Below are 144,179 nucleotides of genomic sequence, written 5' to 3'. Positions count from 1 at the left end.
AATTTGTCCTTTTGGTTGCTGAGTCTCTGACATCAGGGATAGTAACTTTAAAGCACACATCGTTGTTATCCAGAAAGCATGTCAAAACAGTTTTAGATTGTCACTTAAACTACACATACACTATACTGTATTGTCACATGTAGTAGAGAGACTGGGAGTCTTTTGTTATTCTAAACTGCTGGTGTCTCCACAGGCAGCAGATACAACACTATACTAACCAACTGGCAAAAGAAACCAACAAGCACCTGAAAGAGCTGGGATCAATCCCTCTCCCCTCATCACCCTCAGAGCAAGTAAGTGTCAGTCTACATTTGTTAATACATCACTAGCATGAACTGATGAGTGTGGTGGGAGTGATAGTGACTGTGCCATTTAGCTGTCACTCCAGCTTCTGCACTCAGCACTAATAATGACACAACTCACCTCCAAACTTTACTTTTTTTCTATGATTTCCCAGTAGCTGAGAAGTTGCCCAAGTTGCCCCAGGGGCTATGCTGTCAGCCATGTTGTTGATGTTTTAGTGTCACAGGAGCAAAAAATGAAAGTGGACTAAAGTTGTACATTTGACCTTGCATATGACTTCAGAAGTAGAGGAGACGCTCATCCAAACTCCCCAAATTCACCACTAAAATGTATATAACCAGCAGGTGCCCTCATGGCTCATCAGTTGTTTTAATGTAACTGCAGAGAGTGAGTAAATGTCATTTCAATATTAGCCAAGAGCAAAGTCCCTCTGTGGTTATAATAGTACAATATCTTATATTACCTGTTGAGAAAAATCTTCAATTTTAAAGTAATTAGTAACTAAAGCTGTCAGGTAACTGTAGTGGAGTGGAAGTATAAAGTAGCATCAAATGGAAATACTCAGTTACTAGGTATAATACAATATTGACCCAACATCTTTGGTGGAGATCTGACTCCAAGTCAGAGGCTCAACCTACAACACAGAAAGAGACCTAAAAGTCTGCCTTTCGCAAAGAATGGCTCATCCGGTTTCTGTGGCTCAGGTATGATAAAAAGGCTTAAAATTATATTATAACGCCAAAAAAAGTGGTGCAAGTTTTTGGTTGCATCTAAATTAGAATTAAAAAAGTTAGACGCCCCAGTGTAAAAAGTGAATCTGGATCCCTGCTTATCAAGATGAGTTAGCTTAACTGTTATATTTCATTTGTGGCTCAGTGGGCTCAGGACAGGAGTCAGTGGTTTGGCACACAGAACACTCTAGAGTCAATTCTGAATTTAATTGTGAGATTGTAAAAGATTCTCACCCCATACCTCTGTTATGGTCCAGTAATAAAACCTTCTATCCTGTGGATGTGTGAGGTACTCTGTCGTGTTCCTTCTCTGTAGGTTATTCTCTCCATTTTTAAAATTCCATTTACGGATAACCTTCAATCTTGAAATGAATGTGTTTTTTTTTTTTTTATATCAAAACTTAATTTATTTCATAGTTGTAATTTTGAGGATCCAGTATAGTTATTAGACTGTTATTGCTGCTACTTTAATTTCATAATCAAGGTTATAACTGACAGACCTGTCAGAGGTTTGATGACTCCCACCACAGCTTTTTCTGATTTAACTGATAATTAAATTTGATTCATAATTTTGGCATGATTAAAAAAACCTGAAACGTGACCCTCTTTATCTCCATGAATTCTTCCTTGTCTTTCCAACTGGTCTCTTATTGTATGTGTCCCTCTGCTCTGTGACGTCCAGAGGCAGCAGAAGATCCAGAGGGACCGGCTGATGAATGATTTCTCAGCAGCTCTCAACAACTTCCAAGCGGTCCAGCGGCGCGCAGCAGAGAGGGAAAAGGAGTCAGTCGCCAGAGCAAGGGCTGGTTCCCGCCTATCAGTAAGGAGGAGCAGCATAACTGCAGTCATGAGAGAAGAGTGATGAATGGTCAGATTCAAGAAAGCCATGACTTTGACAGTAGTGTGTTTTTCCCTCTCTTTCAGACTGAAGACAGTTCTCGTGATGAGAAGCTTGTTTCTTTTGACAAGTAAGTGACTGTCGTTCATTCAGGGTTTCCTCGTCAGGCAGTTTGTGGGATATGGAACTTTGCTGGGTGGATCGTGGAGACCCAATTTAATCAAGAAATTATAAAATAAATAGCAACAAACAGGAATATAGCCATTAAAAGCCTCTAACGAGGTATATTTGTTAGACAGCTCTCCACCACCATCATCAAAAGATCAAATCTTTAGGAATAATGGTGTTCATCCTCCAGTAGAGTTCAGAGATTGATGCAGAGGTGCATTGAAGCTGTTCTGGCAGCAAACACTAACTGCAAAAAATATGAAACATTATCAAACAAAGCTGTGAATGGACAATTGATTATTTTTTTGTTTCTCATTTTTTGGCGTGGACAATGCATTTCCATCCAGGGGTCATGTGAACCAAATATTTTCTGTCATTTACTGATTTTTTTTTTTAACAATGATGGAAAAATGTGAAGGTCGTCCGTCAGATTAGAGCACTTCCCTGTGAGAAATGTTCCCCAACTTCAAAACTCTGGCTGAAGTGACGCTGATGTCTCCATTGTGGCAATAGAGAGTGTGGTCAGTCTTCAGAGCAGAATTGAAACGGCCATGAGAAGTCATCTGTCTGAGGCAAAGACCCAGAACCTGATGACAGTCGCCTCTGAAAAGTCACAGCTCTGTCTCAATCTGTTAGAAATGAAAATTAAAATAACAGGTAAAATTTGATTATGACAGGACTTTTACGGCACTAACACAAACTCAGTTTCCATTCCAAAGAAGAAATGGCTCGCTGCATTTCCTAATGGAAACCAATGACAGTGCTTTGCATTTAGTATCAGCAGGTCTCTGCTGCCCTCTGCTGGACAACACTGAAACACAACACAACTCTTGAAAATTCATCTCGATGAGAAACAATTCATTCAGCTATTAAAGACTAAAAGTGAAATCAAATGTTTTTCATGACGTTATGACAGTAAAGGCACAGAAGAAGGAAATACAGTGCAGCAGTACAGAGTATTGTATTTCACTCTGCTACTTGGCTTTATTTTAAACCCTCCATATGAAAAGGTACTTGACAAATACATGTACTCGGCTGGACACACATTACATGTGTGAAAGTGTTAAAGAATAATTAGGGACATTTGTAAAAGATTGACTTTGCGATTCTGTTTTTAAGTTTTTTAGAAGTTGTTTTTGTCATTCAGAAGGAAGAGAAAAAAAAAACAATGTAGAATATACAGCAGGAAGGAAGAGCAGCTGCAGTTTGTGGACACCATACTCTCCAGCTGTGTTCAGTACTCTGCTGTAACAGTTCATTTCTGTGTTGACTCATTAAGCCAGCTCTTGACATGTTTTTAAATGTTTCCTTGTGTACAGCCAAGAGGACTGGGGTCAGATGACAACCCAGACAGAGGAGGTGGCCATCACAGAGGAGGACCTGGAGCTCATCAAGGAGAGAGAAACCAACATCAGACAGCTGGAGGTCAGCCTTTGCTTTCTAATATGAACACTTCCCACTCCCCCACCCCCATCTACTGTCATGTCCTGGGACCACACACAACTGCCACAGCTGATTCCTGCTTCTTGTTGGTTTGTTTCAGTCTGACATCATGGACGTGAACCAGATCTTCAAGGACCTGGCAGTGATGATCCACGATCAGGGAGAGATGATTGGTGAGTGGCAGTGGGGTTGTGGTGGACACCAGCAGAGTGCACACTGAAAGTTTACACACTCTTTTCAGTTTTTATTTAATGATGTTTTTGCCGCAGCCCTGAATGTTGTTTTCATTACGTCATCAGGGGGCATTTACAGCAGAGCCACAACAGTTTTCCATTTTCAGGCATCTTCAGTAACTTAATCCAAAAAAACACCCTGTGACAAATCTGTCGACTTTCTAGACAAACCTCAGCTACTTCCTGTAGAAGAGTCTCCAGTGTCTCTCTCTGTGTCTACTCTTCAGTGGGCAGCAGAGAGGCAGTTTGTTACCCAGATGGAGGCTGTGCTCTCTGTGAGAGTCCACTGTACATAAAGGCCCTGGTCACTATTAGAGAGGTTACATTATGTTTTGTTTGTATATTAATACAGAATGTTAACTGGAGAAAAAGAAAAAACTTCCTCCAACACAAAACCTCCAACACAGTTGTGAGCATGCGCAGTGGCTTCCACAACAGTGTCCTGTAAGCACGAGAGCATTGTCACTGCCTTCTAAAATGTATATCAGAATTAGAATTAAAAAGCCTTCATTGCCATTGGAAGGTCTGTATAAAACAACATTAGGAGTTGTGATCCTCAGCGGTGCAGAGTAGGGCTGCAAAATGAATCAATATTTAATTGAAATCGCAATATTGCCAAGTATAATATCCAATTCACAGGAGCTGCTTTTTTTCATCACCTCATCATTTAAAAATATTTTTCGGTGAAAATGATAATGTAAAAATGACCATTTCAATTTAAGTCGCAATCACATGTCACATCTGCCAAAATAATTGCAATATTATTTGCTTGCCTACGTACCACACTGTGAAACACGCTAAAAGGCCACCAGCAGTTTTCTGTCCAGGTTGTTTTTTCTGTGCACTCTCAGTAAGTGCAGTTGCTGCTGTGGATGGATCATGTGGATTTTGTTATGGCCATAAATGATTCACATGAACTTTTACTAATCTGCTCTGGCAGTGGTGAAGGTTTGGTTGAGGAAACGACCTGTTTAAGGTTAGAGACTGATCTCTGTGTAGGAGATGTGATATGAATAACGGGCTCTCTTGTCAAAGTCAGACTCTTTGTGCATACTATAATAACATCCCCCTGTTTCAGTGCTTCTCACAGGCAACAGCCATTATTCACACAAACACAAATCTTACTTGTCAGGAAAATTAAAACATTGGATCTTTTTCAGGGCTTAAATTCTGAGAAAGTAGATGTGCTTGGAGGGCACAAGTGAAGAGATGACCTGCTTTACTGTGGATGCTACAAACCTGAACAGTTTCCACTGTGATGTCATTAGTTCCCAGCTTACCTTGCTGTATGTTCTGCTCCGCAGATAGCATCGAGGCAAATGTGGAGAATGCTGAAGTTCACGTAGAGCGAGGAGCAGAGCAGCTCCAGAGAGCCAGCTACTACCAGGTGAGAGTGCAGCAGTCACTCCTCAGTGCTGTCAGTCAGTGACGACCCTGTCAGTAACCCTCCACTCTGCTTCTGTGTCACAGCAAAAGTCCCGGAAGAAGATGTGCATCCTCGCCATGGTTTGCTCCATCGTACTCGTCATACTCGGCATCATCATCTGGCAAGCTTCTAAGTGAGTCGACTCTGCACGACCTATCTGTCACTACTATGTTTTGCTCCGCCCCCTCTCACCTGCAAGTACCTGCGTTGGAATCATGAAAACAGCAAGAAGAGGCTGATCACTTGGTTAGCGGAGTGAGATTGTCCAGAGGGCTGCTCAGTGATCAGCTCACCTGATCCGGCCTGTTTCTGTAAAATAGCTGAAAACCATTTAAAGTGAGATTAAGGAGAGGGTGTAGGACTGAGGGGGTATAGGGGAGAGATTCCTTCATTTGCCTCATTCATTAATTTCTTGTCTTATTTACTGCACTAACACTATCTGTCACTGTATTTCAAATGTAAAAATGTTATTGGGAATGATATCCGAATAGGCAAAATAAAAATAAACAACACAGCTTGTTAAAGTCAATGAATCTGTGGTTTGTAGGGGTTGTAAATGATTTGTTGTTACCTGTTGTTGTGGTACCTGCTGATGTAAAGTTTGTGGAAAGCCATAAGCCTTCACAGTAACATGACACGGGACCTGTTTGACTCCTGGTGGTGAAGGCAGATGTGGTTGTACTATACATGTTGTAAAATGAGAGTTCTAACAGATTATCAGTATAAATCAAATCCATGTCTGTAAATATGACAAAGTGCTGCATTACATTCTGCTGAGAACATTATGGATGATAAACAATGACAGTATCTCAAACATGAAACTCCAGTCTTAAAACGACACGTATTTAAGTTAATTTCTATGACTCCTGACAGTATGCATAATAAATGTTTTAAACTCTTTTAACACTCCTCTGGACCTTGTCATCAGTTCTGTTTTCCCCACAGACATTCAGGCCTGATTAAAGCTGTTTTATTTAACTGATTAAGGTAAACAATATCTTTCAATCTGAGTTTTATTTTCCTGATCGTGGTCATTATCACTTATGATTATGTTGAACTCACCAAGGTAAATGCTTAAGATCTTGAAACACGGGAACATCAACAACAAAATAGCTCAAAAGATGGCCGACGATTGGGAGAAATTTTCCTTTAAACTTGCTTTTATTCATGGCACTTCTTAAGTGTAAGTGTGAAGACTTGGTTCCAGTTCCTTGATGATCTCAGAGCTCTGGACTGAGCAGCAGACAGCTGTTACACAGATATGATGTATATGTATGTTGATAGCTGTCTGTCATGCTCACAGTAGTCACACATGAAAAAAAACGGATCTTGTCCAGGCTGTGAAAAATAACAATTCTGCCGAGTTAGAACATTAGAAAATGTAAATATGTTTAATATTGTGAAAAAAATGGACATTTGTGTATTTTTAAATTAAATCAGATGAGTTATTTCGTATGAAAACCCTGAAAGGCAAGAGATTTTTTTTGTCTGGGCAGAAAAAAACACTAATAACAGAAATAAATGAAGTGAATTTTTTTTTCAAGGGTTCAGGAGATGATCCTGAGATGTGTATGAACATGTGTGGTTGCCTTAGAGCAGTGGTTCCCAACAAAGCACCAACCTCCAAGGCTGAAAAATTAAACCAACACTGAAGAACCAAAAAGCGCAGTTCCTCTAATGACCACTAAAGTCTGGCTCCAACAGTGAGTCAATCCCCATAGACTCCCATGTTAAAGGGATAGTTTGGCTTGTGGGGTTGTGTGAGGTACTCATGAATAGTCGTTACATTACCTGCAGTAGATTGTGTTCAGCGTGCTCCTAGTTAGGTAAGCCGACCGGGGACCGGCGGAGGGGCAGAGCTATGTGTTGCTGTGGGCGGGGCCACCAGAAAAAACGTGTTTAGACACTTTTAAAAACGCCCACCAAAACAATCCAATATCTGTTTAAATGTAGCTTCATGTAGAATATTTTCATCAGTTTATCCTCCCGAGAAAACAGCACTTTCCTTTGGCACTACATTTTTCAACCTCTGAACTGTGCACCTTAGATGCACTTGTGCGTAGGAATACGATAGTTCAGTGGTTGAAAAATGAAGTGCAAAGGAAACACAGCAACACATAACAATACTGAACAGAATCTACTGCTGGTAATGTAACGAATATTCATGAGTACACAACCCCATGTCAAAAAACCCCAAATATCCCCATAAAATGTCAGACTTTACAGCAGAAATAAAAATGTTTACAGCCCAGTTCAGAAAGCTGCCTTCGTCTCTAGAGTTAATTTCCTCCTTCATGACAACTGTTTATGTAACTCACCTGTGTATATTTTATAACGCTTAAAGTTATTTATAATTGGGGATGTGGCCTCTTTGAGTGACAGGTCGATGAGCGTGTGCTTGCCACAAACCGGCATGCACCGAATTCTCAGCTCCACACACCCCACCTCTGACCATTTTTGGATTAGCTGGGAGTTAGGGTCGGAGTCAGACACTGCCAAGATGGTGATGGTGGGGCAGCTCACTGTGAGCTTCAAAACCTCTTCAGAAACCATCTTTATTTACAGACTATGTTCCCAAGCTGTGGGCCCACTGGTGGGCAGCAAAGGTATTGCAATTGGACTGACATATCATTAGCTAAACAGTACATTTTTTGTGAAAAGATATGAAAAAAAAGTATGAATAATGTTTTAAATGTTTTAAGACAAAATAATATTTAAAAACACTTAAAATGTTAGACCTATCACTGTGAGAAGACAATGATAGGAACTTTTATGTTGTTGCCACCTGACCACATCATATAGTATTTGGAAAAGGTTGAGAACCACTGCATTAGAGCATTTTTAATATGAGATTAACTGGTGTGTTGAAATGCATGTTGGTAAAGAAAACTGTGTGAGGAGTTCTGAGTGAAGTCAGTCTAGAGAAATGGATGTAAAAATTAAGTAGTGAAGAGCGTTTCATTCCCACATGCAGAGCAGGCACACCCCCTCACACCTACCTCACACTTATCAGAGAGTCCTATCTTCTCCGGTTTATTACATTAGAGAGAGTGAAATATTTCAAACCCAACTGAAACCACTGGATGAGGAGCTACGTGGAGTTGGAAGGCAGAAATCACAAAAGTGAGATTTCAATCAGGAGAGATGTCATTCTGAGTCAACAAATAAACGTTTATTGCCATGTGCAAAACAAGAGAGGAAAAGTGAAAGGTGAGAGAGTCTGTGTCAATTAGACTCCTTCCTGATGTCAATATCTGTGAAGAGGGGGTGGGGTTGTGTGAAGTACAGAAACCCCCCTGGGCTCTAGACACTGGTGATGTTGGATGTGATGTGGACTCTAATGAACTGGACCTGGTCCTGGATCTGACGACTGGAGCTGGATGGTGTGGAGGAGGTGAGATGAGAATAAGCTGACAGCAGAAGACAGGAGAACAGATTTTAAAGTTTGACAGCAATAATGTGATCGGCTAGTTCAGATTGGTTACTGAAAACACTTGAAGTCAGCTGATTATAAGAAGTGGGCTTTGAGAGAGAGAGGGAGAGAGAGAGAGAGAGAGAGAGAGAGAGAGAGAGAGAGAGAGAGAGAGAGAACTGTGAATGAATTAAGTATAGAGTCTTCCTGATTGAACTTATGCTGTGTGTGTGTGTGTGTGTGTGTGTGTTAGAGTGTTTTCACACATATAGTTTTTTTGCTCGTGGTCAATAAAATAATAATTTAATCAACACATTTTTACTCAAAACTAAAAAAAGCTGCTCTGTAAATAAATAAAATAAAATAATGAACCAACCAATCCACCCTCCAAACTACAATGTAGACTTATGTTCATTTGCAGCAATTAGTGTGTTCTGTGTACTAAAGGGAGCATTATGCTGCTATTGGTAAATGAGCAAAATCAATTTTGTGCATAATAATTAAGGGTTAATCTCCCAAAAATACACCAACAGTAGGATATGATGTTTATTTAGCAAAGACTGCATGATTGATGTATTACAGCTATAAGCCACAGCAGACTGTCAGTGGTTGACCATACAGCTACTTTTTCTGAAGCAAAATTTTAATGAGCTATTTGACACTATTTTAAAAATAATATTTAAGGTTCACTGAGCTCTGAGCCTATCGTCCCTGTTACAGCAAATAAACTACTTTCATTACATGTGTCACTATTACTAATGGAGGCAGAGGAATAACTAAACACAAGACACACCTTAAAGATAAAATTTGAAAAAGAAACAGAAGTAAAGTCTTGCTAAAGGTTATCTAGTCAAAAGCCAAAGTGCTGGAGCTCCAGCTGAGGTGTATCTGTGCACGTGCCTGAATGTGTGTGTAAGCAAATGTCTGTTACACAGGTTCAGTGTGTGTACAGATGAGTGAAGATGATATGGTACACCACTCTTTACTGCACTCTTGTGGTCAAACCACAGAACAGGAGGTTTACAGAGACTTCAGGTAGCTTATAATGACGCCATGGGGAAGAGTCCAGATGAAGTGTTCCCAGACATTGGCACATGTGTGTCTTTGTCGGGCATCCGACCATGTTCTCTTATTGTGCTTTAATTTGTTCTATGTAATGTTTCGTCTTTTATCTGGACCCTGAGTCGGTCAGAAAGTTTGATTAATTAATTGATTGACTGATTGATTGCATTATCTGTCAGTGACAAATATGGCGCTGACTACATAATAGATTTTTATTTTTCCAAATACACCACAGTGAGCTGTAGTTATGTAAGAGCAAGAGCTCTAAATCTTTTCCAATTGTATCACATTAGTCTGTCTTTAATATTTCTGGCCTTCATGCGGAGCAGGTAATTGGCACCACTCACTGCTGCCAGGTTCAATCCTCCATCTGTCTGTTAGCAGCACAGAGGTGCGTGAGAAGGAAGAACGCTGCTGCACTAAAGGTTTGACATCTTGGGAGAGCTCACATGTCTCGACTGTGACCGGCACAGGGTTTGTGGTGCTCTGGTTTTTTCTCCTCGCTCGCTGTCTGGTTGAGTTACTGATATGGATATTTGACTGGGAACAGTTGGGGTGGCAGGACTCCCTCCACCATACTCTCAACTAATGTCCAGTCTTGAATTAAATCCAGCTGCTTCAGCGGCTCAGTAGCAGTGGAACTAAAGAGTACCATGCTGCCAGAAATGTCAAACATCATGTGGAAGGGAAGGAAACAAGAGTCTAGCATTAGGATCCAGGCAACACCTGAGAGAGCAGCTGAGGCTGGCCTCTGTCTGGTGTCTGGTGTTATGAACTGTAGCACCATGATATATTTCTTTTGATAGATAATTGTTAATATGTGTTGTTGAGTGCTTACAAGCTGCACAGATTTGTTTATAAACTGTTTTTAATCTTTTTAGTACAATATGAACATGGTTCTTTATGAATATAGACTCTAGGTTACCGATCCAGCTTAGCGAGAGATATGATTTACTTTTACCATGCATTTGTTTTGGATGTAAACAAAGACCCCTCTAAAGGAGCCAACCACTGTTTTTCCTGTCAACTAGTCAACTGAGTTGGCCATTTAATGTTTTATAATTCCTCCCGTGTTAACGGTTCTGTTGCAAGTTTTCTCTGCTGCTGAGTGGGGTTTCTTACCAGGAGCAGATGGTGGTGATTGCCGCTTGAAAAGAACTTCGGCCATTGTTGTGTTTATAGTACAAGAGGTTGTAATACGTCCTCTGAGCAGCTACATCTTCAGGGCATTGGTGGCTGCACTGAGTCACTATCAGAAAGATGGGCTGGGGCTAGCTGGTTAGCATGCTAACTTCAGTAGAAGAAAAGGCATGATAGAGACAAGAGTTAACATTGGTGTTTGTTTCCACCTCTGGAGACAGCTGTTGGTGAGTAAAGAAATGAAGTTTGATGCTGAACTCACAATGTTCTTCTAAAGTGGTAAGTAAACAGCTGCTAATGCTAAAGTTAGCTATGTAGCAATAGCTAAACTTATAAATAGCTCCTTTAACGGGGGGTCTGGGTCGTAGAGCTTCTCCAGGCTGCATTTGTTTTGTGGTTTGATTCACGTATGAGTGTTACAGATAGTTTTTGTGATAATTTCCTTTTTGTATTCAGATCTCTACACACTACGTTTCCTTGTGGTGCAGTCTAGCCCCACGTGTTGCCCCAATGTTTGATTTGATTTATACATTAACTGCCCAATTGAGTCTGTAAGTCCTTGATGGCCTCCTACCAAACCTTGCTGCTAGTTGAACTGAAGTGAACCTTTTTTTATTTGATTTATTTATTCAGTTTTAATTTATGTAACAACAAATCATGACAGATGTTATCTCAGGGCACTTTTCATATAGAGCAGGTCTACTCTTTTTAATATTGATTTACAGAAATCCAACATGTCTCACCATGAGCAGCACATGGTGACAGTGGCAAGAGAAAACCTCAAGCAGAACCAGACTCAGGTTGGGAGAGAGAGAGAGGGAGAGAGAGAGCAGCAAACTAACTGGAGGGAGGAGTTATCAGAGCTGGAGTCAGTCAGTGGAACCAGACTGGAGGTTTGGGTCAGAGACACTTAAATAAATTATTGTACACCACTGAAGAATCACAGACATGAGTTACATTTAAAATCCATATACAGTACAAATCTAATCCGTCTGAGTCTTCACTTGTTCTTTCATAAAACTGCTTCAAATGCTCAAACAAACTGGCTTCAGCAGTAGTAGATGCATCTGTACCGTCTGTATCGCTAGCACCAGCCAAGCTGGGCCGTGTCCATGGAGACGTAATGTGGGGTGCTCTAAAACTGACATAAAACGTGAGCTGAAACTATCGTAAAACATGAGGCGTTCACTCTCGCTGGACAGAACACCACTCACGTTCACGTTCATCATTTGTAAACTGATTCTTTCCATTGAGCGTTCACTAAAAATATGAACGTGTTCAATGAACACCGATGCACAACACTGAGCTGATGTGAACCAGGCGTCACAGCAAAGATCTCAGAGACTGAGGATGAAGAAGAGATGATGAGCATGAAGCTGGAAGGGTCACAGAGTTCAGATGTTCATCAGTCCACAGTCACACAGACTGTCTATAGATGGAGATGATTCCGTGACGTGACGTCCAGCTGAGACTCCAGCAGCTCGACACTGGATCCAGTAGAGAAGCTGTGGACTCAACTCAGAGCTCCTCACACCAGACATCCTGAGAACATGTCTGACTGAAGCAGCTCTATAAGAATGGTCCAAGCCTCCTCCTCAACATTGAGCAGCTCTGATCAGCAGCTGCTGGAAGAGCTGAAAGATTGACACAAAAGATTGTAATTGTTTGTGTGTTATTAGCTTAGGGACATTGGACATCTGTCTGTATTTGTGACTGAGATGAAGATCAGATCACATTTTCTACACAGTTCATGCAGAAAACCAGATCATTCCACAGGGTTCACTGACGTCCTCTGTAAGTGTTGTGAGGCTGTGGTGATAAAGTGTGTCCTGTGTAAGATCTGACCCCATGATAAGAACCAACACAACATGAAGATGAACATGAGTTCCCATTGTGTTTTGTGTACATTCCTCTGTCCTGTGTAGTATTTTCCATAAGGTTCAACCCCGGGTAATTAACAAGTACAATGGGTTGCAGATGTCGGCCATCACGAAGGGTGTGTATGCATGTGTCTGTGTGTGTGTGTGTGGACAGACTGGCCAGCTTAAATCAGTGCAGAGGTCAGGACCAAAAAGATGCCCGAGGTCTTGCATACACGTATCGACTGCTGTGAAGGTCACATGACGCTGGAACATGCAGACTCTACGCTCATGACTGAAAACATGTTTCTGCATCTTCTGTAAATACACACTCCAAGTGTTGTTCCTGAAACCCACACTCCAGTCTGTGTACCTGTCCTCTCCGGCTGCCCTCAGCTGTTTTATCATGGATGGCAATATTTGGTTGGTCCACCACTGTTGTGCAAAAAGAAAGATCTCAAGTACTGGATGGGTTGTCATGAACATTTATAGAGACATTCATGGTCCTCAGATGATGAAGCCTAATCACTTCGGTGATCCCGATGTTTCCTCTAGTGCCACAAAGTTGACATTTTAGGATTTGAATGGAATATCTCCACAACTACTGCATGGACAGATAATCACATTACCCAACAAATGACTTGTAATAAGTTTGGTGACACATCGGTTAAACAAGCTGAGTAAAAAAAAAATGTTTTGGCAGCACGACCTCACCTCTGCTCAACAGAGCAAAATCACCAAGGCAACTGAAACAAATGTTTGAGGTTGTAAAGGTAACTTCAGGTTTAACTCTGGGTTTTCAGTCCTGCCACGGTGGTTTCTAGCTGGTCTAGCAGACCATATGGTTTGGGCCTGTACAGGAAGAAGAGCTTTTCTTGTCACTGTAAATTCGAAATAAAAGCTTGTACTCAAATAATGATTGAGTATAAAAGATAGAATTGATAAATACAGAACATTAAGTGGGAATGGAAGTATCTGTACTAGGAGGGAACCAGAGGAGGAGGACTGGTGTTACAGGAGGATTGTAGTGAAAGAAGTGGAGTATGAGTACGAGCAGTGCAGAGTTAGGGTGGGTCTATTGGACTCTGGGAAAATTGGTCTGACCAACTCATCCACCTTTTTTCCCTCTTTAATTATTTCCAGATGGGCCAAATGTTAAAGCTGGAAGGCCTTCAAGGGCCTCTCCTGTCTGGGTGTGTGTGAATGCACTCAGGAAAAACAGAGAATGGGGTTGGCAGGAGGGCAATGTGATATGCCACCCCAGACTGTATAAAGACCCTTTGGGATTGCTTTCAGAAATCCCCTCTCTTGTCCTTGAGGACTGTCAGCTTACAGAAACACACCGCTACGTGCTGTCAGCCACCGCCTTCTCCTTGATCTGCTTTCAGCCTGCAGCGGTGCTCAAGTGTTTTATCCAGACTGTCAGGGGTGAGGCATGTCTGCCCTCGCTCTGTGCCAGCGGTATTTCCTCTCAGACCTGCTCCAGCTGAAATCCAAGGGGACACGTCAACCTCTGCCAGGTCCTCGCAGACAAAACAGTCCTCAGCTGCAGTCAGTGTGGACAAGGTACCTTTCTGCTGGCACCTCCATGCAACCATGTCCTCAGCATACAGTACATATCCTGATACACTTTGAAAGCTTGAAATAAAAACGAGTTCAATAATCTGGGACATATGCTTATTTCCCTGCTCTCTTAGATTGAGAAGAGAACATATATCAGTCTCATGTGTGTGTTAAGCACAGAGCTGGGATCAGAGTTTGATTCAGCAAAGATTGGAAACAGCTAGCTTGGCTCTGTCCAGAGTGAAAAAGAAACACCTACTAACACTTTTTTAAGAGAAATGTAAAAATAACATTTTGGGGGAGGTGGTGTTAGAGGGAGTTACGTGCTCGACCCATTCGTTGGCAAGAACAGCAGTGACTGTGTGCAGCTTCCTGGAGTCTGTTCATCACAGGGAGGCTACCAAACTAAAACCTGAGGTCAGTGGAGATGATGCATAGAAGCACTGGGAAGATGAATAAACAAGAAATATATTCACAGTGTAACAGTGTTCCCAACAGCTGTCACGTTCCAGTCTCCCTCTCAAAGGGGGATCCTGTTTTTAGTGGGAGATCTTGAAGTGAGGAATGGTTTGATTCGCTGATTCCTTGTAACATGAAAACCTGAAAGAAAATGAACGAGTACAATCAGACGACATCTTAACCAGGAGTGACCAGCGAGGGAATTACAGTTACTGAAGCGATGCGTGTACTGTTGATGCGGGTTTTGATAAGTGATTTAGAATTGATTTGCACATTGTGTAAGTCCATATGCCGAACCAGGTTTCACAGTTTTCATGCCTTCTGGTGTGAATGTGGAATCTTATACACGTCATGGCTTCCTGCCTCGTGTGAGGTTCTTTGGCTAAAATCATTTGATATGAACGATCCTGTTTAGTTCAATGGGGCACAAGTACATCACGTAGCAGGACTGTAGCTCTGTATATGAACTACACTGCAGGCTAGAGGCTTGGTTAACGGTGTGACCAACAGTCACAGCTCTCTATGAACCTCTGTGGGGTGAATGTGCATGGTAGATCCACGTATACTCATCTCATTTATCCCTGTCCTGTATTATTATAAATATGAACTATAATAACCTGGTTATGGGTCACATCTCTCACCTGCATCCACACACTGCCTCACTCCCTCTGCTCCTCCTTGCAGTTCTCATGCAGTAGTTATTAGTCATGCTTAAATGAGTGTAAAATAAATATTAAAGGTCCCATATTTTACACTTGGGTGTTTTATTTGAAGTGTTGATACATAAGAAGAGACTCTGAGCCTCTCTTCTGTGTGGCTGATGGTTTTGTGAGTGATCCATTAAAGATATAGCAGATTTCAAGTAAACACTCAGAAAAACCTAATTCTGCAAGGTATGATGGTGGGTCCAGGTGGGGGGGCTTGGGGTGTGGCTGAGGGCGGTGACTTCTTTGTTGTGACATCACAAAGTTCCAGAAGTCCTGACGGCTGGTTTTAAGGCTCAGTTTCTGAATACAGGCTGTGTGCATTTCTCTGTGGACTGAGGCTTTGATACTTTCACAGTATTAATATAGAACCTAGACCTGCTTTATAATCAAACAACACATGGTCATCTACCTTTAGACTGGATGGAGCGTTAAATATAAATGATCCTAACAGTTCAAATGAATTTAAAACCCATGAACATCTTGCAGCATTTATTATGACGTCATTATAAAGACTGACTTTCTCTCAGCGCCCTCAGCTCTGACTGACTCCCTGCGTCCCTGATGGACACAGACCCTCCCTTCAGGTCTCCCTCTCTTGTGGAAAACCATGACTGCTGTAGTTATTTGCATTCCTGTGGTTTGACTGGCACTTCCTGTCATGAACAAGAAGCACGGCTGCAGTAAAGACCATTCCTTCAACTCCTGTTGATTTTTCTAGGTTTCTTTTCTAGCTCTCATTTTCTCATGTTTTCAACTAGCAGTGTTTTGTCAAAAGAATTAGAATGAGTGGTGAAGTGACAGCTGCTGTATTGTTGTGTGATTAAAGACCTACATTGAAACATTTCTCTCAGTGTAATATTATAAAAGAGGAAGAAGATGCATCGCAGCGGTGTGTGTCTCTGACAGCGTTCAGTGATGCTGAGGGAACGCAGACAGAGGGAGTGCACATGCACACCCACTGCCCTCAGTCTTTCTTACGCCAAGCTAAAGAAATGTTGTTGCGACTCCTGTACTGGATGAACAATCATCTGATTGTGTGTCAGACCACAAATAAGTGTCCCGTGTATAAAACTTTACTTTAAACAAGTGCAGCTCTATGGGGCGTCGAGTGGCGCAGAGGGTTGAGCAGGTGCCCCATATGTAGAGGCTACAGTCCTCGCTGCAGTCGGCCCCAGTTCGAATCCTGCATCCTGCGGCCCTTTACTGCATGTCATTCCCCCTCTCTCTGCTGTGCTATCCAATAAAGGCATAAACAGCCCCAAAAATATACTTTAAAAAAAAAAACAAGTGCGCCTCAAGCTCCATTCAGTGGCTTTTCTGGAGGTTTTCATCATATCATATTAACTTCAGCAGCAGGTTGAGTTGCCCAGTTGTCATGGAATTATAGGTACTCACATTTATTTTTTTCTGGCACTTTATGAACCTTTCGTCCAAGTTGAGTTTCAAGTTCATTTGAAGTGCTCAGAAAATCCCTTAACTCTTCCTTTCAAGATTATTAATGAAGTCAAACTCAAATCCAGCTCTTCGGTTAGAGAACATGTGGATCCCCGGGACTGAGACTTGCTGTTTGGCTGTTGCTGGAGACAAAGCTGCTGATGAGAGTGCTGAGTGAACAAAAACAGTCATGGGCTGCCAAAACAATGCTACGATGCTATAGCGCTGTGTAGCGCTGAAGGGAACCACACAGTTGGTCATAATTCTCTCTCTCTCTGTGGACTGTGGCCGAACAACACCTTTCACATCACTCATAGTCCTTTGATAACACATCAGTCACATTTTGCTGCTAATACTGAAGGACTTTTACTTGTAATGGAGTATCTTTACCTTGCTGTAATGGTACTTTTATTTAGGTAAAGGATCTGAATCCTTCTTCCATCGCTGCCACCAGCCAACCTTTACAAACACACACTAAATACCATGTCCTTGATTGGGTTCAAGAGGATCTGCCTCTGTTTCACCTGTGGGGCTGGTAGCAGGGGCCTTTCTGTCATATCAAGATAAACAGTAGAGTATGATCAAGCTAACACGCTAAATGATTATAAACATATTAATAAACAGCGCAATAACATAAAGAAGGCAAAACAAACAGGCTGTTTACAAATAGCAAAAAAGGCAGATTACAGATGATAGTCTTTGGTGCTGTGAGAAAAAATCTGGCACAAAATCTGGATCATCATCATCCTGATGAGAGGAAGAGTAAAGATTATCCGGCCGACGGTTTAACCAGCCACTCCATCATGGCTGGTCTTCTCTGGCGTCTTCCTCATCGTCGCCGGTCTCTGCACTGCTCAGGTCCATGTGATCACATTCCTCCTCCTCAGGCTCATCTAACGAGGACAGAGTCCTCTTGTTCAGAGACAGTGAAGTCCGTTTCCACCCAGGAGAGAGGACAGAAAACACAACTAAGTAAAAACAACAGAAATCCTCTACGTGGTTCCTCCTGTGGCTCTTCAACTCTCAGTCTGTTCCTGCAGTGTTCAGCTGGTAAAATTTTGTTTTGAAATCGTGCCGCTGCCACAGATGTTACTGAACCGCCTGCAATCATCTCCATGGAAATGATGGAAAAAACATTTTCAGGCAAACCTGCTGCGCCATCTTCATCTTCAAGTTTCTCCACCCACTCTCACACCTGTTCCCAGTTTTCCCAGTCTGTATAGATACCTGCTTTTGTCTGCTACCTGCGTCCTGTAGTGTGTGCCTGGAGTCCTGCCTGTCATCCTGTCTACCCATCTGACTGTGAGCCTGTTTTCACTTATTAAAAGACACTTGACAGCATCAGCCTGCCTGTGTGTCTGTGTTTGGGTAGCCTGTCTGTTTTCTGTTAGCAGCACTCCCTGACAGAAAATAACTTGGTTAGGGTGAGGTTAGCCGTGCAGTCAGCTCTGTGAGGCTCAGATGAAGGAAAAACTGTTCGACAAATAAACCAAAGTGTTGGTGAAAGAGAAATTCTGACCTGTGACTGTTCCAGAGGATAAGGAGAAGTCAGGGGCGTACCAAAGTTCATAAAGACCATTAATACACTTCACTCTGAAACACAGGATTTATCCTCTGGAAAACATTACACTTAAGTTAAGGTTAGAAATGGATTGTTGTCATCATCAAGAGGTAGGGAACAGGAAATTAAAAGTTGTCTGCCATGTTGAAGTGGCTCTATAACAATGTGACACAAATCCTCGTCATGTAAAAATAAACAAAGGTTCTTTGTTGGTATTTGAACAGAGAGCTGAGTCTTGTCTGCTTTGGTGCTGCTGAATGTGTGTCCTAATACCCTATTTACCCCATCCTGTCATTCACTAAATACACTAAGAAAAACACTTCAATCAGGAGAGACTTATAGAGGAACACAAGAGGAGGAGATATTGGAAGTACAATGGAATTTACTGTGAACAGAAGGAATAGACGTTGGCACTCAGACACTTGCAGGAAGTTGACCACCATGGAAAGCGGCACATAGGAGTAAGGTCATTCCAATGAGAGGAATCTTCCCCCGGAGACTAGACACTGGTGGTGGTGATGAGGGATGGAGCTTGAGGATGCAATGTCTTCATGAGAGGGAAACCTCTGATTGGATGGTTTGATTGGAGATGGTCAGGCTCCACAGCTGAGGTGGTGAAGGCTGGAGGTGGGTGCTGAATGACAGCGAAGAGAGAGACACTTTAAAGTTTGACAGCTTACAAGTGATTGGCTGAAGGCCAGCATGTCAGGTTGTGATTGGATGAAGACGAGAATGAGCTGGTGGAGCTTAGAGAGAGCGGGAAATTTGCTTGGGACTTGGCATGGAGGAGATAATCTTCCTGACTGAACTTTGACTAAGCTTCATTTCTCAGTGTAACAAAGTACAATCACAAACTACATCATCCAGAAATGCAATAACACCTCTGTTACTGCAGAAATGTGACTAAGCTGGTAGTCATGGCCTACACGTGTCCAATCGATGTAGTTCCACACAATAATTCACTCTGCTTCTGTTGTAAGATTGAACAATGCAAAAAAAATGCAAAAAACTTCCACATGTGCCACAAGCAGGTAGAATCCATTGAATCCACTGTTTCTTTGCTAAATAACTAAACATGGAAGGACACGGTATGAAAACCGTATGACTCCACAGCTAGTCTATAGACTCCATTAGATTCCTCTGTTCCACATCTTAACTGGAGTAAACGTGTCAAGTGCACTCTCTTAAAGAGACGGTGCCTGATTACCAAAGAAAATGAATGAATTAAACTATACATGAAATACAACCAAGTCAATTTTAATAAAAACATACTTATTTATTATGATTAATTTACTTTTACCATTTTAAATTCAAAAGGTACGGAAAAGGATAAGGGCCACATGTGAAATATTTTTTCATAATTCTGACTTTAATCTCAGAATTCTCAGTTTAAAGTCAGAATTAAAAAAAAAAAAAAAAAAAAAATTATTATATATATATATACATATACATTTTTTTTTACATGTGTCTGTAGAAAACTATGAGAAAAACATCATGATAATCCTTGTCTCACACAGCCTCTAAAACAAAACAAACCTTCATGAAGGATGACTGTGTGCGACAGTTATCTTTGTAAACATGATCAGACGATGCTTCAGAGCAGCGTCTGGCCACAGCCAGTACAAAGTGTTCTCAGGCCACGAGGAGGTGGACGGAGTGAAACAGAGGGGAGGAGGCAAACATGCAGGCTGGCTGAGTGTGTGAGGAATGTACCAGACTTAAACAACATCCTGAGAGAGCAGAGGAGGAAGGTAGCACAGTGGCTCAGTCCAGGAGCTCTGGCTATTTTTAGCCCTCCACCACACCTCATTAAAGACAAGGTGTTTTTGTAACCCCAGCAGGTGTCCCAGAGGCCAGACTTTAGGGAAGAAGAACCCAAACTGAATTCAGGACCCAAACTCATCTCCATTTCTGTTCACTTTAAATCTTTGCAGACACTAATTGTGCAATGGCATGAAGTCAACATTTCTCTCAGGAAGCGTTTCTTCTCTTCACTTTTTTCTCGGTGGCTGAAACTTTTTCTTGATTTGTTGTGCAAGCTCTTTTATAATAATAATAATCTGTCAAGTAATAAAAAGCATCACTTTTCATCATGTTTCTGATCATTTGACTGAAGTTTGCTGAGCACATACTGAGGTCAGAGAGTTAGCACCAGAGTAAACCCAATATAATTCCATCAATACCAATCACAAAATAATGTCCTTCCAACACTCCAGACCTGTATCTGTGAGGCAGCACTTTATGGGGTAACACATGTATGTTAGGTGGGACCAGGGTCATAACAGTTTGCATAGTTTGAGTCACTTCCATCACTTGTGATGTACTCAGACAAGTAAATGCTTAGATCTGGGAACAGTGTGACATCACTACAACTGTAGAAATGTTGTGTTGCTCAAATGGTTTTATGATTCTGTGAGGGACAGAGAAGCAGCTACAGCTGCAGCAAACGTCTCATCTCACTGCGCTGCAGAACAGAGAGGTTCAGGAGATCCTTTGTTCCCACTGCCATCAGGCTATACAACACCTCAGCCAAAGGAAGTGGACTAATCTAATTATTATTGTTTATTTATTGTTGACTGTTATCTATCTATCTATCTATCTATCTATCTATCTATCTATCTATCTATCTATCTATCTATCTATCTATCTATCTATCTATCTATCTATCTATCTATCTAGTTTTCATACATTGCTGCAGGCTCAAGACCAAGTTAATGCTTACTACTCATTAATCTTACTAATGAGTTACCACCATTTCTAACTGGTAAAAGGAGCCTTTAGTAACTCATTAATAAATGGTGATGTGTTTGAACCTTTTACCAGTTGTACATGATTGTAAATGATAATAAATGGTTGTAAGAATGAGAAGAAGAAACATGAAGATGATGGAGGGAGAATCACAGAGATGTGAACAGTGGGACAAAGGATGGGTGAGCTGCTCACCAAGTAAAGGAAGGTTCCCACCTGTGTTCTACCGGGATGATAAAGTCCTAAAGAAGAGAACAACCAGCAGAGAGCATCTCCATGTTAATCTCCACTGAGCACAACAATCTGATAGCATATGTCATACCAACACCTGTCAAGTGAAATAACTCATGAGAGAATGTACAGTAACAGGGGGATAGTCCTTCCTGCTTACCTGGAACTAGAACATCTGCATTTCCTGAAAAAAATGTGTGTGATTGCTGCAACTTCTACAGTTGCATTATTTCAGTGGTTGGCAACTGCCGGCCCACGGGCCACAACTGGCCTGCCAGCAATAATATCTGGCCCATCAGATTATTTTGATATTGGACTGACCGTCCCACATTTAGCTATAATGTCTACGTAGAGAATCTCCCTCCACCTGAAGATGCTTGTGATACTTTTATGCATGTTGAGAGTGAATGACACAAACATTGCTGCACTGTAGTCAGTTGGACAGCGCCTGATGCTAAAATAGATCTCTGTCATAGCGTTTTTGCCTACAAAATAAAAGCATGCAAGGTCATTTTTTGCAGCAATGCTTTATTTTGAGCTAATTGAGAGCTTTTATTCAGAAAAGTTGTGATCAATGTCTGTTGCTCACTTGACGGACCTCTGAAATAACCAACAGCAATGTGTGGACTTAAAAATATAACAGTTCAGTATTTCATTGAAACTTATACTTATAACTTATATCTGACTGTGGGCCCTGGAGCCAGTGATAAAGTGGTGAAAATATTCAAAATAAAGTCAACACTTCAACTGATATTAGTTTTTTCTGTGTGTATTTGTTAAAGTGACTACTGTAGATAATAGACTGAATATAGATCAGTCCCTCACACAACCCCACGTCTAAAAACCTGAACTTTGACTTTAACAAGACAATTACAGCTTCCATTCTATATCTGAACCGGAGCGCTGTGTCGCCACGAGAGTGTGTGGTGCACACTGCTCCATCTCTCTCCTGCACATCAGTGAGCGGTGGACTTCAACTGTTTGTGAGCAGAGTGAAAGTGATGATGAACACAGATGTATTTCTCTCTTCAGCAGGACAGTGAGCACTGGAGTATAATTTACCGACAGTTTTCATCCGTGTTCAGCCCTGAGCTTCACTCCCATCCTCTGCCACCCAGCGGAGGAAAACATCTTGTTTACCATGGACCAGGCCTCGGTTCTAGAGACCAGGACCAGCTCTTTGAACCTCCGCTGCAAATTAACGTCAATATTATTCACTTGATTATGAACCAAAAAGGCTGCTAAACTGGACTCGGAAAAATATGTGCAAAACTTGTCACACAGGGATTTAGGTTGTGCTGAGGTGATATAACCTCCTCCCTCTTGAGACATGGTTTCAGCACTTTATTATATCCTGATATTTATTATTTTTCAGTCTGTAACATGGGACACTGGGCTGTTAACCCCCTCTACTCTCCAGTTGCCTTCACTTCCGTCTTCATCTTGTATCATACATCAAAGTCTGGGTCCTGCCACATGGCTTTGCTGCTGTTTTTCTATGACGTAATGTAATAATGAAAACAGGTGTGTCCCCAGTGAGCTGATCCTCTGCTGGGAATGTTTCTGCTGATGGTGCTGATGTAAGCACCTGTTCCCATATCACACCGTCAGACGTACCTATAACATTTCAAAGACAATTCAGTTCAGACCTTTGCTAGTATAAACACCATCAGTCCTGCCTGTTTTATTCAGCGGGTTTATTGCTGAAACATGGACACACTGTGGCACAGCTGGAAGCAACTCTAACAACTGGGTCACAGCAACGTTTAAAACACAGATTTGAATTCATTTCACAGGGAAGTAGTGAAGTAGGCCGGTCCCACACCATGAAGACCTTCATGAACAAGTAGAAGGACCTTTAAATCTCTAATAAAAGATACTGGGAGCCAGTTGAGTGCAGCTGAAATTGGGGTAATACACTCTCTGTTCCTTGTTTTAGTTAAGAGTCCAGCAGCACATTTCTGAATAAATTGGAGTCCTTCAATTGACTGCTTTGGAAGAGCAGTGCAACAATCTAATCAGTTTGAAGCATGAATAAGTTTTTCAGCATCTTTATGCGATTACAAAATGACCATACTTTGGCGATATTTCTTAAATGATAAAAAGCTGTTTTGGTCACATTCTTCATGTTAATTCAGAGTTCTGTTTAATTCAGAGTCTTAAATAATTTGCAGGTGTGTTACTTCTTTATTTACCAAGTTAGGGGTTAGGGTTAGGGTCCTGTAAGGAGTAAGTACTACATCTATTCAATGAGTGAAGGAGATCAGGTGAAGAAGTGCAGAGAAAGTTCACAGTAAGAGCCAGTTAGACATGTTAGGGTGTTCGAGGTGTGAGGAGAAGAGATGAGTCTTCAACAGACTCTTGAAGATAGAGAGGGACACCCTGCTCTGATAGACTTTGGTAGCTTGTTCCACCATCAGGGAACCACAGACCAGAACAGTCTGGACTGAGACTGTCTTGTGTGCAGGGATGTTGATACCAGACCACATTCATTAGAGGAACACAGTGGAGCACTGCAGTTGTCGAGGTGAGAGATAACCATGGTCTGGACCAAGAGCTGATTGGACTGCAATTGACCATAAAGCCATTTTCAGTCTCACTTCTTACCTCATCTTCTTTTCTAGACATTTGGCACAAGCTGGGGATAATGTGACTCATTAAACTCTTTAAATATTAGTACAGTCCGAATGGTTCAATCTAGAGGAAAAGATGCATTTCATTTCTTTTCCTGTTTCTTTTTTGACCACCGAAGTCTAATCAGTTTGTCCTTGAGTCCGAGTGAATGTTTTTGCCAAATTGGAAAAAGTTCTGCCGAGGTGTTACTGAGATATCATGTCCATGAAAATGTGACAGACAGACAACCTGAGAACAATATGGCCCCGGCTCTGACTGTCTGACGGTTAATTTGTTTTTCCCTCTTCTAACCACGTAGTCCTGGACCTGCTCACAAGATCTGACTGTTATTAGGCATTATCATCACACATCTGCATTACATATCTGGGCTAGTAGGGGCTTCTACATCACATCTTCTTCGGGTGTACTTCTGCACTGTCATTTCCTTTCTGTTGGTGAGCATCACCTGAGCTGACCTGGCTCCACCAGCATTGGCTCACTGAAATAAATAAGTGATAACAGCCTCCTGAACCAACTAGTAGAGTTGTTGGATGATAATGCCTGATAAAAGACAAATCAGGTGAGCAGGTCCAGGACTTAGTGGTTAGGAGAAGGACATACAGAGTTACAACCACAAGATGATAAACTCTTCTGTTACAAGGATTGTAGAACTGGAGTGAGCTTATAAGCACGATTCATACAGAAACTTGTACCTCGTTTTCTGCTGAGACCCAGGACTTGATCATGGTTTACATGGTTTACCTTGACCTATGCTGCTGATGTCTGTGCCCAGTCCAACCGCTTCCTCCTGAAGTCCTTGCAATGTCTCAAGACCAGCTTATAAGGAATGAACCTGGATCCTGGGTTCAGTGTCAGCTGAAGACATTAGGTGCTTTCTGCTGAGGGTGACAGGCATTAAGGAAACCCACAGTCAAGGGCCTGCCTTCATTTTCTAATATTTCAGATATTTCAGCAAGAAAGTAACCCAATGTAATCATTTAGTCTGGCCCAATCACACTCCAACCCAGCACTCCACCCTCCTGGGTCACTGGCTAATCTAGCCGAGTAACATTAGTCAGCGCATTAACAGGTGAGGTCACGGCACAGGAAATACAAGTCAGCTGAGATAAAAGAGTGATGTAAGGTCGTGACCTGGTCTCTGCCTCGCTGCTCACCAGGAGTTTCAGGAAGTGGACGATAAGCCTGTCGGCCCTCACACATCGTCTGGGATGTGTGGGCAGGGAGGGAGGTCATGGTGCGCCGGAGTCTCAGAGTGTGTCTGTGTCGTTGAACACTGCAGCTCAGGACTGGAGAGTGCAGGTTCAACCTCCACACACGAACACCCAGAGGTGAGCATCAAAAGCAGCTTTGTTAACTACAACACCAACTCTCTGACTTCTAATTAGTCCTGAGTTTCTTAGGGCTCATCTGTAGAGCAAGTGAGTTATAGACAAACTCTTAAGGGGTCTGAAAAGATAAAACTGAAATATTACATTGATGTAGAATCAGAAGAGAGGAGGCTCTGAGCCTCTCTTCTGATTGGCTGACTGTTTTCCTAGTGATCCAATAGAAAATATCAGAGGATTGCAGGTAAACACAGAGAAACCATCCTTAGATGGTGGGTCCAGGTGGGCGGGGCTTGGGGCTGAGGGCAGTAACTACTTTTTTGCAAAGTAGTTACTCACAAAGTTGCAGAAGTCCTGACGGCTGGTTTTAAGGCTCAGTTCCTGAATACAGGCTGTGTGCATTTCTCTGTGGACGGAGCGCTTTGGAGACTGTCCTCAGAAAACAGGCCGTTTGTTCAGCAGCTTATTGTGTCCCATAGCTACGTTTTGTTGCTAGGTGACATCTAGTGGTGGTAGTAATGATGACAGGAGCAAAGGGAAAAGTGCAGTGACGTAGTATAAAGAGACAAAGTCCATGTCAGGAGGAGGTTGTGGTGGATGGATGAATACGACACAGAAGAGCGGTGTTCGATTCCCATGTGAAAGTGGCAGTTTATATTATTTCCATTATTATGAACTTTTGTTGTTATTATTGTAACCATGACAAAAAAGATTGTCTGATGTTGACGAAGTACTTATTTTAACCCAAATTATGATCTTTTCTTAACCCTAACCAAGTAGTTTCTGTGCCTAAACCTAACCGAGCCATTACCGTTATTATAGTTACGTTCGGTCCACCGCTCTTGGTACAGTCGCATGTTTTATTATGGTAACCATGACAACTGAAATCCGCTACGCATACCGCCGTAGGGACGCTATATTAGGAAACACTCCTCTGGGTCGTATTTGAGGGTAGGAACAACCGACTTGCTCGTATGGATTGGAGGACTTGCTGGTGCTTTGATACTTTCACAGTATTAAGAACCATACATAGAACCTATGTAACCACTTAGTGTCGAGCGTTGTGTTTGGATGAAGAGGCAAACACCAGGATATCGTTGGAGGTGATCTCCTGTTATTCTAACAAAAGAGGTCAATAGCTAAAAGCTTTGGTCAGTTGTGATCATGAAGTCAATTTAAGATATCGATTGAGCTCATGAACGTAGCTGAACACAACAGTGTTGTTGCTTAGCTCTCCCGTGGAGTGCAACAGCAAGAAGGGGGAGAGGTAAAGGCGGGAGACCCCACTCTATAGTGGGGACCCCACAGAAGTGAACGCAGGGATATGGAAACTCTCAAACCTTCCACATTTTGAATCTGGAGGCTAACATGTCAGGTTATAACTATTAACACAGATTTTGTATAATTATAATACTACATATTACTACTGTATATTTTACACTGTCACACATATTACTACTGTATAATTGACTCTGTTACACATAGACCTGCTTTATAATCAAAGATGATCTACCTTTATACTATATGGGACTTTCAAGTATGATGAAATATTTTATTATTGATAACAAAATTAAATGTGTACACTAAAAAAAAGAACTGAACCGAGTTTAGTTTGGGATTCTCTGAATTAAACAGTTTAGTTTAGTTTATTTAGTTTATTTCGAACATGTGCAAGTAACACAACAAAGTAAACTGAAAAACAAATAAATCCAATAACAATAGCCAAAACAAAAATAATAATGTGAACCCAACATGTCCGAAAAGGAGTAGGATGAAGCATATGCTTATTTAAACCTACCCCTTCTCCACTACTCAATTATCAATCTTTCAAAAAAAAAAACCACACACTATAATGTTGTGAACTAAATTATTCTCACTGTTCATTTTGTAGTGAGAATATACAGCAGCTAATGATTACACATGATAGAGGAGAATTACTGGTGCAGCTTCAGGTTCTCCTCTCTAATGTCAGTTTTAAGAATCTGCATCATCATCACCCTCAGCTGGTGAACACACATAACAAATAAGACTTATATCCATGAGTCTGTTGCCCCAGTGTATGATGGGAAGGTCCTTTACACTGTAATCATATGATTAGCTCTCAACCTGTGAACGTGATCATGGCTTACACTGTTATTCAAGATAACAAACTCAGTCTATTGGCTGACAATGAAGTTGATTGTTGACATGATTATTTTAGACGAGCCACACTGCAAAAGCATCACACTAGTTACGTGTGTTGCACAACTTTGAATGTACATTGTTCATAAGGGACATAACATAACATTGACATAACATTTTGCAGTTTGCGGAACTCTGGTCAGCAGCAGTGAAGCTGAAAGTATATCATATATCTGAAAAACAACAAGACTGACTGGTGTAAAGCAACAGCGTGCGTTGAGTGTTTGAGGAGAGTCAGAGCCTCGGCTGCACTGAGTCATCCAGCTCCAGCTGCAGCCAAAAGCACCAAGCTGAGCTCTGATTCCAGTCAAACACCTTCCCTCACTTCAGCTGTTGTACCGTAACACAGGATGTAATTAACTCTGCATATCCTGCTGTGACTAACAAGCTGTGGAGTCAGGTGGCTTGTTTTCACTTCCAGTTCACATGAACACCAAAGGGACTGTGGTCAAAGAACTGCTAATCACCAGGGAGAGTTATACAACAAAGTACTCTATTACTCCACTACTGTTTTTCTGCCTGGGTGCAGCCTGGAGAGAGATCTACTCTCTCACTGCAGACAGCGGTGAAGTGATGAACAGCCAGACAAGATGCTGTAAAAGCAGAGATCTTCAGGGGCAGTATGGTTGGTTCTAGGTGCTGACTTGTTAAACTGAAGACTGGTTAGATGTTCTTTCGCCAGTCAAGGTGTAGAAACATTTCAAAGATGGTGAAAAGAAATGGAGGAACCTGAGCTAAATAAAGTGTCATAGCAACGTGTCTGAATCTGAAACTTCATCCTTGAGCCTTACTGAATGTTAGTCCCAAATTTGAATGTCAAGGTGTTACTGAGATATCGTGTCCACAAGAATAGGACGGACGTATGGACAACCTGAAAACAATATGGCTGCTCTGACTGTCGCTGGTGTGAAAAAAGTGAGGGGTCTGAATACTTTCTGAATGAACTGTATCTCCCATGTTGATAAATTCACCTAAAAGATCATGAGCTGATTCTTTTCTGCTGTTTTAAGAGCGACCTTTGATGCTCTGTGATGTGATTTTTCTTGCATATAGCTAAAGGTTCTGGCCTGATGGAAGTGTTGGACACAAAGACAGAGTTTGAAAAAACTCTGAGGTTTTCATTCGGACATGCACAGGCTGCCATGCACCGGGGGAGAACCCTGGAATCTCCCTCTTTCTGTAATCGTATTTTTCACAACAAATAAAGACTTCCTCCACCTGGCTGAGCAAAGTCATCCCACGTCTGACACTACTGTGGAGAACTGTGGTTTCACAGGAGCTCAGCCCGGAGATGACGCCTCCTTGAACAGCAGCTTTATTGTAAAGCCATCTTCACAGTCCCAGGGCCTGTGAGCGCTGAATGTCACCGCTTGTGTACACAGCAGTCATCATAGGTTTGTAAGCCTATCTAATGTCAAAATGTTTGTTTGTTTTTTGACAGAGCTATTTGCATCAGGACCCCCACTGTGCCAACACAGTAATCTCAGAAATGAATGAGGGAGGTGCACTATAATTTTAATGTGGACAGGGCCTGAGTGGCTGCACTGCATCGACACAAACACTCACACTCACTGGAAAAAACACTTTTTATTCCTGCGCGCTGGCGACAGTCAGAGCCATATTGTTTTCATGTTGTCTGTCTGTCTCATTCTCATGGACACGATATCTCAGTAACACCTCCAGGGAACTTCTTCAAATTTGGCACAAACATTCACTGAAGGATGAACTGAATAGATTTTGGTGGTCAAAGGTCAAAGGTCAAAGGTCAGTGTGACCTCACAAAACCCTTTTTAGCCATTACTCGAGTCTCCGCACAGCAATTATGACATTTTACACAAATGGTTCATATTTTGTCTGACTCTGGACAAACAGGGATGTGACCTGAGTGGTGGAGGGATACCACAGTGAGGACGTAATTCTAGTTCACCAACCACAAATAGAGGACACTGACAGGATCCTGTACAATTTCTGCTCAACAGCTTTGGAGGTGGACAGGCTGGTAATCACTCTTCAGTTTCAAGAAAGAGAGTGTGTGTGTGTGTGTGTGTGTGTGTGTGTGAGTGTGTGTGTGAGTCAATGCCTCTTAATGAGAACAGCCCTATCTGGCCATTTAGGAGAAACGGTGGAGAGAGTGTGTGTTTACTACTCAGGTCAAACATTATGTGACACACATGTGAGGCATGAGGCTCCGTGCTCATTATTCAGCGGCATCATGACACCTGTGTGGGCATGGCAGCTGTTGGTCCGTAGTGAGGTTTTATATAATGTTTGTGACAGGAGAACAGAGACAAATACCATTTAATTATGTGCTTGCTGTAGAATGGCAACGGTTAGACAATGTTTATAACAAGTACTGTTTTCATATTTATCCAAATTCCTTCCTTATTTTCACAAAAACATTTACAAACTTCACAGTGATGTAAGAAGGCCTGTATTTAGATTTTTGTTGAAAGCCCCTAAAACATAATTGAACTTAATCTAACTTTTTTGTCCTATCCTAATGAATTGTTGCCCTTTTTTTATACAATTTCACCCTTACCCCTAAAATGAATTATCCCCCTCCATGCTATATACACATGTATATAGCATGGAGGGGGTTTCATCTCATTACACCAAGCTGGGAAATAACGTGACTCTCGAGGTTCGCAGTTTTTCTGTGGGTCATAAGCCAGTAATTCTGTATGTTAAAATCGGGAGTAAACCAACGAAGGCAGCTCCAGCAGGTGGATCCTTCATGGTCTGATTTGTCACACTCAATCACATGACTCTTGACATGACTCTCACCGGTCACCACCATTTCCACTAGCAGTTCCACCTTGTTACTTCTTGCCATTGCTGTTCCTCGTGTAGTATTTTCTGCAGCTAAGCGACCGACTGTAGTGAAGACAATCTGCTTACTGTTTACACTGGCATGTGCATGCCCAGTGTACGTGAAAGGTCGTGTGATATGTCCTTTTAAGCATGTTCGTATGGATCTGATATGGAGCTAAAGCTTGTCTGGAAGGAGATCATATTCATTTTATTTCTATTTCTTCCAATGATGTAAAGATATCCTGAATATGCTGAGCTTGCATCGTAGCACAGGGCCCAGGTTTTTCTCTGAACCAGGATAAAACATTAAGGCCATAACCTGGATACTCATGTGTATGTCAAAGCACTCATGTCTGAGGCTTTGTGGATTATTCACATGAAGTCTTCCATCTGTCCAAATGCCTCTGGCTTTGTTTCAGTTTCTGCATCTCAATGTGCTGATCCTGGAAACAAGTGGTTCCTGAATGGCAGCCCTGTCATCAACGCAGCTTTGTGGAGCTATTTGTACTCAAAGAGTGTCACAGTGTTTTTTCTTGTATTTAAGAACAGCCCTGTTGGTGTGTGTGTGTGTGTGTGTGTGTGTGTGTGTGTGTGTGTCTGCCTATCCCTGCCTCTGAGCTTCTGAGCTTTGGCACGCATTGCCCTCATTTTCCACAATCATTAACATTACCTTACATGAAATCATTCCTCAGATTCTGGGACCAACATTCCTGAAATTCAAACTCAGACTGTCCTCTGTTGAGTTGTGGTTTATGGCTTTAAATACTCAGTAACTGTCAGAGCCACCCTGATATTGACACACTGCAAATTGGATTGAAATTAGGACTCTGAATGACCAGCCTTAGCTGCTGTTAGTTACCTCAAAGTTAACACCCCTGCCCGTTGGCATTTGTCCACCCACCACCCTATGAACTAATGATGTGTCACAGGAGGCTGTCTCAGTAAGAAGGCCATTTGATTTGGAATATTTTCACCTCTCAGAGCAGAGTGGCATGGCTCTTGTTTCTCCGGCTACACCCACTGGGCTGGTATTAAAGCCAGTTTCTCCTCCCAGGCTTCATCACTCTGCTGCAGAGAGAGTAACAAGAGCGAGCCTCCCGCCACAGGAACCAGTACTACTGAGTGGACTGCAGCCGGCACAGAAACATGTCTGTGGAAACTTCAGCCACACTTTCTCTTCTCCTGCTTCTTATCTCATTGGTGAGTTTTCTTTTAACTATGTCTTGTCAAAAAGAAAGCTCATATCAAGGCTGAGGTGTTGTGCTGCTTCGTTAAATTAAGTTGAAATCATAAACCGTGAAGAACTGAACCTCAGATGATAAAGTTCAAGTTTATTTCATTGGGTAGAAATGTAGGAAGCTGCTGCTGGTTCTGGCACGACCACTTACTATTCTATTTTTGCTCTCTGTCACGGTCATGTTTTCCTCTTCCTAACCTGCTCCCTGTCTGCTGGGCTGATGCTGGACAGTGGGAGGGAAACACAACATGGAAAGTGTTCGCTGGCTGTGTGATCACAGTCTGGTGTCGCCATCTTGTGGCATTCTTTGCAGTCTTTCAATTGGACCAAAACAATAACAGCCTCACCCCATGTGACTTTATCTTCTATAACAGAGTATATGATGAATATATCAACATATTGACCACATAATATATGTGGTCAGTATGTTGATATTAAGACTTGAACCCCCCCAAAAGGGGTAAAAACAACAGCTCAGGTGGTTGAAATATATATCTGTCTTACCTGTAATTTTAATATTACAATACATTTCTCATATTTGTGCCTGGAAAAATATGATTTCAGAAACGCCTAAAGTGGACTATACCATTTCTTAACCTTGACTTCACTGTACCGGGCTCCCTTTAACGTTGGAGAAAACGTTGTTGTTAAAATATTTAGGTGAGAAAATATTCATGTGTCATATCTCAAAATGTGTCATGTTTAATAATACAATGTAATACATTTATCAAAACGTTATTTAAAATAACAAATCAGCAATAAAACACATATTGTTGTTGACATACTGTACAGTGAACATACAAAACACTCAATGTACAATTTCAATGTACCTAAAAGCTGATTTGTGACCACTACTCCGGTTCAACATCTCCTGCTGAATAAAGTTAAAATGTTTTTAATGCGCTCTGCTCCAGGTGCAGTTCTTTGGTACAGAACATCCCTGAACGCACCGCTTTCTAAAATGATCCCTGCTTTCACTAGGTTCAAGTGAGGAGAAGCCAGGTGTGTCCTGAAGACAGACACAGAAATACGTCTGAAGGCTCATAATCAATATCCTTACAGTGTGAGAGACAAGAAAGAAAGGACATAATAAAGTCAAAATTGAATATCTCCATCGCCGCAGACCAAATATCCTTTTATATGCACAATTATAATATTGTATTTTATGTTTCAGATGTTTTTTATAATGTATAATTATATTAATATATTATTAAATTCTATCGAATATCGGCCCAAGCCTATTGCCAGTTAACATTTGTTAGTCGTTCTCTCATTTTACTAGTGAACCAGTGATTGGTTTGCACAATCTGACTGTTACCACTGAACATTAAGTCAAATAAAATGAAGATACTCACAGAATTACACTGAAGAAGCCTCTGTGAAACAGGGCGGCTAATTTCTGTTGGTGCAGAATAAAGAGAGGACACCACATACTTGGCAAAACAGTCCACATGAACTTATTATAACTAACTCACCTTTGTCTGTTGCAATAGGAAGACTAACAGCTGACCGGTGCTGCAACCGCACTATTGTAACATATCACAAAATTCTTCCTTCTTCCCTAAAAAAAAAGAATTAAAAACAAGCAAAATGTCTAAAAGCACTGTTTGAGAGACGAAACATTAATTACATTCGTTATATTACTTACTATATAACTACTACATTACTATTAAAGGTTCTGTAAGCGAGCATCACTGCCACTAGATGTCACACTAGACATCAAGTTAAGAAGAGAAACCAGCTGGAGCTGGACCCCCCAGCAGGTGGTAGGGTTCTCCTCTCAGTGAACCCAGCCTTGGACTGATCCGCTGGGACCGGACGCACCAATGAAACTGACAGAGCCTGTAAAAACTTTACAATAAAAACATGGCCAGCCCACCTGCTATCTGGTCTCATCTCTTTTTAGACAATGGAGGAAATTGTGGAAAGTCAGTTTCACCTGAATGCTGCATACTGCACTGAGCCATCTCACCTACTGGCCAACAGTTTAACTAGAGGGACTCACATGCACAAACAAGCGCATGCTACCAGACCATGCTACCAAAATACAGAGCAGAGGAACACAGAGGGGGTGTGGCTTGTATTATTGTTTAAAATCTCATTTACAGAACCTTTAAGTAATTCTGATATAATCTGTCAGTCCAGCCTGAATTTACAGAATTTCATATGAGGAAACATATTTGACTTAACTTCCTCACAGAGAGCAGTCACACTGCTCCATTACTCATCCAATGATGCTGAAAGAAATATAATCAGAGAAAATGACTGAAGATTACAATCACCAATCAGAAGTGCTGCTGCGCTAATGAGGGGGTGTGATCTTCAGCTGTTAAACGTCTGCTGAGTACAGCTAATTGAACTTCATCTGCCTGCTGTTTGGACAAAGCTTTTTCACTGAAAACAGCTGTTTGTTTCTGCTGCATGAGACTGAACTAAAACAGTAAAGTTTCAGCTGCAAAACCAAAACAATGAGTTAAAGAGCCTAAAAAGCTTCACAGAGCTGAGAGGACCTGCAGCTGGTGATAACTCTGTGCGTTCTTCACAAGAGCAGCAACTTTCACATTACATGAAGTCAAGTGATCTGTTGATAATATAGAAGGAAATGAGTGGTGCAGCTGTGACTGTGGTCATGGTTAAAAACACTGAGAGCATAGCATGGCATCATCTCTGACAGAGCATTGAATTCATATATGCTTCATGATTACTGGCTCATTCATTAGCTGGCAGCTAACAGCTGACCAGTAACGTCCAATCATTTTCATTCATGATTCCCATGGGAAAGTGGCCTCAGACTCCACTATCACTTTCTAACTCCAGTGGCATTCATGTTGTTTCCCTTACTCTGTGCCGGAAGGGGTGGGACATATTTCCCTTCTCCATTCAGAAGTCTGCATTGCTTGATGTATGTGTGTGTGTGTTTGCTGCAGACAGTGGCCCAGGACTGCTCCCAGCCCTGCGCCTGCCCTGCAGACCCCCCCCTCTGCCCAGTGGGGACCAGCCTGGTCCTGGATGGCTGTGGCTGCTGTAAGGTGTGCGCCAGGCAGCTGGGGGAGCCCTGCTCCCTGCTGGAGCCCTGCGACCATCACAAGGAGCTCTACTGTGACTACGCTCTGCTGAGTGACACTGAGACTGGCATCTGCATGGGTAACATTCTTCATAAAACACACCTCCATCTTTGTTTGCCCCCCCCATACTAATGAAACATATAACATTCAGAAGGTGGTTTCTTGTGATACTAACAGTGTGGAACGTCCTTATGTTTTGAAGTTGAAGAGGTGATCGAGCCACAGAAACTACATATGTTAGCTGCACCCAGTGAGCCTTCAGCCATGAGTGCAACTCTTCAGCCATTCTCACAAGGCTGCGATGTTCCTATACACGGTGTGATCCCTGGCTCACTCCTGCCCATACAGTTACAGCCCCTTTCAAACATACAGGCCGTTCTATCAGCTGCCTAAATAGAACTAAGAAAGTTAGAAAGTTGAGTATTGTGTCATCCCATGATTTAAATGAGGAATCTGACATAAACACAATTTTATGCTATGTATCCCTCCGTGGACACCTGGTTATGTTGGCAGAGAAATAGAAAAAATGGCAGAGAAAATTAGGAAAGATATATAATATACAATAGGTAATTGGCTCCTCCCCTCAAAAAAAGTAACCTAAAACAGATTTCCTGCAACCTCTTGGATTAAATCAAGAAACAGCCCCTCCACAAATCTGGATTAGATAGACTGAGGTGCTATACAAACCAAGAATGTGTCAACAACAGTTTCTAACTGGTGGGTCAGGACAGGAAGTGATTATAAGAAGAATGGCAGAAATTATATTTATAAAAACATCACATAGTCTAAATGATAGCAGGTTGCAGGCTAGTAGACCATCTTCAATAATAATTAAACCTGGTTCAACAATGTTGTTATTCTCAACACTCATAAGGTCGAGTCAAAGTCTAACAACTGCATCAAAATGCAGTCACTTTTCCACCTGTCACCTGTTAATCACAGGTTCTGTTCTCACAGCTCCGCCAGCTGCTGCAGCTGTAATGTTCTACAGGAACAGTCATAACTTCATTGAACCTACATTATCTCACTTCAATGACTATTTAAATGTACAACTCAAACTATTTGGATTTGCCATATTTTTCATACTGATTGAGACTCAGGTGCTTTCACACATATTTACTGAGAAGAGTGCGGAAGTGACTCTGAGACGTTGGCAGTTAAATGAAGATATTAACCGATGGTCCTGTCTGATAAATAACAATACAAACCAATTGATTTTCAAATTTGTAGTAGCAGTTTTAGCATCACGTTATTGGTGAACATATCAGTTCATGTTTAAATGTGAAACTGAAGAACAAAGTGAGGCAAGGTGTTTTTGATTTTGGAGCAAACTGTTGTCTGATGTTCAGACTTTGTCCTGCATCTCAGAAACTATTCAACATCTATAATTGTATTTCTTCATGGAGGAGTGGCTCTGAGGCTTCTTCTTCTTTGGCCAATATAATGTTAACCAAAACTGTAAAATTATGTTATATCACTAGATTTCAGTCCTGAGGTACAATCACATTCATGATTTTTGCAAAGGCATACTGACCACAAAAAGGAGACGCAGAGCGGAGCACGGCGACATTATCACAACTGGTTTTTCACTGTGTGTGAAAATGGATGTGTAGCATGATGTGTTGCATAGATTTATGGGTGTGCAAACACAGCCAAAGTCCCATGCCATCAGCTGGCTCCTGAGCTAATGTTGCATTAGCTAACGTTGACTCACAAATCAGTTTGGCATGATTTAAAGTTTGGTTGTAGTCAGGACACTGTGATTGATAATCAAAGCGTGCTGTTTCAATCGATCAGCCAGGGGTTGGACTGAACCAACTTAAAGGGTGGTTTGAAAATATGTGTTTTTTGTTTTACTTGTTTTGACAGTTGTCAAAACAATGATCATTGATATTAGCTTCTTCAATATGACCACCTGACTGCAGGGACTGCATGATGATGGGTCTATTTTCATGAAGACAAAGTGAGGTAGCATAACCACAACTTTCCCCTTAATGCATTTGCTCCACTGGCTCCATTGTCCCCCTCTGGTTCCAAACCTTTTTTGTTGTATGATACTATATGCATTTTCCTTGTTAAAATGCTTACCATATACTTAATATATATATCCGTATGCTACAATCCTTCCTTCTTTACAATATTTTTTATCAACATAGTTAATTATTTGGATGGTGTGTGTTATTTTGTATCATAATATCACACAGCCTCCGTTAAATTTTAAGACCTTGCAACAATCAGTGTGCAGACCACCTCTCCTCTTCCTTTGTACACTGCTTTTCTCCTGCACCTGTAACTGGTTGGATAAGAGGTATTGTGCATCATTATTTTTCTTTCTTCTTTTTTTCACTTTTTTTAAAGACGTTTCTGTCCTAGCACATTTTGAGATATGTTAATTGTTCATTTTCCTTGCAGATGTTCAATTTTCTTTATTTGTTATGATTTAATGAGGTGCACATCACTAAGCAGCAAGGAAAGAGGTCTGAGTTTTTCAGTATGTGCAGGTCGATCATCTAAACATCTGGCAGGAACAGGTTTTAGTTCATTTTCAAAGACAGAAGCTATTTTTAAAGAAATTGAAAAATTACTATTAATTTCATAATTCACTTCTGCATTATATATAGTACTGTATACTCATACTATACAGCACTTTAGACTCATCAGATGGCTGTTAGTGACATTTGCATCTTTTCTGTTTGCAGCTCAGGAGGGTCAGACCTGCGACCTGGGGGGAGTGATCTACCGCAGTGGGGAGTCCTTCCAGCCGAGCTGTAAGCACCACTGTGTGTGTATGAATGGAGAGATTGGCTGTGTGCCAATGTGTGCCAGCGACGTCCGGCTGCCCTCCCCTGACTGCCCGTACCCTCGCCGTATCCAGATCCCAGGGAAATGCTGTGAGGAGTGGGTGTGTGAGCAGACGCCTCGGGACCACCTCTATCAGTCATTGGTTGCCAGTCAGTGTCACCTCTGTCTCATCACCTGCTCTGAGTTTTTGATTCTTTGTTAACTAACTGATGCTTAAGCTTGATTCACTGCCTGATGTAACGCTGATATTCTCCTTAAGTCTCACACGCAGATAGTGGCATTGTTCATTACGGGCAGAATATAAGCCTTGCACAGGACAGATATCAATCAGGATGGAAGGTGATACTAGCAATTGTTTGATAAATAGTTCCCTCCTTTTGAGTGGTGCACTCAATAAGTATTTAGTGCCCTCATTTTAGTAATTTAATATTAGATATAAACTGTGTCCCAATTCAGGAGCTGCATCCTTCGGAAGATTCAGTCTTGAAAGGCATGACCGTGATCTATGGAGGATTTCCTATTGATTCTCAGCTGCTGTGTTATTTGCAGTCGACCGTAGTCTCTTTTTGAAAAATGATTCATCACTGGCATGCAATTAATCTTAGGATAGGGCTGCAAAGTATCCACCTGTTGGATCATTAAAGACCATGAATGTCAGAATCAAGTTGCATAGTAATTCATTCAACAGTTGTCGAGACAGTTCTCATTTTGGACCACAACTGATTGAAATGTCTGTAACTATTTTTTCTATAGTTAAACACTTCATTCTGTCTCCAGTTAGTTTAATCACTTTCTCATACCTTTTCTTCCTCCGTCCTCTCCTGGCAGGAGCCTCTCAGATTCACCCGTTGCCCTCTTCAAGTCCAGTCTCAGTCTTCAGACAAGTGTCCCCCCATGGCCCGGTCGAAGAGAGTCCCAGAGATAACTGTGTAGTCCAGACGACAGAGTGGAGCGAGTGCTCGGCCACCTGTGGCATGGCCGTCTCATCCCGTATCACCAATGATAACCAGCGCTGCCAGCTGGAGAGGCAGACCAGGATCTGCATGGTCCGACCCTGCGACAGCCAACAGGAAATAGAAATCAAGGTCAGTTTGTTTAGTTTCAACTAAAAGAAGCTTTTGAGGTAAGCAAAATATTCCTCATCAGCTACTGCACAGATGTCAGTTCATTCATATTTTCATACATGTTCTGGATTCTTGGTGTTCATACTTGTGAAAGAACCAAAAAAAACCTTACACAGTCAATCACTTGGACTCACTTTACTTATGAGGTTTCAGTGCTCTGGTCCTCATAAGGTAAAATGTAAGAACTTTAAGTGAGTGTTAATAGTTAAAGGAGCTTGTAAGTTTTGCTATTGCTACATATTGATTGTTAGCATTATCAGCCGTTTACTCACCAGTTTTGCTAAGAGCTTCACCAAACATTGTGTTTACAAGACAAAGAGGTTATAATACGCCCTCTGAGGGGTACTACTTCTTCAGGGCAGGTTGGACGCTACAGTGACTAGTTACTGGAAAGTGACGAGACAGTCTACACAGGCAGAGCCAACAAGCCCTCCACATTATAAGACAAAATATATAGAAAACACAAATCTGATGCCCTGATCAACAGGACAACATCATTTGTTTGTGCCTTCCACAAATCACTGTTGATTTATGATGTGAAAATGTTAGGGCTAAGGTTTTGTTAGGGTTAAACACAAACACCATGGTTTGGGTTAAGACAGCGACTGTTTCATGGTCACAATAAGGTTAGGGTATGATTGTCCAATGTTTGGTTGACCCACCACTCTACCCCTACCTCCTCCACACACTCACTCTCCAATGATGTCGCTTGACTTCCTCCTTTGCTTCTGTCATAGAAACTGCAGCTGCTAGATGACTTAAAGTCACCTAAAGCTTAGGTAGTAGCCCTTGAAATGTTAGCATGAATTAGCCAAATTTTGAAACTATCCAACAGATAAAATCCCATCCTTTCCCTTTAGCCATCCCCCAAAACACATGAACACGCACTGCTGGAGTCGACGAGTTCACTCTGTTATTCATGTACAACAATTCAGCAACAGTTCACTGCTGCCACAGTGTTTAAACCATGATAAAGATACAAAGACATAGACAGTGTGTGGGCGGAGCTGCAGGTCTGAACAGAATGTAGTTGGCTGGAGAGGGGGCAGACATGAAGGATATGGGCTGATCACCACAACACAGACATATCTCTCTCTCTCGCTCTCTCTCTCTTGTCTCTCTGATGTTTTATTTCTTTCACATTGAGTGGCTCATTGGGAAAAGTCCCAGTTCTCCCACTAATCACTACTCCAACATTGATCAGAAACAATAACTAGATCTCAGTTTTGTTTTTTATATAACTTCAGGGAAAGTCGAGACCTCTTCTGATGAATAATTCAAGAAGGTGCTCATTTCCTTCAGACTGTTAACAGGGTCACAGCTGAGAAATATCAGAGCATCGTCTGCAAAGTAATGGATATTGACATTATGCCTATGATCTCCCAATGATACTATAAACCAAACCAAGCACTGGACTTTGAGTTGCTTCACAGCACAGACCAGAAACAGCTGGAGTTACCAATACAAGCTCCTATCTTTTAAGTATGACTTGAGCCAGATTGTCCAAATGGTCAGTTGGGAGATTATGGACAATCAGAGCACAGGTATGGATTAAGCATCAGCAGCAAACAACAGGTTAATGCTAACTTTGGAATGGCAGTTTCTGTACTATATTATACTATACATCACTACAGCCACAGCTGATATGACTAATGACTCTATGATGGTGCTGACATATAATTCACTGATTATCGTTTGTGTCCCACAGAGAGGGAAGAAATGCAACCGGACACCAAAGGCCACGAGAGGGATGCGCTTCGAGTTGTCAGGCTGTTTGAGCACCAGGCTGTACAAACCAAAGTTCTGCGGCATCTGTACAGACAACCGCTGCTGCACGCCTCATGCCACAATCACAACCGAGGTGGAGTTCCATTGTCCTGAGGGAGACGTCTTCACAAAGAAGATGATGTTCATCAAGACCTGCTCCTGCCATCATGACTGTCCTCAAGATAACGACATCTTCCTGGCGTCCAACACTCGAAGGATGGTCGGGGACTATGATAGCAATATGTGACGGGAGGGTCGTGCGCACACAATCAACCCCACCCTCTACCTTTACAACTACATACCTAACCTTCCGTGTAATCTAGCTTTAAAGTAAAGGGTCACTAATTCATTTCTTCTTCTCAGAGACAACATTTTCTTGCTGAACTGCTGGTTTGTTGTGAGGAAGTTGAAAAGATGATCAGGCCAATAATGATCCATTGATAGGCGATTCAACTTGAAGACAGACCTTTAAAATGAACCCCAATGTAGCTTGTTTGTTTAGTTAGTAGATGCAGCTCTTTTGTCCCCACACCTCCTGACCAGTCTTCCAGTAATGTGCAATGGGGTGGACAGACACATTGACAAAGAAATGTATGGAAACATATCAGAGCTTACTGTTTGTTTTTTTCTCTGCATCAAAAGACAAACTCACCAGAGGGCGGCTGCTACTGATGCCCCTTGTACCCATGGTTTGGTGATGGTAAAGAAGTACAGACAGAAAAATGAAGACAAAGATAAATGTGTGTAACAAAAGCTCAAAGATTCACTTCCTAGATCATAACACCTCTGTTCAAAAATGGCCTTTGCCATCAGTTCACAGCTGGAGACCAAAAGGACATTCGCATCTGTCTCCAGAGACAGAGGTTACATCTCCAAATATTTAAAGTACACCCAACTGTACTGAGGTCACATGATAACAACGTAGCCAGCTCCAGCCACTGAAGAGGCTCATGCGAACAACCACTCCTCCAGCATGAACAACCATCAGCCCTCTGATACAACCTATAGTGGTGTCTCCTGAAATAGCGCCCTCTGGCAGCAGGTGACCAGACCTTGCTTGTTACAATCATAAACATGGGGACTATACTGACAGTGGCGTACCTTTGTTGCCATGGTTAGTATAATAATGGTCGTGGCTTGGTTAGGTTTAGGAAAAGATCATGATTTGGCTTAAAATAAGTATTTCCTCAACATTAGACAATTTTTGTTGTCACAGTTACAATAATAACAATGTGGTTGAATGGTCATAGATAATAGAAACAACATAAACTGCTACTTTCACATGGGAATCAAACACCACCCTCTTTGTCTCTCTTTATGCTACATCACCGCACTTTTCCCTTTGCTCCTGTCATAATTACTGCGACCACTAGATGTCGCCTAGCAACAAAACTTAACTATGGGTCATAATAACTTGCTGCACAGATGACCTGTGGGCTCGTTTCTTACAGGACAGTCTCCATAAGAAGTAGTTAAAACCTCTGAACAGCTAGTGAGTGAAACTTTGAGTTTATATTATTTTGTTACATGTACTGTTTCCAAAGATCCAAGATCAATATGTCTGACTAGCATACAGTGCAGCCATGTTGTGTGGTATTCTGTTGCTTAGGATTCAGCACATTTAATAAGTGACATGGCTGCTGTTATAGATGCACAAACTAAACAAAGGCAAAGAGCCTGATTTTCTTTTTGAGACAGCAGCTTTTAAAGCTTTACATTTTCATCACGACCAAAGGTTTTTGCTATCTTCAGTTGAGAAATGACAGAGGTGTAAGAAAGTAGCTGTACCTTAACAATGCTGACATTATGACATTCATCTTGAGACAATGAAAAAAATATGACTGTCTCTAGAGATGAATGAGAATGGCTCAGCAGCATCACCTGTGATCTTGGAGATAACAGTGAATCCTGAAATGTAACAGTGGCACAAGTAGAGAAGAATCAAAAACTTACTGAATAATGTTATTAAAGTTTGCTAACATTAGCTAACATTAACTCCCATAAACCACTTCTCATACAGGTACAAATGTGAGATGAAGAGGAAGTTTCTGCTTTATGTGGCTGCCCTTTAAGTTGTGAGCTTGATAAGCAAACATGGCCGCTCCAAAACCTGCAGTTCCTCTAATGACCACTAGAGTCTGGCTCCAACAGTGAGTCAATCCCCATAGACTCCCATGTTAAAATGTCCAACTTTACAGCAGAAATAAACATGTTTACAGCCTGGTACAAAAACAGTTTTGGTCTCTAGAGCTAATTTCCTCCTTTATGACACCTGTTTATATAACTCACCTGTTTACATTTTGTTAAGACTTGTTATGTAGAATTGAGGGTGTGGCCTCTTTGAGTGACAGGGGGGTGAGCATATGCTTGCCAAAAACTGACATCCACCAAAGTCTGAGCTCCACACACGCCCCACCTCTTTGTCCATTTTTGGATTAGCTGGAAGTTATAGGCAGAGTCAGGCACTGCCACGATGGCAATGGTGGAGCAGCTCACTCTGAGCTTCAAAACCACTCTTCAGAAACCTGTGGGTGATGTCATAGTGGCTACATCCATCTTTATTTACAGTCTGTGGGCCAGCTATATTAAAATGTCCCTATGACAGTACAGGTTCAGGCAATGAACCAATGAATGACAATCAGGAAATTGAATGAAAGAAATACCTCCTGAAATGTACAGAACATGACAGACGGGGGATATTAGCTCCCTGACAACCGCAGTAATGCTACTGGAGAAACTGAGATACTTGTGGGAAACATATTGACATGAAATATTAGAATGACATATTTCTGAAAGTATTGAATGCAGGAACCCTAAGTATGTGTATTTTAAAATGATATCATGTATTTAGTCTTTCTTCAGTCTGTTAGCCTGACATCCAACTGCTGATTAGTCCTCTTTAGTGTTTCCACTTTCCATTCTGACGCTTTGGTCTAAAGGCCAGTAGAAGGAAGACATATTTGTTGCTGTTATTTCTATTATTTACTGTATATTTAAAAAGAAAAGAAGGACGGACCAATTTAACATTTGGCAAATACAGCTTGTGTAAATACTGTAAGACTGTGTACAGTTTTATACTATAATTTATGCAACTTGTTTAACACAGTGTTAAGAGTTCTGTAACTGTAACCATGATGCTTTGTGTTTTCACTGTAACCACATGACAAAGATACAAGTGACTTATTGTCTGTTGCACTTTTGCTTTTTTCAATAAACAAAGTATATTTTTATAGATTGGCTGTGTGTTCGGCTCGTTCTAAGACAGCTGCTGTTCATTTTGCATGAAACAGAGCAGCAGTGGCTCTAAGAGCAGCTGTGAATGAGACCAGAGACCAGGCTCCACCCAGACACAGGAGGAGAAGGTCATTCAGCTATTCAGATTTTATTTTGATTAATATCACAATATCCACATGCAGTTAATGCTCTATTACATAATCTGGCCCTGTGTCAAAATGCAGTTTTAATGCCCTTAATTATTTTAGTTAAATGAAGCTGTGTTTGAAGTGTAATTACACCCAGCAAGGTTTTTTTAAGCAGTGAATGACTATTTATATTAGTCATTATGTCAACAGTTGAGCACATAATAAGCTGAAAGCGTTAAAGAAACTGAAGTGCAATACTAAATACAACATTACTGAGGTTCTTGGCCGAAATATTAAGGAATGTCAGCTCAGTCTTCACTTCTTCCTGACTGGCCAGGAAGTGATCAAACCGATTACACACAACATTTGATGTGTGACACACCAAAAGCTTGTAAATACATTTTGTTATAAGGTCCCAAGGTATGACGGTGCGTTCGGGCCACATTGAGGAAAAAAAAAAAATCAGAAATTTTGAAAAAAAGTCATATTATTATGAGAATAAAGTTGTAATTTCAGGTTAGGTGTTGTTTTAGAGGGAGCATCCTGTGAAGTTATACTTTAGCATAGGTTTCACAAATAAGGAGATACTTCATCTTTTGTGCCATTATCACTATCATCATCATCATCATCATCATCATCACCAGGACATTGAATAGATTGTGAAGAAACTGAGTCTATTCTATTGTTAGACAGACAAACAGCAGCTGTCAGAAGCAGCTCAGGCTGACACTGACTATCCATTCACCTGTTTGATTGGTTAAAGTAATATTCCTAAAAATAATGTTTTTTTTCTCTCAAAATCTTTTATTATTGTAAAATTACAACTTTTTTCTCGAAATATTATGACTTTATTCTCCATCCATCCATTTTCTACCGCTTATCCTCTAGTAGGGTCGCAGGGGGGCTGGAGCCTATCCCAGCATCCTTTCGGGCGAGAGGCGGGGTACACCCTGGACAGGTCGCCAGTCCATCGCAGGGCACACAGAGACAAACAACCATTCACTCTCACAGTCATACCTATGGTCAATTTGGAGTAACCAATCAGCCTAGTCATGACTTTATTCTCGAAATTTCAAATTTAGTTTCTTTCCGTTTTGTTGCCCTAATATGATCACAGAAGTGGCATGTCTGTCAAAAATAATGTGAGTGTAACAGGTCTCCACTTCCTCATAGGATGGGAGTACTTAGAGACTGTTGCCTGGAGAATGTCCTCTCTTCTTGCCTTCGAGCTCCCTGTTAGTGGCGCCAGCGTTAGCAAGGAAAACGACGATGGTGGACAGCTAGGAAAATTCAGCGGGCCGGGACTGTCAGCGAGCTGAAGGGCCGCGATAGATCAAAGAGGGAGCAGCATCGATCAGGCATGTTTGCACACCTTTACGACTTTCAGAGCGACTAAATCCCATCTGCAGTCAATGTGGGGCCCAAATATCAGCTTTTATTTTTTAAACTACATTTTATTTTTATCTTTGTCTCGTCATCGTCTCGTCATCATCGTGTCATCACCATTGTCTCGTCATCGTCTTGTCTTAGTCATGGAAAGGAAAGTTTATTGATGATCATATTTCGTCATATAGTTTTCTTTAATGAAATGAACACCACCACAAATGTCATTTCGGATCCTCACTTCCTGCCCTTGTGTTTCCCACCTCTGTGTGCATCTGTGTCTCCTGGTGTATTTAGTCTCTGTGCTCTTTTCCGTCTCTGTGCAAGATCGTTTTTGTTGTCTCTGACGAGCATTCCTGCCTTTCCTACTGTTAGTTTTCCTGTGTGACTGCTTCTCTTTCACCTCACTTATAGTCTGCTCCTGACTGAATGTGTACTGAACTATTGTTCCCAGTAAAGACCTTGAATTTCTTAGAGCCCTGTTTTTGTCTCTACATTTGAGTCCTTGCCTTGTGATTACCTGCTGTTACATCAACAGCTTTGTAGTAACATAATGTACAAACTGACTGCCACTTGTTTATAAAATACAATATATCTCATACATCTTTTAATACAGGGACACAATCTCTGTTGTTGTGTTGTCAAAGCCAAAGCAGAATTTTAGTAATTCTGTTTTTGCCTAGAACACATCAGTCATCTGACGGAGTTTAAGAGGATCTTCCAGTAGGAACGGGATGAAGTGCCCAAATCCAGGTGTGTAAAGCCTGTAGAGATTTTGCCAAGAAGACTGGAAGCTGTAACTTAGGGCTTCCAAATAACAAAATAAGTCCCATAAGCCCATATGCTTGTTTCTATACGTACAGTTCCATGGCCTGAATCTGGCCCCTATACAGCACAGTTGTAAATGGTAAATGGACGCTTTTCTAGTCTCATCAACCACTCAAAGCGCATTACAATACTTGCCACATTCACCCATTCACTCACACTCATTCATACAGCACCCTCATACACTGATGGAACAGCCATCAGGGGCAATTTGGGGTTCAGTATCTTGCCCAGGGACACTTTGACACACGGACTATAGGGGCTGGGGATCAAACCACCGACCTACTTAACCACTCTACCTCCTGAGCCACAATCAGATACTCCTTCCACATCTGGACCAATTCTGCCACACACAGGACCCAGGCGTGTTGGGCCAGAAGTGAAGCCTGAATCCTTTTATTTAAGTGTTTGATTTTTAATGAATTTGAAAAAACATGTTTTCACTTTGTCATTATTACATTATTACATTATTACAAATGTTTTTTTTGTGTATGTGTGTGTGTGTGTGTGTGTGTGTGTGTGTTAGTATCCAGTGGGGTCCAAAAATCTGACACCTCTCGCTCTTGTGATCCGGCTGAGAGCTCACCATCATTTCCCCGCCACATGCATGACTATATATTTTTCTATTATATTCTTTCAGTATGTTTATATAAGACTGTATTATTTGCAGGCATGTGAAGCCTGCGTCCATGTTTCCGGTCTAACTGTGGCAGCTTGACGCAGCATTTCCCGAGACCGAGGCTGCCACTCCTTCGCGGCTCCGCGGTGCCTGGCAGCCAGCTGTCGACGGTGATGGGCTGCAGGTGATGCTGGCGCGGCTTCAGCCGAAATCCAACCGGTGGAGGCGGATGGAAAAGACCGACATCTGTCAGCAGAGGAGCGGTGCAGAGCCGCTGTCAAGCTCTCAGGTGCTGTAACTGTTTACCCAACTACCCACGATGTGTTGCTGTTTGATGTTCTGCTATGTCTCACTGTAAATATGCAACTGCTGCAGTAGTTGGAAGGCAGCCTATTGAATATCTGTGGGGAGGCAGCAGGAATATTCTCGATCCTTTAGGTGTTAATATGGCTAATGTTGCTATTTGACCTGTTTTTTTATTTTGTCAGAATAGTGTGTTTATAACAAATGCATGACAGTAAAAGCATACACATGTAGTAAATGCATATTTCATTAATCTGCCATAGCTGCATGGAGTAACTGATATGGGAGGATGTGATCCTGAAAACTTGGACAAATTCCATTGAAAAATCATCAGACTTTTAAATTATAACACAGTTTGAAATTCTCACATTTATGAATCATTCATTTGCTCCGGTATTCTCAGTCTACACTTATTCACCAAGCAGCATCGTGTTAGTAAAACAGAATGATTCAAAATAAATGGCTCGGTTTAAGAGCTGCAGCTGGTTTAACAGATAAGGCGATTGTAAACAGTCATTTCTGTAATGAAATGAGACTCTGTGTAGTTATGAGGTGTATGTGGAGCAGCAGATGACAAATGCCTGAACTGTCACCCACACAGCTCTGACAGGCCCGGCTGACAGAGCTCCATCCTCTGTGTGTCCACGCTCCCTCGGCACACGTCTGCACAGAGACACGGCCCAGAGTTTGTGCCAGTGTGAGCAGACGTCAGAGCTGGAATCCTGTGGATCAGACTCAGCAGAAATATTTAGTGTTGGTGATTATGATGAAAGCCCGCTGCTGATGATTCCATTTTGAGGCTGCTCTTTGCAAGCAGATGACGGAGTGCCAGGTGCTTTACTGCCATAAAGTAAACAGTGATGTGGATGAGCTGTGACACAGTTCAGAGGTTTCTCCTTTATGGACATGGGTCCTTTCACAACCCACAGGCCAGACTGAGCCTGCTCCTCCTCCCAAAATGAGAAGGTGTAGCCTCCCACAGAGCAAAAGTAATGCTGCACTGAGGCGGTCCGTGTCTGCTTGTTATGTAGAAAATCATTTTTAAAACAAGTAATTTAAACCTTTACAGTTTACAGTTCACTACTGTAATTTAATGTTAATTAAACAGGAAGTGATGCATCAATACAGTGCTGCAAGGATGATGTATTTTTGTAGTGCAATCCTGAAGTTAGTGTCACCCTGGTTCCTTCCACAAAAAGCCAATGGGATTTTTCCATTTTCTTTTGGATTATTAGAGAAAATGAACAACAGTTTCTGATCCTGACAGGTTTAGTTCAGCAGGATCATCTTCACTAATGAACATCTCTTCATGATGTTTGAAGCCTAAATACATTCAGCAAAAGTAAAAAGCTAATGCTAGGCTATAAACCAACGACACCACGGTCACATGACTTCAACACCACGGTCATATGACTTCAACGTCACCACCATTAAACGTCAACTTGTAGTTTGATTTAGCTCAGACCTCTTCTACAAAAGCCTTTCCTCTGACAGAGTTAGCGACAGTTTGTATAAACACAACGAGACTGTAAAGGTGGACTGGTGAGTTGATCAGTTTTCATGTTCAATGTGATGACATTTAACATCCCTGACAACCTCTGTAGTCTTATTTAGACACTTGTTAGCAACCAGCCTTTTTTATCAGATGTAAAAGCTTCAAGAAATCAGGCCTGGAGTATTTACTGATACATTTGACATTTTTAGAATAAAACGTGAAAATGTTTTGAGCTTGTGTTTTAACCACAGACCTTATTTCAGTCATCTAACCAAAAACACATTCAACAAACCAGACTTCAGGACCAGGGAACAGGAATAGTTAAAATACAACTATTATCCATGTTTTAGGACTCATTCCTGTAGAACTCTCTTGGGGGCTATTGTCAACAGGACTGTTTAATCCATATTTGGTTCTCTGGTGAGTATTTGTGTGGGATTAAGTCAAAATTAACTGCAGTGTGTGTGTTCATGGCAAATGAAGGAACGTATCACCAGTGCGGCTCATTATATGTTTTTAATTGTTTTTGGACAACAAGAATAAATCTGGACTGCATGTGGTCAAGGTGTAAAATTAGGACATATTGAAAACTGTTGTGGAACCACTGTAAACAACTGACATCATCTCTACGTCTAATGCCAGCTGGTTTCAGTCTAGTATCAACTGGTTTCAGTCTAGTGTCAGCTTCAGTCTAGTGTCAGCTGGTTTCAGTCTAGTGTCAGATTCAGTCTATTGTCAGCTGGTTTCAATCTAGTATCAGCTGGTTTCAGCTTAGTATCAGCTGGTTTCAGTCTAGTATCAGCTGGTTTTAGTCTAGCATCAGCTGGGTTTAGTCTTGTGTCAGCTGGTTTCAGTCTAGTATCATCTGATTTCAGTCTAGTATCAGCTGGTTTCAGTGTAGTGTTAGCTGGTTTCAGTCTAGTATCAGCTGGTTTTAGTCTAGTATCAGCTGGTTTTTGTCTAGTATCAGCTGGTTTCCGTCTAGTATGAACTGGTTTCAGCTTAGTATCAGCTGGTTTCATTCTAGTATCAGCTGGTTTCAGCCTAGTGTCAACTGGTTTTAGTCTAGTATCAGCTGATTCCAGTGTAGCATCAGCTGGTTCCAGTCTAGAATGAGCTGGTTTCAGTTTAGTATCAGCTGGTTTCAATTTAGTATCACCTGGTTTCAGCCTAGTGTCAGCTGGTTTCAAGCTAGTATCATCTGGTTTCAGCCAAGTATAAGCTGGATTTAGTCTAGTGTCAACTGGCTTTAGTCCAGCATGAGCTGGTTTCAGTTTAGTATCAGCTGGTTCTAGTCTAGCATCAGCTGATTCCAGTGTAGCATCAGCTGGTCACAGTCTAGTATCAGCTGATTTCAGTCTAGCTTCCACTGGTTTCAACCTAGCATCAGCTTATTGCAGTCTAGCATCAGTTGGTTACAGTTTAGTATTAGCTGGTTTCAGCTTAGTATCAGCTCTGTTTCAGCTTAGTATCAGCTGGTTTCATTCTAGAATCAGCTGGTTTCAGCTTAGTATCAGCTGGTTTTAGTCCAGCATCAGCTGATTTCAGTTTAGTATCAGATGGACAAACTGCTGCTCTGCCTTGTAAAATTTGTTGCTTTTTTGTAAAAAAAATTCTCTAGACAACTTCTCTAAGTTATCAACACTGCTGCTGTAAACGTGCCCTAATAGAAACAGTCTGTACCAGTTCATTTTGAAATAGCAGCCGCCAATAAGGACACTCCATCACCTGGTGGGCTGACCAATGGTTTAACTCAATCACTCAGTCAGTCAGTCAGTCAGTCACAGACATTTGCTGGCCCCGCCAAATCCAGAGCTATGGCATAGAGGAATATGATAGAGTGGTTTTAGAAAGTATTCAGACCACTAATCTGCTCTCAATAATCAATAATGATAAAGTGAAAACATGTTTTTAGATATCTTGGCAAATTAAAATCAAAAACTGACATTAATTATTCAGACCCTTTGCTGTGTCTCCAAACTGTTGTCAGCTGCTTCCTGTTTGTTTTAATTATACTTGAGATGTGTCTAAAATATGAGTCCAATTGTGGTCAACTAACATGATTGGACAAAGACACAGACCTGTGTACATAAATCAGAGAACTCTCTGTAGACCTCTATGATAAAAATGAGGTGTGACGTCGATCAGAGCAAAAACTCTTTCTAAAGCTGTGAGTGTTCCCAGGAGAACAGTGGCCTCAATAACTGTGAAATGGAAGAAGTCTGGAACCAGGCCTCTTCCTGGAATTGGCTAGCGTCATGCCATGGGGGTGTTTCTCAGCAGCCGGGACAGGGAGGCTGGTCAAATACAGTGCAGAAGAAAACCTGCTCCAGAGTGAGTCTGGGTTGATGATGGACAATGACAAGACAACACTGACAAGTCCGACTGTTCTTGAGTAGCCCAGCTGTAAGTCCAGACTTATACAGAAAAGGGGAGAGGTCTGAACATTAGCCTTTGGATACACACAGTCATTGTTAGGAGGATCAACTCATTACTGGTCTGGCCGCACGTGGGATTTGATGACAATAACAAGAAAACAGGATATTTCCAGACTTATCCTTTAAATGGCAGTGGGAGAGCTCAGTGTACCGAATGCTTTGCAGTTCTGAGCGGTGACTGAGTGGTACATGACAATGTCAGCTCAGCTGTGTTATATAGTGTGTTAACAGTGGATGTGGTTCCATGGAGCTCATGCCCACCTCCTTTATCCACTCTGCTATTTTTATGCACTGGTTCTATTTTTACTAGACCAGCTTGCGTCTCTGACGCCTGAAACACACTTGTGATATTTTTTACCATGACAGTTGTATTTACACATATACAACAGAACTGTGCCATGTGTGTGGAAGGAGGAAGAGATGGAAGAGAGAGACGGGAGCAGGGTGACGTCTTTTATTACTCATAATACAGTATTTAGTCTGACTGACACATCAGTGGTGCGATGCTATCAGTCAGTTTAAGCTAATGTCAGATAAACTGCTGTTGGCATTTATAACAGCTGATAAGTAACAAGAAAATAAAGCAATGGAAAGAATAGGTGCTTGAGTTATTTTCTAACCAGTGTCACTATTGCATTGTGTGTCCACCAGGGAGCACTGCAACTGCAACTCCAACTCCACTGTTGGCAACACGCTAATCCCTGAATGCACTATAAAGCACATTCTTGTAGTTTATTGTTGCTAAATTAGTTAGCCACAAACCTAGCTAATGCTATGGCTTGTCAGTGGAGGATAGCTAATGAGCCGATAATGTATAGCTTTATACTCATTCTGCCTAAATGACTTAGCAAATTAGCTGGATAGATTGTTAACTGTAATTTTCTCTTACCAGTGGATCAATGTATACATGTGCTTTGTGCTGGAAGCTGCTTGGTTTTTGTCCTGACACAAAACATGGTTGCCATCCTGCAAACTTCGTGCTGGACACTACAAAAACCATGGCATGTTCACATCTCTAGCTCACTGCAGATGATCAGGCCATGCACGGAAAATCATTCTTTTTCCGTTCCACATTACAGGTCTGCCTTATTGAATCATCAAAATCTTCAGCTTTCAGTGTTAGCCATTGTTTCAGCATGGAAAAGCACAACTGTACTGAGGCACTGTAGACATTTGGTGCACACATAGAATAAATTGTATTAAACATCATCTAATGGCATCACCTGCTCAAAACTGTAATCAGATACCTGAAAGATTGGTCTATAATTTTCCAGCTGACACAGGATGTCAATGTAACATCAGAAACAACTTTAATGCCAGACAAACGTAAAATTTTGGTTGCAATAGAAAATTGGTGTCAAATCCCAATGTTGGCTGATAGATATTGTGACATTTAGCATACGTTGGATTTTGTTCACAACTAGAACATCTGTATTTTATACATTAAGATGGCATTGGCATGGAGGAAGTTGGATTTTGGTTACTTAGCAACACAACTTAAAACCAAAAACATCAATGTCAGCTGTCATCAGTATTCTATGTCGCTTCGACGTCGGCATTAGACCTTGTTCTGACATTGAATTTGGTCACCAACGTCACAACCTACATTCAACCAAATATCAACATCTAACTATGTTGGTGGCAGCTGTCTGCTGGGTTACTACAGGAGCAAAGTCAGCGGGAGGATAAACGATTTTTATGCAGGTTACCTCAGGCTGATGGTCTACTGTGGTGCGTTTGTTTCTGTTTGGTCATTTCCTGGCTGCAAACCAATGTGTTGGCACACAAGTGGGAAGAGAGAGGGAGATCGGACGCTGTGGTTGTGCAACGCAAATCCGGTGTTCATTTTGGCACAAGAAAAAAAAGATGCTCAGACTACAGCACACAGAACTCTCCAACAACACAACACACCTTTCATTTCATTCAAGTGGGGCCTCTTTCAGTTTGTTACACACATTTTATGGAAAAATAGTTATGCTCTTCTAGAGGTCAACCATGAAGACTAATAACAAAGTAGGGATGAATGAGTGTGTCATAACTGATACTGTGCTAATCTTTTGATTTCTTTGTTTCTGGTTTCATTTTTCACACTGCTGGACCCACAACTACTGACATCTTCTGAACCTCGTCCTGTGATGTTATGGTGAGTAACAGTAAGATTGCATGTTACTGTTCTGAGTGTGTGTGAGAGAGAAATGTGAAGCCTGAGTGAATTTACAGACATCTTGCTTGAATTGTACACAAGTCAACATGTATGTGGAGCAAAACTTTATATCAGCATGCAGTGATTGAGATAACTGTGTTAGTCTGTTCCTCTGTCTCCACTTTAATTCAAGAAAAGCTGACTCAGCGTCAGTGGAGTGAACTTACTGCTGAGGTGTAAATTGGGAAGCCGACGTGATGCTGTTGTTGAAGAGCACATGGTGACAGAGAGGTTCCAGAGGCATGGTGATGCTGAATCATGTTTTCACAGTTAAAACTCCATATTTCCTCCTCTCCTGTGTTTTATTTGAAGTGTTCATCCATAAAAAGATCAAGAAGTCAATGTAGTTTAACATCTCCTCTCTCAGACTTCTCTCTGGAGCTCTAGTAACAACAGGTAAGTGAGCCAATCAGAAGAGAGGAGGCTCTGAGCCTCTCTTCTGATTGGCTGACTGTTTTCTGAGTGATCCCATAATATTATAGCAGATTTCATTTAAACAGAGAAACCAAATCCTGCAAGGTTGGATGGTGGGTCCAGGTGGGTGGGGCTTGGGGGCGTGGCTGCAGGGTGGTGACTGCTTTGTTTTGACATCACAAAGTACCAAAAGTCCTGATGGCAGGTTTTAAGGCTCAGTTTCCGATTATAGGCTGTGTGCATTTCTCTGTGGACTGAGCGCTTTGATACTTTCACAGTATTAATATAGAAGCTAGACCAAGCATCAACCTCCGAGGCTGAAAAATGAAGCCAATAGTGAAAAACCAAAACCTGCAGTTCATCTAATGACCACTAGAGTCTGGCTCCAACAGTGAGTCAATTCCCATAGACTCCCATGTTAAAATGTCCAACTTTACAGCAGAAATAAACATGTTTACAGCCTGGTACAAAGACAGTTTTGGTCTCTATGGCTAATTTCCTCCATCATGATAACTGTTTATATAACTCACCTGTTAACATTTTATTAAGGCTTAAAGTTCTGCATAATTGAAGTGGGTGAGCATATGCTTGCTACAAACCATCATGCATTAAAGTCTCAGCTCCACACGCCTCACCTCTTTGTCCAGCTAGCTGGGAGCTGAGACTTAGGGGCACAGTCAGACACTGCCAAGTTGGCGACGGTGAGGCAGCTCACTCTGAGCTTCAAAACTGCTCTTCAGAAACCTGTGGGTGACTTCATAGAGGTTACGGCCATCTTTATTTACAGTCTATGACCTAGACCTGCTTTATAATCAATAAACACATGGACTTGGACTTTAACTTTATACTATATGGACCTTTAATGTCACCACGCTACTTTTTCCTTTTGATCATAAAATCAGACTTGATCAGGGCAGAAGCACATTAGGGAGTTTATCTTGTTGACAGTGTTCAGGTTGCACTGTACTTTGTGGTGATTTATTGGTGTGTGTTACAGTGCAGTGGAAAGGTATTTATTTCAGGGCTGTTGTGTGTAGTACTCAGAGAGGAGCAGTCACCACCCAGGCTGTAAGTGCTGCAGTCGTTGCATCAAGAGTAGTTTTACAAGCTGCACTGATCTCCTCTGGTTGGAGTTTTGAAGTCTCTTCTCAGAAGTGTGCTCTGGTGCATCATAAGCACATTACCAACGATGCCTTGCTGTACTGGGCACAGCAGCCCAGGCACAGGGCCTCACTTGTGTCTTCGTCTAACTGATACTATCATTTGTATTGAGGAGGTTCTGGTTTTACCATTGTACCTGCTCACTAGACCAGACTGTGATGGGAAGTAAATACACAGCACATTTACTCAAGCACTGACTTAAATGCAATGTTAAGGTAACTGCACATGTTTTTCATTGTATGTCACTATTCTTTTACTCCATTCCATCTCAAATATTCTACTTTGGCAATTAAGATTTAAAAAAACACAATCACTCAACAACCAGCTGTATCTAAATTCAAACTGGTTCCATCTCCACTAGCTGCTTACAGGCATGTGTAATCGTATTGTATGTATTGTATAATGATATGACTCAGCTTTACAGTTGTGAGAGCCTTTGTTATTCAGTCTCCAGTGCTCCAGTGTCTATATTTAGTGTAGTGATGCTCCTCCACTGTCCAGCAGAGTGCAGCAGAGAGCAGCGTAGCAGAAATGAACGAACAGGTGGTCTCTGACTCAGGATGGATTATCATCATCAAATGTCTGTGTCCTGGAGGAGAGGAGACTGAAGTATTTACTCACATCCAGCCTTCAGGCAGATGTTGAATCACACACAGTCATGACGGTCACTGTACATGTCAGCCCACTGAGAGAGGATGATGTCTTTCTGCAGACATCCAGATACACAGCCTTTCTGATCACATTCACTACATCAGCTTTAGGAGTGTTAAAAAAGTCTGAGAATAATGTAAAAATAAACAACATTATAAATGTTTCTAAATGACCTATAACTATGTCATAGGTAGTGCAGTGATAACAATAAATCACAGCAATCTATAATCAAATGCATAAAAGTAGTAAAACAAAATACATAAAAGATAAAATAAATATAATATAATATGATATAATATAATATAAAATAATGTAATAATATAATATAATATAATATGTGCAGGTTACATGAATAGATTCAGGCTGTAAGTGGCTGCAGGAGCAAAAGAGAGTCTAGAGCACCATGTCTTTGTTTTGAGTGTCCTGTAGTGATGGTCTGATGAATGGGCAATCATGGCAGACGTGAGTTTCAGTGTATGTTCAGATTGGAAGTGGCGAGAACATCAAAGTGACTGGCAGTCGTTTTCTATGTGAGCCAGCGTCTCTTGGTGGTGAGCAGTGGCGTGTCCATTGGTGATGTGGGCTTCAGAAAAAGTTGAAGTCCAGGAAACTTTATGGTAAGGACCTATGACGTGGTTCGGCAGCTAGCAATCAGAATGTAGAAGTGTTCCACTCTAGAGAACATTAGCGAAAACAACCGTGTAAACTGTTGTTCTCATCAAACAATTGTTCCTGCGCACAATGGAGGAGAAGATGATAATTGAACGGCCGGGCTTCTCCGTCCTTTACGATGTGACTCTGTTTTCTTTACAGGGACTTAAATAAAAAAAGAAATGCATGGACAAAGGTGTCTGACAGTGTAGGTGTTCCAGGTGAGCAGGTGAAGTGTAGCCTATCATGTATTTTGTGAAAACGGGAGGGATTTTCATGCTAACTAGCGCCTTTGCATGCAAAATAGTTTTGCTTGACAACTTGATGTGGATCAGTTGGTACGATAATGCCGCCAGGACCTATTATGGCCACTTTTAGTGTTCATCATTTCATTCTTGGTGTCGACTAAAACAGATTTACATGCTTTAATATTCTGAAAAGACATTTTTCTTTTCTGTACATCTTATACTGTACTCTACTTTGGGTAATTCCCTTAGGCAAAGACAAAGGCACTTTAAGGCCCCATTCCCCCCTCTGAAGGAGGAAGATTGTCAGCAACTACCATGGCAATGACACGTTCCACATGTCTTGTGTAAAGAAACGGTTGTGGCGGCTTCTGTTCTGCCTTATCATTTTGAGCAAGAGCCCGATCCACCTTCACGAGCTGGACTGGAGCAGAAAAACAAGCATACCCACTGTCCTGCAGCAGGAAGGAGGGAGAAATATGAAGAGCACTGTGAATCAAGATGCTGGACAGTCTGCTTGACTTCAGATGACAGTATTCATAACTTTGAATACTTTTCTGAGAAACCCTTTTGATTTTTTATGTGTGGACACTTCCGGACTAAAGTAATATAAAGAATGGAGGAACAGACAGACGGTCAACAGGTAGAGTCTCCACGGCTTCACCTCCTGCTCGTTTACATGCCGGTAAATCTGAATTAATTAAACATTTGTGCGCATAGTTAATGAAAAATGAACTCAGCGGTTAGATTATGGATAATTTAACAAAATATAACAAAATATAAAATGTCAATATTGACAAATGTTTAAGCATTTATCTTTGCTGCTGCTTCTTACTAACGTGATCAGATCGCGGTAACACGGTTAACATCACAGAGCCGCAATGATAATGCAGACTGACAGGCTGTGAGCCTGAGTCCCCTGTTCAGCCACAATAAGTGTGAACTACAGAAATAACTGTTGTGCAAATGAAGCGTCTCACTATGCGTGGTGGAGCCTCTTAAGGACTGCAGTCTGGAGGACAATACACTTGGGACCATTTTGTCAAGAAATCTAATATCTCACCCATGTGATTACAATCTATTTTAAAATGAGACAGTGTTGAATGCAGATGAAGTTTGTTAATAAAAGCCTAGCAAGTTGCTGAAATAACAAGTGTAAGAGTGTGAGTGTAGCATCCTCAAAGACTTCACCTTCACTATAAGCACTGCAAATTCTCATTATACTGTATATTAGCTGATATGACATCAATGCTAATATTCACTCACTGAGCACTTGTTTGTATATTTATTTTTAGAATATTTTATTCAAACAAAAGTAACAAGATAAAAGAGGCAAAAGGTGGAAGCTTTTATCTAAGAGTGGAGTGTTATAGACTCAGTGGCTTTTTGCTGATGTAATGCAGCAGCAGATGGACCTATTTGTTTTTTAGTCTGAATACTGTCTGATGTAAGAACAGAGACGCTAACATGAGTGACTGAATCAACAATGTCATCGTCTGTGCCCTTTAATGCCCATTAATTTAAAGGAGCTATTTGTAAGTTTTGTTATTGCTACATAGCTAACGTGCAGTGTTAGCATTAGCAGCTGTTTACTTACCAGTCTAGAAGAAACATTGTGAGTTCAGCATCAAACTTCATTTCTTTACTCACCAACATCTGTCTCCAGAGGTGGAAACAAACACCAATGTTAACTCTTGTCTCTATCATGCCTTTTCTTCTACTGAAGTTAGCATGCTAACCAACTAGCCCCAGCCCATCTTTCTGATAGTGACTCACTGCAGCCACCAATCTGCCCTGAAGATGTAGCTCCTCAGAGGACGTATTACAACCTCTTGTACTATAAACACAACAATGGCCGAAGTTCTTTTCACAGAGAACCTTAATGCTTTATGCTGAATGATAAACCTGTGTCGTTTTTATTTCCCTCCACAGAAACACACCAGCAAGCTTGTTGCCGTGGTGTTGAGACCAGGCTGGTGGCTTTTGTTGTGCTGGCACAGAGGTAATTGAGTGGAAGTGGAGGGAGGCAATTAAAGAGCACACGCTAAGCTGGAGGCCACAAAGCAGATGTCAATAGAAGAGAGGGAGGGAGAGTGCAGAAGCTGATTGAACAGTGATTTATTCACTAGTGGGGGTTGACAAAATTGTTGATACACTGAACTTAGGAGGCAGCAGCAGGTAGTACAGAGAGTGTTTGGTCAAAATGTTCTTTTGCCCTGGATTTCGCCTCTCAGGCTACAAACAGGCTGCCGTTCCTTGCCAAGCTGTGTGCCGCTTGAAAGGAGCACCTACAGACAAAATAGGTTAAAGGCAGTTTCAGGCAGTTATAAAGGAAATTATATTTATATACTATAAACTCTCTCTCTCTCTCTCTGTATAAATATTTATACATAATAAATTAAACTTTTTGCCTGCTACAGAACATATCTGCTCTGTAAATCACTTGTCCTGTGCCTCCTTTAAGAAAAAAAATTATAAACCAAATGTGATAAATTTATGTTTTGTAATTTTTGCTTTCATGATGATGCCCCTCAGGAATATTGTTAGCTATCTGTCTACATAGATGTAGACATTTGAATACAGCCAATCAAACCTTGCATAAAGCAGTAACATCAGCGTCTGATAAACAACACAACAAAGACAGCAAGGAGGCTTCAGTGGGAAAGCTAATGTTGTTTGCTACTCAGAGTCTGACTTAGAAACATGAACACTTGTCTTGACTTGCAGCGTAACTTGTTGAACGTAGCACCATATGCTCTCTGCACTTTTCTGCACGCAGCAGAAAGTGGAGCGCTGACGTCAGTGTGCAGGCCGGAGAATCAGCTGCTCGACTGCAGCTCAGTAAACACTATGTACATCTAACTGCAAAAGTCATGCTCTCTGCCCAGGACATGCAGCTACAACCCACGTTTGTTTACTTCAGATAACACCAGCACTCTGACAGTCTCCCAGCTGCTGTCAATCAAACACAGACACAGACACCGACACGCCCCCTCCAGCTGGCTGATATTTCCTCAAAGACCTTCTGTCTTCCTTTTGATAAGAAAAAACTATTAACAATACATGTAAAAGCACATTGACATATTTTTTTTATTATAAGGGATGACTACATGTGATTTTAGTTGGACTTCAAGATAACTGTGCTTCAGTGGTCTATGATGGCACCCCATTCATTTCTATGAAAGCTGCAGATACGACAAAAAAAACCAAAAAACTCAAGACTTCACATTGAGAGCAGGAAATAATTTATTATTTATTGTTATTAATAATTTATTGACATGACTTTCAGAGGCGTTTTGAATTTTATTGGACTAAGTGGATGATATTCAGATTGTACAAAGAGTCGTTTCTGGGCGTTTGCGACACTGAGATAAATAATGAGTGTATAGAAAATTTCTTCTTTGGGCTGTAATGCATCACCTGATCCTGCAATACTGACCGTGGCCACTAGGGAAAGAAAATCACCTCTGAGTCCAGTGCTGTTTCTGGGGTCGGTGAGGGTCAGCATCTCATTTTGGCCCAAGGCCCCTGAGGGAGTTAATCTTCCCAACTAGAACTTGTTAGTTTAATCATCAACCATAAAAGTTGCTGGAAGAGTCAAGAGAGAGTTGATAACTGAACTAAAGCCGGACCGATATTGGATTTTTGTGGCCACTGATATCGCTATATCGGCCGATATATATGTATATATATATATATATATATATATTGTGAAAAAGATATGTAATGAAAGCAGGATGTTTTACAGTTTGACAATAAACTTTATTGTCCAAAATGTCTTCTTATGGATCAACACTGAAAATAAAACACAGGAGAAGAGGAAAATATGGGAACTGTAATATTGTAATACTGTGTCCCAGTTTTTTCCTTGAGTTGTACTCAGTACATACAGTACAACTAGCAAACCATTAGACAGTCAAATACACCACTGAAGGAGACATGATACTGACAGAATATTACCAATAATCACAATAGATGGAAATATTCTACATGTGTGGCAGATTATCTTTTACGTGTTGCTCTGTGTTTTGCAGAGCAGCATGAGCTGTGGTGATAAGAAGGTTAACTAAGGATGTTTCTTCAGTCCAACTCTCTACAGCAGACATCATTTATACTTTAAACGTTTAGTCTACAAACTGGTGGAACACTGCAGGGAGGGAGAGCGGACATGTGGAGGGGTGGTGGCGTTCTCACTCTGCTCCTCTCTGGGGAGCTGTCATGCCCCGCGCTGTCACTTCACCTCAGCAGACAGTCTGGCTTAGCACCTGCTCCTCACACATGGGGGGAGGGGGAGGATGCTAGTGATAGTGAATTGGGGGGAGGGGGCTGTAAGGGCAAAGGGTGTCCTTTTGTGTAGTGATGGGGGAAGGAGTGTATGAATGTGTGAGAAGCTCTGACTGTACAGACTGCTGATGCAGGGAGTGTTGTGCTGAGCAGACCGCTCCCCAGACAAAAGCAGTCAAAGTGGCTTAGATATGCTGATTATAACCATGATGCTGTGTTCGTGGAGAAACACGCCACATCTCTGTGTACTCATGTCCTACTTGGCTGTTAGTTTGCTCTTCTTCTGGGCTCACTGAGTGTGTGTTGGCGCTGATTCAAATGTTTTTCTTTTTTGTCGAAGATGGAAAGAGTCTTTTTACCAAAGTGCTGATGGCAACTGAGTGTTGAGTTTTATTCTGCCAATATTTCAGAATTTTACCAAAGGAAAAATGACTCAAAAAAAGTGGATTTGTCAATGGGCAGAAAATACATTAATGTTTAAATTATGTTTTAAAGTGCCCCTGCACACCACCCTCCACTTAACACTGGGTTGATATTTGCCACCATGTCATTTATTAAAGTAGTGGAACATTTAGCTTAGAAGGGGTTTTTACACTTATACTATGGCCACGTACCAAAAAGTGCCATATAAATTTTTTATTTACCAATGGAACAGATTTTTTTCTCATATTTGATTAAAAAAACACATTCTTCATAGAACATATATTCTTATTGGAAACACAAAGGTTAATTCATATCAATTCATGATAAAACACACCTTACGTCTGGTATGACCAATAGCTGCGAGTGGCTGATGTAGGTCATCTTTAAACTGCTAATTGTAATGTTTGACCACAGTGGCCACTGTTCAGCAAAAGTTACACATTAAGTAATCCAACCTGAACGACCACACAGGTCCTTTGTTCCAACCCTCTGATACAACCCATAGGAGCGTCTCCTGAAACAGAGCCCCAACAGACCTTTGTCGGATGTTGATTACTTCCTCAACATTAGACGATCTTTGTTGTCATGGTTACAATAAAAGCAACAAACGGTCATGGATAATATTAACAACATAAACTGCTACTTTCACATGGGAATCGAACACCACTCTCCTGTGTCATATTCATCCATCCACCACAACCTCCTCCTGACGTGTAGAGTATAGTCAGCCAGCAACTTTAACATAGTTTCAAAAGTCTCCTTCCTTCTTGTATTGTGATTTGGACATCAAAATCATAATTAAAATTTAACACATTTAAAAATTAAATTAGCAAAGATCTCATTGTACAGCTATCTATCCATTTTATTTGATTGGTTACACAAATAAAAAAAGCCTCATTGTTGCTGTCTTTAATGCTGGTGAATGGATTTCGAACTGTTTAGAACACCTGTGTTAGATGTGTCTGATTTAACACCTGCCAGCCAATCAGAATCAAGAATTTTCAATGGCAAACAATTTGTGGTTATTAGGGAAATCATATAAGCTGAAACAAAGAACAGTGTGTCCATTCGCCCAGTACTTTGGAGCAGCGTCTCCAGGTACAGTGCGGGATGCCAGATACAGGCTTGCAAACCTAACAGCCTCACTTGCGATGGCGATACATCAGGAACCTGTGCACAGTCTCTGAACCTGACTATTTATCACCCCTAAAACTACAAACTGTTGTTTTCTAATCTGTTTGTGTACGGATTAAACAAAAAAGACACATGTTAATTAGGAGCTTTAGAGGTGTCGGTAGGTCTATTTTTTAACTTTGGAAAGAGGCTAGCTGTTTCCCCCTGCTTCCAGTGTCTGTGCTAAGCTAGTCTTTCAACATCCTGTCTCCAGAGATCAGAGTGATATCCATCTCCTCATCTCGCCCTCGAACTGAATGTGAATAAGCATGTTTCACACAACTACTCCTTCACGGATTTGCATATTTTGTGTAATGTGTTGTAACTGTGAGCAACGACATCTCTGGTTCCTTGCTGTTGTTTCTGTCCCCCTTTTTTACAGATTACTTTATTGTTATTCATTATTTAGAGGTTCTGAGTGATGCCAGATCTGATCGCAGGACCTTGTTTCTCATGCACTCATGAGAATGTGGGCCTACTATAGTCTGTTATGTAACAAACAGTGTCCAAACACATGTGGGATTGTATCTACAATCCTCTCAGCACTCCACACTGGCTGTCATGAAATGAGGCATCACAGTAGTTAAAGACAGAACCAGGGCCTGAACTGATATCCTTATGGATTCATTTAAATGACTTCAGCTACATGCTCTCCTCTTTCACTGATACACTGTTTCCAATCGCTGTGTGAAAATGGAGGCATTGATTTTTTATGGCACAGGGATCCTTGGTTACTGGTGGTAGAGCTCTGCCATGAACAGCAGCTTTGAGAGCTGTGATTGGAGCAGGCAGCTCCCTGCACTGCTCCCATTGGCTGCTTTCACAAATACACTTGCCTTATTACATACAAAGCTCCACCCTGCTGTACAGAGAAGGGGGAGCCAAGGGGTATACGTCAGGGTGATTTTCCCCTATGTTCTGTCTTACAGGCTGGATGTTCAGCCTGGCTGTTCTGTTCCCTTTAGAGCTGTTTTTGTTTTGTTGTTGTTTTGTCTTTTTGCCTCGCTATGCAACAAAGGATAGAACTGATGATAACAGACTGAAGGCATTATGATAACATGTATAAACTAGAGACCATCTTGTGATGAGGTCATACCAGAGTACTCAGTAGATGTTACTACATGAGTACTCAGTAGTTATTACTACATTATTACATGAGTACTCAGTAATTATTACTACATTATTACATGAGTACTCAGTAGATATTACTATATTACATGAGTACTCAGTATTAATTACTACATTATTACATGAGAACTCAGTGGTCATTACTACATTATTATTACCATGATGTCACATAAACACACACACACGCACGCACGCACGCACGCACACAGCCTCACAAGATGAAAACAATATCAGCCTCACTGTTGCAGCTGATGATAATGTACTTAAACAGTCAGAGACAGACAGTAATTCACAGGTGGGGAACCAGGGAAACATAACGGCAGAGTGTACAGTATCATCCCTTGTTTCATATATCCATGCAAAATATTTACAAAAAAATGTACTCTTGATATTACTAGTACACTAGTCCAGCAGTACAACTAATGAGTAAAAAGTAAAGTAAAATACATAAAGTGAGTGACAAATAAGTAAAATACATAATGTATATTACTGTAGCATTGAGTAAGAGGTAAACTGAAGGAGTAGCACTGTGAGAAGCTTTCACTAGGCCTATAGTTTTGTTTTTTTATTGTGGCATAAGATTGTGTTAAAACCTGCTCAGACCACCTCTTCACGCAGTTACATGGTCATTATTGTGGCCATGGCTCAAGAACACACAACTCTCCAAAATCACAAAACACCTTTCATTTCATTCACTTGTGGCTTCTTTCAGTTTGTTGCACATGTTTTTCATTTACTGTAGACTGATATGTGCATCAAAATACAATGTTTAATGTAATGAGTAGTCTGGTGGATTCCACAGAAACATCAATGGTGATGTTCCATTTGCAGCCCTGTCTCCTAGAAATCACATTTCTACACAACTAAACTATAATTGCTAGTTATTGTGTTTTTAGGAAAAATAATCTCTGGATGAATTATGTTCATGATCATGTCTGAATCAATTAACATCAGCAGACGACGTGGTTGGGGTGGATGTCGGCTACACAAAGCGCATGAGGTATCACATCAAAGACCATGGTTTATATTCAGACCCCCAGTGGTTTAGAGAACACAAAAAAAGCTCTTTGGTTAAGGTTTGGGAAAGATGGTGCTTTTGGTTAAATGTAAATAAACAAGTTGTGTCTGAAGTCACTGTGAACCTCTTTTTGTACTAAACCAGACCAGGATCTTTCCTGAAGCTTAAACTCTATTAATTTTTATTGGTTATGATTAATCTGATGAAACATTATATTGCTCCTGTAGCTAACTCCTTACTCTAGAGAGAGCTGCGGGGATGACATATTTCTGTAGGCCAACCCACATGTTAGCGTCACTCCGGTTTCCCTCCATTTTTCCATTGTCTTTTGGATTATTAGAGAAAATAAACAACAGTTTCTGATCCTGACAGGTTTAGTTCAGCAGGATCATCTTCACTAATGAACATCACTTCATGATGTTTGAAGCATAAATACATTCATCAGAAATAAAAAGCTAATGCTAGGCTATAAACCAATGACACCACGGTCACATGACTTCAACATCACCACCACTAAACAAAAGCCTTTCCTCTGACAGAGTTAGCGACAGTTGGTATTAACACAACGAGACTGTAAAGGTGGACTGGTGAGTCAGTCGGTTTTCATGTTCAATGTGATGATGTTTAACATCCCTGACAACCTCTGTAGTCTCATTTAGACACTTGTTAGCAACCAGCCTTTTTTTTATCAGATGTAAAAGCTTCAAGAAATCAGGACTGGAGTATTTACTGATGCATTTTATGTTGTAGAATAAAATGTGAAAATGTCTTGTGTTTTAACCACATACCTTATTTCAACCAAAATCCCATTCAATAGGAAGTAACAGGAAGCACTAAAATGCTAACTAATTTCCGGGTTTTAGGACTCATTCCTGCAGCAGTCTATATGGGGTGGTGTGAGCTTAAAGCTTAATGGCCGACCAATCAGAGCTCAGTCTGCTGCTCTGTGGGTTGGACTGACTCACTGCCTGCAGGCTTCAATTGAAGAGAGCCATCTTTGAATTAAAGTGTTCATGTAATGGAATAAATGGGAAGACACATGAGTAATAGCCAAATTAAAATTTCCTTTTTATTGTTAAAATTTATTCCACAATTTAGCCCAATTTGAAAATTCAAATATTCAAGGGATTGGATTATTAAAAAAGCAAGTTTAATGATTTAGATAAATTTAAAAAAAATGTATCTATTTATTGCAGTTAAACAGAAATCTCATTTTAAGGTCCCCTCATGCAGAGTGCGCCTCCTCTGACCGCCTGTCAGACAACACTGAGGGCACACTACCACAGCACACAGCGTTTTCTCCTGGTACCTAAACACATTGTTAAAACGCCGCTTGATAACGTTCATGAATTATCGCTTCATCCACCGCTGTCCGTGAGGAAAAGTGACCGGTGAGCACCTGCCTTCACACTGCAGCTTCTCCTCCGCTGGATGATCTGACCGGAGCGCGGTGAGTGCTTCTCTCCATCACACTGAGCCGCTCCGACAATTTGTTGACATTTTTCACATTCAGCGCCATTTGCAGACAGGTACACCTACCGCCCCTTTTATTGTTCCCGCTGTCAAACGCGCTGTTTTTCGTTACGGAACAAACGGCACCAGGAAAATCGGGAGGTGTTTTTATTTATAAAATCTTTACATTGATCTCTTAGACTTGAACATGATGTGTGATAATAAAGCGAGGCTGTAGGATCATAATAAGAACGAGAGCGGATGGACTCATAGTTACTTTTCATATTTTATCGCGGTGAAACGAGAACTTGCAGCTGTTTTTTTATTATTAATTATTGCTTTGTTAATGTGTAAATAATGTATCATATATTAATGCTCTCATAGTTTCTGCAGTGGCTGTAAACAGCTCTCGTGTTATCCATCTCTGACACAGTGGGAGCAGGCGTGAGTGTTTTTCCATCTACGGACTGTAGAACCATCATGGATACTAATCATGTGCTTTTAATTGTTCTGGTCAAAGAAACAAAGTTGCAGACGAAAAATGTTCTGTTACAGCTGCAAACACTACACACTGTGTTTCATCAGGGGCATTTCTAACTACTGTCTGCCACAGTCAAAATGTAAAACACTGCATTTACAGTCATCAGTTAGACACTGGAGTATGAGGGAGTTAATATAGGCCCATTGTCATCTTATCATTTTATTTGCATATCTGATTTTGAATTGATTATTGTATAATCAGGCAGCATCTCTATATGCAAATAATATTATATATTATATATTATATTCTATATTTTCTTCCTCTCCTGTGTTTTATTTGAAGTGTTGATACATTAGATATATGTGTGGTTTTAAGAACCAAAAATCTATCTCAATCTAGAAGGACTGCATGATATGAAAAAAAAAAAAATCATTTTGCGATTATTTTGGCAGAAGCTGATTATTGTATAATCAGGCAGCATCTCTATTTGCAAATATTTAAATATTTAAAGCTCCATATTTTCCTCTTCTCCTGTGTTTTATTTGAAGTGTTGATCCATAAGAAGATATATTTGTGGTTTTAAGAACCAAAAACCATGTAGTAGGGCTGCACAATATGGAAAAAAAAATCATATTGTGATTATTTTGGCAGATATTGCAATTACGATGTGGGATTGCAATTTCAGTTGGAATGGTTGTTTTATCATTTAATTTTAACTGAAAAAAAATTGAAATTGATGATGATGTGATTTTTGTTGGATGGTGGGTCCAGGTGGGCGGGGCTTGGGGCATGGCTGAGAGCAGTGACTGCTTTGTTGTGACAGCACAAAGTTCCAGAAATCCTGACGGCTGGTTTTAAGGCTCAGTTTCTGAATACAGGCTGTGTGCATTTCTCTGTGGACTGAGGCTTTGATACTTTCACAGTATTAATATAGAAGCTAGACCTGATCTATAATCCAGCAACACATGGACATCTACTTAAGACTATACACAGCTTTAAAATAGCCCTAAAATAATGTCTCCTTGCAGAATGCTACTGTTGAAGGTAGATGACTGTAGGACTCAGCTGCTATTACTAATAATAATCATATTCATATATTGTTGAACCTGACCAGAATGTCTCTGTTGTTGTCAGTTTAGTCACATATACTGGACTTGTCATTATTGACATATCCATGTTTTTGAATGTGTTTTCATCCATTTTACTACAGTATCAGAATCATTCCACAAAGAAATAAAACCAATGTCTGTTAGGTCATTTAAGGACAAGACTAATTCTTTGTTGTGCTGCTGTGTGGTGATGCAGTGCAGACTTTACACTTCACTAGTAAACACTTCTATCAGAGGTTGGTGTGACTGACCACATGTCAACGTCAGCCTGATCTTGTTCTTTTAACATCTTATTTGTCTTTGCAACTCTTTCACATTTGGTCCACTCAGTGGTCTTTTTTCTTGCATGACTTGCTTTGTGTCTTTGTGAGTGTGAAAATGATCTAATGTGAGACAGCAAAGAACTGCTGGGCACAAATCTCTAACTCCTGAGTATGCCACTGTGCTATGGCTGAGTGATATGACTTCAAATCAATATCACCATTATTTCAAACCTTTACCTCGATTATGATCAATTACTTTGGAGCCATGCACTTCTTCTTCAGCAATGTGATTGTGTTCCAGGTGATTAAACAAATTGTGGGAATTACCTTTTGGTCGTTATCCATGTCGCATTCACCACTGTCTGGTAGTTGTGACTGATAAGACCCAATCAGGAGGCGAGGTGGGTGTCTGAGTCAATGTTTCTAAAAGTCTCAGTTTTAAGGGCTCAGAAACTCTGGAGTCAAGTGGACACAAGGTGTAAACTAAGCAAAAATGATGCATTTTAAAACTAAAATATGTTGGCTGTAGCCTGAAGCTCAGTGTTTGTGTCATTCATATCGCCAGCTTCACTTTGACTGAACGTGGACTAACGTTAGTTGGACTGGGTGGAGTCATATGACTGAACACGAGGTAGAGGACAGTTCACTGGGGAACGTATTAACTGAATTAACCGACACGAGCAAGATTAAGTCGGTTTTGCTACTTGTTCGGTTAATTGCCCAGCTGTACACACAGCTGTGATGCAGATGTGTACCTCAGTGCAGCTGCAGCTTTTACTTAAAGGCCCAATCCTTCATTTTTTTGTTTTTTTTGTTTTACATCATTGGAGATGCATTTTAAAAATGCATGAAAACATAGACCTGTTTTCCTGCTGTTTACACAGAAATGACTGATGTACACAAAGCTGAATGCATGTGTTGTTGAAGTGTAGTGTAGTAAAAGACTTCTCAGTCAGTGTGAGAGTGACTGTAGCCTCCAGTTGTGTCTGTGTGTTGTGTAATTGTACCTGTAGGAGTCACTGTGCTCTGAAATGTTACCTGTGTACCTGCAGGGGATTTGAACCAATGAAACACTGTACATGTGCAGGATGAATGGATAACGGGTGCTCGCTGTGGCGCTCTGCCACTTCTTCTTCATGACTCTCTTGACTCATCTGCCTCTTTATCTGTCTCTATATTTATCTCTTCCCTCCTGATTTCTTTCACACTGGCATGTTCATCATGTACAACGTCGTGTTTGCTCTTCATCGTTGGACACTGAAGAGGAGGAGATATACAGTGCGCCTGCATGAACTGCTTTGTTCACTCGCTGTGTTGTTTGTTGCACATTTAACAAACACTGACATAAATGTCCTGGAAGAAGAAGTGGACAGAAGGAAGAAGGAATAACACCATATATAACACCAAAAACAAACACTATTGATTTATGTGTCCAAAAGTGGACCCTGCCATTTCTTAACCTGACCGTTAGCTGAGGGTCGTGTTTGCTGCCTCACTCTCATCAGTGGCTCACGACCTCTCTGTTACTGTGCATTGCGCAGACACTATAACTAGCATTAGCTAACTATCTAGCTTATTTAATACACTTTACTTTTGTTCCTTCAGAGTTTCGGAATTAGATTGTGTCAAGTAGCTTCTATAACAGTCCTTTTGTTTTTACTTAGGAAATCAGTTTTACCTGTTGGGTCATTGATCAATATTAAAATTCATGTTCTAGACGCTCTGGAAGAGAAAGTTAATGAACATTCAGTTAGGATTATCTTGTGCTTGGTTTTTGGTGTGGACAATTTCATCAACACCAGCATGATGAGTTTAACTGGCAGAGAGACAGGACTTTGGTGTTGTGGTGTCATAACAGCATGGCTGTGTAACATTATGATATGTTGATGCAGATTTAGATACAGATGAAGAATTCTAAATAGTTTTATCATGAAAGGACACGTGTTGAGGATGGTGCAGGTTCAGAGGTGTGTGCTTCCATCTCTGTCATTGGTGCCTCCTGTCTCCAGCATCTTTATCCCTGAGGCCTGGTTGGCAGCGTGACCCCGTGCTGCTCTCTTCACACACACACACACACACACACACACACACACGCTCTGATATATTTCAGGTCTTTGTGTGTTTCTGGGCTTTTGTCTTTGCTTGTGTCTTTCATCAAATATTCCTGCCTCTGATTTCATCTGGGTCAGGCTGACTTTCAGTTTCTGGGCTGTATCCAGAGCTCATGCTAGCAAAGCAACTCTGTGTGTGTGTGCGCGCGCGTGTGTGTGTGTGTGTGTGTGTTGGGGGCGAGGAGGAGGGAGGAGTGTCCAGTGGTGACTGATAGACATCAAGCTTCCTCTGGCCTGCACATCAGCACACAGCAGCCTTTAATCCCACACAGGGCCCGATTAAATTTAAAGCCGCTTTCAGTCCTTAAGCTCACTCTCAGCACTCTGACACAAACGACCACGCACTCAGAAATACAGATATGCCTAAGTATGTTTTCCCCTTTCACAGATGCATTTCATTTTCAACCTTTGAACCAAGCCCTACTCCTGTTCTTAAATGAATTATTTGATAATATGTATATATGGTTCTCAACTGCAAATATTTTAACTGCCAGGTACTTTGTGAGCGATATATCTATCTATCTATAGATAGACTCGGTTAGGTGAAGCCATGGAGCTGTATATGTATATACAATTCTATATATATATATATATATACAGCTCCATGGCTTCACCTAACCGAGCCAGTGAGGTTTGATTACATATTGTGATATGTCCCAGAACAAGCACATAGCAGCTCTGTGCACCCTGAGTGACAGACACACAGAGAGGACCGCTGAAAACTTGATGGACTTATTTATGGTCCAGTCTGACTGACAGGCGGCGGGATCTCAGTGTGTCTCTGAGAGACAGAGAGAGAGAGAGAGAGAGAGAGAGAGAGAAAGAGAGAGAGAAAGAGAGGGAGCGAGGCAAGGAGGGGCTGTGCTGGGCTGGTCAGCTTTACAGTGAAATAAGATTTTACCCTTTTCAAATAGAAACAAAATTGAAATTGAATTGAAAATCAATATGTGGTAGTCAGTGTTGATACTGGCAAATAAATCAATGTATGGGAAATGCTGCTGTTCTAGTTGAGGTGTAATAGTGTGTTTGAAGCATCATGATAAACAGGCCATGAGAAGCTTTTTAAACCTGCAGTGAAGAACTTCTGTCTCCCTCCTCTGGAAGTGAGAGTAATTACACAAACACTGTCGACAGAAATTCCCCCAGTTCCAAGACGGTAACTCATTATTTAAGTAGAGTACATGTAGTAATTTATTGAGTCATAGGTGTCCCAGAAAAAGAATAAATCTGTAAAAGAATAAGAAAATAAATGTGGAAATATAAAAAAAAAAATTGTATATTATTGTATTGTAGTCTATTGTTTTTGTTTGCAAAAGAAATAGAGGAAAAACAACGCCAGATTTAACTCTTCAGTGAGGAAGAGGAGGAGGAGGAGCTGTAGTCCAGCTCATCAAACTCTTGTGTTATCTGTGATGCCTGAACAACCAGCCACAAGAATGTTCTCCACTGTTTTGTGTGTGTGTGTGTGCAGGGTCACACAGTCCTCAGTACACCTAGAGCTGCTGACGGGGCAGAGATGGGGCTGACGTGCCAGCATCCATTCCTCGCTGCAGGCTGCCAGCGGCTTCTGGAACTTCATGTGGTGGCAAGCTGTGATCTGTGTCCACCCTCAATCTGCCAGCTGACCTTAAAGTGTTGCACCGAGAGACATAGTTTTATAAACAGTTCAGGCCACACAGGCTGTGTTTGGAATGATCTGAACTAAGACCCTGAAGATGTCCAACATTTCAAATAGCTGGAGTTTTTATTCTTCCTCGTAAATTATGGGGACAAGAAACACCTCTCTACCTGATGTATCAAAATAATGTGCCACTACTGAGCGTGTGCAACTCAGCCCCTATGTAAACCTTAAGGTTTCACTGTGCTTCAAAAACACTGGGTCATCTATTGTCCAACCATGTGTGGAAGGCTTAAAGGTGGAGTCTGCATCCCACTGCCTACTTGACCTTTGTCCAACAGCTCTGTCTTTGTGTATCTTTTTTGTCTCAATATGATGAACTGTACAAAATGGGATAAATGTGCACACGTGAAGCATTCTCAGGTTTACAGTATATACAGAATATATGCTAAGATGTGGGAAATGGTGCTTATTTTAAAGAGTGTTCTATTATAAGTAACTGTAAAGCCCCATATCCGTAGGCCAGATTTCTTTTTATATGATTTTATTTTAAGGGAAAGACCCTCCTCTCTTCTCTGCTTGTCCCGCTGTCCTGCTTTTCTTGAATAATTTTAGAACAGCCTCTGTTTCCTCGCTTCAGCCAGCAAGTCTGCAGAAAACACACATACTCTACACACCCCACACACACCAACCCTGTTTGTATACAACTAAACTGCAGCAGAAAATATGTTATGCAGGAACATTTATTATCGGCAGTCATTTGTAAGGAAGTGTTTGGGGTGGACAGCAGCGTACAGAGCACATGAGGTGTCACACCAAAGAGCAGGGGGCTCATATCCAGAGTCCAGTCTGTGGTTCAGGCAACAACAGCACTGTGGTCAAGGTTAGTGAAATATGGTGGCTCTGGTTAAATGCTGTGATGTTTACAGATAGGCTGGCAGAGCCTCAGCCTCAACAAGACAGGGTCACGCCCAGCAACATGACAGAAATAATTGATACAACGGTTGCTAGTCAAGCTAGCTTCCAGAGACAATACCCTGCTGCCGCCACAAGAGGGCAGTAAATTACATGATGGATGCAAACACAATATGAGATCCTTTATGGGACTGAACGCTGTTCTGAGATCAGATGTAAGGAGAGATATCACTTCTACTTCAGTATTGTTCTAATTGATCTCTATTTTCAGTTTTAAATGGTCAAGCAATGCTTTTCTTGCTTTTCCTGGTCACTGGTCAAATATAAATACAAAGGTTGTGTCTGAACTTTTTCTGTATCAAACCAGACCAGGATCTTTCCCTGTGAGAGTCTTAAGACGATTATATAACAGTTTAAAGAACACCTCCCAAGTGTTTAACCCTTTTAACATCCATAAGAATACAATACATAAAAACAGATTCAGACAGCCAGGGTTTCATACATCACAAACCTAAGGAACCAATCCTGTCAACTTGGGGGGATGGGGGGCGGGGCTAAATAAACCTGAAACCTTGTCAGTACAGAGAGAGAGAGTTAGCATTAGCACAATACTAACACTGTGTCAGCCACTGCCAGTTACAAGCTAACAAACAACATAAACAAATAAAAGATGCTAACTACGCTAACTGTTGTGATCCGTCTGCTAGTCTCTGGTTCTGGTCTCAGACTCCTCCTCTGAGTCTGGGTCTGACTGAGGCTCAAACATGTGGCTGAGTCTCTCTGATGTTTCCTCCTCTAACCATCTTGATACTCTCTGCTCTTTCACCTGTCCACCTGGAGCAAGCAGGTGGTGGGCGGGGCACAAGGCATGATCCAGGTTTCTCAATCAGGAAATAGGAGGAGATGAGCTTGTTTTTCACTTTTTATGTGAGAAAATCAAGTTAAACAAAATATGAATGATAGCAGAGGATTTTTAAGGAATTTAAACTACTGATGAAGTATAAAAACACTGGAGTCACTAAAAATTGATGTTGTTTTGCTGTTCAGATATTTTGTATGAAAACAAACATGTTGTCTGTGAACATTTTACTGATGCATTCAGTATCAACATACTGCCAGATTTGTAAATGAACAACATTTCCTTATAGTGAACAGGATCCAGTGACGACTATGTTCCCTATATACTCATTTGCTGTTGCAGTTAATTTTTTGTAGATGGGCATCATGTGAACGAGCTAACAGTGCCATCTAGTGACACTATACTGTTAAACATGATAAACCAGTGTCTGTGCTGGTCTGTGATTATCTCTGCTGTTGGCATTGTTGCACTGTGACATTGTTTGTCTTGAGTTTACTGTTGAAGCTTCAGGTCCAGTTAGCGGTTTTCTGTTTAAAGGGACACTACACTCAAAACACAATGCTGCCTCTTTTCACTGTCCTGGCAACCTAAGAGACGGAGAGAGGCTGATGTTTTTATCGTCTGAAAATAGGAATGGAGATGAGGTGTGGTGATGGCCTACATGTGTTCGGAGAGGATCAGCCTGGCCCATGATGTAGATTAATTAGTGAATGTAATGTGGTTCACTCTCAGAGTTAGTAACAGCCATGCGCAGTTTTTTTCACCTCTGTTAATAAAGGTGTCACATCACTGGTGATCTGACACACCACAGTTACACTTGAAAGAATCTACATCTCTGAAGAAGCTGGAAGCTGCCATAGCTTTCTTCATCTTAACCCACATGAAGAGAGTCACTGAACATGAAACTTTGAGTTCAAACAGAGTAGAAATATAGAACAACTGTCCTACACACTGTTAAGAGTTCATACAGAAACTGTATGCTGCACTACACACATAATCAGTATTTCAGTGACAAAAGAGCATTACTTCTTTGACAAAAACATGTGAACTAAACTGTTTCTACAGCTCTCTCTTTCTGAACTAAACTTAAACTTAAACTTAAACTTAAACTTAAAACTATAGTGCGGGAATAGTCAATTAAAACTCAAAGCGGTCCAGTGGTGGAAGACCCATCAGGAACCGGTTGTGGCCTCCTGCTAACAGTCAACTCGACCACCGATAGTGTAGCGAGCAGCACTGAGTTGACGGACTTCAGGTGTCATTCTTAGGGCCACACCTCTTACCTCACCTGTGTGTAACGGCGATCTTGCTGAACTTTCATATCCGTCCCAAATGTTTGTAATCTGGATCATTTTCCTCCCAGATGAACATGTTGGCATGTCTAGGTGGTGATCAGTTGACAGCTCTGCCTCTCTCTTTACCCAAGACGTAAGGCTGCAGGTCTGAGAGGAAGGCTGGCTACTCCAAGCTACCTTTTCAGTGCATAGGCACACGCAACAGTCAGACCCTAAGAATGACCCTTTGATGTGGTGTTTCAGGTGCAGCCGCCCACGATCACTGCTGTAATGCAGTGACTGTGTGCAGGCGTTACACTGTAAACGTGAGCAGTCAGCATTAACCACAAGCAGAGAACTGTGTCGGTGAGGGGATGATGCAGATCAGAACAAGTGATCATGACAGACAGACAAGATGATGAGTGAGAATCCCAGCAGTGTCAGGAGGTCAGTGTTCCATTAGCACCAAGTCAAAGTGAGACAGTGGATTTTACCCCTGTCACACTAGTTAGAAAACCATAGTGAAATAGCCGACCATGCGGCTCAGATTCAATAAGGAATGATGGTAGAAATCATTGTATGTTGTTATGTGCTTTTTCAGTGATGGAAGTTATTTTTACAGACTTTTGTAAAAACATCTACCAATGTGAAATCTGTTAATGATAAAGTTGCACTCAAGACAACACAGACCAGGAGAGACAGGCTGCTGTTATGGTTCTGGGCTTGTTAGATGGGGAGGAGTTTACTACTTGTGAAATACTGTCAGGACAGTGCTCAGTTGCCCAGACGATTGGCTGCCAGTGGGGCTGCTGCATCTGCCTCGGTATCATGCAGGCCAGTTTCATTTTGCATTGTTCCTTAGTGATGTATAATGGAGTTTGTTTCCACGTTCATCTTCTCTGTGCTCACCTTCATTCTCACTTTAATGTGTGTGTGTACCAGCAGTACTTTGTGACATCACAAATAGTTTGGAAGCCAGTCCTGGTTCATCATGCAACTTACACTAGATTAATGTTGAAATTCCACTGGTGCATGTACACTGAGAACGGACACCTCAGTGAAGTAGGAGACAGTTAGCCTATGACCACTTATTATCACATAACCAAGATTCAAACTTGCTTACCAACTTCATCACGAATGAGTCAATTTCATCTGCTGATGACGATTATGAATGTGGTAGAAAGCTAAGAAAAATGCAAATAAGTGGGCCTTGAATTAAGATTTTGTCAAATCTGGCTTGTTTTGCTGTTATTCACTTACCTCTGTGCTGGCAACAGCTGCAGCTGGAGGCATGATGCTTCAGGTTGTCCATCCGTCTCACCGTCCAGTCATCCTCGTGGACACGATATCTCAGTAACGCCTTGAGAGAATTTCTTCAAATTTGGTACAAACTAGGACTGAACGATATGCAAAAAAAATCATAGTGCGATTATTTTGACTGATGTTGTGTTTGTGATATGAGTTGTGATTTCATTTGGAATTGTCATTTTTACACTGAAACAAAATATAAAAATGATGATGATGTGATTTTTGTTCCCTTACATCTGGAGAATATGATTTGTAGCTGGGGTGTCTCTGTAGCTCTACAATGCTTCAGTTATGGTCTGTTGTGACACATTTGACCTTTCTCAAAAGGATTGCACCTCCTGCGATCTGGTTATTAAACTTGGTCATATTGCTATTTTGATATTTTGGTTAATTGTTCAACCCTAATACAAACCTCCACTTGGACTCAAACATAAACTGTTTATGGTGGTCAAAGGTCAATGTCACTGTTACATCATAAGCACAAAATGCAAAAACACTTTTCTGGACATTATTCGGCACTATAACTCAGGAACAGCAGGGGAGATTGTGACCACATTTCCTGCAACTTAACTGATTGGTGGAGACATACAACTTTGTCTTCAGCAGCTTTGAGAAAACTATTAAAACTTTGAGGCAAATTATACATCAAAATGTACAGTTCAGTTGGGAATTGTGTGCTATGACTTTTCTTTGCGACTTTAGTAAACATGGCAGTGCATGCCATGAAAAACTGTGAAACATTTTCCATATAAAATGAATGGGAAGACATTGTGAAAATGATCAAACCCATCCATTTTCGGAGGCACACTGGTTTGTCAAACTTTAACACAGAAACATGGTCGAAACCTTAAACAGGTGAAAACTATTAAGACTCTTTTGCATTAAATTTTCATTTTGATAGCCATTATGGTTTTTACAAAATCACAGTTTAAGTTTAATGTAATTTTTAGACTGTTTCAGTTATAATGGTTGTGTATTGCTTGGAATGTTAACAGTAAGTCTGTGACACACTCACTCTAACTGACATCCCAGAAAATTTTATCCCCCAAAAAAAACTCTTTCAGTCTCTTAAATGCCACTCTTTCCAAGCTTCATGGACAATTAACATATAGAAACGTAGAGAAATGAGTCTTCTCTCACCCAGTGTTACTCTCACTGTGACATGAGTTGTGGTTTTTGAAGAAATCCCCCCTCAGTGCAGAGAGTGCTGTCAACACTGCCATAGATGGCCATGTTAAACAAGTTCCTGTCACAAACAGAGGTGAGGGGAGTTTTGACATGGCGTCAGCTCCAAAACATAAACAGCAGGTTCATATATAATACATCATTGTCTGTGTTAAAGCGTTGGGATGCTCGCAGTGAAAAAACTTTGTTGATAGGACTTGTACTTTTCTAACTATGAGGGCATTTTTGATGAGAGGTTTTGGCTTATAAGCTGTTGTTTGCCAAGGGATAGAGTGGTTTGTCTGCGTATTTCCATGCTGCTCCTGGGGGCCTCAGTCACCATAGCAACCAGTGTCTCATTGGTTCTTAATGATTCAGCAGTTTCTGGGCAGAAGTGGATTTACCCAACTCTGACCTGAACGATTAATTGTAGGATTGGAGGTTCAAGAAGCTGAATCCACAAAGACCCCTCTTCCACCTGATATTAACATTTGGTTGTTTCTTTATCTCTCTGGCTTAGAGGAGTGTTTCTGTTCTTTAACTTGATTTTGTCCTCTACTTCCACAGCTGTTGCCATGACAACAGACGAGGCGGAGAGTCACCAGAAGAAGCCGAGGCAGCAGGAGGAAGTCGGCCAGGACGCCAGGCCACCCTCACCAGAGGAGGAGCAGCTCCGGCCTCGCAACCGTAACTCTGCCGGCCGTGGCCTCTCCCGCCTCTTCTCCTCCTTCTTGAAGAGGCGCTCACAGTGTGAGAGTGAGGGGGGAGAGAAGGAGGACAAGGAAGAGGAGGAAGCTAAAGCCCCCATCGCTGACCCAGAACCTGAACTGAGGACAGAGGGAGAGGTCGCCCTGGATCAGCACTCAGTAAGCAGCGCTGAGGCTCAGGTCAGCCTGTATGCTGTGTATCTGTTTCTGCAGTAGGACTGGGCAACACCACAACATTTGGTCTTGATCTAATGGATCAGGGCCAGGATCACTGATATTGATCCCAATATTGATACTTTTTATTGCTTAAAGCAGCTAATGTGCTTTCATGTTAGGAGGAGAAATATGTCATGATTGACCAGGGGAATTCATTATTAATGGCTTCTGAATATATTTTAATGACCACCAAGTAATATCCCACACATGAGGCCTTTACTATTCTGCTAATTACCAAATCACATGCATTTTTGTTTCAGTAGTATGGCTACAACCACACATTCAGTTCACAGTATCTAAAGCGCGGCTTTGTCTGTCTGTTAAAGTGATGGATTTTGTTTCAGATAAAGTTGACTTAAATTAATGTTGTTTGTGTCTCATTAAGACCTGAGAAAGAGAGAGGGAGAGAGACACAGAGCACATGGATGAATAGATTTTAGAACTTATTTTGCCACTAAAGCCTTAGCCTTACAAGAATTTTTTGAACCTCTTTTGACTGTTTTAATGGACAGGTCTGGTCTGAGGAGACATTGATTGAACTGATTTTATTTTCTTTGTGCATAAGAAGATTTCAGATAAGTTTATAATCTTAGAGGGCAATAATGTGCGTGTCTAAAAGGGTTTAAGTTTACGTCCTCCTATGAACCAGAGGTAACGACATGAAGACGTATTTGGACAAAAGCTAAATCTTGGTTTTGCAGGTGCTCATGTAAAGTGTGGATTGATATGATGTGTAAATGTTCTGTCATGTGACATGATAAGACAGATGACTAAGAAAACTCGGCTGAAACACCTCTTGCACAGACGTCAACCTCTGGGGCTGTAGCCAACACTGAAGAACCAAAACCTGTGGTTCCTCTAATGGCCACTAGAGTCAGTCCCCATAGACTCCCATGTTAAAATGTCCAACATGTTTACAGCCTGGTACAAAAACAGTTTTGGTCTCTAGAGCTAATTTCCTCCTTCATGACACCTGTTTATATAACTCACCTGTTCACATTTTATTAAGACTTAAAGTTATGTGTATTTGAGGGCGTGGCCTCTTTGAGTGGCACGTGGGTGAGCGTATTCACTGAAGTCTCAGATCCCCACACGCCCCTCCTCTTTGTCCATTTTTGGATTAGCTGGGAGTTAGGGTTGGAGTCACACACTGCCAAGATGGCGAAGGTGGAGCAGCTCACTCTTTATTTACAGTCTATGCTCTTATATAGGCAGGGTATAAAACAAACACTGCAGAGACTGTCATTCATGAGTTTTAAGAGTTCCTTAAAATGAATGAATATCTTGGGGCGGCTGTGGCTCAGGTCGTCCTCTAATCAGAAGGTCGGTGGTTCCATCCCTGGCTTCTCAAAATTGCCCTGATGTGCCCCCATCGGTGTTTGAGTGTGTGTGATAGAGATGAGCTGTGTATACACAGCGCTGTATGAATCTGTGTGTTGATGGGTGAGTGTGACTCAGTGTAAAGTGCTTTGAGTGGTTGTTAAGACTAGAAAAGTGCTATATACAGGAAATGCAGTCCATGTACTTGTTGTAACTTCATGTGTCTTGGGTGTGTCAGGAAGCAGCCAGGTGTGATGTCATGTCTACACAGGAAGTGTTTCAGCCATGTTTCTCACAACAGATTCTCTGTACACAGGACCCGCTAGGGTTTTACTCATTGTTTGATGGGCCCTGTCCTACAGCTCAGCACTGTGTTTGAACACATCCTGTGCAGACACAGACGGAGCGCTGAAGCTGCTCCGGCTGCTCGTGCTAAACCCACTGTTTAGACACAGTGTAAATGATACAGAGAAGCATTAGACATGGATTACAATTCAACCACACAAACCACCTCAGGAGGTGAGGCAACGTCTATCTCCATGATGCACATGTTATCTAACTCCCAAGTGTAACTGCAGCAGTCAGCCATGTGTAGGAGGAGTCTCGAGCAGGGGTCTCCACCCTTTTTTCCTCTGAGAGCTCCTCATGTCTTATATTACTGGTTACGTTTATTCACATATTGTATCAAAACACTCAAAGTGATCTCCAAAACAATCAATCAATAAGATTATCTAACAATATCCAAAAACATCTGGAACTCACAGTCATGATTCAGTCAGACCTGAACACAGACATGAACCCACCACAGTAAATAAACCTCCATAAATCTGATTAGAGATCAGAGAAAGAAGAAGCTCCTCAGTCAGTAAAAATGTAAACAAACATGGGCAAAAAAAAAAAAAAAAAAAAAACAGGCCTCAAGTTGAAGCCCACAGTTTAACTCACTGTATCCATGGTAACATATTTCTGTTTGTTGGAAAAGTTTAGTTTATATCTGTTCCTGACAGTAACTCATTTGACTGGCTGATGATTTGGTGTTGAAGAGGTCAGTTCAGCTTCAGTGGTCAGCCTGTAAATCTGTGACAGGACAACAGTGGACTGTGTTGTCATCAATCTGTCTTTGTCAGGCTGTCCAGGTAGAGAAGAAAGAAGTGGAAGAGGAGGAGGAGGAGGAGGAGGAGGGTGGAAAGGACGAAGACAACGACAAGGAGAAAGGAGAGGAAGCTGCCCTGGAGAAGGAGGAGGACAAGGAGAAGGAGGAGGAGAAGGAGTCCGATCCTGTCGGAGGGAGTAAGGGAGAGGAGGAGAAGACGACAGAGGAGGAGGCCAAAGCTCCCAGAGCTCCACGCCGACCCAAGACCATGCAGATCAAAGTCACCCTGCTCGACGACACTCTGTACGAGTGTGAGCTGGAGGTGAGAGCTGTTTTCATTTAACTTTATTCATACGTCATGCAAACACACAGTCTCTAACGTCTGCCTCTCAATCAAAACAATAACAAAAGATGGTTTTTAGTAGTGTGGGATCATGGGAGTCGTTGTCTTCACCACCGTTATCGTCATCTTCTCCTGGTCTGGATTCCTTCAGTGTCAGTGGTTCTGGTTTTTACCTGGAGTTTGAATGTTATAGTTTGTTGTCCCTCAATCATGTTCAATTTAAGAGATGCCAGTTTTAAGACCACGCATGTCCATATGTTGCACTCCACACACACACACACACACATCCTTGCCTCAGCCCCACATGGTCTGACCGAGACATGAACAATCACAAACCAAAAACTGTGATTTCTTGGCATTTTGTAGCTCTTACTTGTAGCGTCATATTCTGGAAAGATAATCATTTTTGGATAGTTTGTGATCCCACATTTCTTTGAGTTTTAAAAATGGACAAAAGAATCCCATAGGAGGAAGAAAAACCTGGCCATTAGACTAGAGCTGTAATAATTAATTGATCATTAGATTAGTTAATCTACAAAAATCAATCAGTAACTATTTTGATAATCAAATAATTGGTGATTGTTTTATTTATAGTTACAGATTTAGTTACAGATATTTCCTGATTCTAGTTTGGAATCACAGCACAAACTATGTAACTGTCCATACACTTCAGGTGCGGGCTGCAGACCATCATGCTGACCACACTAAGTTCATACCACTGAAGGAACAGCGGCTCGGCTTTTATCTGCTTTTACACTTTTATCAACCAAAATATCTCAGTAGTAACTAAACTCTACAGTATTTGTATTAAACACAAATGAAGCACCTTATGCTCAAACATGGTGTTTGATCCGGCCATTCCACGTACCCAGAGCTCGTCTATGAAGCCAGGGATCAGCATAGGCCCCCCTCCCGGCCTGTCCCTCCCTGTGGGACAGAAACTCACTTAATTGGTTTCATTTTTACTCCTCTGCGCCGGCGACAGTCAGAGCCGAGGCATATTGTTCTCAGGTTGTCCTTCTGTCCATTCCATTATTGTGGACACAATATCTCAGTGACGTCTTGAAGGAACGTCTTCATATTTGGCACAAATGTTCACTTGGACTCAATGATGAACCGATTAGATTTTGGTGGTCAAAGGTCAATGTCAGTGTGACCTCACAAAACACTTTTTAGCCATTTTCTCAAGACTTCACAGCGATTATGACAAAATGTCACACAAATGGTTCATATTTTCTCTGACTCTGGATAAACAGGGATGTGACCTGAAACTAGTCTGAGAAGAGGAGGAATACAACAGTGAGGAGGTGATTCTAGTTTTAATTGGCATTAACGCCAGTAGCAGATTTGAAAAACAGCAAGAATCATCTTAAAAAGGGATGAATGTACATGGGTTTCTGTCACACTGTGATCCAGTAGTACTACAGTTGAATGAACGCATGCGACAGTGAAAAACAAAGGTCAGTGACACCTGTAGTGGAATTGAATTGTCTGGTACTCAGGAGAAATTCCCCTGAACAGTGTCTTCATGACGTACACACAGAGATAGAACATACCACTGTAAGAGGGGGCGTTGAACAGTCCAAGTGGTTCTGGTCATTAACACCAGCACAATGAGCCGCTCAGAGGGATGAGAAAAATGAGGCAACTCTTCAGATTCAGGACTTTTTTGCCACCAGCTCACGCCAGCGCAGACCAACCACTCTGCTCTGATGAACTCCTCACAGAGTGGAGTGGATCCACTTTTCACTTAGACAGACTTAGACTCAGACAAGCCTCTGAATCCTCACCTGATCCCGGACACATCTCACCACACTCCCCCCCCCTTACCAAACAGGGAATCATCACCACGCACTGAACAGCACTGCAGAGATGTGGAACCACTGGGACACTGCTGCTCTCGCCATCTGCTCAGTCGTGTTCAGCTCATTATTCAACACATGGTCCTGTACGTCTTGTCAGGTGTGTGACATCAGCAGGGGAAGGTTTAATCACCTTGTCTTGTTCCCTTCAGAAACATGCTGCAGGCCATGAGCTGTTCATGAAGGTGTGCGACCACCTCAACCTGCTAGAGAAGGACTACTACGGCCTGGCCATCTGGGAGACACCTACCATGAAGGTGAGCTGGACTTTGACAGTCGCTGGTTAGCGTCAGCTCAGCGCTCCAGACTAATGTTTCCACTGGTAGCACTGGGGAGAGGCTCAGCATTTGGGGTGATGTGTTATGTCCTTGCAGGTTTTATGTTTCTCACTGTCATTCAAAGTTTGAAGCTTGAACAGTTTTGACCTGCTAACAAGTTCAGAGGTCAAAACTCCAGCAGCATCTGCAATAAACAGAAGGACTTCATTACTAAAGCAACACATTTCAGCTTGTGTCCATCAGTCTCATCACAAAACATTACAAGCAACATTTAAATAGGGTAGGTATGAGCCCGCCAATGGGGCCTCTACAAAGATAGGTTGCATCATGTGGCTTTAGGCCAATCATTGCATCAGGCTGGTAGACAGTACACACACAGCATAGCATTCTCCTCGTACTGCAACCAGGGGCGCTGTGGTCACCACAGTGGTTGAAAGCAGTAGTATTTCTTCTTCTTTGGCTCAGCTGGTCTCTCCCTGCAGCCTGCACCTTCATCATCAGCTGTGTCTGAGTCAGGACCTCAGCCTTACCACTTAAACCATGTGTGATAAAGCAGGAAATCAAATCAAAACAGATTGGTTTACAAATGTCATTCTCAATTCTTGTTTATAGATATTTTTTTATTATGTGAAAAAGTGGTGCAGTAAGGGTACTGTAGATGCAATGGAAGGTTTATTTAGCCTGAATGAACCAAACGATGCTCAAAGACACAAAACAGATGACAGGCTGGTACAGGCTGGACCACTGACTTCATCACAGTCTGCTGAAGGATGTGCTGTGATTTCAGTTTGCTTGCTGGCTGCTGTAAATTCTTGGCTGCTGATGTAAAACACAGTTCTTCTTCTCCTGATGTTTTCTGGCTGTTGGCGTGTTATGTTCATTAGTTACAAATGGACACATCCAGTTCCCCGCTTTCCAAAAGACATGAGCACATTTAATGAGCGCACTGTTAGCAGGTAGGGAGAGACCTCCCGAGCGCTACTGTCAACCACAGTGGCTAACGCAGTACATGTGCATATGCAACTGTTTTGGTTCCAGTCTGGAGTCCTGTAGTTCAACAATCCCAAGCTCAGTGTTCCATTAAGAAAAAGGCAGCTCTTTATACAGTGTATAAATGTATCTAATGGGTAGATGAACCTCAGTGCTGAAGGACTTGCGGTGTCTGATGATGTCAAACCTCATGCTACATCTGTCTGTCTCTTGATCAGACTTGGATGGACCTGACCAAGGAGATTCGCAGGCAGGTACAAGGTGAGTTTAACTTGACCAAGAAATACGTCTGGTGTTCTTATTCTCTTTTGTAACATGTTGACATTTTTACACCCACCCTCTTTTCTATAGGTGCAAACTACAGTTTCACCTTCAATGTGAAGTTCTATCCACCAGACCCAGCCCAGTTGTCTGAAGACATAACAAGGTACCTTATGAGTTCCAGTGGTTTTGTCAACTACAACCTACAAACACTATATTTATTAAATCAAAAGCGCATTGTGGAAAAGATGTATTTCTCCAGATGAGGAAGGTGAATCTTGTGCATGGGGTAATGGGTGACTTTTTTCCCCTTCTATCCCAGGATTAATTTGAATGAATCATTAAGGATTAAAATACCTGATGTTCATCAGCACTCTGGCTTTTCGGTTACAGCATGTCCAATTAAGATAGAGATCTTTGTTTGAAGGTGAATCACAGAAGATTTAGTGTACTGTAGTGTATTTTTGAGAACAATAAATCACACATAACTTCAAAATGTCGAGAGCAACACAACAAAGTCCAAGACCTCGATGTACAGAGAGACTTGCAGGAGTCAATCATGTCACCAACAAACCAAAACTATTGTATAGTCAGTAAAATAAAAACACTCTAAGTCAAACACACACAATGAATGTGAGCAATGTATGCAATTTATATCTTCAAACCAATATAAATGTACACTGCCACGTTCCCTTTTTGTCAATTTTAAAATTATGGTTACATATCAAAACCAGCCTTGACAGCGCAGCTGGTTTTATCTTCACCCTGTGAGTCTGTCTGGGTCATCATGGCAAAATGTGGCCCCACTACCACAGAGGTGGTCTGAGTACTTTAGTGGGTGTTTATGTGTCTGTGGACAGACTTTGTCACCATAACAACAGCATTACAACCTGCAAGATACAGTCACGAAATGCTACAGGTGTGTAGCTGAGATCAACATGAGGCCGAGTTCAAAGGTGGGTGTGGTCCACCAACAAGTAATGAGTACTCATGTAATAATGTAGTAATAACTACTGAGTACTCATGTAATAATGTAGTAATAACTACTGAGTACTCATGTGATAATGTGGTCATAACTACTGAGTACTCATGTAATAATGGAGTAATATCTACTGAGTACTCATGTAATAAAGTGGTAATTACCACTGAGTACTCATCTAACATCGTCAACATCTAAATGTTGACGAGTGTTGCTGATCCCATGCTGGTCTCTAGTTATAACATGTAAAAGTAACTTATTCCAATTTATGTCACCACAGATCCCAAAGAAACAAGTTACCATGTTGGTGTTAAACTCCTGCAAGTCAACAACGCTGGCTCCAGTCTGTTGGGACATGAGCTTAAATATAGTACAACTAAAACAGCAGTTCATTTACTTGGACAGACTACTGCAGGTTAATTAAATATCAATTAACCATTAATATATGAGTCAGCCATATTGTAATCAAGCATCACAGGGGCATGAGAGCTCAGTCCTGAACTTTGATCAGCAGTTTGACAAAGAAATCTTAACTCGGTCGGTCATGTCTCGCTCCTCTCCCTAGGTTATGTTCTCATTATTTTTAAGTGTTGTACTGTTCTCCTCTACCTGCCCTTGTGTGTCTCCCACCAGTGTGGTTGTCTGCCCCGCCCTTGTGTATTTAGTCTCTGTCCTCGCCTTCCTCTGTGCCAGTTTGTCTTCGTCCCTTAGTGTCAAGGCTTCAGGCAGTTCCCAGTGTTTAGTGTTCTTGGTTTTTTGATTTATGTTTGTTTACTCTGACCTCGCCTCTGCCTGTCCTTTGGAGGATTTGTTCACCTGCTTCACTGACTGCCTGTGTAGCGACCACAGTTTGCAAGTAAAGACTTTTTGAATGCAGGGACTGTTTCAGAGTTGTGCATTTGAGTCATCTTTCCTGTGGTTTCCCAGACTCAAAAATCTTTGAAGAAGCTTTGAACCACATCCTAGTCTTCCTCCTGTGCAATACAGACCGCTACATGAGTTATCAAAACGGATTTCCATTCGTAGTACATGTGATCCCTTTTTGTGCATTGAAGGTACTACCTGTGTCTTCAGCTGCGGAAGGACATCCTGCAGGGTCGCCTTCCCTGCTCCTTCGTCACCCTGGCCCTGCTGGGCTCCTACGCCCTGCAGTCGGAGCTGGGCGAGTATGACCCTGAGGTGCACGGCAGTGGATATGCTAAGGACATGAAAATGGCCCAGGGTCAGACCAAGGAGCTGGAGGACAAAATGATGGAGCTGCACCATACATACAGGTCAGAACAGTTCCTCAGTGAACCAGTGGTGGAAGACACGTTCAGATTCAAGGTTTACCACATAACACAGTTACCTGAATTTGTGAAACAGTTTTACTACAAGTCAACAAACACTGTAATTCTACATAAGTACATAACTGTTATGCAAAATGTAATTAAGTATCTAGCACTAATAGCAAAGTGACATTTTAACTACTTTATTTTAATCTGGAACAATATCTCATTTATAAGAGGATCATATGTTTTATGTGTAAAAGTAACTAGTAGCTACAGCTGTAAGATAAATATAGTGGAGCACAAAGTACAATACTAAATGGAATTATTCATTTAAAATACACGAACAAAATTACAGTATTTATGCAACTTTTATTTTTGACCACTCCATCCAATAGAACTGCCTCCATCTAATTATTAAAGCTCCATATTTTCCTCCTCATGTGTTTTATTTGTGTGCATTTCTCTGTGGACTCAGGCTTTGATACTTTCACAGTATTGATATAGAACGTAGACCCGCTTTACAATCAAACAACACGGACATGTACCTTTAGACTATATTATATGGACCTGTAATAGAACTTTACACCAGGGATAGCTCAAGTAAATGATAAATCAGGGATGAGGGGAAGCTCTCCCTAAAAAGTGTAACTAAAGATTTTGTTGGGTTCCTGCTGTGGTGTTGTGGCAGGTCAATGACTCCAGCCCAGGCGGACCTGATGTTCCTGGAGAACGCCAAGAAGCTGTCTATGTACGGAGTGGACCTCCACCAGGCCAAGGTGAGAACAGGAGCTACTCTGCTGTTACAGCCGTTCTTTGTTGTTAAAAAAAAGTGTGGATGTGATTCAACCATTCAGAGCTCCATGAAAACAAGCAGCATGAACGTGTTTGTGTCTGTGTCTGTTTAGTGTTTTTGAGAAGCGCACATGAACAGCAGGAAGACATGTGACTCGTCAGGTTTTACAGCAGAAATCAGGTCAATGTGTGTTTGCATCAGAGCAGGGATTTAAACCAAATATAGAGGCAGGAACTATTAATGGACTGCACTGCCCCCTGGTGGATTGGTGAGGAATACATCACAAAACAACTGCTGCAGATCCAAATACAGAGTGCAACCGCTCTACAAACACAGATAATCACTGGTAGTAGTGCATACAGTTGAAAACATTTCAAACACATGGTGTGAGCTGCTGGAGCAGTCCTCTTGGGACGTAGTCACTAAATGCATCGTAGAGACACAAGAAGTTTTTAAAAGCCAGTCGAGGGAGGAAATGTCATTCATTGTCAACCTGTGATGACGTGCACTGCCCTGTAGGCGGTGCTCTACACTAGAACAAGACAATTAATCAAGATATAATCAAAATCGCAATATGGCCAAGTGTAATATCCAATCACAGCCGCTGCAATTTTTTTTTTTGATAAAGGTAAAATGTGTCACAACATTGTCGGCCCAGCCTTTAATTTCCTTGGACTGAGTGGAATATGTTGGATGTGTTTTATCAAAATGTTGAATATATGATTTGAAATGTTCAGTATGTTGGTGCAGCACTACAGCATCTCTTCTCTCTCTCTCCCTCCCTCTCTTTATTAGTTTTTCCGTTGAATTATATTTGAAGTTTGAGAAAGTCCACTGTTAAAAAGCCAAGTTTTTATTTTTATTTTTTAAGTTCAATAAATATGTGGTGTTTCTAAAGTCAATAAGTAATCCTTTGAATAATCGTGATCTCAATATTGATCAAAATAATTGTGATTATGATTTTTGCCATAATGGAGCAGCCCTAGCTTGAGTCCAGCTTGGGTCTTCTGCTGCATGTCATTTCTTCTCCCCCCCCTGCCTTCTCTCTACTGTCGCTGTAAAATATACTAGAAATGCCCAAATATATTCTGAAAAAAAAGGTCCTTTGTTTCGCTCTCTCGCTCACTCTGTCAGGATCTGGATGGTGTCGACATCATGCTGGGGGTTTGCTCCAGTGGCCTGATGGTTTACAAAGACAAACTGAGGATCAACCGTTTCCCGTGGCCTAAAGTCCTCAAGGTCTCATACAAACGCAGCAGCTTCTTCATTAAAATCAGACCCTCTGAGGTACAGAGTGTTTTCATATCATCTACCTGTAATGTCTGTTTCACACTGAACTCACCACGAGTTAGTTTCATTCGTCTAACGGTTGTTGTTTCAACAGGTGGAACAGTATGAGAGTGCAATCGGCTTCAAACTACCCAATTACAAGGCGGCCAAGAAGATATGGAAAGTGTGCGTAGAGCATCACACCTTCTTCAGGTGGGCGCTGTCTTCTTGAAGTCACAGTTTTAGCTGAGGGAAGTGTTGACATGCTCACTGTCTGACCCAGATCAGTATCTGTGTTGTCTGTGTACAGACTGACCTCCACTGAGATGGCCACCACTCCCAGGAAGTTCCTCGCGTTGGGCTCCAAGTTTCGCTACAGTGGTCGGACTCAGGCTCAGACCAGACAGGCCAGCTCTCTGATTGACCGACCGGCTCCTCTGTTCCAGCGCTCCTCCAGCAAGAGGAACTCACGCAGCCTAGATGGAGGTATACTTTTGTGTGTGTGTGTGTGTGTGTGTGTGTGTGTGTGTGTGTGTGTGTGTGTGTTGGTCCCACTAGAGTTTGTCAAAGTGTTTTCTTGTTCAGTGCTGGTTACTGAGTTTTCGGCCAACAAATAAGAGCGCACGTCTCCTGTCTGCACATCACGGCTGCTCCATCTACGTTGCAGAGATTAAATGGTACAGAAATGTAATATCACGATTATAGTGACTAAAATGCCACAGGTATCAGTTTTATAATGAAACCACAAATAAATTTCTGGCAGTTCTTTTTGTAAGTAAATTGAAAGTAAGAGGAAATGTCCATAAAGTGCAGAACAAATATGTGAACAATGTTATAAAAAAAGATGTGACTAATACCAAAACTAAACTAAACTAAACACAAAAGGTACACGTTGGTCACCAAATAATCATGTAAAAACAACACGAACAAGATAGAAGGAAAGCTGCAAACACCAGCCCCTCAGCATGTGTAAAAAAAAAATCATCCCCATGTTTTATTAAATTTGACAAGTGAACCATTCACAGTACATCTCCTTTTTTCCATTCGAACAAAGTAAAAAATGTCATTAATGCATAAAGAATGAGAGGGGGTACAGGTGATGTCAGACGTCTGGCTCATAAGCAATAATAAACAAATGCTATAAAGTCTGCCATATGTTTTGGAAGCAGAAAAGTGTGAGGTGGAACCCCAAGCAATGCTAGTGAGGATTAATAACAGGAATAATAACTTTTTTTCTAAAGCACGAGTGAAAACGTAGAATGAATAAGAGCTAGCAGTGTAAGATGAAGAGCATATACGTGTTTTAAATGGAAAAGTTAAGCTAGCTGCTCAAACATTCCCATGCATGGCTCAAGTTGCTGGAACGAGCTCAGAAGAAGCAGGTGAATTTGGAGAGTTCAACTATTATTGAACTTCAGTTATGCTAGAAATTCCACACAGACGAAGGTGATAAACTGGTGTAAACAGCAATGTGCAAATACAAACCTACTCAGAATTCATTCTCAAATGCGTGTTCAGTTAGCTCTGAGGCTGAAGGAGCTCCGCCACACTTCAGACCTCGTTCTCTCAGGAGGCTGAAAAATCTGTGGAGGAGCTGGCTGGCTGATGCTGTACAGAACCTAACTTGAGTTAAAGCTCCATATTTTCTTCTTCTCCTGTGTTTTATTTGAAGTGTTGATCCATAAGAAGATATATTTGTGGTTTTAAGAACCAAAAACCATCTCAATGTAGTTTTACATCTCCTCTCTCAGACTTCTCTCTGGAGCTCTAGTAACAACAGGTCAGTGAGCCAATCAGAAGAGAGGAGGCTCTCTTCTGATTGGATTAGAAAAAAATTGCCAATCCCTGGTGTGCTATCAGGGCACTGCTTAAATAGATTTGTAAAGAATATATTTGGAACCTGACCTCTGCACACAAAGGAAGCTAAGTATTAGACAACAGAGTTGTATTCTGTGCATTTTAATAACCAGTAGGTGTTAAACTACACTACAGTTAGATGGCATGGACCCATTCAAAGTCAACAGGACCTGAAATGCGTATGGCAAATAAATTGTGTGTTCATTAGCATGGATAGCATGTTTAAAGGTCTCATGTTTCACACTTGTTGTTTTATTTAAAGTGTTGATCCATAAGAAGAAGAACCAAAAACCATCTCAGTGATTTACATCTCCTCTCTCAGGCTTCTCTCTGGAGCTCCTCTTCTATTGTTTTCTGAGTGATCCAATAAAAATATAGCAGATTTCAGGTAAACCAAATCATGCAAGGTGGGATGGTGGGTCCAGGTGGGCGGGGCTCGGGGCATGGCTGAGAGTGGTGACAGCTTTGTTGTGACATCACAAAGTTCCAGAAGTCCTGATGGGTGGATTTAAGGCTCAGTTTCTGAATACAGGCTGTGTGCATTTCTGTGCATTGCTTTATAATCAAACAACACATGGTCATCTACCTTTATACTATATGGAGCTTTAAGTTAACCACATTAATTAACCATGGTAATCGATCACGGTTATAGATATAGTAAAATTTAAAGAGTAATACTAACATCTGGCATGGTTACTATTGTATTGTATTGTAACTGTAACCCTTTCTCCTGCCTGTACAGGCTGTGACTTGACTCCTCTGTGGAGTGACTGGATTTCCTCCTTCATGTGTTCACAGTGCAGAGTCCTCATTCACTGTGTGCAAACCTGTCAGCTTAATATAAAGCCTCAGCAGTGTGAGTGAGTCAAGTCAAGGGGGTGTCAGTGTGGCTGCAGAGGTTGTGTTAGACTTTCTCATTGTCCGTCATTTTGACGGAGAGGGTTGTAAAAATTCCATCATAATCTATTACCTGCCATTTTAATTTTAATTTTTTATGATAATGAGACAGAGCCTATGTAATAGCGTTTACTTTTCAAACACAACTTGATTTAGATTCAGATTCATTTTGTTATAAGAAAGAAACTTGAATTGCAGTCAGGGGGTACAGACTAAAAACAAATAAACGACACAACAAAACACAACACACTATAAAGTGAGGGAGATTATGATTGAAGGAGGTTATGCAGTTATGAGGGTGTGGAGAGATGGATGAAGAGACGCTGAGTGTGCAGAGAGTTTTTGAACTAAATTGAGCTGTTGTATCCTGAACTCAAACCTTCCTCCCTTGATTGAAACTGGGTGCAGGCGTCAGGAGAGACTGCTCCAGAGGCGACTGTCATCAGGTTCTGGGTCTTTGCCTCAGACAGATGACTTCTCATGGCCGTTTCAATTCTGCTCTGAAGACTGACCACACTCTCTATTGCCACAATGGAGACATGAACTATCAGCATCACTTCAGCCACAGGGAAGTGATCAGAGGTCCTCAGGTCTGTCTGAACGTGGGATCTCCTGATCCTGCAAACACTCGCTTCACCAGGAGGAAATCCTGCAGCATGTGCTCCTTCTGCAACATATCTTTTTTTTTCTTCATACTTGGCTTGACATTTCAGCTAGTTGTTGAGCTGTCACTCTCTCCACAGCTTTATCCAGAGGAAAAGCTCCACATTGCACTTTCAGTTCAGCAGCAAACAGAAGACGGATACAGTCAGAGAGCGGGTGGCAATATTTGCCACGTGGATAGAAACAAACGTAGATAAATGATAATGTTGCTCTGTAACAGCTGGGTGTGTAAATAAGCAGCTTTTGCTAACAAGCTCGGCATATAAACCTAATATGATTTTAAAGTTGTGTTGGCAGCACCTGCCAGGTAAATGGTAAATGATCATAAGTGTAGATCATTTACCAGTGTGTTTCTAGTATTAGTCTTCTAAGCCACACGGGGGCGGGGCAAGCTGGGGTTCAGTCTCTCGCCAAGGGAAAACGTCGACACTCGGGCTGGTGGAGCCGGGAATCAAACTGTCAACCCTCTGATAAGTGGACGATCTGCAACAAACCCAGACGAACACACGATCAGTGCTGCTCACATTGCTGCTGCTTCTCTACACACAGTATATCTGCTGGTGGTTTCCTCTCTGTTCTCAGTGACTCTGCCTCTCTTCTCTCTCTCCACCCCTCAGCTCTGTCATCTGGAACACAGCATTATGTAACAGTATTATTTATTTTTTTCAAGTTGTGCTGACAACACAGACTGGCCATGCTGGATTAGGCCACACCACACAGAGTTCTCCTGCTGTTGATGTCTGCCTTTTGCTTTGTGTAGCGGCATTCAATTCCAGTTCATGGTATCTTAAACACAATGTGTTTGAAGGAAATTCTGCGTTCAAATTCACTGACAACTGTTTTGTTGCTGTGTGCCACTGGCAGTGCATCTCATAGATGTGTTCAGGAGGACAATCACAATGAGAAATAACTAAAGCTTTGTTTCCTTCACACTTTTGAGGGTTTTAAGGGTTTTTTTTTCTTTTTTTTCAGAAAAGTTGACAAAACACACTTGTTAATGTTCTGTGCTTTCACTGACGTCATGTGAATAAAGGGTTTTCTCCACTGGTGATATCATTCCAATTTAACATGGTGACAGATTTCCAGCATCTGATTAGTGTTGGGATGGTGATTTTCACATCCAATCTTAACAGCTGTTGTGGTATTTAATTGATGGTGACGAAGGCGCCTGATACACACATGACATGAGTTTTCATCTCTTTTTTTAAACTGCGGCCATTGTCTCTCCTCTCTGTCCACTTCAGCCATGGTGTCCACCCCCGATAACAAATCCACTCGTCCGGTCAGCGCCCCCGTTATGTCACCGGTGTCTCCTGGGGAGGCATCCCCATCGCCACTGCTGCCCACCCTGCCTCGCTCTGACCACCATGACGGCTGCACACCTAAAGGTCACCGCTCTGCAGACAGGAAGGCAGAGGTAAAGAAGGAGAGTCAGCCAGCTGAGTACGGCAAGAGCCACAGCCCCAGACCAGACGCCACTCCAGAAATCAAGGTAGTGACACGCTCCCTCCCCTCACCATGTGTTTAACGTGCCATCGAGCCGTCACTCTGTTCATTAATACCAGTGCTGAGGAAAAGGACGTTCTACCAAAGGTTTCAAGGTTTAGTTTTAGCTCCATGTGGAAGCAGGAATGTTTTGTGGAACTGATCCTGATGTGTGAGCTTTGTCTGTGCTACCAGACAGTGGCCAGGAGAGAGCGGAGGCACTCCCCCTCCGTGACCACCGCCAATGGAGAAAGAGAGAAAAAGAGCCAGGTTTGTTTGCTTGATGCATGATCAGACTGAAGCAGTGTTGAGACCAGCTCAACCAGTAACTACACCAGTAACTAGACACTGAGATTTACATAATGAAATAATTATAGGCACGTATGTATGTGGGCTCCAAAAGTCTGAGACCACATTGAAACTCTAAGTAAATCTGGGGTGTTGACCGATTTAACTCCTTTGTACCAAAGGTCAGATTTCCTTGAGTTGTATCTCTTCCATTGGAGCATGTGCTCACTTCCTTTACTTCAAGTGTTCACCTGTTGTAAGTAAGTAAGGCTGTGCCTCTAGTTTCCAGCAGGTCATCGCTCACTAAGCAGCATTGTGATGGTGGGAAAAATTCTTAGTAAAGAAGGGCTTCCTCGGTGTCAGACCATGGCTGGACTAAAGGGGGCTCAGAAATATCAGCATTTCAGAGTGAATGGCTTGAGAAATAGTCCCATTTACTGATGAAGCACAGTGTGAGACGTTTGACAGTAACAGAAGGGTGGATGTAAGGAGATGAATAGGAGAGAGAATGATACAGTGAAACGTGGTGTGGGGAATATTCAGGTCTGCAGGGGTTTGGACACCTGACCAAGGAGAAGTACCGCTCCATCCTTTAGAGGATGGAGCTGTTTCAACTTTGTGGAGGAGGATTGATGCTGCAGCAGGATCAGGAGCCAAACCCCCACACCCCACATGTCAGAGCTCTGCAAGAACCACATGAAGAGCAGAGAACAACAATGAGTCCTGACTGTCCTGGACCTGACCTGAACCATTTATTGTGGAGCACTGTCAGATCTTGCTGGGAGACCCTGGGTCATCGGGTTTTATCCCTGCAGCTGGAGTGCAGACTGCCATTAAAGCAGAAGGGGGGCTAAGCAAATACTAAGATGTTGTGAAAGATTCAACTCAACTTGTTAAAGCTGATATTTTCATTTATAATCAGAAAATGCTACATTTAAAACAAACGCAAAATAGAAGCATCTTTGCTAGTAGTCTCAGACTCTTGGTCCCATATACATAAACACACATGGTGCAGTCATTATAGCTCATAGTTTTTCACTATGCCTTTCTCAGAATTTACAGTACACACCTGAATATACAGTAACTGTGTCTTTTCTTTGATGGGGGAGCAGCACTCTCCTCAGGACAAAACAAAGACGGAGGTGGTGCGAGTGAGGAAGGTTAGCATGCTCCTGAGCCGGCGGTCCACCGTCATCCATGCATCAGTTACACATCATGAGACTTTTCATTTGCTTTTCTGTTTATCACTGCACAGACACCGAGCGCTCTGATGGAGGGACTGCTCTGTGGTTTCTGTTCATCTTTCTGTGAAGGCTTGTTCACGCACGACCACTTGCTCTCCGGTCGCTGTTATTCCCTGCAGCTCTTTGTTAAAAAATATGTTGCATTGTGTGGAACGTGGTTTCTCCTTCTCCAGAAGCAAAGATACAGTTATACTGGTTCACAGGATAACGTTTGTCAGAGGGAGGATACACATTCTCACATGTGTTCGTTTTAGTTCAGGAAAAACCCCTTTACAGTCGGTCCCTCCAGGATTTTGCAGTGGCTTTGTTTAAAGTGTGGCAATAATAATAATAATAATAATAATAAAGAATAAAGATCTGCAGTAGGGCACTATATGAGACTGGTCACCTTATCGTGCAGTATAGTGATGGGCTAGCAGTTTTCTCTACATTTAATTTCATAAATTGCTGTTGTGTCAATAATATCGATTGTATATGTAACAGATGTTTATTTATCTGCATCCAAGCCAAATGAAGTCATGGTGGCAGCGGACACAGAGCAAACATCACAAATCTGTATATTAGTAGACCGTCTGTTTGAAATATAAATCCTTAATAGAAATACAATCCAATCTAGATAATTAACCCTTAAAATTAGACATTTGAAAAATAAACTTTCTCTCTTTTTAGAGCAGCACCTTGTGTGTGTGGACAGCTGACCCACACACGACAGCATGGCATCATCATGATATGAAAGGCAGTGGTAATTATCTGTCGTAGTATTTCTAATCTTTGTAATGTTCTGTGCATGGAGTAGCAGTTAATGCTCTCCCGTCGTCTCATTGAGTTTAATCTGACAGTCAGACTCTCCATGTAAAGCAGGACATCCAGACGTTAGACACAAACACAAAACCTCTGGACGTAAAACAGCAGCTGGACCGTGAGGAAAAATAAAAACATGCACATCCACCTGATCTAGTTTACTCTGGAAATATAACAATAACTTACACGATCCTAATAAAATCTTTACTTTTGTACATAAAATTGGGAACTTTATTCTCATAACGTTCTCAAAATACTTTATTCTAGAGATCTCTGGTTTTTTAACAGTGGTGTCATGTTAGGGCGACACCACACCCTGATACACATATTGTTCTGCTTAACACAACACAGTGGTGCGTTCATCAGCTGGTAGTCAGATGTTTCCCTCAGGACTTGCTCATATTGGACTGAACGTCCACCAGCTGACCGGAGACATGACCCCAGCTGAAGGATAACGTCTCTCTGTAACTGCTGGATGTGTGAATAAGAGACTGTTTGGGTCATGATGTCAACGTTGTGTTCACAAATTGAATCTTGCAGATATTTATTGGCTGATAATCTGAGTCGTACTATTATACTGGCCGCAGCCAATCACATTACTCTGGTGACTAGCTGTAGGTGATGGTGTATTCGTGGATGGCGAATGAAAACTTTAGTCTGCAGCAATCCAGGCTGTTGTAGTTGTATCACTAGGCTTGGCTGATATTCAGTAATATCTAATATTGCGATGTTTCTCTCCATATGTGATATTTTTCACTATATTTTTTTGCACAGGCTTTGAACTGCTATTTTGTGGCAGCATTGCTCATACCTGAAACATAAAATGCCACAATCAGCATGAATCAGAAGCTGCAGAGATTTAATCAACTGAGCGATTTATCAACGTTCCTGCTTTAAAGACAATAAACATGACGTTTTTATGCTGATTTAAACGCCTCTACTGGCTGGTTAATTAAAATGGTTTATTTACATTTTAAGCATTATTGTATCATTGCTGCTCATTTGCTTTGCTCAGCACAAAGTCTAAGACACAGTTTCCACCAACAACTCACTTTGCACTGCCTCATTTGAATGAACCTCCACCTGTTCACACCTCTCCTAACACCTGTGCACCAGACGCACCGTACCCTGACACACGTACCACAGAGATGTGCAAAGCAAATGTCAAGGTCAGGAAATTAGGCTTTTACCTTAAACATGAAATACAATAATATAATGTATGGCTGGACTGTATCGAGATATTACATGTCATATCAACCAAGCTCTGATCGCTTTACTTTGTCCACACACCTACTTTAAATTTATGTGCTGCCAGTACGAGAGTCAGGGACGCATTAAGTTGAACACTGGGTGGTTGAAACTAAAAACGGGTAGGTCACATACAGGAATGTCATCAGATACAGGCTCACTTAATCTCTTTAGAAATTTGATCGACATTTGACGATTTTCCATCGAGACAGAAGAAGCTGAAATAATGAAAATAGTCAGAAGTGAATGTGTTTTTTTTCAAATATGCAAATTCCTGAAGTGACTCTTCCAGCAGACGCACACTGATGCTCCTCCCCTGCACACTGCACTGCACTGCAGCAGCCTCTGCATGCACAGCATGTAACCTCCACAACCAGCAGCGAGTGTGTATCTGCCTGGCTTCTCATACACACAACTGTGTGTGTGGTGTGTGTGTGTGTGTGTGTGTGTGTGTCGTGTGTGTGTGTGTGTTGTTGCGTGTTGTGGTGTGGTGTGTGTGTGTGTGTGTGTGCGTGTGTGTGTGTGTGTGGCTGAATTCTGAATTCAGTCCCCTGCTGAGCTGGGCACCCTAAGAGCTGCAACCCCATAGTGCTTTTATTTTTCTGTGATTCTTGTCATCGTCACTGCTGCTCACTGCAAATCAAATATTAAAATGTTTGAATCAGTTCTGCTTTATTTCCAACCAGCTCTTTCCTCTCTCCTAATCTCCCACAGAAAAGAGCTAAGAAACTTGAGGGTGAAACTATTTATATCAGACATAGCAATTTAATGTTGGAGGTTTGTATCTTCAGTCTTCAGATATCTGTTCTGGCTGTTTGCCATCATGTTTTTCTTCCTGCATGGAGTTTGTGTTGATTTTCTTTTTGCTTTGACTCCTCATTTTCTCTTCATTTCTTGCCTTGTTTTCAGCTTAACCCTAAAGGCTTGGCATGCACTATTTTCCTCTCTGATTCTCATGCAAGTAGCTTCACTTCACTCTGACATTGTCTTTGTCATTTTATATTTTCATTGTCTGAAATATATGATTGGGAAAGGTCTCTTTTTTTAGGTTAATGTTTAAAGTGGTTCTGCAGATTGGCCTTTGGTGCTGAAACAAACAACAAATAAGTGAAGTTGTGAGATATAAGCTCAGTTACATTTGCAGTTAAAGTCAAAGATATACCTATACCAACCGATACTAGTGTATGCCTATTTCCAATGATGTAAAGATGTACAGTAACAGTACAGTACAGTAAAAGATAGTAGTACGGACCTGGGGCTGTATTTCAACCCCACGTCTTCAAGCACACCTGCTACATTGGTTCATGTAGGTGCAGCAGCACGAAGTGTACAAATGCTGGATGAGGTGGAAGATAAATCAGAGTGTGGTGATTATTAAATTCACTCTTAGCCAGTCACATCACTGGTCTCATTGCTCTGGAATAGCTGTGGCCTAAATACTCCTGTATCTTACTTCATAAATGCTCACACCAGATGTGACACCACAGCAATCCCATTCGATCAACCCGACAGCGCCCACTGAAACATCATAATACCAAGTGTCTAGTGTGTAGTATTGTACGTATTGTATAATCTGTAGGAGCCTGGTGTCATTTGCACGATTTAATAAAAGTAAACCCGGTGGTCAGCTGTGTAATGGCACTGCACTCTGGTATCGCTCCAATCAGAGGCTGTAGATTCAACATCATCCTGCTGCTTCAGTCGGCTGCAGAGATTTAATCATCTGAGTGATTTAATTAACTGAGTGATTTAATCAACTGAGTGATTTATCAATGTTCCAATAAACATGAAGTTTTTATGCTGATTTAAACGCCTCTACTGGCTGGTTAATTAAAATGGTTTATTTACATTTTAAGCATTATTGTATCATTGCTGCTCATTTGCTTTGCTCAGCACAAAGTCTAAGACACAGTTTCCACCAACAACTCGCTTTGCGCAGCTTCATTTGAATCAACCGCCACCTGTCCATGCTTCTCCTAACACCTGTGCACCAAACACACTGCACCCTGACACACGTACCACAGAGATGTGCAAAGGTCAGGAAATTACCAAACAGTCACAGTGCAGCTTGTGCTGCTGGATCGTGTAAGAATAATATTTAAAGGGTTATTTAGCCAGACAGATGTCCTCTGCACAGCTGTTTTTACAGGCTAAGTTGTAGCTACTCCTTATGACTAGTAAGCTGATCATTGTGTGTTGAGTTGGTGGAGTGCCCCCTTGTCTCCTCCTGCTTTTATTTGTTGTCAATTCAGATGTCAATAGCTTTATGGATAAACCACAAACTATTAGATGTAGCTGAAGACCTTTTCCTGTTCTCCATTTTCACATGAGTGTGAGTGAAACCCTGACCTTGACCTGACCTTAACAAAAACTGACTGTAACCAAAAGCAAAATAATCTCAACTAGGGCAATGTAAAGGAAGGGCTGTGTTTAGGTTCTGTGTACCAGCCACTGAGTAGTTTCAGGACCTAGTCTGCTATTTTGCCACATGGTTCTTAGACCCCTTCCCCAGCAGACAGTTTGTCAAAGCTGGAAGAGCACAGGTGTAAATGTTAACATTTACAATGCTAATCCCAGTAAACCATGACATAAGATGTGTCCCAATCCAGGGGCTGCATCCTTTGAACGTGGTCTTCTAAATTGTGGTTCTCCGTGGCCGTTAAAGACCATGAAGGCCAAACTGAAATGAGATGATCAGGCCCACAGAGGATTTCCAATTTGCGTCACCAGCTGTGCCCGCAGCTCCTGTTGCCTAGCAACCTTGACAACATGTAACTTTTTTTACACAGAAACTTGAGATTTTAAGTTCCTTGGTTTTAACAGTTGTACCAGATTCACGTGTTGGATGCTTCGTGACCCAGGGACAGAAGTGCACATTTGAAGGAACCTTTGAAATGAGACCGTCTAGTTGCACCGCTGTGATTCAATCGGTTTTTTAAAGCAGCCCCCGAATTGGGACACAGCTAATGAGTGAACCAAAGGAATGCAGCCATCATCAATGTTTTTAATTCCACTTGTGCTTTTCCTGCTGAAGAAAAGTCAGAATGGCTGCTGTGAGAAGGCTCTATCGACCAAGACTCCTTTGTTCTTTCCCAGTCATGTATGTCTCAGTTATGTCAATAACTCTGCTGCTGTTCTTCTCATCAGTTAGACCTCCACTCTCTTTTCATGTGATTCATTCACTACATGGACCTAAAACCTTGCAGTGCTCGTGCTGTGTTTACTGTCTGTGTGTGACTCTGTGTTTCTGTTGCCCTGATTACGGTCACCACTGTGCCATGTGACATCCTGTGCGCTGAGTTTATATCATTTCAGAAGAGAGAGACCACAGACAGATTGATAACACTCGTACTGGTAAATTCCCCCCATTAAAGCTGCACAAAGATTAAATGTACTGTAAAAGGGGTCACTCATAGATTAGCAGTCTCTGCAGTTTATAGGTTTGTTTCTACTGGGTACAAATACAGTCTGTAAATTCTGTGACATGTCTCCCCCCCTTTAGTTCATCTTCTGCTCTTTTCTGTGAATCAGCCTGTCACCTGTTCAGCCTGACAACAGTCATTTAAATATGCAGTAGTTCGTGGCCACTGTTACATGGCTGTTTATAATTAAAACAACAGTTGGATATTTGGGGAAACAGGTGGTCAACTACCAAACCCTGAAGACCTGACCCTAACCTTAACCCTTATCACTCTAACCCTCTAACCCCTATACCCTCTAACCCTAACCCTCAAACCCCCTAACCCTCTAACCCCTAACCCTTTAACCCCTATACCCTCTAATCCTAACCCTCAAACCCTAACCCTCTAACCCCTATACCCTCTAATCCTAACCCTCAAACCCTAACCCTCTAACCCCTATACCCTCTAATCCTAACCCTCAAACCCTAACCCTCTAACCCCTATACCCTCTAACCCTAACCCTCAAACCCCCTAACCCTCTAACCCCTATACCCTCTAACCCCTAACCCTTTAACCCCTATACCCTCTAATCCTAACCCTCAAACCCTAACCCTCTAACCCCTATACCCTCTAATCCTAACCCTCAAAGCCCTAACCCTCTAACCCCTAACCTTAACCCTCCAGCCCTTAACCCTAACCCTCTCCTGTATCTCCAGGATCTTCAGGACATGTTTAGCTTAGCCCTCCAACTTAAACTGCAGGCAGAGCATTAAATCATTGTTTACCTGTTTGATCACTGAGGAAAGCTCAAGAATACATTTCTGTTTATGATTCCATGAGCAAAAAAAGAGGATGTCTATACTGCAAACTTCCTAAAACTTAATGATGCAATGTTTTGACCTTCAGGGTCTTTGTCAGGTCAACATCCTAGAACGTAAATAAAGATGGACGTACCCTCTGTGACGTCAGCCACAGGTTTTGGAAGAGAGGTTTTGAAGCTAAGAGTGAGCTGCTTCACCATTGCCATCTGACTCCACTCCTAACTCACTGCTCATACAAAAATGGTCAAAGAGGTGGGGCGTGTCTGAAGCTAGGACTTCGGTGCATACCGGTTTGTGACAAGCATATGCTTATCCACCTGTCATTCAAAGAGGCCACGCCCTCAATTATATATAACTTTAAGTCTTAATAAAATGTAAACAGGTGAGTTATATAAAAATTCACCCCTGTATAGTTGTCATGTAGGAGGAGACTACAGAGACCAAAACCGTTTATTTCTGCTGTAAAGTTGGACATTTTAACATGGGAGTCTATGGGGATTGACTCACTGTTGGAGCCAGACTCTAGTGGTCATTAGAGGAACTGCAGTTTTTGTCTTTTCAGCGTTGGCTTCGTTTTTCAGCCCCAGAGGTTGATGCTTGGTCAACATCCATGTGAATAAAAAACAGACTGTCAGATCCCAGACAAATTATTTTGAATTTATGACAAAGGCCCCAGCCCAAACAGTATAGATGTAGACATTCAACTTCACCTCAGACACAGCACACTTCATTTCTTTCACTTTCTTTCTTAATTTACTGAATTTGTTGGGATCTTGCCATATTCAGTGTGCAGACTACCTTTACTTTTGTTTAGTATGCTGCCTTTTTCCTGCACCTTGACTGAACTCAGGTTGGATGTGCACCGTCCATCACCATATGCAGAGTATTAGAGTTTTAACATCTCTCAGAGGCAATGATGAAAGCCATAATCTGTGCACCTTATTAGCAACCAGTATCAGGAGTAATCCTCAGCACCTAATTTCTCTTATCATGACCCACATGAGAGAGATATAGAGAAGGCTGTAAACCCCAAATCTCAGTGGCTGAAATATGAATCACAGATGACAGCAGACAGATGCTGACTCCTCCCTTTGCAGTCTGGTGTCTGAAAAATATCTTGTTTCATGACCTCAGCGTGTCATTGGGAAAGTACATGAAATAACACAAGGCCACACTGCATATTAAAGAATACTTTGTCAGCAGATTGAAAGAATAGCAGGTTGTTCTTCCAGCTTCTTTTTCCAATCTCTTTATTTTTTAGCTATTTATCTCCTTTCATCGTATAAATCTTTACTTTCTACATGGTGACATGTTCTTTTCACTCCTCCTTTCTTTCACATATTGATTCATTTTCTATCATCCTGTTTTCTCTCATGTTGTCACTCTATCCCTCCTCTTTCTCTTCCTATTCTGACTTTTACATTCTTGTTGAAGGACGTGGATAAGACCCAGACTGAGATCATGCGTCACCACACTAGCATCAGCGAGCTGAAGAGGAGCTTCATGGAGTCGGTACCGGAGCCTCGGCCCAGTGAGTGGGACAAGCGTCTTTCCACCAACTCGCCGTTCCGCACGGCGAGCATCAACGGGCAGCTCCAACCAGCGGTGAGTCCAGCAGCCTGAGGAGAGAATACACAATAGTCCATTATTGTTGTAGATATAATCCATCCACAGTGTTAGATCATCCACATGCACCATGTCAGTTAAGTTATGTGATGTAGCTATGCTAGCATATTCTCCGGGTTCCAGTCTGAGATATTCTAAGCTAGGCTAAACACATCTCTGTCCTATCTATGTGCTGGACGCACAGAGGTGAAGCTGATTCCTCTCATCTGACTCTAGGTGACATGTTCAGACTGTTCCTTTAAACCATAGCACTTTGTATGCTACCTAGCTAACTTTCATTTGTTAAAGTCCAACAACAAATTCAGTCAAGACAGTTTTATTCTTATGGCCCAAAATGCCTTTTTTCATGGAAGACAATTTGACCTGTTGGTGTAAATAATCACATGAATGTTGGCTGAATTCCAATTAGCTGCTTCAGCTTTATTGGGCACTTGAACAGAGTAAAGCGTTGTTAATGTCATTAGTAAGATGTTAATGTTAGTAGTAATTAGAACAAGGCTTTTCCTACCATGACCAGTCAAAATGTCTGCTGTGAAAAAGGGCGTCATTTGAACAGATGTTGACATCTGACCAGGTGTGTATGTGTCTACAGATGTTTGAGAACAGGCACTATGTGACCAATATTGAATATTCTAGAATCTAAATCTAGATATTGACACAGGGTGCTTCTATTAGACTTAATTTGTGTTGTACTAGTGCATAAAGACAATTGCACTATTGTCTTCAGTTGTATATTACCACTACTTTTAAATAAAATGTACACACCTGCATGGAGGATTATAATGGGCAAGACATACATATGCACAGTACTGAACATATTATAAACATATTGTTGTTGAACATGAAGAGTACAACAGATGACCACAGTGTAGTTCATCATCCAGAACTGTTCACTGATCTTCCATTAGGTGGTGCTGTTGGCTCTCTCCATATCATTTCACTGCTTTAGCATGACTAGAACTGCAGTCACAGAGGGACTAGACTTCAGGAGTTTTTTCATATTTGCCAATGTGAAAATGGCGTGTCTGTGTGTGTGTGTGTGTGTGTGTGTGTGTGTGTGTGTGTGCGCACACGCAGGGGAGGATGTCCCCAGTTGTACCTGCACACAGAGTAGTTGGTGGCGTGTCTGAGGTAAAGGTGCTCTGATCTAATGCTTTCTGGCCTCGGCTGCAGAAGGTCAACACTGTCCAGTGTTTTCCTCATGAGCAATGTAAAGAATGGCTCCTGGAGGCTGTGGCCATGGCCCACTGTTAACAAGCATCAACAGACTGTGCTCAGCTGCAGCAATAAAGGGTTCAGTATGCTTCAAACCAACTAGTTTGTAGAAGTGTTGCCTGAGCATGTCTGAAGGCAGAGGTGGTAATACTTGTTCTAAACACTGTGTATCAAATTGGATACTTCAAGTCAGTACACTCACATGTAGTACACAGTATACTCACTGGCGTAGTGTGCTGTTGTGCACTCTCCGGAATTGATGATAGCAACATCTGACCATGATTGTCACCTGCCTTCCAGCTGCTTTGCTCACTTGACTTTAAATGAACGTTTTACTTTCCTGTGTGTGCCTCTTGTGTCATGTCACATGGAAATTAAGCCTCCACTGACGTCCTCCTTCCTCTGTGGCCATTTTCACAAGTTTGAGAATACGTTGGTGCCCCCCCCCCCTTCCAACCCCTTTCTGCTACGTAGCCAAGATGGCGACCGTTAAAGGTGCGAAGTGCACCATCCAGGTACTTGTCAGTGTGAACGCACTCAAAATAGCAAGTGTGAGTGTGGAAGTACGTGAATTGAGACACAGAATTGAGAGTGTAGGGCTGGCCTTCACAGAGAGGGACCAGACTTGATGCAGTGTACGAATGGGGACAAGGGGATTCGTGGTGCTGTACTTGACAAAACCGACACATCATGCAAACTTCACTGCATCTCACCTCCACACACCTGTCCAGTTGCTTTGTGAAGTTGGTTTTGGAAAAGTTACAGATACTGTTAGATGCCGGGTCCCTGGAAGGAAGTCGGATAAGTGTGGGGGGGAATAGGTTTCTGTCAACCACTGCGTTTGAAGCATACTGGCACCTTTTGTAGGTGCCTTGTCCTAGATCCCACCCCCTTTAACCCTAAGCTCTCACCCCTTACCGCTGCCTTTGCTCTGTGAATGGCTACTGCAAGCTTTGCCATCCTGCTTGATGTGCCAATCAGTCGCATGGCCAGGTTAATCCTGATAATGTATTTGCATGAGACTCTTGTGCCTGATATGATCGGTGAAAGACTGAAGAGCAAAAGAACACAAGAAAATAAGTTAAAGAACAATGATCAGTAGTCAGAGGACTGACCCCCCCTCCCCCAATCTGTCTCACCCTCCAATCCTCTTCCCTGTATCTAATCCTACCTGGATGTCTTTATTTGTTTTTCTGTGTCTCTGTCTTGTATCTCTGCCACGTCTGTCCTCCTCTCCTTTCACTTCCTCTTTGAAGTCTGGGCCTGTTCGGACCCCGGTAAAAACCCCACCAGTTCCATCCTCTCCCCCACAGCCTCCACCATCCTTTCGTTCAGACAATGAGACTGAAGGTCAGAGAGGATCTCAGTTCTCTGACCTGCCCATGTCCCCCCCCGGCTCTCAGCTCTCCTCCTCTCACAACTTGAAGACTCAGTTTCTATCTCAGCCATGAGATCCTGCACAATAATGACATCTCCTTTTTTAATACTCAACAATCCAGCCATAATGGCACTTTTTTTTGCTGAAAGCTTGAGGCACAATCTTGGTAATTTCATATTATTGCTGAATGCTTGGAATTATGATGACACATGAGATGAAAAAATAGAAATAGTATCCATTGCATCACCATCCACCAGTTAAAAACTCAGATTCTCCCTGAGCTGTTAGATTCCTGCAGGCTAGACACAGACCTCACCCTGTGTGCAATACTACATCCCCATCAGCTCCACTGAGTGCAGAGCAGAAATACCTTCAAAAGTTCCTCCAGAGTCATCTGAGATGCCAAGATAATTGACAGACTGTTGGTGCATTGTAAAAAATGCAGATGACATTATAGTTTTGTTAATACCAGCTAGCTTCCTGGTGTTTCTTCCATCCTGTTGGCATTCAGACAACTTTGCACTGCCAAAACAGTTTGCACCAGCATTTTAGCTGTGAGAGATAGCCGGTCCAACTCTGCTCTTCCCCTCTTCCCCTCCTTCCTTCCTTCTCCCTCTGCCACCACTGCTATGTCAAAAGGTGCCGCCTGATTTGACCACCTCTCTGTCCCTGCCATCCTTTTACAAACTGCACGATCTTTCAGTGACTGTCTTTCTGTCACAGTAACTCAGCTCATGCTCATTCTCACAATGTTTAAATGAACGTTTGATATCCTTTGAATAAATCAGCATTGACTGTCCTCTTCCTCCTTTAGCTGAGCTACTGTTGCCCAACACAGTGGAGACCAATCATGGTCAAATGAATTCAAACAGCATCAGTGTCAGTAATTCCCTACCCCCCCCTAGTTACTGTTGCTATGCCCATTAAGCTTTCCATTCTAGCACTGTGCGCAGTTCATACTAGCTGTGTCCCAATTCAGAGGCTGCATCTGAAGACTGATCGTGTCACATCAGTGCAACTAGCCTCATTTTGGTTGAGCCTCCGCCGACCTGCGTCCCTGAATTGGGATCTGCCACCTTCTTGATTTCACACACAGGCAGACCAAAGTAGGCGTTTCATCTTTAGTCAGTGACCTTAGATGTTTCCAGCTAAACTATGGCTACCTGATTTGAAAACTCCATCTGCAGGAGACCTTTTAAATGTTTTTGGCTGACTCAAGAATGTCAAATGAAAATCAAAATGAGAACCCAGTAAAAGGGTCTTAATTGTGCATTTGATGGCTACATAGACAATGTCATGCTAAGTCAAAGCTGCATGTCTTAAGCCAGCATCCTCACCAGTTGATAATCTATGTAGAGGTCATGGAAGTGAAAGAGCTCTGGTGCTATAGTACAGAGAGAAAAAACATTTCACCAACATATAAACAAACAATTTCACTTTTCAATTTTACTTCAAATTCTGATATCCTAGCAACCAGGGCAGGCTCCCTCTCTTCTAACATCACCTGTAATGCCGTTTGATTAATTAATGATATGCAAACTCATGGCTATGGAAGTAATGCTTCATTAACACTCTAGGTGGTAAACTAATAATCAGTGCGTGCTGATGTTACTGTCTTTCCAAAGAGGATATAAACACACTGCTCTTTTGTTTTTAGCTTTGGAAAGGCAGCGATGAAGAAACCCTCTATACTCTTTAGATGCCGAGTATTTCTCTTACTAGTGCCCTTGCTTCCCACTTCTATCATGTGAGCAAATCCAAATCAGAGCTGCTTTGTCTACAGTTGCTTATCCATGACTGGCTCTTTGAGGTAAGGCGTTAGGAAATGGTAAATGCTTCATTGTACCCATACAGCTGGGTGACCCACGTAGTGATGCTGTTATCCTTCAGTAAGGCTGTGATCACACACACAATCGGTCTCCATGCAACTGTTTGTTGGTTGCAGCTTTGCTTTAATCTGCCTGCGCAGAGCAGTGCCTTGCAGCTTCATTCAAATTAACCCACCACACTGATACGTTTCCATCCAGATGAGCATTTTAGCTCCATATCGGAAATGATCTCCGTCTATGCTAACGCACCTTAAAAGGCATATCACATGATCGCTCACGTACACAAACAGGAAGCAGATTTTCTACTCTGCAGTTGGTTGCTTACTTGCAAAAAATACAACGAATGTGGAACAACAATGGCAAAAAACAAGACCGGAGATTTCTTCGCTTGGAGTGGTGACAAGGTGGAACTATTCATATAGTATAAGCGGTCGTTGCAGAGCATAACATAGATTGGGAATGGCAAAGCAAATACAGCAACATGTTAGAGCATTATCCATCGTGGATACATTGTGGATACAACAATCAGGAAATGAACATAGGTGTCTGTGTCATTGTTTCAAAAGTCTTTTTCCACCCATCCAGACTAAAACACAAAGTTTTCAAACTAAAACACAAGAGTTTTCAAACTAAAAGGCGGCCAACAGTGTTTCAAAAGTTTTTGTTTCATGGGGCATGTATTAATGTGGATGTAGCATGTAGCCTACATGCTTCCAGCTAACTATCTCATCTGCCCACTACTAAACCACAGCTCATATCCTGTGTAACAACCAGAGCTGGCTACTTAACTGGCTAATACAGCAACAGAATGTCTCTGCCAAAATGCTCCAGCTAACCTTGAAATTTCTGTTGCAGGATTATTTCTTATACAAACATGGCATCAGTGTACCAAAGCCAACAGAAGGAATTGTGCAAAAATTCATGACATGAGGTTTGATCACAGGTTAAAATCCTGAGCTGAGCTGAACAGGTTAATTAGCGAGGCCTTGGAGTAGGGCAATATCACTATAAACGAAGTGTAACCAGTGAAGAAAAAGAAGGGTTCAGATGATCAGACAGGAAACAAACTACAGGGTCAGCCAATCTGTAGAGAAAACAAACATCATCTGTAATATGATTATCCAAAGTGTAAACAATCATAGTTCAGAGAGTGACTTCCTGGTCTTTTCAACTCTGACCTACCAGACTTGTGCACACATGGTTTAATACGCAATAAGGAATTATTTGCAACATTACTGGCTACGGGGCCAATTAAGGTTGATTAACGTTTTACCCCAGGTAACCAACTAACTCTGACTCCCATTTGGTTAGTTTAGGGTTAACCAGTCCTAGTCCCAGCCCAAACCTAACCCTCTTTGTTTTACTTGCAGAGAGAGTAGTTTAGATAATCTGGCATGTTAACAGCTGCTCATATTTCATACTTTGTTGTGCAGTGTTGCTGTGTTCCCACACCTTGGCAGTTACCTTGAGGAGCACGATGTTATAATAAATAGCTACAAAAGTATGACCCCAGGTGATAAAAACTAGTCTATCCTGAGTCAGTATCCTCTGCGCTTATTAAAGCAATAAGTCACCTCTGACAGAATTAGTAAGAACCAGATTTATCCTGTTTGATGTGACAGTGAGCCGCCCAGCATCTTCACCTCATCATAACTGGAGTATGAGCTTAGCCCAGTGATGATGTTTACAAGTGTCTCCACAAAGCTAACAGCTGGTGTAACTGTGTACTGTGAAGTGAATTGTCTGTACATGTTAACATTCTTCTGTCAGGCAATACCACAAACAGCTTTATTAAAAGTTGTGGGTGGCTGCACCCCCCTCACTAAATACCCTTCAGAGCCTCCCTTTCTTGTACCTTCCCTCCAGAATCACCGTCCTCCATTTCCTCATCCCTCTCTCCCCCTTCCCCGTTCTCCTGTCAGTTGACCATATCCCACTTCTCTGTTCATTGTTATCTGTCTCTCTTGGTCTGCTGCTGCTGAGCACAGCGAGGGAGGCAGTCTCTGTTCGGACACAAGGTAAGGGCATGTAGTTTGTCCCCAGTGCCAGGGGGGCCGCCGCCGCATAGACATGACTGTCTGCTGGAAGAAGATGAGGAGGACAGTGAGGTTGAGTGGGTTGATGATGATGATGAGGAGGAGGAGGAGGAAGAACAAGCTCATGGTCACACTCTGAGGGTGGCTATCAATATGCAAGATGAGGAGAGGAGCTCGGTTAACCCGTGCGAGCTAAACCCAGCCAGGCTCACGCCCTCCCGGATGTCTTTCTTCCTGTCAGGGCTGTTGGTGATGGCCCTCACCATGCTGTGGCTGGCCTTCATTTAAAAGACAGTTAAACAGAGAGATCCCTGAACATTTAATCCTGAAAGGGAGCCCCCACCATCCAGAGACTGCTTCATTCAAGAGCTGTTTTGTCCTTCTACCTTGAAGTCATAATTTCTACATGTTCTATACCTACAGTTATTCCTGTTACTTTCTTACATGCATCTTGTTTTAGCCACAAATGGCCAAACTCAAAAAGAAATTTTACTCTTTAAAGTGAGCTTATGTAACTTATGCTGAACTGAGGCCACAATTAGCCATTGACCCTTGCTGAGCTCCTCCCCTGCTTATTTAGTGTTGCCTGTCAACCTCTCTACAGTGATGAAGGTGGCAGATTTATTAGGGAAAATCCACAGCAAGTCTGTATCCTCTCAGTTTGAGGTAATGCAAATTCTTGTTTTTACCCTAATCGTTTTGCTGAGTGATATGACGACTGTCACTGGCTAGCTAATTACCTATACCTTAAGTGCTTCAAAACCGTCTCCTGCTTTTGACTAAGAATACATCAACACTCACATCCATGATCATGTATCCATGCTAACACCTTGTATATGTCTGGACTTATGGTCAAATTGATTGTATAACTGCAATGTCATCTGACAAAATCATCAAACACATACACAATGAAAGACAAAGACTGAGCTGGATTTACTGTAACATGATCACTCAGAGAGAAAGTTATAAGAGACACAATATCTTTCTTATTTAGTCTCTCAAACAAAGCACAGCCTCTGTCTGGATCCACAATAGTTTATTCTTTATTTTACTTCAACTCCAGGACGTTACATACTTTCATTAAAGACAGGTCTTTGTGTCTAACTCCCTGTTTGATATGTAGAGTTGGTCATAGTCGTTAGTATGAAGCCTTGTTACCGATGACTTCTCTCTCTCCCTCCCTCTCTCCTGCTCTCTCTGCTCGGTGTGTCTTATGTAATGGAGGTGAGGCTCAGTGTATTGGAAGTGCTCCTCCTTTTCCCTGCAGTTCCCGAGAAGCTGGGAAACCAGAGCGGCTCGGTAGACTGCCTGTAACAAGAGGTGTAGTCCTGATCCCCCTGGTCAGCATCCATACATGGTCCAGACCTGAACCAGGTTTATACCCAGTCTGTTTGAAACAAAGTCTCTAAACCCTGAGACAATTAGCTAAGTTAACAACACTGCAGCTGTAAACACCCAGCAATAGAACCCGTTTGTACCAGAAATACCAACTCAGTGACAAGGCACTCAGCTGACCAGTGGTTGAAATATGATCACTCAGTCAGTCAGGGACATTCCAGATTATAGAGCTGGCCCGACTGTTGCGATCCAGCCAAATACCTTCAGTTCAGTTTAAAGATTCCCACACAATGTAGTTCATTCACTTTTTACCTTTAGCTAAGTGGTCGCATCACCGTTTAAATTTACTTCTGTAAGTACAACAGTAAGTGAATGCATCACCATTCATAGAGTTACAATGTGCAGGTCTGATTCTGACTCTCTTATTTTTGTATTTATTATTTCCGCTCATCAGATTCACCCTTTGGTTTCTTCAGTTCTGGGTTATGTTCCTGGTTCCAGCTATTGCGTTTAGTTATAAAACACTGCACATAAGCTCAGCAGCCTATTGTTGTGGACAATGTTATCATTATGATTTTTTCTGTGGCTTTCACAGTGTTTGATTCAGCTTTAAACGAAGAGGTAACAACCTCTGAGCCACAGCTGAGCTGATGGCAGACCTCACAGTCACCAGTGAGGAGCTCCACTGCTAAACCACTTCTTCACATGTAATGAATCCCTCTAAAGGCTTTGGGAATTAAAACTAACCACTGCGTTTGGCAAACATAACACTATCTCGGGGGAAATAGCTTTGCTGGGTTGTTGGTACTGGAGTGTAAACCTCCCAAATCCAATAAACAGCAGGAGAGAGACAGAGGTATGGTTTCCTCTGGGACCAGCTCTCACACGGAGGAGGCTCCAGTCCTTTGTCTTATGTAACCTATAACCCCACAAAGCAGGCATGCTAACATTAGCAGTTTAAGTTAAAGCAGACAAACACACTGTTTAATTCGTTCCTTACACTTTTGCTTTTGTGTTCCTGATCAGGAAACCTGTGGTTGCTAAGCTATCGTTCAGGGGAGACACTGAGCAAAAGGTCAATGACAGTGGTGTGATAAATGCTAAAATACTAAACGTGTGATAAAATCGGTAAAATCCCTGGTAATCTTAGTTAAAACCGTGACCAGTGTTAGCTAACATTATCCACCATAAGCTATTGGTCATACCAGACCAAGTAGCAGTAAAAGAGTTACATTCTCTCGCTTAAAGAATCAGTGAAGTATCATTTCTTTTTCAGAAAAACTTTACGTTTTCTGTGTTCTCATAAATGAAACGTGATAATACAGAGTGTGATGTTACTAATACCGTATTTCCTCTAATAGTGGCCGGGGCCTTTATTTACCCCGACTGCAGAAGGTAACAAGGCTTTATTTCTAACTCTCTCAGTTTGATAACTATAATTGGTCATATTTTAGTAGGAAGCCTCATTTTGGTCCTCTCCTGTTTGCCCTGTTAAAGTTACTGCTTTACACTGTTAATACAATACAAATACGCTTCCTGTAACTATTTCAAATTAAATGCTCTTTAGTGTTCTAGTGGACAGGAACGCTTCATTTCTTAACAGGGCTTTTATTGTGAAACATTTTCAGGTATACCATATGACATGATTAAAGGAGGACAAAGCAAAGTGGATCAGAATGAATTAATCAAATACTTTAGATAATTAAATCCAGAATGATAAAGTGTTAAAAACAGCATGATTAACCGGCTGCACATTATATGACAGACACCAGGGGCCACATGCATAAAACTCTGTATAGACTCATGACTAAAACTATGTGTAAGCACAAAACCAGAAATATACATACACAGTCTTTTCATCAGAATTATAAAGCTGTGTGTTCACATGGTTCAGCTTTATGAATCTCACTCACTGAGAAATTGGGCGCATGTGCAGGAGCCTCATTTCTACTCCCACAAGAAGCCATAAATGGATGAAGACCCTCCCTTAATCAATCACTTTGTATAAAAAACACTGTCTGTACCACAAGTGATCAGACACAGAGAAGAAAGACGAGAAAGAATTTCACTGATTGTGAAACTAAGGTAAAAACCTGCATCAGTTTACTTTAGTATAATCACTCTAATGTAAAGTCCTGTTTCACTCTGAACTTCATTTATTGGGACTAGAGAGTCTTAATAAGGTTCCACAGGCTCTAACACTGTGATCAGTAAATATTCAAATAGTATCAGACAATTACAGAATGACTCACAATAAATAATCAGGATATGAAATGCTGAAAGAAACATTGAGCACAAACACATTTTTTCTGTTTATAATTGTAAAATCGTTATTGCTGTGTGAACAGTAAAACTTATAATGATGATAATGAATGAAGCTAAGTGAAGTTGATTATTTTATTTCATGTTAAATTACATGTCTCAGCTTATTTTGTATTTTCACTGTTCAAAGGAATGAGTGAGGTGACACAGTCTGTGTTTACAAAGACCAATTTATGTGTGGACAATTGCATACGCATGGTTTTTGTGTGTACGCATCATTTATGCATCTGGCTCCAGGAGTTTATCCACTTGTGTTGGCCTTTGTTTGTGTTGACCACACCCCCAGCCATTATTGGAGACCCGGCTTTTATTTGACTGAAGGAAATATGGTAACTATAATTTAGCACTTGCATTGTATATACAGTATGTTCTCCTTAGTGGTTAGCACTTTTTGCTGCTACATTACAGGAACGTAGTAGGTTGCATGATAAATTTCGAAATATACTGAGACCTCACTTAGGATGTTTCTGTTGTACAGCACCTGGACAACATTCAGCTCTGTGGAGGAAGAACAGTTCAGTCAGTTGACCAAAGCTCTCAGACAGTGTTAAGAATCTGTGTGAAGCTCAGCAGATTGCTGCTGTGACTGACATGCATTAGCCCCATGTTAATCTCAGACCAAGTGTCAGCAATCAGGTTGAAGTGTAATATAAGAGTCCATTAGTAGAGAGGAGGTAAGAAGTTAACTCAGGAATGCATCACAACAATTTTATACTTTTCCAGTGACTTGTAGTCAAATAATGATTCTGACTTCATTAATAACTGAAGCTGTAATCAATGATTGGACCAACCGTGTAGACACAGCCACAACATTAGGATAATACAACAGTGACCAAATGGAATAAAACTGTAGATCAATGAAGAGTAAATATTTTTGTAGTCGTCCAGAGGTGAAGAAGAGTGGCCCTGAGCAACATTTGGTTCAGTGGCTGTAGTTCAGGGAGTGACTGAGCTATCTCAATATTTAAAGCTTACAGCTAATGAAACTATTTGCAGCACAAACAGTTTTTAAGTGGCTTTTGAAAGGGTTTCATGAGCCTAACAGGAGAATGTCCTAAACCTATAAAGAAACATGTAATCTTAATCAATGAAACTTATCAACATATCTGGAGATGTGTGGTTTTCATTGGACAATGAGGTCCAGCCTCCAATGAGGATAAAGTGATTTAAATATGTAACACATCATGTTGAAGTAGTCGGCTCAGTGCGATCCTGCAGTGCTCATGTACCTTCAAATGCCTTAAACTGTAGCTGTTGAACTTGTTAAGGCATGGTGTACTTGTTTACATGACATCATCGCTGGTTATCAAAACAACCTGTTAGTTGCATGACTGTAGGAGGTATTCTTTGTATGTGCAGCTATGATATGCAACTTTTCTATGTGATTTTCTTTGTGACTCATCTTGATGAACCCTGAAAGTCTGGTCACAGCAGAAATTATAACAGCAAACATTTTGGATTGTTCATTTCATTTCTGCCACTGCAGTGCATTACTGCTGGATCCTGTCATAGAGGAAGTCTGTGTGGAGCTTCACTTCGGTGCTCTTTGGTTTTGTGCTGTTAAACATTTGTATATGTACCCACTGCATTAGCTGTTCGCCCATCTAATTTTGATTGACCCTGCTCTACAATGGAGATGTTCAGACCAAACAAGGTGAATGACCACCTTGCGCTAGTCACATAAATTTGTGTTTATTCAGTCCAAACAGCCAATGTACCAATGGTGCCAAGTGTTAGTTGTAGCTAGCAGCTGCTAGCACCTTCTCAGAAAGCTAATGTCAGAAGTCAGCAGGAAGTTCTGTTATTTTCCTCCTCTCTTCTTTTCCTGTCCTCTCTATAGATTTATGAAGTAGACTTTTCCCCCCATCTTAAATTTTCCTCACGTTTTGTCTCAAGACACCTTAATAATTTAAATACAATCCCTGAGTGACCAGCGTAATCATAGAAATCTCCCAAAGTGCACAGTACCATTGTTGACCAAGGAGACCTACTCCTGGAGTTAGAACATTGTCTGAAACTGACACTAAAACACTGACATGAATGTCTAACACATGGTGACAAGGGGCAGTGAGGTGGAGGTGGGCCTGGAGCACTTGGAACTCAAAGCTAAAATCAGTACCTGCCTTGGTGCAGTGGCTCTCTCCAGCAGTGAGAAGTAATGGAAATATGTTGGATCTACAGTAAAGGTCGCAGAGTTACCACTGCAGACCATGGACGATGCTTCGGGCCCAACAGTGTTTCAGGTTCTTATGCTCCTGATTTTGATCCCAGAGCTGGCAGCAAAATTAACAACACAATTCTTTTGCGTATCCAAGAAAAGTTGAGGGCAACTGGACTTGTTGTTAATACTTAAAGATGTTTCACCTCTCATCGAAGAGGTTTCTTCAGTTCTGACTGACTGGTGAGGAGACCCAGGTATTTAGCCTCTGTGGGGTCGTTATCAAGGCCATTGATGCACTTGATTAGTGCTCCTGGTTGTTGTAACGACAGTCGTTAGAGTTGTTGGAGTCACATGATGGCCAAACGTGATTGTTTGTTAAATCTTCTGCGAGGGGATGAAAGGATAGTTGGGGGGTGGGGTCTTAGGCTACGTCCACAGTATTATTATCTCTGTCCAGACAACCATTTTAGCTCTGTATCAGAAACAATCTCTGTCCAGACTATCACACCTGAAAATTCATTATCATGTATTTACTACTGGTAGTCCAGGCTGATAAGACCCAATCAGTAGAGACCGTGCGTCTCTACATCATTGTTTCCAAAGGTCTCAGTTTTGGTCCGTCCAGATGACAAAACAACCCCAGAGTTTTCAAAATAAAACACAACCCTAGAGTTTTCAAATTAAAACAGGTCCAGCAGAATTTCCAAAAGTTTTCAAAAGTGCTAAATGTAGAAGAAGAGATGCACTTTGGAACGAAAGCATAGTAATGTGGACATAGCCTTAGACTTCCTCATCTTTTAAGAGAAGGTTTCTCTACTTTCTGGCTAAATTCATACACTTGTACCAGCTCCAGGAAACAGCCATATGCTTGCACCAGTCAGATACTGACAAAGGCTCTTTTCTTCTATCGTCTTCACATTGTTAATAAGTTACCAAACTAACTGTCAGTGTTCAGAATGGAAGCATTACAACCTTACACAGTTAAATTATAAACAGGTAGCATCGACGCACATATCACAATGAGTAGAGTGAAAGAATTATTGATTTAATCTGTTGATAGCTTTATGAAGCCAATAGCTAACTTTCGTTTTTGAGATGATAATCAAGCATAAACTCGGTTCCTGCACACCTGCACCAGAAAGGTATGCCCAGTACTTGAAAGCTCAGAACATGTTGCGGTCCAAACCCACACTACCAGGCCCAGTTTGGAACAGTTGTTGGGAAGCTCAGATCCATTACTAAAGTTTTTTGTGTTGTACGATTCGTCCAATATGGAGCTTAATAGATACAGAACATTCCAGATACCACCTGAGAAAGGAACCTGACAGCAGCAGAATGATTGGTTAACAGCAGCCCTGGGATCTGAGTGGTTAAAAGGGGGAATTTGGAGAAGATAAAATAGACAGCTGAGAGGTGTCAGTTGTCTTGCAGTTCTCTTATCTTATTATTGTTGCTGTAGCGTTCCTGTTGTACTGCAGCAGTGACTGAAAATGTCTGTTCTACCAACTACACATAGAATCGTAAAAAATACATTTTACAATATGAAACTACAAAGTGAACGTTGTTTAATTTTCCAGTGTTTTTAAAATAATTAGGGTGAGGGTCAGGTGATTAGAACTCTTTGCAAAAATAAGGGAACAACCAGGATCATGACCAGACACAGACTCTTGTCTCTAGCAATAAAGTCAGATGCTCTACCTACCCACCCATCACCCCAACCTCCACACCCTTACGTTCACTACATGAAGGGCACACGACTTCCTACAGACATGAAAGTGTCAATAGCACCAAAAAGTACTGAAAGTTGGCATCAGAGGTTTGGTCAAATTTATAATGCAGTAGCTTATTCTTTGATCAGATATTTCCTGATTTAAATCAGTTTTGCCAGTTTCATACTTTTTATTATGGCAAAGTCCTAGTTCGGCTGATTATTGTTTTACATTTAACATCTGAGAAATTTGGCTTCTAAAAGACAGATTGTAGAAAAACATTTTGTGTTTGTGAAAGTAAACAGTCGATCCAGACATTGCAAGCAGCAGTTCTGGTGTCACATAACAGACGCTGCAGGGTACCGTGATTCTCATTCTGCTGGTAGTAGATACACTCAGTGAGCACTTTATTAGGAACAGCACACTAACATTGGGTAGTTCCTCAGTTCTTCATGTCATGGCTCCACCAGATGTTGAAACTTTCCTCTGAGACTCTGTTCCATGTTGACATGATGCATCACATCATTTCTGCTGATCTGTCAGCTGTACATTCAAGCTGCCAATCTCCACATCCAAAGGTGTGTCTATCTGGATTCAGGTCCAGAGACCAGCAGGGGGGGGGGGGGGGGGGGGGGGTGGGAGGGGGGGGGGGGGGTGGGTCACTGAAGTTCACTGAACTCATTGTCATGTTGATGAAACCAGTTTGTGACATGGAGCATGATCCTGCTGGAAGGAGCCATTAGAAGATGGTGAACTGTGGTCATGAAGGATGAACATGTTCAGCAACAATACTCAGACAGACTGAGACATTCAGACCATGATTGATTGGTATTAAGAAGAGAACATTCCCCACACCATCACACCACCACCACCAGCCTGGACTGTTGACACCAGGCAGGTTGGTCCATGGATTCAGACTCTGACTCTACCATCTGCTGCCTCAGCACAAATCCAGATCCATCAGACCAGGTCTTCAACTGTCCAGTGTTGGTGAGTCTGTGTCCACTGCAGCCTCAAGTTTCTGGTCTGGGCGACAGGAAGTTGAACCTGACGTGGTCTCTGCTGTTGAATGTTGGACGTGGTGTTCACCCTGAAGCTTCAGCACAGTTGTAAAGAGTGGTTATCTGAGTGACCGTAGCCTTTCTGTCAGCTCCAACCAGTCTGTCCATTCTCCTCTGACCTCTGACCTCTCTCATCAACACAGAGCTGCTGCTCACTGGATGCTTTTGTTGTTGCTCCATTCTGAGTGAAAATCCAGGAGATCAGCAGTTTGAGAAACCCTCAGACCAGCGTCTGACACCAACAATCATGTCACAGTCACTGAGTCACAGTTTTCTTCATTAACTGAAGCTCCTCACCTGGATCTGCAGGAGTTCATACACTGCTGCCACATGATTGGCTGATTGGATAATTGCATGAATAAGCAGGTGCACATGTGTTCCTAATAAAGTGCTTAGTGAGTGTACATTTCAATTGTTATTCAGCATGAAAAGTTGCATATTTAGCTTTAAATTTGGTCTGCATATGAGTCTGAACAGTGCAGGTAGAGAGATTGATCCTTTGTTTCAGGGTTAGAGAACATTTACTGAAGTTTTGTCATGGTTCATATGTTAAAGCTTGAAGTGCAGTTTGTTGCTGGCCTCAGTCTGGTCCACTAAGATGTGTAGTGTCATGTTAGTGGACCATGTAATCTTTAATTTTTCTTCCCTTTTACTGACCAGTTTCCTGTTGTTCCTTCCACAATATTGTTAGTTTCCTGAGAACTTTTCCAGGTTTTGTTTTAAAGGAGATATTTGTTTTACTTTTCGTGCATTGCTAAACCATCTTCTAAGAATCAATTGCCATATACTGTATCATGGATTCTTCAATATAGTTTCAAAGTTTAAAAAATGTTGTTTCCACAGTATAGATGATGCTCAGACTCACACCTTTAAAATGTAACTGTAAAAACATATGACTGGGTGTAAACAAACTCTGGGAAAGTATAATGTTTACCCTTTGAAATGTTGGTGGGACTGACATAATACAAGCTTTCACATGTCTTTACTACTTTTACAACGCTGCTGATTAAATAAATACAAACATAAAAGAGGGTGCATGCTCAGTAAATGGTGGGTGTGTGCACATGTGTATCACCTGCTGATAATTCAGTGTCGTTGGATTTGTTTTGATAATTCTAAATCTGTAATCCTGTACTTTTCACTGTGACACAGTAGTACATGACACTTTTTTTTCATTGTCTCTTGATGGACATCCCCTCATTCAGCCACTGGATTTATCTGTCTTGGTATATTGTGACTTTTCTAGTATTACTTTTAAGCTACAGCAAGGCGTGTTACAGGTACTATAAAAAATAATAAATGTATCAAAACTGACCTGTGTACCTTTGAATATGTGATGCAGTTGTGCTCTTTTGGTATGAATGACAGTGTTTTCTTGCCTTGCATGTCTTTGATGATGGTCCCTCTGGAGACTGCAGGGTATGTACATGACATCACTTGTGTGGAAGTCACCACTGCCCCTCCCCTGTGGTGAACATCTATGAGACTACAGGTTGCTCTGTCTGCCTACTCCAGTCTCATCATGTAGCCAAATAGAACAGATTTTAGTTGAAAGGTACAGGAAACTCAACATTGTGAATTTGAAGTTTAATATGTGTTAAATATGTATGTTGTCTTGCCATCAGCTCTTAGAAATGTCAACAATTTCTTTACCTCAATGTCAATATTTATTACATCACATTAGTCATCTGGCAAAGTGACTTACCAGTGAGGGACATCACTAAAGCTTCAGAGCAATAGGAGACCTTGGTGTAAGAACTAAGACATGTTAGGGTGTTAGAGGTGTGAGGAGAAGAGATGAGTCTTCAACAGACTCTTGAAGAAAGAGAGGGACACCCTGCTCTGATAGACTTTGGTAGCTTGTTCCACCATCAGGGAACCACAGACCAGAACAGTCTGGACTGAGACTGTCTTGTGTGCAGGGAAGTCAATACCAGACCACATTCATTAGAGAAACACAGTGGAGGAGAAGGAGCATAAGGCTGAATTGAGTTCAAGTAGATGGAACAGACCCAGAAGTCTCTCCGAAGGCAGCATTAGTGACTGGATCTGATTCAGGCGACCATGGGTAGCCAGTGTAGGTCGATGTGTAGTGGAGTGAGATGTGCCCTTTTAGGCTGATTGAAGACCAGACGAACTGCTGCATTCTGGACCTCTGTAAGGGTTTCACTGTGCATTAAGTGAGTCCGACCAGAAGAGCATTACAGTTGTCGAGGTGAGAGACAACCATGGTATGGACCAACAGCTGGGTGGAGTACTGAGTCAGGTAAGACCTGATTTTACTGATGATGTATAGAGCAACGAGACACAACCAGGAGACGGATGCAACACGAGAAGGAGAGCTGGTCATCAGACATGATACCAGGTTTCTCTGGACCTTGGTTGGGGTAAGAGATGAAAAGGTGATTTTGATATTGATATTATGATAAAGAGACTGATTGGCTGAGATGAGTTCAGTCTTAGAGATGTTTAGTTGAAGGTGGTGTTCCTTCATCCATGTGTCAGAGAGACAGGCTGAGATCGCAGGAATGCAGGCACAGTGGGGTTGTCTGGAGGGTACGACAGGTATAGTTGGGTGTCGTCAGCATAGCAGTGATATGAAAAGCCATGTGGGAAACAATAATTGGGCCCAAAGAGGTGGAGTATATTGCAAAGAAGAGAGGTCCCAGTATCAATCCTTGGGGTACTCCATTGGGGAGCTTTGCCCAAGATGCCCATGTTGAAGAGTACAGACAGCAGGATGGTTCACTGTATCAAAGGCTGCTGAGGGGTTCAGAAAGATAAGAACTGAGTACTGACCTGCAACTCTAGCTGCCCTCAAGGCTTCTGTCAAAGACAACAGGACTGTTTCAGTGGAGTGGCCGCTCTTAAAGTCCAACTCTGGTAGTTCAGTGATCGGAATTTGAAAGACCTGCTTAAAAACAACCCTTTCCATACACTTAGATAGGAAGGGAAGAAGTGAGACTAGTCATTAGTTATCCACTTGAACAGGATCAAGGCTCAGACACAAGGTTTGAAGCCTCTTTGGCTCTGTTCATTTCTGAATAACGCTTTGTGAGCTCTAAACTCTTGTCATTTCCATTGGTGCGTTTCCTTTGACATGTAACTGACAGTCACCAGTCTAATTTGAGTTGACAGGAGGTCACTTTTCCACTCATGTGAAGTGTTGGACAGTGCAGGACTCCTACAGGTGACACAGAGAAGAGCAGGACTTTGAACCAGATGGGGTTTAGGAGTTAGTTTTGCAGGTCTTATTGGAGGCTTGTGGCATTCATCTGTCAGTTATACAGTTTATGGCTCTGAATTTGTATTTCCGTTGCAACCTGCAACAGAGGGCTTTGCTGTTTCCATGGTCATCACTGATTGTATTTGCATCTAATTGAACTGGTTTCTTGGATAAAGAAGTTTAAGTATCCAGGGCCCACTGGTGCAGCAGTACTGTAGACTGTTGTGATGCAGAGGGAGCTGTGCCTGAATCTGACCCTCTCCATTTACTGCTTGATCAACCATCACCCGTGGTCATGAGCTTTGGGCCAAAAGAATGAGATTGTGGATATACGCAGCCAAAGTCAGTTTCCTTTGCAGCATGCTGGGGCTCATCTAAGGGGCTGTTACATCCAGACAGAGCTCGGAGCAGAACCACTGCTTCTTCACTATGAAAGAAGCTAGTTGACATGGTTCGGGCATCTCATTGGGACACCTCCTGGATAACTCTCATTAGAGCCTTTCTGGGTGTGTCCAACTGGGAGGAGACCCTGCGGCAGTCCCAGAACGCACCGGGGGAATTACATATCTTATCTGGCCTGAGATCGCCTATTGATTCATGAGGAAACTGGAGAATGTGACTGTGAAGGACATGTGGGCTAAGGAAGTTAAGTCTGCTGTCACCATGAGCCAAATTCATATCACTGGTAGACAGTGGATGAAAGGTTTCTGATGCTGACATGGAAAGTTGGAAAAAAGTTCGGCCATCAGTATTTTTGCTGTCATGAATATTTTTTTACTGGTTATACTGTCTGAAAGTACGTTTAGTGATCTATTGTTGCATGTTTCCTTTAAGTCAAGGGGAAGGTACTTTTTCTTAGTCAAACATGTGGTTGGTTCCTTATGAACAGCAAGATGGAGCAGGAATGCACAAATGTGTTGTCATGTCCATAAACATCAACTGTTTGTAATTGCTAGTCACACACTTGAATTTTGTACAACTTTAAACTACCCATGCGCTCTGTTATAGATTTGCTGGCATGGCAACTGCAGCATTGTGCTCAAGAATCTGTACCTCTCATACTGAAAGCCCATTCATGTGCAATAGTAGAGCTAAGTATTGCCAATGAGTTTCTGAATTGATTGCATTCTGATTAACAAGGTCCTGATTCCAAGCAATTCCCAATTTGATATGGATTCAGTTAGGGGTATTTCAGTTACATCACCAGTTTTATTTGGATATGAATGAGATTCTCAGAGAAATAATGCTGTAAATTGTTCCTCTAACCTGGTTCATAATTAAAGGAGCTATTTGTAAGTTTTGCTGCTGCCACATAGCCAGCGTTAGCATTAGTAGCTGTTTACTTACCAGTCTAGAAGAAACGTTGAGTTCAGCATCAAACTTCATTCCTTTACTCATCAACATCTGTCTCCAGAGGTGGGAAAAAAAGTTAACCCTTGTCTCTATTACCAGGGGTGCACATAACTTTTTCAGTGAGTTACTCAGGCGAGTGCTAGTATATGGTGTTTGTAACTCACCCCATACATAGCATGATCTTAATAAGAGCAGTCTTCCTCGCTTTCCTCCTTGGTGTCTCCCTCATGGTCCTCTACCTCAGCTTCCTGTATGGTAGATGATGAAGATGTTGCAGATGCATCCCCCGTCCCTGGTTGAGCCTCTGATTAGCTGTTTCCATCCACAGGTCAACAGCTGGTTTTGGGTCAAATGTCTCTGTGGTCTTCTTTGATAGGTGAATGTGCATCAGGGCTGAGAGACGAGCATGTGACAGACGAGATCTACACTTAGTTTTTATTATGTTGAGTTGTGAGAATCCCCTTTCACAGGCTGCACTGCTCAAAGGCAGTGTAAGAGACTGTTTAACCACCTTGATGATGTTTGAGTAAGCATCTGGATTGCTTGTATTTATTATTTGGACCAAGTCATACACAGAGGAGGCTGCCAAGTGTTTTCCTGCTTGCTTGAAGTGCATCCATTCTCTCACAGTGGTGTTGCTGTCAAGTTGTAAGGTGGCCTCATATTTCTGAAGAATGGTGCAAACTGTTGTGTTGGCAAAATGGTGGAGGTTTTGCATTTCCTGAGGCCAAGTTGAGGGCAAATGCTAAGAAATGATCACATGACTTGAGGGAGTCAAATCTGATTTCAGATTCTTCAATTAACCACCTGACTAAATTTGTCTTGTCCCTGTCGGCATCAGCATTAGAAACAGTATATGTCCTGTAGTGGCCTTCATTATCAAGCAGAAGTGTGAACTGTCCAATGGCCACCATGAGTATGGCCTACGCGGTTCAGTCAGTACCCAGTTCAATTAGTCCAAGAAAGTCTGAGGTAAACTCTCCATTGCTGGACACAGACACAATGTGAACAATCTCCTGCTCGGTTTTTGTGATGTCCTCCATCAAGAAGCAATCCCCAAAATTCATCAGACTCCAACTTGGCTCTTAACTCCCTGCTGATAGTGCACACGATGGTCTGCATGATCTGTGTTCCCTGACATTTACTCCTAGCCGCTCCAGTAAAGGAAAATCCTCAGCATAGGAGGACATGGGATGTGCGTGTTTAGCTTTGGGAAAGGCGAGTAGAAAAATATTACACAAAACTTGCTGTTGTAATTCATTCAGCTTGTTTTGCCATCTAGGAAGTGGGTAGCTAGATATTTCTTCTTGACTAGCTTGTTTATTAGCAATAGCTTGTGCCACATCCATGTGCTCCTTGCTCTTTTCATGTTTGTCAAACAAAGGATGATTGACATTCTTTGAGCCTGTATAAAATGCACCTGTTTTGACTGCGAGATGTGGATGCAAGCGACATATCTTGAACCACATTGAAGTGCGCTCCTAATTAGCTTCAAGCCACGGCACATCTTAGAGCCACTTCTCAGAAAAACTCTTTTCTTCTGCTCCGGTTTGCCGTTTCTTTGCAGGTGGCAAAATGCAAAAGTAGCTGTTTAATGTCTGTTCTTTTTTGGACATCTCCCACAGTACGGCTACTCCACTGTGTGTTGACAAGAAACATGTGTAGAGTGTGTAGTGTAGTGTTGATGACCTGTCAAGTACGCAAAGGCGCCGCAGTGACACAAGTGACGTTACGTATTCCAAATTTTTGTCACACATGCATACCAGTTATGTGCATCCCTGTCTATTACGTCTTTTCTACAGAACTTACCATGCTAACCAGCTAACTCCGACCCGTCTAGTCACTTTCCGATGGTGGCTAACTGTAGCCTCCAATCTGCCCTGAAGACATAGCTGCTCATAGGAAGTATTATAACCTCTTGTCTTGTAAACACAAAGATTGCTGAAGGTCTTGTCAAGCGACAATCAACACTACCTGCTCCTGACTCCTGTTCGATGGCAGAGAAAACTTACAAATAGCCCCTTTAAAAACATTCATGTTTACATTACAAATGGACCCAAAGCAGTTACATTGATCTTTCTATTTAAGTTGAGACACATATCAAGAAATAATAGGTAGGTTAGTAGTAGTGCATTCTATCGTACCCCAGTGCACTGGCAGTATGAAGAGGTACACATGGCTTCTTTTTCTGTTGACTTCTTCTTGCACATCTTGCATATATCGCTTTGCTTTTTCCAGCTGTTTGCTGTCTTCCTAGTATTTAAACCTGAAATGCAGCCACGCATCTGTCCTTAGACCGGTGCCTTCCGTGGAGCCATGTCTGCCATGTTTTTGGTTCATGTGACCAGGTCTCGTTGTGAGACACGTGAGACTAACGAAGTTACAGCTTCACACATCCACAGGAGACTGTGGAAGTTTTTATGAAACAATATCAGATTATTTAAATAAAGATCAATTTCAATCAGAGAATCGATCCATGCAATAGTGCTGTAAATCCATGAATTGTAGCTGGTTAACTTTTCAAGTTATTTCTGTTGACTAAAAACACATTTTGCTCTGCTGGCTGCTGCCTCACTGAACGCTGGTGCCCTGAGCATGCTCACACTGAGCTGACTGATCGTAGTTATTCAGTGTGTGTTAGCTTCTTTAAATATGTGTGGTGACATTTTAGGGCCATGGAAGATTACTCACAGTGCTCAGAGTTTCAGTAGTGTCCTAAGACATATTCTTGTGTTCTTGATATATGGACTCTTTAACCATAAACATAGCTAGATAGATAGTTCAGGCATGGAGCCACACAGGTTGTTTCCATTTTATGTGCCACAGAAACACCTGGGTGTCCTGCATGAAGGTGCTGTCAGTGTGTTGCCAAACATTTATATAAGCACCATCATCATCTCCCATCTTCATCTTTGCTGGCATTCAGCTGATATCGTTAGAGGTCCCCTCCAGACATGTTTGAAGTCACCAGTGTTTTTTGTGTCTGATGTGATTGATGACATTTCTCCTCTAAAATGTTCAATTACCTAATTAAGAAATGAAAAATCCAGAATCTATGAACATGCACATATTGTTTCTCCTGCTTCACTGAAGTCTGTTCTCAGTGTTTGAGCACTGGAGGCTTCAGTTTCCACACCATTGTGTGTGCTGGTCATAAATTTGTCACATACTTTACTTACACGCTTTGACCTCAGAGTTTGGGTTAAGGTGAGCACAGTGAAGATTTTTTCAGCAGGTAAATGTTAAAATAGTGAAGCTCAAACATCCATATAAAGTCAGAAGAAGAAGAACTCTTCTTTGGCTGTAGGGGGACTGTAATGATTGTTGCATACAGTAGGTTAGGAGCCGATCCAGGAGAGTTTCTGGCTGCATCTGTGGTTTTCTACTCATGAACACCTCTTGTGCATTTCTTCCTGCTGAGCTTCTTTTTTTCTTTTTTTCTTTTGTTTGTGAATGACATGTTAAATGGGACTGGATCCTAACCCACCTGTCTCACCTGAACATTGAGGAGGTACAGATGCAGTAATAAAGTCAGGGAAATATGTGAATGTGATGCTGTTCAGAGAAATCTCCTCTTAGTGTTGACTGATGTTACACTGCCCAGGTAATGACAACAACAAACCTTATATGGACATGACACAATGACTAAGACAGTAGTCAAAATATGTGTTCAGTATAAACACACTTCAACAAGGATCTAGGAATAGCAAATACACTTGGGCCCATCTGAGCACCCATGGGCTCTCAGATGGGGTCTGCAGAGAAGAGTTCTTTCTCACTACCTGGTAAAACCACCACAGTGTTCACTGAGACTAAATTTGTCCACAGTTTCGTAACTAACTGAACATTTATTCACACTTATCATCATATAATATAAAATATTATTCTAATGTTGTGATTTGTGCCGTTACTTCACTGTACAGCTGTGAGCAGAGCATTGAGTCAGTCAGCCCTTCTTTGGCCCTCAGAGTCACAGAGCTGCTGCCAGTGTCAGGACCTGACTCACTGGTCAGCACTGGGCTTATCAGGTCACTGGTATTAAAGTTGTGTCTTTGACAAATGCAGAACTACAGTAGTTAGCCCAGCAGACATTTACATGCCTGCAGGACCAAGAGTACCATGTTTAGAGGTTATGATGTCAACTACAGGACCTCAGTCCTTACAGGCTGCAGTGTGTCAGTGTGTGTGGATTTCTTGCTGTATCAATCATACACTCATGTGTGACAGCTTGTCTTGATGGAGCCCTCACAGAAGTTGTTGCTGACTGTTCATCTCATCCCTCTAGTCTCCTGTGCTAAAGACCCAGACAATCACCATCTCCGACGTCACCAACTCCCTGAGAGGAACTGTGGCCTACAAGGACATGCCCTTAGTTCACACTGAGACCAAGACCATTACATACGAGTCAGCACAGGTGAGGGGAATTCTGGGAACTGCACACAAAAGGAAAACATTTCACACCGTATATTCAGGCTCTGATTAAATAAGTCTAGCAAGTTGTCTCACCTTGTATGCAATGCAGATTTATTCTTAAAGCCAAGTGTTCACTGGCCCAGCTTGACACTTTGACCCTTGTCTGATCTGCCAAAATATTATACTTTTATCCACGTAGAGAGTGAATGACAGATACAAGCATTCACGCATCAGGCTGTGCACCAACTGAATCACTTCCTCTTTAGCGATTTCCTCTTAAAAAAAAAACATGAGAAAGTTCTTGTTCTTTTTTTTTTTTAGCACTACTTTATTTCAAGCTATTGTGAGCTTTTATTGATTTAGTTCCAGTGGTTCTGTTGCTGTTGGTAAAAAGTATCATTTGTGACTGTGGGTCAGAGTGCCACATGTGAACAGTAACAAAGTAAATTCCAGTTGAATTTTTATCAATCAATTTCTTAAATTTGCCTTTGATGATATTCGGGCCGTCATCTAATGGATTAGAAAAAAATTGCCGACCCCTGGTGTGCTATCAGGGAACCTCTTAAATAGATTTGTAAAGAATATATTTGGAACCTGAACCTCTGCACACAAAGGAACTAAGTATTAGACAACAGAGTTGTATTCTGTGCATTTTAATAACCAGTAGGCGTTAAACTACACTACATTTAGATGGGCATGGACCCATTCAAAGTCAACAGGACCTGAAATGCGTATGGCAATTAAATTGTGTGTTCATTAGCATGGATAGCAATGTTTAAAGGTCTCATTTTCACACTTGTTGTTTTATTTAAAGTGTTGATCCATAAGAAGAAGAACCAAAAACCATCTCAGTGATTTACATCTCCTCTCTCAGGCTTCTCTCTGGAGCTCCTCTTCTATTGTTTTCTGAGTGATCCATAAAAATATAGCAGATTTCAGGTAAACCAAATCATGCAAGGTGGGATGGTGGGTCCAGGTGGGCTGAGAGTGGTGACTGCTTTGTTGTGACATCACAAAGTTCCAGAAGTCCTGACAGCTGGTTTTAAGGCTCAGTTTCTGACTACAGGCTGTGTGCATTTCTCTGTGGACTGAGGCTTTGATACTTTCACAGTATTAATATAGAACCTAGACCTGATCTATAATCAAACAACACATGGACATCTACCTTTAGACTGTATGCACCTTTTTTACACCAAAACATACAAATTTGTCAGGTTAGCCAGCGTAGCTGACTGGGCTGCTGACTGTTAGTTAGACTAAATCCCATCTGCAGTCAATGTAGCAATGTCCTACTGTTGTAAGATGCAAATACATGATACACAATACACAACATAACACCACTGCCTTTAGTAGTTGGATTAATATAATTTAATAAAACAACCTAAGGTGGGGTTCACTGACCTCAGTGTCTTCATGGTGTCTCTTCAGGTTTGTCACCAGCCACATTGCTTCAGTTTGTTTCTCAGCCTTGTTGACATTTGACCTGGAACCTTTGGGTGTCATGTGGTACTAGAGCCACAGGACAGCTGCGCCCTTTGCCCAGTTAGTAATCCATCCTTGATTATTTCTATTTCCAGTCCTTTTAAATTCTAACACAATACTTAGTGTCCGTACTACTACCCATACAACTCTTTTGATAGAAATATACACCTCTTTTTCGTTGACATTGTGGTAAAGAAGTGTAAAAAAAGCAATCACAAAAGAACTCAACCTCAATAAAACAAACTATAATTGTAAACTTAGTTGAAAAAATAAGTAAAGAATAAGATGAACTGGGCGTGCAGTGGCAGCTTAAGACTGATTTTGATCCAGGTCCCAGTAAGCTCAGAATGTCTTTGTAAGTCTCACAGTTACACACATTACAAATGACATACAAATAACAGATAAGAGATGACTGAGCGTGTTTAAATGGATTAATTTGAGATTTTTGTCTAACACTTCAAAGGTGTCTCTCCCACAGCCGGTGGACAACCTGGCAGAGAGGGACTCAGGAGTGCTGCTGAGTGCCCAAACCATCACCTCTGAGACCATCAGCACCACCACCACCACCCAGATCACCAAGGTCTGCTCACTTCACTAACAGTCTCACAGTCAGTCAATACAGATCAATACAGTGATTTACCACTATGCTGTAATGGATCTCTGCTTTCACTGACTTGTGCCAGTGGTAGTGACCACTATTTAAGTACCTGCTGCAAATTAAGAGCACAGTTTTTGTTTTGTTTGTTTTTTTAATGATATCTGGGTTTTATGGTTTGAGTATAGCCTGACATCTGATGCTCTGTCTGATCGTTAACGTTGGAAGAAAAATCCAGTGGGCTGGTCTGAGTGTTTCTCAAACTGCTGATCTCCTGGATTTTCACTCAGAATGGAGCAGCAACAAAAGCAGCCAGTGAGCAGCAGCTATGTGTTGATGAGAGCGGTCAGAGGTCAGAGGAGAATGGACAGACTGGTTGGAGCTGACAAAAGGCTACGGTCACTCAGATAACCACTCTTTTCAACTGTGCTGAGCAGAGAAGCTTCAGAGTGAAAAACACATCCAACCTTCAACAGCAGAGACCACGTCAGGTTCCACTTCCTGTCACCCAGACCAGAAACTTGAGGCTGCAGTGGGCACAGACTCACCAACACTGGACAGTTGAAGACCTGGTCTGATGGATCTGGATTTGTGCTGAGGCAGCAGATGGTAGAGTCAGAGTCTGAATCCATGGACCAACCTGCCTGGTGTCAACAGTCCAGGCTGGTGGTGGTGGTGTGATGGTGTGGTGTTCATGACACAATCGGGCCTTAATGCTGATCAGTCAGATGCCCAGCCAGACCCTTAGTTGTCTGTCCCTGCCAGTGTTCTGTCTATTCCTTCACTGACCTGGCCTATGTTTCAACCAATGGCGATTGCTCTAAGACTGCAAGGGAAGCTCAGCTTCCCCTAAAATGTCAACAAAATAAGTGGTCTTATATGTACTGTTGTGTGTACATTTCATTGACTAAATATGCGCTAGAACACGTTCATCTTTTGTTCAGAATCAGCTACTTATCACAGGTAACCGACACGACTTCCTTCTCATTCATCCCCGCAGCGCCACAGAGCTTTAAACAGTGTAGACACCAAGCGTCTACTGACTTCAGTGGGGAAGCACAGAGTGGGTTGTTCCACTGCAGCGAAACTAGACGGTCATTGGATAAATGCTGGGCTTTGTCCCGCCCATCGGACGCTCAGCATCTCTGTTGGTCTATGGGGCAGTGGGCTGGCCCGGACGCTCGGCTTCTTCATGATGATTGGATGATCTGTCTGAGGCTGAGTCCCTTTTTAATTGACAGCGAAATGAGCGAATCAGTGATCTTGAAGTATAAGCATCCACCGGAGCATTTTTCAAGTTTTTCATTCCGTTGTTTGGAGTTGATCTGGAGACATTACTGATCCTCAGCGACTTTGTCTTTGTTAAAAACGACTAGCGTTGTGTTTGGCGACTCTCTTCTGTCACTGCGAATTTACATATAAATAAACAGACACATTTTATGATGTAGGCCGAAAATGAGCTTCCCCTCCTTATAAGACCGGCAGCCGCCACTGGTTTCAACTGTTGGCCGTTCCTGTCAACGTCCCGTCTGTTCCCATATCACGGGTTCCTGCCAATGTCAAGTCTGCCCCTGGTTCCCCGTCAGTGGTCTGGCCAATACCTGTTCCTGATCTCCTCTTTGCAGCCTGGCTGATCTCCAGTCAGCGTTTTGACCGACACCACCTCTAGTTCCTGCTGACCGTTTTCCTGACCGCCCAAATCATCAGTCAGCCATCTTTGCTGACACCCAACCAGATCTCCATCTAACCGCCTCCTGCTCAGCCCTCCAGTGGTCTGCCTGCCCTGCTCCCAGCTCGGACCTGCAGTGGAATCTTCTGGTACCGGCTGTCTCTCCAGACCTCCAGTCTGTTCTGGCCTCCAGAGCAATCTACATCACCAGCCTCCAATTCATCCTCCAGAGAGGCTCCTGAAGGAACCATCCTTCGTCGTCACCTTCCCGCTCTTCCTCCATGGACATTCTGACTTCACCACTATCCTCCTGCTTAACCTCTGGAGCAGTCCTGCCTTCGTCTCTGCCTCTGTCTGACTCCTTGGTCCCCACGCCCTTCCACGACTCGGTCCGTCTGCCCTCCAGCCTGCCCTCACGAGCAGCATCATCTATCTGTCCGGCCTTTGGGCTGATCACCCGAGATCCTCTCCTCACTCTAATCCCCTTCTCATTATAACAAATCTACACAGAGATGATGACAAAAACTAAACCAGAATCCTGCAAGGATGCCACAAAACCCCATAATCAGCACCAACCTTCTGATGTTGTCCATCTTTATTTATCTATTTATTCATTTATATATTCATCTAAAAGGGACCATGTACAGCTTTCAACATTAATGTCACCGTTTGAAGAGATGCACCAGATTGTGGCGTCAAGCTAATTTGCATCTGCAGTCACTTGGCAGGTCAGATCAGAAAAAACATAGTAATACACAGTATTCCTTACAGACATTACAACATTATACAAAAGAGCTGCAGCATTTAACAGTCTCTTTAAGTTGGTTTGAAAAGTGCTGATGGAGCTTTAGCTCCTCACATCGTCAGGCTGCTCCACTGATTTGTGGCTGATTGCCCAAATGCAGTGTGGCTAAATGGTATCGTACAATCTCATATAGAGGATATTCTGGAGGATCTAATAGAATTTACACAAAGTCTGGCACAACCAGCAGAGACATACTCAGCAGTGAGTCTGTTCGAGCCGGACATGCTGCCATTCCACTTCTTTGCTCTCATTTAAATGCGTCTCAAACGTCTCAAAAACAATGCAGCTGTGTGTGTCTTAACCCTCACCACACTTTTCTTACAGGGTGATCAGTTCTTCCTCGCTTGTATTTCAGCTTGTGTCTCATCTCTGTTGCAGACGGTGAAAGGAGGGATCTCTGAGACCCGCATTGAGAAGAGAATTGTCATCACTGGAGACACTGAAATCGATCATGACAAGGTGAGGACGGTAAATGATGGAAGAAGAGAAGATTTCTGCTTGACGCATATTCACCCAATAGAAGAAGTTTGAATTATTTGTAGGCTTAATTTGCCTCATAGAGCAATTGTGCTGATGTATGAAGTCAGTCTGTTTTGTGTGCAAGTCATTTTAATTAAACACATAAATCATGTTCTCCTTAACAAACTTGGAGTGTTTGTCCTTTGTTCACTCCTCAGGCTCTGGCTCAGGCCATTAAAGAGGCAAAAGAGCAGCACCCAGATATGTCTGTTACTAAAGTGGTTGTGCACCAGGAAACAGAGATCACCCCAGAGTAAGAAAGACTGATCCTTTTGAAGGTGAGTGCATACCCTGAACCCACCTCCAACCAATCGCTTATGGGAGGAAAGACAAGTATAACTTAAGCTAGTATGGTTGCGCAAAAACCTCCCAGCTCCACCCACCAATTAGAAGGCCAGAAAATACTGTACATGAATAGATACAAAATAGAAAACATCTGATTATGAAGTAATTAATTGATCAATGTGAGTGAACAGGACAACTCTGCCTCTGAGGCCACAGCAGGGTTAGAGAACATCAGACAGGAGCAGAACAAAGTTATAAGTAATTAGCTGATGATGACTAACATCTGTCGCAGGAGTGACATGTTTTAAGGTAGATTTTAGAGATGGAGCCTGAGGAGAAATCAGTAACTGAGGTGAACCTGGGTTTAAAGGTCAGATACTGATGCAGGCAAAAGGATCAGTCTGCAGGCTGCAATATGTACAGTTACTCCCACTACACATTACGTCATGCCACTGCACCCGGTCCAATGTGAAAGGGGTTTAAACACAGCAGCCAAGCTAACTAGCTGTTAGCTGCTGTGCTGAATAAGTTTTAAAGGTCCATGTATTGTTTGATTATAAAGCAGGTCTAGGTTCTATATTAATACTGTGAAAGTATCAAAGCCTCAGTCCACAGAGAGATGCACACAGCCTGTATTCAGAAACTGAGCCTTAAAACCAGCCATCATCATTCAGCCAATCAGAGTCTCCTCTCTTCTGATTGGCTCACTGACCTGTTGTTGCTAGAGCTCCAGAGAGAAGCCTGAGAGAGGAGATGTAAAACTACACTGAGATGGTTTTTGGTTCTTAAAACCACAAATATATCTTCTTATGGATCAACACTTCAAATAAAACACAGAAGAAGAGGAAAATATGGAGCTTACTGACAATCTTGTATAAAGTACTTGAAAGGATACTTGAGTAAGAGTATCTTACCAAAAAATGACTTTGGTAGAAGTTAAAATCCCCTTTTAGAATATTACTTGAGTAAAAGTATCTGAGTCTTGAAATATCTGATATTTACTGTACTTAAGTATCAAAAGTAATTTTCTGATATTAAATGTATTTAAGTATTGGAAGTAAAAGTAAAAAAAAAAGTGAGCAGTAGAATTTTGATTGTGAACTTTATTGTGGCTTCCTTATAGTAAAGCAAAAATTTTCAGGATTCTCACACTTTCTTAAACATCAAATTCAAAGACTTTTCCAGGACTTTCCAGGTACAATTCCCTCAAATTCAAGGACCAAACACAGCATATTTTGAGAGAGCTGACAACAAAGAGAAAAACTGATCTGTGGCAATAACTGTTACATCACTGAAATTTTCTTTATAATAAACAACTGAGAGGTTGGCAGTAATGAATATTTCAGTGACTTTTAGTGGGAATAAGAGGCACTTCATCTGGTAGGAAGAATCTTTTAATCCAACTTATGAAAACATTTCTTGTGTGTAATGTTATCTTCATCACCACTGTAGTCGGGGTGGTGACCGTCCGTTGTAACATTAGCAGCTTCCATGAGTCAGTCATCGTCGAATCCACTGTGACGCGGGCCTTCTTCCTCTTCTTCTTTAGTTTAGGTGCTTGGCGACAGACAGGCATTACATCACCTCAAATTGGTGCATTGACTTCCAATCTAGGAACACTGATTCACCAAACCTGCTTTCTTGCAGTCTAACAAATTTCTTCCGATGTTATTTTGTAGTAACGAGTAATGAAGAAGCTTAGGGGAAATGTATCGGAGTAAAAGTATACATTTTATTTAGGAAATGTAGAGGGGTAAAAGTGAAAGTTGCCAAAAAAATATAAATAACAAAGTAAAGTAACAGATACGTGAAAATTCCATTTAAGTACAGTAACAGAGTATTTATACTTCGTTACATTACAACACCGCTTACCGATAACATCTCGTTTTGACATCTCATGTGGTTCTGTGTGATTTTTACGCCCCTCTCTTGCAATCTGCAGACAGAACTCTTGAAGCAGGTGGTGCTGATGTTGGATGAAAAGTTTAATTTAAAGGACGTGGAAAAAAAAAAATCAGAAAAGACCACATTGTCTGATAGTTGTGACACCTACAACTGTAATGTTCCACCATGTTCCGAGGTCTGGGTCTGATGATGAAGGCACAAACAATGGCTCGTTAAACACCAGTGTGTTAGAACTAAAGGTTATGGAGTTGTGATTAATGACTTGTGGAGACCAGTGAGGATAACAGCCTCATCATAGAAATTCCTTCACTTTGACTTTAAACCAAGTTGATTGATGTTACATGTCCAGTAATACTGAATATAAGTGGGTGGTCTTAGGAAACTGAAGAATTGTCAGCTGATTCTTGCCCCATAGGAAAGATGGCAAAGACTGATGAAGTCTGACATCACATTTCACATCTATCTTTGTGGAGCCTTTCCACAGGCTTTCGTTCAGGATGCTGCAGATTCTGCTCCAAACACATGAGCTGCATTTATCTCACTTCAGTGAGTCTTTGCAAGGTGCACTTCTCTTGGGAATTTGGGAATTGGAAAATAACAGGATCGAACCCAACATGAGCCACAGGATTTTGAAGACATTTAAACGTGTTTGGCTGCATTTTTTACTGCAGTAACATCCACTAACTGCTTTAAGCTGCTGGACCAGATGTTCTGTCCCTTTTGCTCTCCCTCTCTCTTTTTTCTCTCTCTCTTACTCTCCCTCATGCTTCCTAATGCATTAATAATTATGCTAAAGATTATTTTAGTTATTCTTTTATTCCTCTGTGCCGGCGACAGTCAGAGCCAGAGACGCATGGGTTGTCCATCCGTCCCATTCTCGTGGAAACGATATCTTAGTAAAACCTTGACGGAATTTCTTCAAATTTGGTACAAACATTCACTACATAGAACTGAAGGATGAACTAATTAGATTTTGATGGTCAAAGGTCAAAGGTCGTGGTGACCTCACAAAACAAGATTTGATTTTGACCTTTTGATTTGATTATGACATAATTTAACTCAAATGTCTAATAGGATAAAATGATGAAGTGATGGCATTTTATATCCAAAATGGTCAAAGGCCAACTTCACTGTCACATCATAACACCTCAAAACCTCATAACACCTAAAACACTTCTGGTAATTTTTCAATGCTGTAACTCAGGAAGGAGAGACTGTGACCATGTTTCCTGTAACTTGGATGGTTGGTGGAGGAGATGATTCTAGTTTGAGTAAATCTGTCTCCGACATGAAGAACATTTCACTGTGTCTGAACACATTAAATTGTTGTAAATGGAGCCATAATGAGCCACTGAACATATGATAGTAAGCAAAGCTGTAAACATAGCGAAAGTGTTAATGATAACAGTGGTCAGGTCAACAGGTCAGTGTTGTGACTCAATTGATATTTAATCACTGCTAAATCTTGCAAAATGCAAATTAAAATGTGTGTGAATGTGGGTCCCACTTGAGTCTGTTTCTGTTCCAACATGAAAAGAGACGCCTCAGCAGCAGGAGGTTTGTTAAGTAATGGTGCCCATGAGGCTTTAATTGTGGCCTTGTTTATGTGATGTTAAAGGGTTCAGGCTGGGAATCTGGTGCTGTTTAGCTGACTGACAGCCTGGTATGTAAACACAGTGGCCCTACCTCCCAGTCAGCCGGGGGGTGGGGGGGGGGTAAAGTGGGGCTTTTACGCCCTCAGTGTGGTCTGACAGACTGTTGAGGCATCTAGAAGAGCACAGCCAACACAAACCTGCCAAAGCAGAAGTAGCACAAGTCATAGTAATAGTAGTGATGTAACACAGTCCATGTAATCCATCCACATCTGGCATAAGTGCTCTTTTATCCAGGATGCTTTGGGAGCTGACTTGTGTGTCAGTTCTCCCAGCAATGCATTTTGCATCAACAGAGATACAGCAGTTATGGCAGAACGACACAACAAGTATAGGTTTATTATTGTTAGGTTTAGAATATTATTCCAGCAAAACATGAACTGTTTAGATTTCACTGGTGTGAGGTCAACTTTCCAGGTTCAAAGTCTCAGGAACAAGAGTTTGAACCGTGCACACTGTTGAGAAAGGCCTCTTGTTGGTTTATCATTAAAATTACTTGTTAGCAATGGAGGTTAGCAGGCCAGAGCTAGCTGAGCAGAGGTTAGTGGAATTTATGAAAACAGCTTTACGCTACAATACAGTTTGCATACAGAGGGTGTAATTAGCTACACCAGGAGCTAACTCTCCACTTCCATTCAACCAGGAAACTTCTGTGTCAGTGCTGAGAGACTTGGAATCTAAATTTCTGAAACGAGCTGCAGCTTCTCGAACTTTTTCTTCTGAGAGGGCTCAGTCCTTTAAGAGCGGAGTTTGGGCCTAATTAGTCTGTGAGACATCACTGAGGGATTAAACACTCCCATGTGCCTCTGTTCTACTGGCATATTCAGTCAACTTCAATTTGTTTACATCAGAGGGAAGCCTCATCCTCCGACTCTGACCACAGCGTCTTTTCTCTGAGTTAAGTCCTCTGGACTGACCGCTCTGCACAGACACATTCACTACACTGTAGTGAATGAAGAGAAGATGTGCAGCTCTCTGAAACACAAGCTGCTGTGACATGAAACATTTCATTGCTTTCATAAACAAAAAGTAGACTCACACTGCTTTATTTGTTTTTACTATTGCCATTATCATTCTACCAGTCTGACTGACTGATGTGCTGTGTCTCAAATCATATACTTATAAGATCAGATACTACATTCACATGTAGTACACAGTATACTCACTGGCGTATGTAAATCTTGTTACCGTTGTGCACTCACTGGAAATGACGATGGCAACATGTGACCACAACTGCTGTCGCTTGCTGCCTGCTTCGTTCACTTGGCTTGAAATTGAAATTTTTTCTTTCCTGTGACATGAAAATTAAGCCGATGTGTCCTCCCTCCTTGATCACCATTTTCACAAGTTTAAAAATACGTTGGTGGTCCCTCCCCCTTCTGCTATGTAGCCAAGATGGCGACTGTTGAGGGTGAGCAGTGTCCCATCGATTTATGCACCATCCGGGTATGTGCACTGCATGGTGCCATGCTTGTCAATGTGAATGCACTTATGCACTCAAAACAGGCGGTGTGACTATAAATATGTGAATTGAGACACAGCATGTGAGTTGAGTGATTCAGTCACACCATTGGTCAGCCGAGTGTTTCCTCATTGGCCGTTGCTCTTTCAAATGGAACTGGCACAGACATTTTTTGTTCAGGAGCATTTCCAGCAGCAGTGTTGACAACTTAGAGCATTTATTGCTAAATTTAGAGACTTTTTTTTCAAAAAAGCACTGAGCATTCAGCTGAAATCACAGCATAGTATTTGGCCCAGTTCCAATCCGGCAAGATTTGGGACGCCCTTGCCTTAATTCGATTGAAACAGGAAATTCATTGTTACCCAAAATATTTCAGAAAGTATATTGTAAATCAATATTTGTCTAAAAGATCTTAGTCACAACATTAAAGAGGTGGGAGCGTGAGCAGTGACATGGCCCTCATCACATTCATGACATATTGAGCTTGTGAAAGGAAAATTATTACTTGAATAAATAAAACCTAGATCCTTGTTTTGTCCATATTTCTTGAAATTAGAAAAAAACACATGACCCGTTTTCTTGGGTACAAAGCAGTTTGTTCCAAAAGATCATGTAACCTCTAATTTCGTCATGTGTGCACTAAAATAGTTTATCAGATCTCTGTTTGAGATGAGGTCATTTGTGACTTCTTTGGAAGTAACACAGAATACACATTTGTAGGTCTGTTGCATTTCAGCCATTCTGGACCCAAAGCTATGCTGCACTCTGGGAATGTGATTTGTAAACCTGCAGACTCTGTCTTGATAGGCTTCATAAGCCACTCCCACTTAAGGGTAATTAGACACGCACATGCAAATAGAGTGAGAGTGGGTAGGAGGAGGGTTTGGGGCTGGATTGGAATTGGGCCTTTGTCATTAACTGTATAATAATATCATCATTTTAGCAGCAGCAGAGCACAAGCTTGGAAATGACTGCTGGTTAACATGTAGTCTGAATGGACCATTTTTCTGACACTAGACTGAAACTAGCTGATACTAGACTGAAACCAGCTGATACTAGACTGAAACCAGCTGATACTAGACTGAAACCAGCTGATACTCGACTAAAACCAGCTGACAATAGACTGAAACCAGCTGATACTAGACTGAAACCAGCTGACAATAGACTGAAACCAGCTGATACTAGACTGAAACCAGCTGATACTAGACTGAAACCAGCTGACAATAGATTGAAACTAGCTGATACAAGACTGAAACTGACACTAAACTGAAGCTGATACAAGAACGTCGATGATGAGTGAGATGATGTCAGTTGTTTACAGTGGTTTCACAACAGTTTCCAACTACATCCTCAATTTCACACACTGACCACGCACAGTCCAGACTTATACCAGGCTTTGATCTGGTCTTGTTTCTTTAAACTGGGCCATCACAGTTATTTCCTTCTCTCATTTCTCTTATTGCCATAAATTCTCAATTGGTGGCAAACCTCAACTGTTTTTTCTCCTTTTTACGAGGATGTTTTATCATATTTTGGTAAAAAGCATCACTGTTTTTTGATACATGTACATTTTAACTGCATTACTTCCATCAGAACAACAGTCATGTCATATGCAGCAACCACTGTCTGTTCTCTGACAGAAACTATTTTGAAGGAGAAGCTCAACTGAATAAAGTTATTGTGAACAGGAGAGACAACAAAAACAATCTAACCACAACCATTAGCCCACGCTAGCATTGCTGTGATATGCTCCACAACAAATCTGACAGTTAGCCAGCTAGCCAGCTAGTGATAGCAACATTTGCTGAACACATTCATAATATTGGTAACAGCGAGTTAGCTAATGTTAGCATGTCTACTTTAGCCGTCACTAATGAAAACAGACATTATGGTCCATCAAGTTACTGACACATGGAGAAGAAAAAACAGTTCTGAGTACAGCTGGACCCTTTAGTATCCCGTAGGCTTCTCCTCTCAGTAAACCAGACCAGTATTGGCTCCATGGTAGGACTGAGAAAGAAATTCAGCCTTAGACTGATCCACTGGAACCAGCCAAACCAATGATACTGACAGAGCTGGTTAAAACTTTATGGATGTTTTGACGGCCCACCAGCCAACCAGGATTTGAGCCGGTAGTCCTCAGTCCAGTCCAGGCTTCGTACTGCACTGAGCCATCTGACCTGTGGGCGGAGCTTGTGTATTTCTAAATGTGAGAAGGACCAATGGTTTATCAGGAGGAATTCACATGCACTAACATGCACATGCTACCAGACCGGCAAACAAAACAAAGACCAGAGAAACTCTTAACAACACACACAAAAAAAGCTGCAGTCAGGAAGTGATTGGGGATGTGAAGTAAAACAGTATTTCTGATTTTGAGCAGTGGTGATTATGACATCATTGTTTTTTCAGACTGTTGAGCATTACACTGATTTTACCATGTGAACAATTATAGCACAGTTTTTTATCTGATTTACTTTACGTATAATCAGTTCATTAAGGATTTGTGTGTAACAAGTTTCTGTTATTTTCTCCTTTTATTTTCTATCTTTTCTTATTTTTATTCTGGTCTTTTTAGCTCACAGATCAGGTTTTGCTGGTGTTTTCCTGTGTTGTGATCTGACCTTGAAAAATCCACTAAAGATATCTTTCTCTTTTTCCCTCACTCTGTCCATCTCTTTCTTTTACTCTACCAACCCTTGACCTACACCTTTAGACCTCTCAGCCTCCCCCCACTTCTCCCTCCTTACTTGTGTCTCCATCACACCATTTTACCTCAGCATCTCCAACTATTACACCTGAATGCACTGCCTTTTCAACGTGAACCACCTGACCACATCAGAGGGAATGAGCATCAACACTGAACTAAGAACTTTGACCTCCGTGAGCATGGAGTTCGGCCTGAAGGAGACAGAGTCACTACAAAATTTCCCAAGATCCCTCCCAGTATTCCCCACAATTCCGCTCTCGTTCCACAAACTGCCAAAAGATCGACCGCTGGACTGATGACAAAAAAAACTTTTTTAAAGCGAAAAAAACAAAATAAAGTACAGCATTTGTGGATTACTCCTCTCCAATTTGTCTGGAGATTTTAAGAAAATTTTCAGGGGCATTTGGTCTTTTAATCTTGAGATTACTGGTACTTTATTTTTCTACAGTTTTTCTTACCATCAGAATTGGTTATCAATAATTTGGTCAAGTGTTTTTTAACAACGTGTTCCAAAAAGCAAAAGGGATTGTGGGTGACTTTTCCTGGGATTGTACACATTGGGAGTCGAGGATCCCTCTTAGTGTCATTTCTTGTACAGTAAATATTTTATTTTCCCTCTCAATGTGAAAAAATATTTTTTCAATTCATGTATAAAAAAAGATTAATTTTACCAAACCGAAGGGCAATTACTCCTTTCACCTTATTTAAAGTTCTGACTTAATCATTTGGTGAGTGATTTCTGCATATTTTGATTGTTTTAGTTGTTGTTGTTGTTGTTGTTGTAGTGCTCGTGTCACTAGAACAGGGTTTTATCAGGACCAGGGAGACAGCGGTGTAATGAAATGATGTTCTCTTTATTTATTCCCACCTCTGTCTTCTTCTTTTTGTGTGTTTTGCATTTTAGATATTCTCAGCACAGTTGTATGTAACCTCATGGTTTTGTATTGAGAGCATTCCAGTCACTAGATACAGTCTCACTCATTTCAGCATCTACACTCTACACTCACTCTTCTACTTTTCTACCTAATGGGCAATGTGCACTCACCCAGAGCGAGGTCATTCACATGGCAGTGAATTCCAACATGACAGACATTAACTTGTTAATAATTATTATTAATAATTAGCTGCTTGATCAGTACTGAAGCAGATGAAAAGTAAAGAGCTCAGGATGAAACTGCCAAAACTTTGATTTGTATCGTCTCACTCACTTGCGATTTCATGATAATCTGATTAAGGCAAAACTCCAATTACTGCATGTCAACACATTACATTGTACATTACATCACATTACAGCAGCTCCTAACGTGCAGCGAGTGAGTTAACCCGAGGTGTCCCATCCCAGTTTAACGTTATTTTTACATTATTTTGTCCATTTCTATTAGTTGTGATAACATGTTACTCACCAGGTAATTGATCAGATATGGGAAGATGATGACATCAGTGTGACAAAGTCCCAACCAGTCCTCCAACCTGAACAAACTATCAACCCTCTGATATGACCCATAGGAGTTTCTCTACAGTGGCACATGTATCAGTCCTTGGTTGTCATGGTTACTATAATAAGAGTCATGGCTTGGTTAGGATTAGGAAAATATCCATCCACCACAACCTCCTCACGTGGACTTTGTCTGTTTATCCAGATTATCTAATCCAGGCTTGGGACCACTGCATGTTTAGTTTTATAACATATCTGTCCTGACACTTGATCAAAATGCTGTTCAATAATGATGTAAAAATAACATTAAACCTCAAATTTAAAAAATGGTATGCCAATATTATAAACTACCATGTATGTTCCCTACAGGTGAGCTTAATATATTGTTTAGAACCTAAAACAGATATATTTCAAAGTTATGTTCCAGTTTGCAATGCTGCAGTTACTTCCTGTTTACATACTTATTCGCTTTTGATTGGATGGTTCCAATGTTTCCAAGCAAACTGTTTACAAATCACTGAAGTCTTTACTAGCTAAGATATTCCTGAATTTCTAATAATCTGAAAATGAACGATTGTCGTTTTTGATCTAGTAGTCCCAAACACTAAACTCAGGAACTAGTTTTCACGTCACACTAACAGTGTGGTGTGAATGTCATTAGTTAAAACTGCTTGCTGCTGTTTATTTGTTCGTCCACATACATTGTTGTATGATAGGGATGAGTTTGAGTTTGAACTAAGTATAGTATACAAAACACGCACCACCAACAAACAGCAGCACAGTTAGTTATGATGGAAGAAGCCTTATTTTGGGTGAAAGGGAAAAGAGACAGAAACACCCTCCATTTTGCTTTTCTTACTTTCTGATGTCAGTAAGATTTTTCCTTCCAGCTATCAGGTGTTTTGGTAATTACCAATTAATATGAACTGAGGTCAGATAGTTAGTTCATCAAGCACAGTATTTAAAACCAATTAAGAAAGTGTGTGATGTATAAGATGTTATGATCTGCATACAGATGTACACTGCACTGTGAAGTGGCAGAGATGATACTCTTTTACACATAATGAACACAAGAAGATCCAGAATGTGAAGGGCTGGGTATCAAACCTTTATGGACCGGCTGAAATGTTACTATTGAGGATTAAAAAATGCCTCGTCATTCAATACTAAATTTCAGTACATCAGTAAAGACAGTGGTTTCCAACCTTTCCCAACTCATGGGCTGCTAGAAAATCTCAAAAAATGTTGCTGGCCCACATCCAACCCCCTAACAATATGAAGGCCAAATGATGCGTTCACAGAGCACTTCTTATTTTAATGACAATGAATGAACAATCAGGACTGAACTGAAATCAGGGGTTATTTGTTGTTCACCCTCTGTCTCTTGACTCTTCCTGTTGCTAACCAGCTATCCATTTTGATTCTCCAGTTTTTTGCCATAATCTTTTAATGCACAATCAGAAAGAGATAAGCATATAAAGAAGTTCGACCTGCAACATCATTCTATTTATATACATGTTTTATACAATTACAACTTTTCACCAAAATCATACTGTTTTGCAAATATGCACAAAAACTTGCAATACCTTCACATGTCACCAGTAGGCCCTGGCCCACAGGTTGGGAACTGAAGATCTGAGGAGTAAATGAGCAAATCTCATCAGCATCAGTTAGCCAATCAGCATGTAGAATGCTTGGACCAAGGTCTAATAATGCTGGTGATTGGCTGTGTATTTAAAGAGTGTGTGTAAAGAGACAGAGCATAAAAATAAAACTAAAGTTTGTACCATAATGTGTACTGCAATGTCTTTTTGTTATAATGTATTTGATAAAATTTGTATCAAGAAAGTATTGTTACAAATCAGTATCGAAGCCAAAGTATCGGTATCAGTCCTTATATCAAAGGTTTTTGAATGATACCCAGCCCTACTCTTGCGGTTCCCCTTGAGCACTTGACTGCACTGCTTGAGTTCTTCCTGAGAGGTTGTTAAAGATCATTTGATGATTCATCTGAACCCGAACAACTTATTTTTTTCAGATAAATACAGTTAGTAACAGTTAGCACTAAGCATTGTTGTCAAAAGATTCGATAATCTTCAAATTATTACCTTAACCCGTTGAGTCTAAAAATTGGCATTCTGCATGCATATAAAAGCATATAACTAGGAGGCCAGAGTGAACCTCCTGCTCAGTCCACACTGCCCATTCAAATCAGACATATATTTAGTATGGCACACATAATTTATATTTTGTCAATTTTTAAACATGATGCTTTTTAGGACACAATATTCTGTACAGTCTTCCCAGTATGTTCTTTTACTGTGCTTTCGTCTTCATCATGGCACTCCCTTTTCTCATTGGAAAGAAGCAAGCTGACATGTTCTTTCTTTAATGTGAACCCTCACTTTACCATCACAGGAAGACATTTAATAAAAGAGCACCACGCACACAATACAAACAGATGAAGACATTGTATTTTTTTATTTTGTTGTGTGTAGTGTTCTCTGATTGTGATTTCACCATTTCCATTTGTCTTGTGCAGGATAAAATGGTTGATTATTAGACGCAGTAGCTTCCTTAAAATGAAGATGGTCATTTGTAAAGTTGAAAAACAAATCAGGGAACACACATTTAAAAATCTAATTCAGGTTTGTTTGATTTGTAATTTCATCCTGCATTGGTTTATATGGCAGGCACACGTTCACACCCAGGCACGTTCCAATAGGGTACCGCACATACATCTCTTGAAGGAATGGAAGGAAAAGCAGAGGTAATACTCATCAGTAGTTTGAAAAAAAGGAGGAGGAAGTGGACTAGCAATACTTACCATCTGGTGCTCTGTTGGATCTTGACCTCAGCCACCTGTCAGAAGACAAGCAGTTTCAGGTGAGCTCAATCTGTAATTCTGACATACACCATGAGAACAAATACTGTTGAACATGGTGTTCAATACCTGCTGGCCTCAGTGAAAAAATAGGTTAACCTGATGCTGTCCCTGGGGACCATTGAGCTGTCCAAAAGAGAGTAGTGTAACCTTGTCGAAAAAAGATGACAGCTACTTTGATTCTTATCCAACACCAAGAATTGATGACCTACCTGAAAAGCTGGGACCACAACAGATTGGTGCAAGAGTTACTGGCAACTTACACTCAGTTCATGAACCTGGCAGCTTTCCACAACACCCAGCAAAAACTGAATGTGAGGATACTTTGGAGCCAAACAACTGCCTTCCAGATGCCTACATCAGCTGGAAACTTTCCCCAGGGGGGGTTTGTATTCGACAGAGTAAAAGAAGGCACTGGCCATCAAGCA

At 41.6% G+C, this 144,179-nt stretch overlaps 4 protein-coding genes across 6 annotated transcripts in view; all 4 read left to right on the top strand.

Annotated features, from left to right (window-relative positions):
- stx12 (syntaxin 12) overlaps window positions 1–6,051 on the top strand; it is a 10,412-nt gene extending 4,361 nt beyond the window's left edge. The window contains exons 4-10 of the mRNA XM_022744122.1: window positions 194–293; window positions 1,717–1,854; window positions 1,959–2,002; window positions 3,360–3,465; window positions 3,584–3,656; window positions 5,021–5,103; window positions 5,187–6,051. Coding sequence (XP_022599843.1) covers window positions 194–293; window positions 1,717–1,854; window positions 1,959–2,002; window positions 3,360–3,465; window positions 3,584–3,656; window positions 5,021–5,103; window positions 5,187–5,279 — 637 coding nt within the window. The 3' untranslated portion in view covers window positions 5,280–6,051. The remainder of the gene's footprint in view (window positions 1–193; window positions 294–1,716; window positions 1,855–1,958; window positions 2,003–3,359; window positions 3,466–3,583; window positions 3,657–5,020; window positions 5,104–5,186) is intronic.
- Window positions 6,052–31,408: 25,357 nt separating this feature from the next.
- On the top strand, window positions 31,409–40,945 carry LOC111220874 (connective tissue growth factor-like). The gene is made up of 5 exons (XM_022744138.1): window positions 31,409–31,469; window positions 34,434–34,650; window positions 37,271–37,528; window positions 38,241–38,458; window positions 40,206–40,945. Exons 1-5 carry the CDS (start codon window positions 31,416–31,418, stop codon window positions 40,509–40,511), a joined length of 1,053 nt encoding a protein of 350 aa, XP_022599859.1. The 5' UTR covers window positions 31,409–31,415; the 3' UTR covers window positions 40,512–40,945.
- Window positions 40,946–65,416: 24,471 nt separating this feature from the next.
- On the top strand, window positions 65,417–80,054 carry LOC111220838 (cytoskeletal protein 4.1-like; the record flags this gene model as incomplete). Its single annotated transcript, XM_022744077.1, has 3 exons — window positions 65,417–65,490; window positions 77,162–77,460; window positions 79,965–80,054. Coding segments are annotated over exons 2-3 (381 nt in total), but the record flags the coding sequence as incomplete, so codon positions are not given.
- Window positions 80,055–80,094: 40 nt separating this feature from the next.
- On the top strand, window positions 80,095–140,513 carry epb41 (erythrocyte membrane protein band 4.1). Of its 3 annotated transcripts, none has more exons than XM_022744062.1 (19): window positions 80,095–80,252; window positions 82,288–82,392; window positions 83,622–83,664; window positions 83,755–83,830; window positions 85,699–85,917; window positions 86,603–86,690; window positions 87,842–87,994; window positions 88,092–88,189; window positions 88,287–88,462; window positions 92,638–92,885; window positions 93,074–93,148; window positions 94,279–94,326; window positions 97,174–97,236; window positions 102,116–102,286; window positions 126,221–126,349; window positions 128,309–128,410; window positions 131,278–131,358; window positions 131,577–131,696; window positions 139,439–140,513. In XM_022744062.1, the coding sequence occupies exons 1-18, from the start codon at window positions 80,199–80,201 to the stop codon at window positions 131,673–131,675; spliced, it is 2,028 nt and encodes a 675-aa protein (XP_022599783.1). In that variant the 5' UTR covers window positions 80,095–80,198; the 3' UTR covers window positions 131,676–131,696; window positions 139,439–140,513. The 3 variants fall into 3 exon arrangements, with proteins under 3 accessions (XP_022599783.1, XP_022599782.1, XP_022599784.1); XM_022744061.1 differs by having other exon boundaries at window positions 128,294–128,410; XM_022744063.1 differs by lacking the exon at window positions 97,174–97,236 and having other exon boundaries at window positions 128,294–128,410.
- Window positions 140,514–144,179: the final 3,666 nt, after the last annotated feature.

The sequence above is a fragment of the Seriola dumerili genome, unplaced genomic scaffold, assembly GCF_002260705.1.
Source record: "Seriola dumerili isolate Sdu_G_001 unplaced genomic scaffold, Sdu_1.0 BDQW01000078.1, whole genome shotgun sequence".
NCBI lineage: Eukaryota > Metazoa > Chordata > Actinopteri > Carangiformes > Carangidae > Seriola > Seriola dumerili.
The sequence above is the reverse complement of the archived record's forward strand: the minus strand, read 5'-3'. Positions and strand labels throughout refer to the sequence as shown.

Coding starts and splice junctions, on each gene's coding strand:
- epb41 (XM_022744061.1), top strand. CDS start 80,199: ATGCAGATCAAAGTCACCCTGCTCGACGACACTCTGTACGAGTGTGAG. Junction 82,393..83,621: donor GGGAGACACCTACCATGAAG/GTGAGCTGGACT, acceptor TCTCTTGATCAG/ACTTGGATGGACCTGACCAA. Junction 88,463..92,637: donor CTCACGCAGCCTAGATGGAG/GTATACTTTTGT, acceptor TGTCCACTTCAG/CCATGGTGTCCACCCCCGAT.
- LOC111220874 (XM_022744138.1), top strand. CDS start 31,416: ATGTCTGTGGAAACTTCAGCCACACTTTCTCTTCTCCTGCTTCTTATC. Junction 31,470..34,433: donor TCCTGCTTCTTATCTCATTG/GTGAGTTTTCTT, acceptor TGTTTGCTGCAG/ACAGTGGCCCAGGACTGCTC. Junction 38,459..40,205: donor AACAGGAAATAGAAATCAAG/GTCAGTTTGTTT, acceptor TGTGTCCCACAG/AGAGGGAAGAAATGCAACCG.